This window comes from Channa argus, chromosome 2, assembly GCF_033026475.1.
Source record: "Channa argus isolate prfri chromosome 2, Channa argus male v1.0, whole genome shotgun sequence".
NCBI lineage: Eukaryota > Metazoa > Chordata > Actinopteri > Anabantiformes > Channidae > Channa > Channa argus.
Genome location: NC_090198.1, coordinates 16,592,715 through 16,706,879, shown reverse-complemented (window position 1 = coordinate 16,706,879; position 114,165 = coordinate 16,592,715). Strand labels below are relative to the sequence as shown.

The following is a 114,165-nucleotide window of genomic DNA, read 5'->3' as shown; positions in this document are numbered from 1 at the left end:
GGCAGTATGTCTTAGTATAATAAAGAGCCTTTTTAATTGCTGTTCTGATCTGAAATATAAAATCAAACATGAATTGCCAATCAGAACACACCTGTACAAAGACAGGCAATGAATTACAAAAAAATCTTAAAATATAGGATATTATATTCACAGATTATATGTGGAGAAAGTGTAAGTGCTGCACTCTCCTTTGTTAGCAGGCTTAATTAAACATAGGTCAGATGTGACATTGCCCAATAATAGGAAGTTAGCTCCCTCCTGCATTAGTGACAGAGCAAATTAATTATCTCTACAGATCAATGGGCATATAAGTCTATACACATTAACAGAAAGATTTTCCAAGCAGGCTGCCTTAGATTAAGCACAATGCCGGCCAATACAACTTTCTCCTATTTTTCTCCTCTTTTTCACATATATAGATACGAAAATAAACATGCCCTCACTGCCCTACCCAGAGTCCAGATCAATACGTAATGGGCATCACACTGAGCAGATGAGCTCTCTCACTCTTCTCATCCTGATTGAACACTGTCTCTTTGTGCGGTTAAGGCACATCTCCAGTCTCAGAAAGAGCAAAGAATTGAAGGAAGATAGCTGGAAGGAAAAAGAGTAGTGAGGACAGAGAGTGACAGAGGGGAGAAGATGGCACGAAAAGGAGGGAAGAGCTGACTGCCAGGATGTTGCACAACAAGCTCTAGTCTTTCCAACCGGCAGAATTATCATTCAGGGCAAAGACACATCAGCATCGATCCAACACACTGGACTCACAGGATACAGCTTAGCACCACCCCCATCCCCAACAGCACATGCCCACACATAACCTAAATGAAGCTTTTAGTCATTTCCATCTGCCTAAATATAGCAGAGCACAGTTATAATAATTTGATACATATTAACCCCTAAAGAAAAACAATTATCCTGTTTTTCTAATTGTGAAAATCTTACAATGCTTTTCCCTCATCTTAGTGTCTGCAAAACTAAGCCTCAGTTCTTTTTTTATTTTTAAAAAGGCTTAGGGGTTTCGCCAAAAGCTGGGGGTTATAGTTTTAAGCAAATGTAACATAAGGGACTAAATATTTAGAATGTAGGTCAATATATTTTTGGTGTGATTTTTGGAATGAAGTAGGACAATTGTGATGCTCCTTTGTGTATTTAAATGGACAACTATGGAGGTCTCCAGCTCAGTGGAATAATTGTAGTATAACATACAGTACAGTATATCAGGCCTTGATTACACAAGCATTACTGATTCATTGTTAAACGTTTTGTTGAATTTATTGACAAGAAGAGTTATCGCAGCACTGCTGTATGCCTCAGCAAACCTGTCAAGTTGCAGTTTAAGTGCATAAATATCTATATATCCATATAAGATGTGCCAAATGTAATGTAAATTTTGTCAAGTCTTTCTTAAATATTATGAAAATTAATGAAAATTGGATGGATGTGAGGTCACAGGGACCTTTGACCAAAATCAGTTCATCCAAATGGACTTTAATGCCAAATCTGAAGAAATTCCCTCAAGGGGCTCCTGTGATATTTAGCTCACAAGAGTAAACAAACATTGGTACAGTGACCTTGACCCTGTGGACCCCCAAAATCTAATCAGTTCATCACTAAGTCCAAATGGACATTTGTGCCAAAGTGAAGAGTTTCTCTTAAAGAATTCCAGAGGTATGGTGTTCACACAAATGGGACAGACAGACAGATGGACTCTCCGAAAAAGTTATGTCTTCAGCTACGGTTTCCCCTGAATGGAGGCATAGGCCTCTTTTACAAAGAGGACAATGTCCAGAGCTGATTCTCTGGACATACATTTGTCAGACATGTCAAACACAGTGGGAGATTGTACAAGTCATAATTGTTTTCACAGAAACGCTTGATTTTATTGAGGTGATATAAAAATTAAGCTGCAACAAACAGTGTTTTTTATAGCACATTGAAGCCAGGAATCAAAAAAAGAAACCGTCCAGCCCATTTTCATACCCAAAGCATCAAAAAGAATCACAAAACAAGACATAGGACTTTTCCATAGGAGACCCGGGTTTGAGTGCAGTCCAAGACGCTGGTTACTATTGTAAGGAAGGGATGTCACTGTATTTAGCATTTTGCTGCTATGTAACGTGTGTCGAAACTTAACCTCACTTGGATGTTTTTGTGTCTAATCCTAACCCAGTTTTAGTCTTGATGTAACATTTCCCCAAAAGTTGCGTGTGTACGTGAAGTTGTTCCCGTGGTGTCAAATAGTGGCATCTAAATATAAACATACCTGCTCCCAGAGAAGTGAAGCCAAAGGTGACCTGTATACAATAAAAACTGTATAGCATTAACATACTTTTTTGTGAATTACAATGCAAAACTATTTTGTGTAGTTGTCAATAACAAGTTATAAAAACAGTTTTTTTTACAAATACAATCCAAAGCAGAATGAATGGAGGTCACTGCATCCAGCTGGAGCTGCCTGCTTTTATAATACTTTTTCATGGTGAATCATCATGTACCAAGCGCTGTTAAAATCTACGTCATGTGGGGAAAATGGCCAAGAACCTTTAGTCCTCGACAGTTTACCCTTGAGTGCTGCTCTTACAGTCACGGCCAGTCAGAGTAGTAGTCTTAGCTTAGTGGTTGCGTCTCTGCATGATGTGGAAAGTAAAAAGGTTGTCGTCTGGCCTTAGGAGCACTTCAAAAAGCCCAAAGCAGTGTGAGTTGCAGCACAAGTGACAGACACACACAGGGGGTCAGTGGCTTGTGTGTGTATGCGTGTATTGTGTACATGTGTATTGCTGCATAGATGCATGTGCGTTTGCGTGTGCTTATGCGTGTGTTTTTATATTTGTGTGTTACGTATGTGTGTTGAGTGAGGGGAGGCCTATTAAAAAGCTGCCTGAGGAGAGGGCTTTCAGTAGGGAATCTGTGGGGGGGCAGAGGGGATGGCAGGGCCATTGTGTGTCAGAGTTCCATCCTGAGAGCTGGAATTAGAGCCTTTCTCCTCTGCTCGGCTGGAAGACTCTGTGCCACCACCGACCGTGTGTTTAATTAGAGCAGCTCTAGAGAGACAGCCGAGAGAGAGAAGACGAGAGGAGCACGAGCGACAAGGATAAAAAAGAGACAAATGAAAATCACTGGGTGAAAGAGAGGGAAATTCGGAAAAAAAACATATCACACCATTTGGCAATCCTGTGCAAGTCTGATTGGAAGTGTGATGAGGTGAATGATAACAACACGATGTGAAATATGATAAGGATTAGCCCTGGCGGTGTCAGGAGAATCTCTGTAGCACGCGGCTGATTGGAAACATTAGCTAGTAGGACAAACTTTCACAGTGTGTGTTGGACTTTCTTTTCAATTAGCTTCCACTCTTTCAGGAATCCTCACATAAACAGTATCGAGGAGTGCATGATGTGCCTTTGTGGAGGTTATAGTCCAATCAAATTAGGTAAACAAACATTAATGGATGATAATGAATGTGGGCATTATCTCCAAATAGAGTGCCCATTAATATTTATGATTGTTTTTATCCGAGCGCTTTACAAAGCAAAGCAACATCAATATTTGTCAGAGCAAATGAGTGTGAGAATGTACATTTATCAGTGATTGGGTAACTAAATGGATAGATGGAGGAGATAAACACGGGCTGTTGTCTCCTCTGCTCATGATCTATCCGTTTAAGCTTGTAAGGTTCATTTATGTTAAGTGGGTTGATTGTTATGGGAGGTAAACAATGTGTCAAGCTGTATTCAAAAACAACTCATTCTGCTTATTGCAGTTAATGTCATTAAGGTCTGCTGGTAAAACAGTTTGTCTTTGAAAGAGCTGCTTGTTTGTTAACTGACAGTGCGATCAAAATGTTGTCCAGTTCAAAAGACAGATAATACTGAATGTCACTGTAAAAGCTGTTGTCTATTTACAGGTGTGTGTGTGTGTGTGTGTGTGTGTGTGTGTGTGTGTTTGTAAACGCCCACATGACATTCTCACAAAAAAAAAAAGGTTCAGTGATGTTCATGATGGATTTTCTAAGACTCTCATGTCATAACACCATAAAGCAATTAAATGAAAAAAATGTCCTATCACCACAACACTGGGTATACAGCACACGCGCACACACACACAGACACACACACACACACACACACACACACACACACACTCCCCTAGCGTGAGGTGTGTGTTGACCCTGCCTATATTTGGGCTTTGTCTCTCCAGTGTGTCTTAATCCTGCTGTCTGCTGTGTTCCACCTGATTAGTCTGATCATTCACTTCTGACAGGCCCATTTCTTAGACCTCTACACACAAACAAGCACACACATAGACACAGAAACCAAGTCATACACACTAACAAAAACGCACACAATACATCACACATGGAGACAATCTGACTCCAAGGCCAGAAAATAAAAACCTGAAGACAATGTTTGTTTGTCCAGTCACTCACAAGGAAAATATCCCATCATATCCTGCAGTTACCAGTGTCACACATCACTTCGCATGGCCAGTCGCAAAAACTGGCACAGTATGTGTATGTGCGTGTGCATATACACGTACACACACACACACACACGTGCATAGCTGATCAACGTATACAAATGCTTCAGGAAAAGGTTCTCATGCTAAAATATGCATAATGAAATCACATATATTCTCCCAGGGGATTTTAGTGCAGGGAGATAGAGAGATATGAACTCAGGTAGCAAGAAACAAATGCAAATGTGAGGAACGACTGTAGGGTAGAAGCCAGGTTTCCCATACAAGGCCTACAACAATATTGTCCTTCACCTGCTGAGATCTAAAGGAGTAATCAAGAGCCATGGAGAGCCATGGCGACTCTTTCTGTGCAGGGGATCTCGCTGACTCTTACTGACTCCCTCAGGCTGCAGATAATAGTCAGCCTAGTGTGTGTGTGTGTCTCTCTATTCATGCATGTAGGTGAAGGAAGTGAATCCCTCCCCCTCTGGTAAGCCATCTCTCTTTTGCTCCCTCTCATTGACCCTTTATTCTAAGCAGTTCCTCGATGACCAACCTGCGGTTAGAGCTGCTGTCACAGTCGAACTTGATTTAGCTAAGCTTGCTGTGCCTGAACGGGACCATACTGCTCTGTGGCTGTAAATTACAGTTATTTACAAGGACGATTAAAAGAGGGAATGTGGGTTTGCACATTTTATCATAGTGTGTCAAAACCAAGGTGTAGACGTGAGAAAAACTACAATGTTAATGCCTAAAAACACTTAACTAAGGCTTTATCAAGCGGTTATAAAGCATCTATGGAACAACTTTAGGATTGCCAAGCGGTGAAAACCTTTTTTCTCTTCTACAATTACACTTGCTTTGTCTTTTTGAAATAGTTTGACACCTTAAAAATTAATTTTAAGACCAATACCATTCTTTATTATGTGGAGACAGCAGCTGATTAGTTCAGCTTAGCATAAAGACTGGAAAGCAGTGAGGCTGGTGTGTTAGTAAACCTAAATTTAAGTTTTTGTTTAAAATTAACAATTAACATGAATTATAGAACATACTGCATGGGCACTTACATGAGTAAGTGATATCAGGTAGTACTCAAATATACTGCCCTGGTTGGAAAAAGAGCTATTGGTGCAGTTGTTCCTTGCAGCCTGAAATGTGTGAAAACACACAATGCTGAAAAAAGTAGCTGTTGGTTTCTGTCTCTAGTCTTTATATTTATCTGAGCTAACCACATGATATATGCCGCCTTACATTTAACTGTATATCTGATGTTATCAATTTACTCATCTCACTCACAAACAAAAAACATAGAGTCCATTATTAGAAAATGGTGCCACCGCATTTGTCACCAAGCCAATTCTCAATATTTTCCCCAGGTGGCATCCTAATCGCACCTAAACCACAAATCCCAGCTCAGTCTAGACCACAAAATTTCAAAAAGAGTTATGCTGTGGTTTGGTGAACACAAACTTTATCAAGTGGTTTCATATTTTTTCTACGTATCTGTCACAAGCCACAGGTCAAGAGCCCCTTTGTTTCTGCTACATTACACGGTGTTCTAGACACCCTACCTGGAGAACTCATATCTATTTCCCTGCTCCAGCTCCACATTCCCTCCTTCTCTGGCCTCAGCTCAGCCACAGACCAGCTATCCCATTGCAAAGACAAAGAAAGCTTCACTGGGATGTAACTCATGCCTGCACGTATAGAAAGCCAGGACAAAGCCTGCTATTCTCCTTTAGCAACAACGACATCTTTTTTGTCCCTTTACAAAAGAAAATACACTGTGAGCATTTGCCAGAAAGAACAAAAAGAGTTATAGCCTCAACATTTGGTTAAACTGGACACAAAGACAACTCTTAACAAATTTCTATACACATTACTGCAATGGCCACAGCCACACAGGGTAATATTTACATACATCCCTCTTATACCTATTTAGTTTCCTGTTTCATACATTAGTTTGCTTTTCTGAATATGTGCTTTTCATTTTCAGTCAGCTACATTTTAACAAAATACATCACATATTTTGCTTGATTTAGAATATTTGTATATATATTTTCCTTGCATTGTTTAAATAGAGTGCACACATTTTTACACTGCATGGTAAAACATTTTATATGCCGGTGCATAAGGGCTTTGTTTCATTGTTTGAGTTGCTTTGTATGTGCGTGCATTATGTAAATTGGGGGGGGAGCAATTTATTCAGGTCATGTCTTGTTTAGTTCATTATTTTGATTATAGTTCCGTTCTTTTGACTTCTTTTATAGGCCTAATTATGACCTATATTTTTGTATTTTGAATATAAATATAGAGAATATAAATCCCAGTTTTCTTTTATACAAAAATCCTGTTTTTTCTGCTTGGTCCCTAATAATTCCACACCCATTTATTTAGAAGTTCACAAGTTTCAACTTGTAAGTCTAAAAAAAAGGCCACATACTTCTAGTTGAAAAAAATTTACAGCAATTACGCTCAGTTTGTGCAATACGATAAAGGCGTCATTTGTCAGCTAGTTAAACTGCATCTTAGAATACAGGGTTTATTACTAAAAGAAGTCTCCTTATGCAACCAGACTCTTATCTCAAACTACAGTTTCCTGCCTGCTTATCTGATTGTCATGTGGTTACTAGTGAGTGTGAAGTGACTTTGCACAACATAAATGTTAAGGACACAAGATACCAGTACGGTGATAATGTTGTTTGCATAAACAAGACAGAGGGTAGGGCAAAACACAAAACGGTATTAATTAGAAGATAAGAAAAGCATGAGCTGATTCTAATAAACAGGCGTGCTCCCGTCACGACCACAACTGTGACAGTTATTAAAATAAGCTTCATTTGGAGAATTATCTTGTAATTTTTCCTAAAAGAAGATTTTAAAAGGTTATTGTTTTATGTTCATTTTATTCATTTTTCTTTATTGAAATGAAAAATTGAATATACTGTATACTGTGTAGAGTGGCCTGTTGTACAGAAAGCAATATTTCAAATATTTTGCAAGGAAAATCTGAGAAATATATATTTTTTAACAGACTCATGTCACGGAATGGAGAAAAATGCCAATTCTCCACTGTATTATGAGTGTAAGTACAACGTGTAACCAGTAATACAAATTATCTGCAACCGTTAAATGTAATTCCCACAGTCTAACCCCAATCGACATACACAAACTCACCACTGGAGAATCTAGATAAGTTGGTTTGCCTGCAAGGCTGTTTGCATGATGATCTGATGGCCCTACACATGAGTAAACCTCAACATCCTCTACAACATAGACAGCCCATTGGTGATCTGCGTGTGGTACATCACAAACCATTGCCATTTTATTTTACAATATAAAAGCATCTGGTGTCTACTTTAATATTAGAGGACTCCTTATAAAGTCAGACATTTTGTTGGATGTCATACAACAGTCCCAGCATATAACACTATGACAGCCTTGTTTGAGCTTAAAATAAAGGAATTAGTCCGAGTTGTACCAGTAACAATGTTCTCTTCACTTTATTACAAATCCTTAATTAGACAATTCTCGAATTGCAATAATCCATCTGGTACAAACTAAAATTCTGCCAAGTAGCTCTTTACACTCAAACGAGCAATGTAACTAATTGAACTAAAGAGACTTTGCGCAATTCATGCAAAAACTTACTCTTTACATCAAACTCGTCCCTGTCATTCATTTCAGAATAAAATGCATTAACTGATAATAACAATAGAACTAGCTTTTATGCAGATCAAGTACCACTTTATCTGCATAAAATCTACTCAAGTATTAGCATCAGTTTCTTTAAAAATGCAACAGAAGTTGAACCCTGTCCTAGCATTGACCCTTGGTGTTTGAAAATTAGGACAAACCTTTAAGTGACTTTTACTGGCAAACCAAATGGCAGCCACAGCTTGTGGACAAATTGTGTAGGGAAGCCCAGGCAGGCCTGTGACAGATGGTCAGAGGGACTGTTGACAATGTGTGCTGCTTTCAGGAAGGCAAGTTCAGCACAATGGCACAGAAAGAGACCGAGACAAACCTGAAACTCTTGTTCTGTCACTTTAGACAACTACAGTGCATTCAGAAAGTATTCCCAGAACTTTTTCCACATTGTGTTATGTTACAGCCTTATTCCAAAATGCATCAAAATTCATTATTTTCCTCAAAATTCAACAGACATTACCCCATAATGGCAATGTGAAATACGTTTATGTACATGTGATTTTTTGCTTTTGTTTATAGTTTTTAATACATAACGATTTCAAAGGAACTTCTTTCACACTGTCATTATGTCATTACTTTGAGGCATATAATGTATTTTATCCATTTTGGAATAAGGCTGTACCATAACAAAATGTGGAAAAATACTTTCTGGATGCACTGTATAAACCAACTCATCACAGACATATCTGTGCACAATAGGACAGGAAACACAGAAGCCCATTTGCCACAAACACAAGTGACATTAATTTTAGTTTTTCGTACCTCTGTCGTACCTGCTCCCTCCCTTACATCAAAAGTGGAAGACAAACATAACCCCCTGAAATCCCCACAAACTGCTTCCTTTGTGTTTCTTTGTGTCCTGCTAGCTCTTTGCAATTAAGCAAATGGGTCAATAATTAATCGCTGTAGGCAACAGGACACACGAGGAGTTAATCAGACTGGATGGATGGAGTGCTGGAAAAGAGCATGACACACACACACACACACACACACACACACTAACACACAAACATATGCCCACTTTCACAAACTATTGACATTTCTGAAAAGTGAGCCTCCAGTAAGACGTGCATGAATAACATTACAGAAAATGGCAGGAGCTGATGAGAAGCAGCTTGATGATTGATTTGTGTTGTCAAGCTGTGCTGAGTGGAAGTTTCTTCTAGGGGAAACTTTGGTTGAAACCTTGCCTCTGGCCATCAACATTCAGAGTGAGACAATAGGATGTTTTTCTAGTGTGTGATGTTGCACAGCTCAATCTCTGAGGCCAAAGACTGCTGACAAATCATTTTTATATAGAATATACAAATAGGGCTATTGACAGCAAAAGTACACGATTACTGTAGACTGGATTTATACTGAGCAAATTGGTTTGTTAAACACTGTGCTGGTCCCAGACAGGTGCATGTTCACTTCAGTTTGTTGACTGTTGAGACAGAGGCTGCTTGTAAAAAGAGACATATTTCTTAGACCTTTTCTGCTTTAAAGGTGGGTTGCTCTTAAGGCACATAGAGCTCCTCTTTTTTATCTCTTTTCTGTGTGTGTGTGTGTGTGTGTGTGTGTGTGTGTGTGTTTAATGAATGTGTTCAGACAAGATGTTTTGAGGTAATAACACTCACAAATGTTGGGAATGTTTGGCATCTGCTCCAGCAGAGGAGACAAGCAAATGTGTCTCACACCACACAGAAGGACGTGCAAAAAAATAGATACAACTACTATGGAAACTACATTTTTTATTTCATTTTCTCATTTTCCAATTTCCCAGAGCTAAAAGCTGCCACAGAAGACAATAAAACAGCACATTTTAAGCTTGTTTTTCTTCATTTTTCTTTTTTTGATTAGATCAAAAGAATTATTTTTGGACAGAATAATTTCTGTCCAGTTTATCGAGTAATAGTTTCCAAAAATTGCCAACAAATGAGTTTTATCACATCTCCAATCCAATCACAAACAAATAAATATATATGCATGTGCATAGACAAACTAATCTAGAAATCAAGACATCACATTGAATTTTCAAAATATCATGAAAGGAGAACCATATCTTATGAAAGGAGAAAGGAGAGACTGGAGAAATGTTATACGGACTAGCTGAGAAATCAGCTAGTCCGTATAACATTTCTCCAGTAGATGGCAGACCTCTAATCATTGCACCCCATTTGTCACATAAACCACAGCACACAATCAACATTTGAAATGAATGACAAGGTAAAATGACAAGGACTGATACCAAAAAGGCCGCGTTTTGCCCCTTTTTTCACCTAAGACATGATCTCTTAACCCATTGTGGGACACAGATAAACCCTGGATATCACCATCACATGTTACTTTGAGTCAGACGGGAAAAGATGTTTCTTGCTACGTCTTCTTTTCCTTTAGCGTCACATGCCAGGCCGCCTGCCCTTTTGCTGTCTGTGAGCAGGAAATAGAGAGCAACAGAGGTCGAGCCAGCCAACATGTCAAAGGACAGTACAGGACAGGGTAGGGCAGCAAAGACAAGGACACAGGATGAGTGTCGTTTTGTCCAGTGCACTCAGGACTATCTGATCTGTAAGAGGGACAACAAGAGGAAGGAAAAGGCTTACCACATCAAACACACGCTCAGACCTGGACAAACCTGAAACACCCAGGGTAATATTGCAGTAAATACATTCAGAACATGTGAAGGAGACTTTTCCAGATTAGATAATACTGGCAGCAAACATTCCCGCATGCTACTGCATTCAAACAACTCAGCCAATGTGAACCACTTGAAATATCTGTAAAATATCAACTAATTTTTAAGATAAGAACAACTGAACCATATACAGTAAACCCTGCAAGGAAGAAAAGAGCTGTGACTGGATTTCCTTATATTGATATTTTAATATCAACAGCCTATCATCACTAAGGCAATGAAATAACACGGGGAGGATTATATATAGATGCAAGGGCTTGTGACAGTCTGCATAAGCAACAAGAAAAAAAAATGTTTCGTGGTTTACTTACTGACTAAATTAATTTCTCTATTACTGCACTTTTTGTACTTAAATTTCCCTCCCTTGTTAAGATAATTACTCAGACAGTCAGGGCCAATAGAGTCTGCCAGAAGTCCAACTGCTATAATTTAAGTAGAAAGATTCTTTCTTTTTTTTTTTGAAAGCTGCACAGCAGAGAGAAGACACATGGATGTACAGACAGACACAAAGAAACAAAGACAGACACACACATAGACAGATAGATAGGTTGGGGTTAAAGAAGACTGAAAAACACCAGTAGAACTCTTCAACTGGGGATTCAAAGTATACAGCCAGTACACTATTTCATTATGGCCCGGATTTATTACTCTGTACTTTACACTCAAGCAAGAAATTGCCCTGGTACCTGAAGACCGAAACTGAAAAGATTGAAGCGGCCTCTGACCATGCAGTTTTACAGTTGCTGGGACGGAACGCAAATTCAGCTGTGTTCACCACCAGGTGGTGTTGTGGGCCTATCCAAAATCCTTCACGTGGGCAAAGTGAGACACAGCAAGGATTACAGGCCAACACCCTGAGCATTCTGGTTTGTTTAACCAGAAACAAAGTGCTCCTTCTTTTGTTTAATCAGTCCCAAGTCTCCAGACAGGTTTAGGGTTTATTCGTCGCTAAAGAAAACATGAGATATTTTTTGTGATTAGACGGTACAGGAGCGGATAGGCTCTCAGGCCACTACAGTAGTTAATTCCACTGCTTGATGCCTATCTGGAACTGAAGGTCAATTGTGGTATTAGAGTGCCGCCACAAACTAGTATGCCATTAAATGAAAACCTTCTGACTCAATTTTCTCCTTAACAACTGCAATAAATCAGAGGAGCACCACCGCTGAGCAGAGCGTGCCTCTTACCCAGGGCTTGCCAGTTATTCCCAGCCTGGCCAGTTAGTTCAGTATTGATTCTCTGTCTTCCTGTGATACCACTATAACCATCTGACCTATGAATGCTGAGCTCACAGCACTGACCTGACACCCAGTACAGGCTGCTTGCCATGGGTAAGAGGAACATCGTGAGAATAAAGACTCCACTTATAAACCTGCTTCACCCCCCCCACCCCACACACACACACACATATCCCACACCCCATACCCACACACACAACTTTGTTGTCATGGCTTATACACATTTCTTCAAGTTGCCCAACTTGTAGAGATTTATCACCTGCATGTCAATGGGTGGGGGCCAATGTCTAGGAGCCTCTGGTCATAGGACATACAGTATAGAAATTAAAGTTAAGGCACCTGACCACAAAAGTTCACATTAAAAAAAATGTGTTTAATTTTTTAAAAAGTTTTAAAAAAAAAATTTTTTTTCACATTTGTAATTAAATAATGGTATGTGAGAACTAGGTAAAGGGGTGACCGGGCTCTTTGTGGTTCCCATCCTGTCAAGCTCTCTTGAGATGCCTCAAGAAGAATTGTAAATATAACAAGTGAATGAATATCTTTTCCTTGTTGACTTTTTCCTTGTGAAATATTGCACACGCTCACCTCTTTCACAATGACACACTCTTCTGTAAAGAATGAGCTCATTTACTGTGTATCAGGTGCTAAACTTGTACCCTGACTCCAAAAACAACGTTTAAGATTCTCACAAAAATTCAAAAGCATATTTGCAATTTTATTGTAGATTTTACTGCGGGTGTTCTCTTAAAAACAATGCAAGGACAAGAAAAACAATATTTCCATTCCATTAGCATACAGCTGCATTTCTCTGCTTGTTCAGCCAGGCCCTTTTACATGTGATATGATGATTATTTGGCTCAAGCTCAAGGTGTGTGCAGATCAGCTCCCATCTGTGCAAAGGTAATTACAGTTTCACTCCTCTCCAGCAGTCACTGGAAACAAGACCATTACTCTGAAAGTGAGACACCACTTAACTACACATAGACCTGACTGAGGCAAAGTAACACACCTGCACACTCACACAACGCAGAAACACTATTCTTACAAGCACATATTCTCATAAAGCTGGCCTCATTTTGAGGGATTTATTGCATTCTAATAAGCATCAATGTGATTTAAAACAGAAAGTAATAGTCACTTTTACATAACAATTTAAGACTCCTGGAATCCAAATCTGAAACTGATTTAGTATAGAAAAAAGTATAACCACAATCAGCATATCCCCAACAGCAAACAAAGAAACAAAACAGCCCTTTAGCTTTATCGTGACACAGTGAATTTATCAACACAATTAATCTTGGAATTGTAAATATGTTCCAAAATGTACCCTTGTAAGACTATAGAGGTAGACCGCAGAGATTAAATACACATTCCCAAAAATTCAACCTGAAAACTGTGAACATGAAGATCAGCTGTTTAGAGAAGGAAAATGGCTATACAAATATATTATCTTTATATTAACAGAACGTCATGATTGATAAATCAACTTCGATATAATTTAAAAAAAAAAAAGAAAGTACATAATTTATTTAATTTCCTGCGATCCACCAGTTAAGACAACTTTTGGAAGCATATCACCTATACAGTCGGTCCTATGACATTTATTGCATTCCCGTATAACTGGGGGGCTTTCTATTACTATATGGTGGCGTGGTAAACAGCTTCCTATACACCAGTTTTTATTAAGATTCCCATCCTCTCTGGCAATGTTTTTCTCTTAGCATTAGTGCTATATTTGCTATGTTGTTTTCCCAGTCAAGGGTCTGTTCAACCTAACCTAAAAATGTAAATATCTAAATGAACAATGATCTCATTTAAATGGAGCATCAAGAAAGTTGAAGTTTTTTAAATTAACAGAATAAAGGGAAATTAATTCTGCACTGAATTTGATCGAAAATAGTTACATGGGAGGAACTGTAAGTGATTAATGTCTACAAGATTTTTGTTGGAGTAAAGTTGGCCTTGACTTCAAATGGATAATGTATTCAAATGCCCTGCTGAACCTCCTCCCTAAGCAGCACTGACCTGCTGCTGCTTTACTATGAAAAACAGAAATTTGACACTGGCATCTTGTCTAACCATCTAAAGGTAACTTTATAACCATCCAATAATTTCAAGCTTAAACCAAGACAACAAGCAATGGCTTCCAAACTAATTACACAAGTTAAAATTTTAAACTCTTAGATTTTTAATCTTTTCCATTAAAAGACATGCTTTGTCTCTGTTGGAAGATTAAAGTTTGATTATATCTTGCTGGTTCAGTGTATCCTAGAAAAATATGTGTGCTTCAAAAAAGAACTTTGATTGTGTCCTGCTTAGTTGCTGTGTTGTTTCCATTGCCGTTGCTCATCATCTCGCAGCCTCTGAGTCTCCCTCGAAGGCCCTGTTGTCATAGCGATGCCTCTCGGGGTCAGGACTCAGCGTTTCAGTCAGTGGGACTTCATACATGTTATCTGCTCCTGTCACTGTGATCACAGTGACCTCTGGTGGTGATTGAGCAGAGATTTCCTCCTTTGTCTCCTCCTCAACTCCCAGAGCCTTCAGGATGTCGCACTTACACATGGGGCAGGTTCTCCTCTCCAGCAGCCAGGGCTCGATGCAGGATTTATGGAAGATGTGGTCACAGGTCAGCACCGTCACCACGTCACCTGCCTTGTAGGATTCAATACAAACAGCACACATATGGGAGTCAGAGGTGATTTCCTCATCACCTATCTTTAGCGTGCGTACCTGCAGAAGCCTGATTGCCTTCTTTGCCTCAGATTTCAGCCTCTTTTCAGCACGTCTATGGATGTTGAGATTGTAGAGACGGTTTGCAGAGATAAATGCAAAGTAGGCAATCGAGGCTGCTGTCACAATAAAGAAGGCAATGGACAGGAAGTAAAGCCAGTAAGTGTCCATCCAGGGTCCGTGAGGGCTGCCTACATCGATTAACATAAAAACATCTGTCCCATTCTTTACCAAGTTGACAACCTCCATGCCCTGAGTGTTGCCAATCATAATAGCCACAATATCATCTGCATCTGAGTGTGCCATGTGAGTAGTGCTGTTGCCACTGCCATCCACATTATACACCACCACAGCAGCTGCTCCTCGGCGTTTGGCCGCATTGATCTTCTCACTGAAGGTACAGTTGCCCCTTTTAACCAGGGCTATCCATGGTGGAAAGCTGGAATTGCGGTTGTAGAAAGGATCTGAACCACAGCCTTTGGGGTCTCCCATGGGAAGTGTAACAATACCCGAGGCTCCATCCAGGGGAGAGTTACGACCATACACCCCACACTCACAAATTTTGTCCTCCGTCACATTGTTGCTCTTCTCATAGCTTATTTCCACCAAGGCCGTCCAAAAAACATAGGCGGTTGAACAGTGAAAAAGCCCTGACAAATACAGGAAAAGCAGCAACCAGCGTTGTGACTTCTTACCCATGGTAACGCTCTTCAAAAGCAGCAATCCCTCTGTCAGCTTCCTTATTTTATTTAAAATAACTTTGTTAGTCCCAGTTCCTGGTTTGTTCGAGCCACAGAGCTCTGAATGCAGCTTTGGTTTCACCCAACCTGCTGTCTACAGTAATCTGATATCAGACTTTGGTAATATAACACGAGCTATGCGTCAGCCACTCACAGCGCGTTATCTTCCTGAACCTTGAACACTGAGCAGTCCTCACAGAGGGCAGGGTGCTGGTATTCACCAAGTTGAAGTACACAAAACACTACGCCGTTTCAAGAGGCAGAGAATAGCATGTGAGAAAGCAAGGCGTGATGAGCAACTGATAAGAGTAATTTTGTAGACAAAGTTTACAAGGCAGAACAATCAAGTGGAACAAATAAAAACTGCTGACCTTGCGTAATAGTGACTAAGGCAGCTTGACCAGTTTTTCCTGCTTTGACTTGTCTTCCTACCCTATTTATGTAATCGACACCACTGTTGTGAAAACTGAAAAGTGGTTACTCGCTCTGAAATATAAACACAGTTCACTTTTACCACAAACTAAGGCAACGGACAATTACACATTATTAGTGTATCCTTTAAGCCACAGTGGATTTGTTCACAATCACATGAGCAAATGTGTGGACACCTAGAGACATTTAAAAAGCTTTAGTATCCACAGCTATAGCAGTGACAACTGAGATGGAACAGGGCATTGTTACAAGTTTCCATTGTTGTTAGCACACACACCGACAGAGACTGAGAGGCTTCCAATGACAAATGAGATGTAAAGGTTTCTTGCCAAGCTGCTGTTTTACTTTAGTTCACACACTCACACAAACTGCAATACACAGTCCTCTGTCCTCTGTATAATGTGCTACTAAATAATTTATTATGCTGGGACACAAATCTGTAAATAAAAGAGAGCCAGGTGTTTGTTCCTATTACAGCTGCAGCTCACAGTTGTTGATAACTGAAACACTGGCACTGTAATGACTCCTAAATTCATGAAATGGAAATGCTTGTCGAAATGCAGCAAAAAATAAAGTGCAATGTAAAATCTGTTAATAACAGAGGATGTTATTTTATTTTGCACCTCAATAAACATTGTAACATATTAGGGTCTCTGTAACAATACTGGCACCTACTGGTTGATCTGATCAAAGACAACAAACTGCTGCACTGTGTGAGGGTCATGTCAGAAATCCTGGTCTGAACTCTGCAAAGTTTGTTAGTAACAACAGCCAACACTATACATGAAAGCAGACGAAGAAAGGAAACAAGTCACATTCGCACCCACAGATTCTACTACAATAATAGATTACCTTATTAAGCTTATGAGTATTAACAGATAAATATTATAGCCATTAGCCATTTTACCACAATTAAAATAATCTTATACACTGAAAAACTTAGTTCAAGTCTAACATCCTCATAATTGTGAAAAGAAGCCGAAAAGGGTTGTGTATTTCAATATCAAATCTAAAATTAAAATATTAATTAAACCATCTGCATCAATAATCTATGATCAGAATGGTTTTAACATTTTAAGTCAATCTAATGAATCATTCATAAACTACAAGTCTCTTACTCTACCACACGGGGGCTCATGTTACCCATTGTTGTCTGTATGACTTCAAAAGCACGTTTTACTCAGTGTCACCCCCAACAACAAGACAAATATTAGGAATTAGATTTGGCTGACTGAGTCCATCATCATTGCAACTTGGACATTTTAGGATTTAAATACATGTTCACGAATCACGCAAGATTTGATTCATATGACACGTTATTTTCTTTATAAAATACTACCTTCACAGTTTAGTGAAGTGCAATTAAGTAGTTTAGTGCGAAAAATACATGAGTAACTTACCAGGAGCGGGTTTGTGTCCTCAGCGATACTCTGTCCATCTGTTTACTGCGTCCTGAACGCACATGTCCCCTGGTCTGTGGATTTGGGGACAAATTAAGGCATGTCCAAACAAGTCCGCCCCCCCCCCCTCCCCCATGTCTAGTTAAGGTTATAATATGGTTGAATGTGAAAACAAGATAACTAAAGTTACAATTGCACCCATCTTTTATAAAATAAAGCTTTTGAAAGCTGCAAAAAAGTTTTTTCAAATTTTTAATTAACTCTGGACACTTTTCACACATTTGTAAAACTTATTGTATGACTTATCTCTTGGTCATAGTAAAGCATCAGTGTGAAAGTTGAGCTTTTCTAACCTGCACAGCCTCGGAATCCAAACATTTACAGGCTCTTGAAGACGTGTAGACTTTTGTCACCGCAAAAGAGAAACACTTTTCAGCATCTCAACACATTTGAACAGCATTTATTTAAAGCTGCAGCCCTGCTGCCCTCAGGCTCCAGTCTGTTCAAGTGGAGTGGAATGATTCCCAACTCGTGATCGCTCCCAGGCCTTAAAAGATGTTTTCTACCCCCAATAATCTCACTCTGCGCAGCTTGTAGTAATAGTGAAGTTCGACACGGAGCTTGAAGCAGCTTCAGCGCAAAATTAATCGTTGCAAGCTTGTTAAGATAAAGACACACATGAATCCTTGGAATAATTACTAATTTGACCTTTTTGACTCCAATGGCCGCTAATGAGGTTGTAGCTCTGCAGCGAAAGAAGAGGAAAGACTTTATACCTTACTTTTTGGGATTTGTAATATTTTTGTTTTGCACGGTTCATCTTGTATCATTCACTGCAAAAGCGGCTCAGGAAAGCCACGCTGCCAGGGTGCGTCGAGATCTAGGTAATAAAATCATGCCAAATGTCCTTTGTAGACACACCTGTTGTGAATGGTCGTTAGACTGACCGCCTTCACAGTGTATTTCATGTGTCATTATCAGTGGAACGGCTCATTTTTGTGTTTTACAAAGTGTGAGTAATCCATGTGTCACAGTGGTGCACTACTTATCCTCACACTGGCATGAAATGCTGTGTAACTGACATTAGGAGATTATGACAGTGATGGTGTCTGTTTGTGTGTGTGTGTGTATGCCAGTTATTACTCACATTTTTGGAACTCATATTTGAACATGGCATTCCAAGTTTCACAAGATGCCGGTCTCCATGAGGAAACCCCTGAATTTGCTGTGATCACTTGGTTTAGGATTAGGGCATGTTTGGGGTTACCTTGGGGTTATGATAGGTCACCAGGCAGAATGTGAACCAGAAACCAGACTCTGTGTGTGTGTCTTTCAGAAAATGAGACAGAGTGCATCTCACCACAGTCCTCAGAGTTTCCTGAAGGCTTTTTCACAGTGGAAGAGAGAAAGGATGGAGGGCTCGTCATCTATTTTATGCTTATTTTCTACATGTTTCTGGCTGTGGCAATAGTCTGTGATGACTACTTTCTGCCATCCTTAGAAGTGATCAGTGAACGTAAGTTACATGAAAGTAGCCTGTGTAATAGGTTGTTTTTATAAACATCACAGTTACAGATAGTTGTATACTGATTTTACATTTGGGGCAAAGGTGATTTGCAATTTGGAAGGCAACTGCACACATATCAATATGTAGTATACTCCCTAGGATTAAATACATTTTTTACCAGGGTATTAGCTTTAGGCAATGATGTGTATATCTCTATCATCAATTATACTATAGTTAAACTCAAAATGAGTTTTGGACTGTTGTGTACTCTGTGTGTTTCCTGTGTTTTTCTCAGGTCTGGGATTGTCTCAGGATGTAGCAGGAGCCACATTTATGGCAGCTGGGAGTTCTGCACCTGAACTGGTCACAGCCTTTTTGGGTAATCATGCATGTCATCATGTCCCATCCCAGCAGGATGAACTATGACTTCACCACCATCTGGGATTAGAAAGGATTGTGGCCTTTGATTAGGACAGCACTTAATTTTCTCAGAGACTTTCTCTCTTCTGTTTTGTATTTACTGCTTCCACATTGTCCGTCTCTTAAAAGCTAAGATTTGCTTGTTGTTTGCGTTGTGCATTAGGTGTGTTTGTGACAAAGGGAGACATTGGGGTCAGCACCATTGTGGGATCAGCAATCTACAACCTGCTAGGAATCTGTGCTGCATGTGGGCTCTTGGTCTCAATGGTACATGGTCAAAACATTCGACAAAGATTACCAACATACTGAGAGTTTTAACAGTCATTGTGTATGGCTGTATAAGCTATGAACCTCTTATTTTTGTTCTCTTTTTTTTTAGGCAGGGCGTCTCACCTGTTGGCCACTGTTCAGGGACTGCCTGGCATATGGCATTAGTGTTGCTGCTGTTATTGGCATCATGTATGATAACAAAGTGTATTGGTGAGTGTATTTGTGTGCAAAGACAGGATGGGGATATAGTTGTGATATATTTAGACGCCATGCTACTGACATGTAAGCAAGTTGTGAAAGTCACAGTTTTTATATATCTTGTGATAGTGAAAACAACAAAACAGATCACAAAACTGTTAAGAACAACACTTTGACTCACTGACAATTATTACACTGATGTTAGAGGGCTGTAAACATCTATTAAATCATAAAAATAACATACAATAAATGTAGCAATTACAATACCATTCATCGTTTACGAAAGATTTTCACATTTACTGGTATTAATTTTAATTTCATTTTGGTGAAGGTAAACTATAAACTTACAAGTAGCTTACAGCTTTGATCTAGATAAGGACTTTTTGGAAGCCAAACAAGAAGCAAATAAAACTAAACTATACCAAACAAATAAAAGTAAATCAGGCAGGGTTAAGGACAACTTCTAGGCATGAAAGTGAGATGATAAAATTGAAACAAGATAACAACACCGAATCAAGGCACAATAATAAGGCTTTATTTTAAAAAGAAACAAGTTGAGCCAGTTCCATTCACTGTAGTTGGTCATGGATTTTGGTCACAAACTCCAAGCACAGTGTACTAAATTCACTTTGCTTAAAGAATATTTACCACCTATATTTGTCCTCTGGGTCACGAATGACTATTAACGCCCAAACTGGATGTTGTGTTCACAGGTATGATGCTGCCTTCCTACTGCTTGTCTATGCCATCTATATTGTGGTTCTGTGCTTTGACCTTCGCATCAGTGAGTTTGTCCTGAGGAAGCTGAGCCCTTGCTGTACCTGTCTGGGTAAAGAATCTGATGAGAAGATGGAGACCCAGCCTCTCATGGGCTGGAACGACAACGCCAGTCTTCGAGTCCACAGTCGTTCCAGAACAGACAGCGGGATCTTCCAGGATGACTCGGGATACTCGCACCTGTCTCTTAGCCTCCATGGCCTCAATGAGATTCCTGAAGGTACAAAAGCTTGGTAATACAACCACACTGTTGATGATGGGATACAAATCTAATCATGACATGTTTGTTTGCTTGTGTCCTGGCAGAACATAAAAGCGTGTTTTCCGTGCCAGAGAGTGACCTGAAAAGGATACTCTGGGTACTGTCTCTGCCCATCATCACGATGCTTTTCCTGACCATCCCTGACTGCAGGAGAAGGTTCTGGAAGCAGTGGTTTATTATCACCTTCATCATGTCAGCGGTCTGGATCTCAGCTTTTACATATGTGCTGGTCTGGATGGTTACTGTTGTCGGTGAGATTGTTTTTACTTTGCATTCTGTTATGGGCTTGACAAAACTGCGTACTCCATTAGTCATTTCAGTTAGGTCGCAGGTGTAAACTCAGCCCACCACTCACCGGGCCATAGAGCCTTTGTGGATCACAAGTGAGAAAAATGTCTGATTTACAGAGTAGAATCACATGTTGGTCTGCTGGATAATTCCTGAGATGCCATTGTGCCGGAAAGTTAAGAGGGGGTTTATTGTAGCTCCAGTGGGCCATGTGCACACCAAGTCACAGCAGGATTACGGCCTGTTCACCCCTGAGGAAATACAGTCATGTGAGTCCTGGGTGTGTATGGAGAAGAACCCATAGGCACAGGTCCAACTTTAAGAGCCCCCACCCCACCCTTTTACAACAGAGACGTACACTAAAAAAACTGACCTGGGGTCAGGCACAAAGGGCAGCTTCAACATGTGACAGGGGTCTTCTACTGAAGTATAATAAGACTATTATCCCATAGTCGTCACATAGTCTAACACAGAAGGAGAGTTTAGTCTTATGAAAGAGCAGGTGTAACTCAAAGATACAGCATGTGAATGAGATTCCCTGTGGCTTTTTTCTGTCGCACACCAACATTGGCCTGCACAATTCAGGGAACTCAGTTAGGACAGCAAGCAATAATTTGAGTAGTTGCCCCAAATTAGTGGGTATATGGATAATATGGAGCTTAATTTTAGTGACGCATGTGAATTTTTTATAGCAACTATTGAAGAAGCAGATGGCATCTGTAAAGTTTCTCAGATGTAGTAAAATGAAAAGGATCTTAAATTCAGGTATTAAACACACATCACATCTAGGCACATTAAATTAAGACTCATGCGAATATTTCTAGACAAAATTTTCACCATTTATAAAGCCAGAAAAGATGAAGTATCCACCAAGATTACATAGTTGGCAGCATGCAGAATTTACAGTACACACGTTATTAGACAGGGTCTGCTGCAAGAATGTGTGGCATTTCTGAAATCCTCCAGGGATAATTATTAACCCTATAGAAACGGTTATAATCACCCGCTGTTCTTTCACTAACTTGATCCTGGTTGAGGAAAGGGAAAATAATTTTCGGTTTGTGTTATTTTAACACAGGAGAGACCCTACTCATCCCTGATACAGTTATGGGACTTACTTTGCTTGCTGCTGGAACCAGTATACCTGACACCGTATCCAGCGTGATAGTTGCCAGAGCAGGTAACCTTATGCCACCTTGTGTTGTGTTTTGTTAACTGCAATTTACAACATTCCTAGTACGATAGCAGCTTAAATCCAGTCATAACAAAACTGGCTATTTTAAAATTAGCTGTAATTTGCCAGCTATCTTAGAAATTGCACAGAGAACAACCCAAAATAGTTAAATTGAATGTGAATGTAGACTTGGATCAAATGTAAATGTGTTTTCTATTTAATAGGAAAAGCTGACATGGCCATGTCCAATATTGTGGGCTCTAATGTATTTGACATGCTTTGTCTGGGTCTGCCTTGGTTCATAAAGACTGCCTTTGTGGATACGAACAACCCTATACAAGTCAACAGCACTGGACTGGTCTTCATTTCCACCACACTCCTCCTTTCCATAGTTTTTCTTTTTGTAGCTGTTCATGTTAACGGATGGAAGCTGGACTGGAAGTTGGGACTCGTTTGTCTCATCTGCTATATCCTCTTTGCGACACTGTCCATCCTGTATGAGCTGGGGATTATTGGGAATAATCCCATAAGACTGTGTAGTGACTGAGATTTGACTTTCCTAGGTCTGAAGCCATATTTTCTGACATGCTACCAGCAGTGCAAAAACCCAACACAATTGTTAAACTTGTAAACTGTCTAATGTCAAGATGAGGAGGTATGCTCCTATTTACATTCTGTTAAGGATGTTGTGCCATGAAGACGTTTGTTGGTTATATCTCAGTAAGTGAATGGTCTGTTTCACTAAAGGCAGAAAAGGTCGTTCTCTTGTTTACCTAACAGCCAGCATACTTTTAAAAGACCTTTGTTGAAATAATTAAATGTATATGTCCTCAAGTGTGAGTAAACAAACAAAAACAAAAAATGACTGTTCAATACACTTTATCCAAATGGTTTCTTCAGTTGGAGTGAAGCTGGTTGGGAAATCTGACCTGAAAATGCCCATAGTGGACAACTATGCATGCGAGTAGGGTAGGGTTTAACTACAGCACTTTTACATTAAACGCTTTATATCTGCAAGGATGAAAGTGCACACCCTAAAATAATGAACGAGTGGAACAAAGGATTTTTTTTACCTTCGTGAGTGGGATTCACACCAACATTGCAGGTTTACATGGACTTAAAATGACCTACGCACAAACTACGCTAATATAATCACAACTGTCAATAACTACGACCAACTTAAACACATACCTGTTGAAGCTGTGTAAGACACCTTATAAAAATGGATGTCCTTCTGTACTCACTTTGTTCCAGTTATCTTTGTGACTGATGTGGAATTTTCCAAGTTTTAAATGGCGACATTAAGCAATAATGTTTAATCACCTCCTCTGGGTCATTAAACACAGTGAAGAACAGCTTTGATAATTTCCTCCAAGGGGACTTAACAACCACCAGGTTTAAAAATTAAAAAGTTTATTTGTTCAAATAAACTGCCTGACAAATTAAAAAGGATCTACAAAACAAAGATAAGAGATTATATATATCTCTCAAAACATATGGAACAGTGGACACGAGTTGTGTTTTTAAAACAAAACAAAAGATCATTGGCAAGAGGGCTGAATGTGGAAGTGTGTTAGCATGAATTCTACAAAAGCTCTAGGCATTACGATCAATACGAACGTCCACCTCTCTGCCATTGATCTTGGTTCCATTCATCATTCTGCAGGCCTTCTCAGCGCTCTCTGGAGAGTCAAATCTCACTGTTCCACAGCCCTTTGACTTCCCGTTCTCCATCTTGATCTCTGCAAACATTACCTGGCCTGTAGTACACAAAAACAAGAAATTCATTCTGCAACTATGATACTTAACAGTGTAGATCAATTCAAAACATGAGATTTTGGCAGCTTTATGTATAATTATTATGTGAAGCTTGGGAATTATTCTGTATGGTTGGCTGTATTTCACATTGTTTTGGAAAAAAAAAAAAAACGAACAAAAAGAAAGACATACCACAGTGACTGAACTTTTCTTTGAGTTTCTGCCACGTAAGATCATAGGACAGCTGAAACACAGATAATAAATATTTAAGTCCAAATCTTTCCTGGCATTCATGATATTGGTGCCAATAACAAACATACTAATAAAAATAAAGCATCAGAACAAACTGAGCTCAGAAGAACAAAAACTAAACACCCCACTGTGATGTGAAGCAAAGTATTAAAAAAAAAAACAATCTCATCTACAGTATCATTATTATTTATATTAAAGCTTGGTTATGTCCTATTAAGAGATAGAGCAATAAGTGAGAATCAGCCCACAGAGTTTTTCATAAGACTTAACAATAAATCTGACAACAGCAAAAAAATAAAAATAAAAATATGCAATTGGTTCTGTAGAAATTATTTAACAAACTTATCATACTCTGAAGGAGGACAGCTCTTTCCCATGTAACCCACACTCACATTTCGCACAAAGATCTGACAGCCTGCTTTGGACCCAGAGCCTCTGTCAGACATGCCACCCATGTGGCCTGGTCCCGCACCTCCATAGCCACCAAAGCTACGGTTCATGTCCATTCCTGACATGCCCATACGGTCAAAGCTGGAGCCCATCCGGTCCATTGACATATTGCCCATTCCACCACCTGCATTTAACACACAAAGTGAAAGAGCAACCAAAGGTAATGTATTATACATTTTAAGAAAGTAGTATATGCAGGCTCAGTTTCACAGTTTTAGCCCTCGAAAGATTTCTTATATAAATATGCGTAAGAATAAAAAAATAAATAAATACCACAAACAAAACATGACAATGATATATCTTTTATCTAACAATGTATCCTGTTGAATATTTATTAAAAACTTAAAAACATTAATTCAGTGCAAATGCCAAAATTGTTTTAACCCACACAACATCAATGTTAAGACTGGGACTAAGGCTATGAATAACTAGCTGCCCACTTAATGCTTATTAAATACGTACAGGATCTAATTGTTCAACCTCCATCTTTTAATCTGTCGTAATTTAACATATTTCTTAATAGATGTTCACTACAAGTAGTCTTTCACTTTAAAACTGTCATACACATGTGCCCTGATCTTGTATAAAGCACAGTTAATTCTATACCCCTATCCATCATACAGCAGTGAACAGTGACGTCATGTTTTATTCAATGGCAGAACATGAGCAGGGCCAGTATTCTCACAGCACTGGGCTTTCTTGGTACAGATCACCCTTTCAGAAAGTCAAGACACTTAATGATTTGCTACATCGTGGTAGACCGATACCCATAACTCTGTGCAGATAAAGGCTTTGCAAGAGAGCTTACTATAGCTTATTAGTACCTCCAAAAGGTCTTTCTACTGTACAAGCAAATATCTTATAAATAAGAAAAGGAAAACTGTGGATTTAATAAGCCATGTACCTAATCCTGTTCCCATGTGCCCCATGCCACCTCCAAAACCTCCACCTAAAAAGAGAGAATGTATGTTGGTGGACAATAAATCAGACAAAAGGGTAAGGCTTGTCTGTTGCCAGAGTATTATTTACCCATTCCTCCGAAAGAATCCCCAAATCCCCGATTCATTGACATGTCACTGTGTCCAAAGTCCCGGTCCATTCCACCCATTCCAGACCGGTACATATCTCAACACAGAAGGAAAGAATATTTATACATGTACACATAGACACGGAAGGAAAAGGGAATTTGAATGTATTTACAATTTAACATCCAAGAATTGAATATGATCTCTGCTAGGTGGAAGTGAATACACCAACTCACCTCCCATTCTGCCAACTGGAGCCATGTCCCTCCCTCCAAAGCCACCCATATTACCAATGTTGTCCATGCTCCCGAAGCCCCCACTACCACTCATTCCTGTCAAAAAGTATAACCAAGTGTGAACATCATCCTCTCTTTCTGTCCAAAAAAAAAATCCCACTTTTCCACAATACCACAACATACCTCCTCCAAGTCTGTTCATTCCACCATAACCTGGAACATCCATACCTGTTGCAAGGGCATATGTCAATTAGGCCATGAGATTAGCATTGTTTATATACATATACACTCACTGGCCACTTTATCAGGTACACCTGTACAATCTAATGCAATTAATACCGCAGCTCTGCCATGAATTCTACTTATACAGGTTCTAAAGTTTGACTCCACTAACCACTTCGACCTCAATAATAAACAGAGTAGAATGATCACCTTTCTGATGGTTTCAACTTAAAAATAGATAAATTATAACATTGTAAAAGTAGAATTCATGGCAGAGCTGCTGTATTGGACTGCATTAGATTGTACAGGTGTACCTAATAAAAGTGGCCAGTGAGTATATTTTATACTTTGTATTAGTCTACGGCAAACAAAAAAGCATTGCAGGTGCACATAAGAAAGGAGCTTTACAATATTCTTCTAGGAAGTACTGAGCATTGTTTTAATGATACGTAAGAATACTAACACTTTTAACACGTGTTTATGCGAGCATTTTCTGCCCAAAATTAACTAAATGTACTTGAGGTAACTGACCTCCAGGACCCATGGAGCCCATGCCTCCTCCACTGCTTAGACAATTGGCATTTATAGGCTGCCCTCCTGGCCCCAGTCCCATGCCAACACCACCTAGACCCCCTACACAAAAATCGACAAGACAGCAACATTAAGCGATTTGATTTATTATCGCTAGTAGAGTGGATTATTATTGGATTGTTTGCCTCTTTTCTTAGATTCAAAATCGTTGAATGTGGATATATTTTCTTAAAGTGTGTACAGTGTACTCACGTGGTAACTGGGGTGTTTTTTCTACTGGATGGAAATCATCAGGGGGAAGAGATTTCTCATCCTATGAAACCATGTAAACAAACTGTTAAATTTTCACATCCACTGTATAACTTTCACAATTTTAAAATTATTTGAGAACTCAAAATAACAAACCATTTTAACATGCATCTGTCTGTCAAACAGCATCTGTCCATTGAACATGGCTGAGTCCTGAGTTAGGGACAAACTTACATTTACATTTAGTCATTTGGCAGATGCTTTTATCTAAAGCAACTTACAAGTGAGGTACAAGGCAAGCAAAAAGCAAACTTACAGTAAAACTGTGTTTTTTTTTTCTTTTCTATTTTTTTTCATTTGTTTTTAATTCTGAAAGATACATATAGCCTGCACAGCCTCCAGTGACTGCTCAAACGTCACGGTTCCCATTCCACGGCTCTTGCCATCTTTATCCTCCTTTACATCCGCTCGTTTCACCACACCCGCCATGCTAAACACCTCTTTCAACTTCTTCCAGCCCACCTTGAAATCCAGCTGGAAACAACAGAAAGACAATATTTTTGTGACATAATTGTCAACTACAAGCTCCATTTGGAAATTGTCTATCACCGAATCCTCACATTGGCCACAAACACTGTGGTGCCAAGTCGTCCGGCCTGCAGTGCATGGATGACATCAGGTGGGATGTTAGGGTTGTTTGCAATGGAGCGTGGGACATTAATCCCACCAGGCCCCATGTCCTGCCCACGACCTCCCTGTTGACCTCCTCCCATGCGCTGCAGTACACGGCGGGCATGTTCCCCATCAGGGTCCTTACATTAAAAAGATAAAAACAAGCAAACAAAAACGTTACCGTTTACTTCTAATTTTTTTTTTAAACCTTGCATGTGTGTATTTATCTAAGTTGAAGAAGAACTATCATTAAGTATGTATGTCAATATAATGTATAATTAAGGTATACTGTATAATTAATTTAACGATAATTTGTCCCCACCTCCTTGATGTTGAGTGGTCTTCCATTCAGATCATGCTTATTCATTGTTGCTATTGCCTTCTTTACGAACTCCTCATCCTTAAACTCCACCACACTGTTGAATCAGGAAAATTGTGAGTTCACGTAAGCATTTCTCACACACTCTCATACACACAAAATCAAGATAGTTTCTTACCCACAACCCTAACCAGGGGGAATCATATGAGTCCAGGCAGCACACATATCCAAAGTTGAAGGAGTGAATAAAACACAGTTAATACAAGACAAAGCACTGAAACATTAGATATTTGCTTTATAAATATACATGTAGTTTCTGGTCTAGTTCTTTACAGTAGTGCATGTTGGCCATATTTTGCCTGCTGTCATAAGCCGACAGTTTTTTTTGTCTATAGCAAACAAGTTGAGTCGAGAATACCATTCATCACTTACAACCAATGTTTAAATAATAAACAAATTATATCTTATAAAGTTTTGTGAAAGTTAGCACAAGCTGACATACACATGCAATTTAATTTAAACAGATTAATACTTTGAACTGGAAAAAAATGCCAGAAAAAATATCTTAACATATTTATTTAGAATATTGTGTAAGATTAACCAGTTTTACCACTGCAATAACAAAAAACTGCATGGTTAAGTTTTACATCTACAGAACGCATTACTGCTATTTACTGTCAAACATAATAAAACGAACACTACAGGATCAGTCCAGATTGGTTTGTTCCTTTGAAATAAGAACTGTACCACAGAACAGAATTGTAAATTAAGATTTTGAGACACAAAGGTCAATCAATGAGACAAATCACACAACCTACATTCCCTTTGGAAAATGGCCAAACAGACACACTTTTAAACCAATTGAAATGACAACAACAAAAGCAAAAGTGCACTCTTAGATGCATTCATTGGTCTACTTTTCCAAAAGATCAACAGGACATCTCCTTTCAAATAAATATCAATCATTATCCATCTATCACTAAACACAACCTACAGTATCTCCAGTTCAGTGACATGGTAAGGCCCAAAGGAATATAATCTAAAGGAGCACTTGATTAAAGAGAGCCTGCTGAGGACATTTAATACCTCGTGCAGCAAGTTGTCCACATCACTTACCCTTGACTTTCCTTCAGCATCCTTAAAGAGCTCCACGTATGTAACCTCACCAACTACATGAGACATACAAAGGAAAAATACCAAAGAACAAAGGAATTTAAGTCACCAAGTCTTCAAGTTGCTGTTGGCCTTGGCAATGCCGCTACAGGTGGAGATGTCCCATTATTGATCAACAGTCAGCCCAGACCAACATCCCACCAGACAACACATGCCTTTCTGGGCAATGACTGAGACACCCAAAGGCCAAGGCCAGAGAGAAACACAGCTACATTAAACCTGGGAAATTCAAAAGACTTCAACATGATCAGTTTGACAACAGATTCCATTCATGGCAGTTGAATGTTTAAAGCTGACCTTTGACCTTTCAAAGGCTTCCATAATTCAGAAATAAAAAATTACAACATTAACATTCATATGGATTCACCTTGCAACAGATGCAACAAAAAAATTCAACAATCAATTCTACTACTGGTTTGAGGTTACATTTTGGAGCTGACAATGCCATAAAGCAAGTGACAATGTAACTACATTCATCTTCCTTTTCTCACAGACATATGAGCCCAAACTAAATTGGTGTCCATCCAAAAGAATTTATTAAAACCAATAACCTAATAATCACACTATGTTTGTTCCCCACTAGCTGCACTAAATAAATCCAGAGAAAGCTACAAACTAAATGAATGCTGCTAGAAGCAGGATGCTCCATCTGGTATAAAGAAAAAAAAAAAAAACACAACAAGGGGGAAGAACTTCTAGTCAGCTGAAGAAACAGAGGGGAACTGCCACCCCCATCTGGGGACAATACCTTTCTCACGCATTAGATCTTTTATTGCTTGCCACTTCATATCATAGGGGATATTGCTGATGAACACCCGGTTCCTGTGTGCAACCTTCTTTTCTCCACCATGTTTGTCTTTGTAGGGATGGTATCGGTTTCCTCTTCTGCTCCCAGAAGACTTATCTTTACCATCCTGTTTTTCTTTGGGGGGCTTAGTGTCTTCAGCATCCTCCCTACAAAATGCATAAAGCTGCAAGTTAGAGCAGCCTATACTATACCAGATTAAGCAATCGCACAGATCAGTCCATTTGTGAGTAATTAAAGGTTACTACTGACTGGTGTTTCAGCTGTGACGTACTTTTCTTTACATTTAAATAACACTTTTTAAAATGTGTCAGGACAGATTTATAAAGCTTATTGAACTCAAAAATATATCAAAAGTTAACCTGACAAAATCCAAAGGTTTCTTTATAGAAAAGTGTATAAAAAAGTGTAGAAGGAGGAGAGTGAGATTATTTTGCCAAACTCGATACCTTAACTATCGAGTTTGATAGTAAATAAAAGTCAAAACTAGTTTGCTTTCTGATTATACAAGTTAAAACACTTTTGCCAAGTAAGGAGAAACACAAATGAACGTAAGGCATTATATATGCGGTCTATGGTGAAAGTAAAGTTTGAAATAATATGACGTTTTTCTCGACCTTACATTGTATTAGGCATGCGTGTAATATAAACAATCAAATTGTATTATAAATTTTATCTTAGTAAAGAAAAAAAATATTTAAATTTATATAAATAAAAATAAATTTTGTAAGCATGGTTAATTTGTTAATAAATTTTGCAGGATCACGGAGTCAGTTTAGCCCAAATACCTGGTAGCTTGACGTTACCGCAGAGGATCAAAGCTGTACCTTTGAAGTCAACAGCAACACTGCTAATGCTAGTTACCGGGACATCTTAAAACCAGTGTACGTTGGAGTTATACCCTGACGTGTCTAAGGATTTTAAATTATTGTAGATTTAAAAGCCAATTTAACAAATGCTAAAGTAAAATGCGCCAACTCTGTCAGCTATCCGTCAAGCAAAACACAATCGAGATTAGCACCCATTGAATGGTAAAACTTTGGATCCCGATTAAGATTATTGCAGGAGATAACCATTCTGAGGCACTGGAATTATACAGTGTAATGTGGGCGCAATGGTAGATGTTAGACAGGCAATCGCACAAGTTACGTTACTTTGCGATGTTTGTTAACAGAGGTAAGACGCTTCCCCTGGCTTAACAATAGCTAGCATTCCAGGACTCCATTTTAGCTAAGCTAACGTTAGCTAGCGAACGGCTACAAAGACGGGACGACCAGACCAATCGCTTCACTCACGTTTTCACCCCGTTGGGTGTTTCTTCAGATGTCTCCTCGGTTTCGGAGTTAACAGATGCACTAGATTCCTCTTGCTTTGGCTCCTTGTCAACAGCTGCAACATCTGCCATGTTGAGATTTTGTTTGTCCCAGACAACGTCGTCCGCTACGCAGTTCAAAATAAGCATTGGAGTTTTATGCGCCTCCAACGCGAGAGTTGGGAGCTGGTGCCGGCAGCGTGGGAGAATAGAATAGAAGTAGAACAGTATATGATGGGCATTGGACTCGAGGGTATAGAAATAAACACAAAAAATATTCGGAAAAATTGTTTGTACATTAGTAAGTGAACTGAATAGCACCGGGGAGATTTTCTTATGGACCCTATCCAAGCACAAGGCCTGTGCTTTTGAGGCTGGCTGTTAGGACCAGTCAATCTCTAAATGCTCTTTATGATATTGTAAAGCCAGTTATACCCATAACCTAAGATACCCGCAGCACAATCCCACTAAAACTATAATTACATTGCTTTATTGATTAAAAAACTGAGCCAAACCAATTTAGCATTCTGGAAATTAGTGATTGATGCGTTCTCCCTCGCTGGCTGCTTAATTTCTTTAAACAAACTGCTTAAACATTTGTGGAGACTTTGCTCTGCAGACAAAAACATTTTAGACCTTCAACATTCCTGGTTCAACATTCCCCCCAAGCTAATTATTCATTTCCTAAATGCTGAACAAAATTAAATTAAAATTAAATATATTTTATTAATTAATTTGTCAACTTCATGATCGAAAACAGATTTTAAAATGTCCCCTGGGTTGTATAAACAATTTCATGAGAGATTCACGATTTTTCTATCCATATTTATCTACCTTGTTTAGTAGGTTACTGACACTTTTTTCTACACTTTTCCTATTTCAGTTATACTGTAATACTAATAATAATGTTATACTGTGAAATTGGCATTATTTCCATGGAAAACAAATGAAATAAAAGATCACAATGCAAGAACTCTGTCCTGAAGTCCAACACTTTTGTTTGTATTGACTGTTGCGTTTATTTAGTTTGAAAGTACTCCACAGGTTCTAACCTGTCTATTACATGAAATTATTAAACCACAACTTCCATAAACGTGTTTGAATCAAATTTACTGATTAAATTTTTTAACTATTTGATTTGATGCTCCTAAAAACAAAAAGTCTAAACCAAATTTCAAATGTAAACATTTCTAGTAAAGACTAAAGAGGAAAATATGCGTTACTATAAGAAACTAGAGTAGAAAAAAACAGCAGCTGGTTCATAATACTACATAATTATTTATTAGCTAACTAGAAAAGAAATGTCACAGATTTTCAAACATGCACCTTCTAATATTAGCTGTTAACATCACCTAATATATATTTATAACTTGTTTTTGACTAAGAGGAGCTCTGATTCACTCTCAGTTGTTTTAAGTGGTGTGTTCATAGATGATCTATGCTAACAGGACAGTGTGATGCTGGTGTAAGGGGTCAGTGTTCCAGCAGAAAGCGAAGCAAGCAATCCTGCAGCCCTGATTACGAGTCACTGAATCTCTGATCATTTCCACAAAAAGAGACTGTCTGACTGCAGGTTGATTGTAATGGATAAATAATAATGTACAACCCACATTGTAACTGTCTGTAACTTGACCCTATCATAACCACACACTGCTGTAGTGCAACCCAGTAGTTTTCCATATTGACCTTGTCTTTTAAATTGACTTGAGGGAAGTGCAGTAAAATATAAAATGATTTAATTGTCCGTTCAATGTGACATCATCTCATCTGATTTGCAAGAGCTGTCCTTGAATAGCATCTGCGATAAAAAATGTATTGATGAGTTTCTGTCTCCTTCAATAAATGACAGTGGTGTCTCATGGCCTATTTCTACCTAAATACAGCCAGGTATCAACAGCACAGTACAGCAAGACTATAAATGGCTACTGACCCATGAAAAGGGATGTTTTAAAAGACACTGCATAGGCATGTGACTGAGTGGAAGTAAAGAAAATTTAAAAGAGGCAAATCACCTCTCTCAGGAAAAGAAAAGAAACATAGATCATGGACTTTTTTTGAATCATTGCACTATACATACTTGTGATGACCATGTCCCTTATGGCATGGATCCTTAGATCCGAGTCACTGCGCCACTGTGACAAAAACTACATTGCACAAATATATTTGCACTGCATGACAACAAAACAGATGGCCACTCAATGCTGCATTCTGTTATAATGGGAACGCAGATGATCTGTTTGTTGTCTTATACAATACAGAGTTTTTATTGACAACAGTAAAATAATTTAAATACCAATGTCTTTCCTGTTAGCATACCCATGGAGCGTTCATGTGTGTGCCTTAAAGCAGAGATGCTAATTCAACTTTACCTCAGCAAACTGCACCAATTAAAAGCACATCATCAAACTAGGCTTAGAGGATAATGCTGTGCTGTACCAAAAATACCTTTGCAGCAGCATTTACTGCCCAGGAGCAGTGAGAGGCAGCATTTCCCCTGCTGGCTAAGCTATGATATTCCTGTCACATTTTGGTGGGGAGAATGAAGAGAGAAGAAAAAGAAGAGGCGGATTGCTTGTTTATGCTGCTGCATCTGTCCTGCTATTGCCGAAGGGGGGGTAGGTTGTGAATGACTGAGACAGCAGAGCAGCTGAGTGAGACTAACAAGTGGTTGCCATGCAGCAGGAGCAAGTGTGTGCGTGCTCTTGGAGGGAGAGATAGAGAAACAGAATGATAATGAGTAGGAGGCAGCAAGTAAGGAAGCATGAGGAGAGGAGCTCTGTCTCTGAGAGAAGGCACATCTCATAGGTTGATCCAGCCTTGACATCGCTTCTCTGTTTCTCTCTTTATCTCGATATTCTTGTTCAAATGAGAGGTTAGCCTAGCACATTGACTTTGCCAGCAATGGGTGAATTAAAGGATATATATCTGAGGGCTCCAAGATGGAGGAGTTGCTTGCAAGAGACACCAGCAACAGGTCTGTAAGGATGGAACAATAATGACGGTGAGACGCCTGCTTTTTCTTCCTTAGACATCCACACTAAAGAATCTGTCAATGCAGTCTTTCCTACCTCTTTTATCCTGCCTCACTCCCTCCCTCTCACCTCTCTCTCCCACTGTACTTGTGCAGTGTCCTCCTTATCATCCTACTTGCTTCTCCCTCATCTGCCTTTCCCAATTCTTTCTGTTCATTCCCCCTGTCGGGTTCACATTCTCCCTCTCTTCTCCAACCAACCCCTACTAGTCTCTCCCTCTCACCTGAGCCACCTGCTGCTTGTGTTCATGTGAAAGATTTGGAGGTGAAAAAATGACAGACGCAGACTTTTTGTGACCAGATCAATTAATGCTTAGTTATTTGCCTTTTTATGTGCAGTGGAATTACTATGTCTGGCAGGCATCTCCTTACAGTCAACAGGTAGAAACAGCTTCTATACACGTCACTGGTTTGCTTATGTTTAACAGCTGTCTATGCACTGCGACATACTGTCTTTCTAACTGGACTTAAAGGAAGGCGATCATCATTTTCCCAAACCCATTTTCCTTCAATCTTCGACACTTTTCTGTTTATGTTTGCTTTTTGAATTTTTCTCCAATATTATAAGAGGGGCAAAGAGAGAGAGAAACATCGAAATGTCTCTTGACATCTCTTCGGTACTACTGTATATTTGACAAATGCTTTACATTATAAATACCAATGAATCTTCATGTTTCATTGTCTGCACATAATTTAATTTGGCATTTTCCCTGTTATGCCTACTTACTTGTTTCTTATAGCTTGTGCGTTAGTGTTAATATTTAAATGGATTAAATGCATCCACTTTGCACAAGAGAAATGATAGTACTAATCTGAAGCCATTGTGTAATCTCTGCCCAGGTAACATGCAGGCTTCTAAATGCCTGACCCTATCAGAAGAGAGATGAGGAACCTACATCCTGGTTTACCATGTTTAGTGTCCACTACAACCACTCCCTTGCTGCCATGAGCGGAAACAACATGATGGCGCACTCTCTCACTCTGGAGCAGAAGACAGCATTTGCCTTCGTGGGGATGCTACTGGTGTTCCTGGGGCTGCTGATAGTAAGGTGTTTCAGGATCCTGCTGGACCCCTACAGCAGTATGCCCTCCTCCAACTGGGCTGATGGCATCGAGGGACTGGAGAAAGGGACTTTTGAGTACGCCCTCACTTAACACAGGGACAAACACATTTGTAAACATCCTCACAAACACAATGGACACATATATGCACATACATAGACACAAATATGCTTTCACACATGCAAACACACTTAGGCCACAGTTCTGCACAACCCCTGCACCTAACACTGACACACCACTAAAACACCTCTATGACATGAACTCAACTAAGAGACTGAAGCTGTGTATGTTGTACAATGTGTGTGCACTGTTAGTTCAGAGCCGGTGTAGAGTCTCTCACCGGCTGTACACCAGACAATGTCTGTTGTGTGTGTCTGACCCGATGGGAGGCAGTTGCTGTGTGAGATTCCCTGCCCTTTTGTTGAGGGGGCGTGCTTTCAGCTCATCGATTTAAAAAAAATAAATAGCTGAAACTCCCTTTAACCCATACCTGTAGGTTGAATGTCTATAGATGGGAGGAGGTGGATGCTCATGGGACGGAAAGGGAAATTATGGTGCAGTAGGATTATTTACATATAGTTTGAAGACTCAGGGACACGATTCTTCATGTGAGATCAAAATGGAAAACAGAGTGGTTCCACCTCTGCACAACAGAGCTGTTCTGCACCAGAATGTATACCGTATGGTTGTATACAGGGTATTATGTCAAACTAGCTTTTTTTGGACTAATCCAATTCAATGTGTTGGTGATCCATAGGGATGCTGCTGCTGCTGCTGCTGCTGCTGCTGCTGTGTGTACAGATCCGTTTCGTGGTATCTTGGTTTTTGAAATAATGCAGTGAATGGACAACTGAACAAACTGTGATTTACATTATGGTGTTACTGTTTCTAAATGATGCAAAAACAACTCACAGAGTTTACACTGCTGCTGAGTTTGAGTGATGGTATACTGTATGTTGCCACAATTATGTGAGTGAAAGAAAACTGTTTACTTTTGACAGCATGTCTCCAAAGACATATGATGTTTATGGACAGTAAATAGCTTCAATTCTCAAGCGTTCTGTCTAAAGCTTGGCTAATATAACCTAAGAACTTTCAGGGGAAATGAGGATTAGAAACTAGGATGGACTCTCTCTTGCAGCGCTGCTAGTTTTCTGATGACGAGGAGAAACTCTCACTACTGTACCTGTCTGCAACGGAAAAGGTCACATGGACAGTGGAGATGGAATGTCTGTCAGCACTGCACCTGAACATCTTTTTACTCTTAGTCATCCTCACCCATTCTCACTTGCTCTCTTCCTTCCAGACAGGAAGCCAGAACTAAACAGAATTTGTGTAATTCGACAGACTGGCCAGAGTGTTCCTTTGTTAATTTTTACGGTCCTCACTGCTGTGAATCTGCCTTACTGTGACCTTCAATGGGTTTATGTGCCTTCATCTAGAAACATTAGAGCACCTGTTTGTCTTTTTGTCTGCTTGTGTGTGTGTGTGTGTGTGTGAGATAAGTGTGTGTTGTGTGTGGCATATCATGATGATAGAGAGTGTGGCTCCTGACCTGTTGCTTGCCCAGCTGATGATAGAGATTTCTCATTGATATAGATTTGATTCAATGTGAAATAAATAGAATTTCTTCACTTTAAAATATTGTTGGTCAAATCTTTACTTTTTGGCTCTCTTGTTTCAACCTGCGGAGCATGCCACATAACAAAAATGTGTTTGAGAGATTTATAAATTACCCTATCATTTTATGTGACAATCAGAAAAAAAAATCAAATTCTTTTAAGCATTTTTTATTCTCTGCTGCAGACAGATTGGAATGATAGGCAGGTTTAGAGGTGAAGATAGACAGGCAATGATAAATGACAATCAAAATGTCACATTTAGATTCTTGTAGATTGCTATAGGTGTGTGTGTGTTCGTGTGTGTGTGTGTTAGTGTGCATGATCTGAGATAGCCAGTAGCAGAAAGTGATACACACAGGTTGTGTGATTAAGGAGGCAGATTCTGGTCTGCAGAACAAGCTTTTTTCCTGTGGCCAGTTCAGTTTCAGAGGCTAGGCCACCTCTGGTGCACACCTTGCTCAACACACATCCATTGGGAATGCAGTCATTATTGTAGCATTACCTCTGTCAGCTATGTGACATCCTTATCTGAAATCTGTGTTTGGAAAAAAAGGACTTTTCTAATTCTACCTACATGCCCAGTAACCTTAAAAGACAAACGAACCCATCTAGTTACAAGGGTTATAAATCTGTCAAACAAATATGTCTGCTTTGCATTACATCTCGGTGTGAGGTGAAGTCCTATGTTGTCTGAAGTTTATTTAAAATAGAAGACATCAATTTTTCTATCTTGAACCAAGGAAGAAAAAAATAATAATAACCTGGTCTTTGGATACTAGGGCAATAACAGGCCGGCACTTACAGTTAAACTGTACATATTTCCTGTTCTTCTGGATGCAACAACACACATAAATATCAGGAATAAACAAAATGATTAGAAATATGAATCTTTCATGTTGATTATTTTCCTTTAGGGACATATACAGTAAGTGATTAGGACACTAATGTAATTACACTTTGGTTAATGGACTTCCGTGAAATGGGACCTGACTGCTTACAGAATTCTTGTTACGGGATGGGACCAATGACTCAGCCAAATAGTGTACCTTAGCTTTCCCTGATTATCAATCAGGAGTTTTATTACTTGTGGTCTTCGGACCTCACAAGCTGCGTCCCTGATTTGTTGTGATAAGATGAAAAATTGTTTCTTTTACCGAAGTTATCTAAACAACAATTAATACTACTTTAGTACAGTAAATTCCAAAAATAAGATTCCATGTTAAATAACTATGTTTTTAGAAGTACATGGAAAAAGCAGCATTGCATGAATTTTATGCTTTCATTTTTGATTCATACCATGCAAAATAACTTGATATAGAATAGATCGAATAGATCAGATGCTGCATAAGGAGACAGGAACTTAATTCCCTTTCACAAACACCGAATGCCTGGTGTTCAGAAATAAGCTGGAGCCAACTTGAAATCTTCGTTCAAGTAAATGTGAGTGTTTTGCCTATTTGAGGACTGACCTAAGGCTGTGTTTTTAGAAGATGGTGGATGTAACACCTGCAGTGGTCTGTAAGAATGGTTACGTCAATGATTGACTACCAGGATATATTAATATTTTATAACAGTTATTAATGATTATAAAGCTTTTACGTTTAATCATTTACTTTTAATAGGCCCGACACTTCACTTCAGCCTGAACTAATATGCTTAATTCTTGGATATCCTTTTGTTGGGTATTTGCAGGTTCATGTCATGCCTTCTACCCCCCTCACCCCCCACCCTACCCCCACTCCCCACCCAAGAAAAAACAAACATATTATATACATTTAATTGAAAAAGTAAAAAATTGAAAGCAATGTGGGATCCAAATCAGCCAAATACCAAACATAATTACATACAGCATAGTGTAATACTTTTTAAATTTTGATAAATCATTTCAAACAAATCTAAATTTATGCACTACATTTAAACTGAACCTTATATCTTACATATGAATAAGTTAACTTTATATACAGTCCAATAATTACGCCTCTTACTGAACAGGTCACAGTCTACAATTTTTTTTCCATAGCAAAACTAAGCCAAAATAAATCTGTGCATGTCATGTTTGACTGGAGATTTTCATTTTATTTATGACTTAGAAAAACTATTAGTAGCTCTATGCTGACTGGGTTAGTAGCTGAGATGTTCATTGCAGCCTTTTGATGTAGTATCAGGAATCATATTTGCTGTTATCTGCACTTTGGATTTAATCACTTTTTACACTTGGCAGTAAGCAGAACAAGGTTTGATAAATGGTGCAGTGTTTTTTTTTTCCAGCCTCTTTTGAGCCCTTTGCATGCGAGAGTGCAGATTCCCAAATTGGAGCATATGCATCCTCTGCTGCAGACTCTTTATAGATCTCTGAGGAGCATGGCATACTCTGAATTTACTCAAGCGGAGCAGACAAAAGTCTAGCTGCCCTGATAATAAAAAGAAATCCCCTTAATCTTAATTCCAAACTATGGGAGTGTCACCAGGGTCTGAGGATATCTTAACTGCACAAAGACAACTACAGTGTAGCAAAAGAAAAATCTAGTCTGTCAAACACTAAATGAACTCTAAATGTTACACAAACTTGAAAATTATCATCACTGCTACCAGTTAAAATTACCTGTTGCAGTCTAATTATGACACAAAATTGAAAGAGATTCAGTGGCAAGAAGAACTCACTGCTCTCAATGTGGAAAAGGTTTTTTCCAGCTTCACTAGGTCAGAATCATTCATGTAAAATGTCAGACTAATTTACGAAATCACAACTTTAAACAATTCTGTTCTGAATCTGATAAAAATTCTACAATTGACAGCTGCCTTTCCGTTTGTACATAAAACACATATAAACACAAAGGAATATTTTTCTCACTCTGCAATACAGCCAAGGTCAGATTTCAAGTCATTATTTTGCCTTTCACTGTGTGCATAAATCAGCGAGGTGTATAAGTAATAAGGAAGTTTACCTGTTAAGAGGTCTTTTAAAGGCACTTTAGAAGTCATGTGGCTGTAAAGAAGTGCCTCCAGCATGTTCCTGTAATTCATGGTCTCATATTAACTCTCATTTTCCTCATGAATACAGCCGTTCCTTCTGCACTAGCTGACCTGTCAACTTTCCTTCTTAATGCTTTGTGGCAATGAAAATCTATGGTGATATAATTTATTCAAACAGTGATATAAATCTTATTGGGCCCAATATCTTAGCTGTTGAGAGTGATTTTGCCCTTGATATCCCACCCATTCTATTGATTAAATCCTATTGGTAATCCATCTGTTATGAAATTATCTTCAGCTTTATCTTTCAATTCTTCTCTCTGGCTAAATACTACCCATAGCCTCATAAACTGCCACTTCAGAACAGCATGTGCTGTTTCTCTGCACTTCAGACAATAATATTAGTAATCATTTCTCCAGAACTCAAGCAATGCCTTTATCTCCCGTTTGGCTTTTATGACTTGGTTAATCGTTAAGCAATGCCTTTGTGTCCCCTAGGATGGAGCAAGGACATATCTGACACCCCTTGTTCAGTTTTCTGAGGGTTGATCCAGAGTGTTATCCAATAGCTGACAGCCAGTGTATGACCCTGGATACAGGGTATAAAGGTAGGCCATCTGAGACAAACCAACCTTACGCACAACAAGCTCAGAGCAGCAGAAGAGAGCTTTATACGTTTATTCCTTGCCTACTACTATACATCAATAAAACAGAAAAAACATACCGGCTAATGCAGTGCTGTGCTTTTATTAAATACTCCTGGATTACTGAAGACTTAAGACCTACATTGCTGTTTTACTGTTGAGTGTTTAAACCTGAGAATCTCCTTCAGCATTCCTGATGGAGAGGTTCAAGTCAAACGGAGGGGAGCATGTTAACCCCGCCTATGATTCCACTCTGGATGAACCCCCTGTCTATGAGGAGACCAACTTCTCTAATGGGGAACACCGGGCGGTCCGACCCTCGGTGGTCAGTGCCTTTGGTCATGATACTTTAGACAGAGTGCCCAATATTGACTTCTATCGCAATGCAGGCAGTGTGAGTGGTCACCGGGCTGTGCGACCATCACTACAGGAGCTCCACGATGTATTTCAGAAGGTGGGTGCATGTCAATAAACGTCCTCTCTTCCTTTCACTTCCTTTTGTCATTTTGTTTCCCTTGTAATGTATGTTCTGCACTCATTTCCCTTCCGTTTCTCATGTTTGTCCTTCACCTCACCTTCTGCAGAAAGTAGCTTTTCTGCCTGAGTCCCAAATACAAGCCACTGACTCCGTAACTGCGGTCTGTAATTTGCTCATGAGCTACACAGTCTAATCTCTCATCTTAAAGACTCAAACCACAGTGAAATTAGATATTTTACAATTGTTTAATCATTGAAAGAGCATCACTTTCATTGTCTACAGCTCCATTGTGCACAGTAACCACTTTGCCTTAAGACTTGCGAAGCAAAAAAGGACTGAACATTATTTTTGAAACTCAAGAGCCATCCAAACACTTGACACAGAGTTTTCAGTGTTTCTATTTGGCCAATGTACTGCCTTATGTTGTAAAAGAGAACGGCTTATAGAGTACTTTGTGTTTTATACTGTAGATGGACCTAGATTAGAATGTCTGAACGGATAGAAATGACAGATGTGTTCAGTCTTTGCCAGGAAAAAGATGTAAGACATTATGAGTAATTTAATTTTAGACAGACTGTGAGATATAGAGAAAAATGTTTCATCAAGGACGAGTAGAATAACTATCGTGCACTTAATGTAGAAGTATTTGGCTGTAAACATATGCATCTCAAGTAGTCCAAGATTTAAAAGACTCAACAGAATAGTTGCCCACAAATACAAATCTCCATGCCACTACTACTGAAAGGCTGACAACTTGTTGCCAAAATTTCTTTATCTCAGTAAATGGAAGTGCAGTGTGTCTGAGAGGTTTTACTAAATCAATGCCAGGGTTTAACAGCCAGTATTCATCTTCATAGAAAGTTAAAATGAGGTTTGTTTTGTTCTCTCCATTCCTCTTGCACACTTTCAAGGACAGACACAGAGCAGTGTAATGTCTCTGCAAATGCTTTATCAATCTTTATCCAAATCATACCACCAGACGGTCTCCTCTGTTCATGACAGAGAAGTCAGGAGAAAGCCAAACCAACATCCCTACATGAAAAGACCCCCATGACGCGACATAAAACACTTTGTGTAAGAGGCCAAAAAGTTTGGTTTAATTACACTCTTTATCTTACAAATAAAAATGTATAATAAGACAATAAAAATTATCATAAACATATCCCAGTTCGATATATCAAGATAAATGTATTTGTTTTCCTACATTGTTCCAGCAGAATAGTGCAATCTCTGTGTCTGATGGAGAGGAGGATGATGGCCAGAGGAGTAATGGGGCCCCTTCTGATGATCTGGAATCTGCCATTCCGCCTGACAGCGACAAAGGAGCAATAAAGTTTGGATGGATAAGGGGTGTCCTGGTGAGTTATGTTGGGTCCACATAATTGTGACCTGGCAAGAGGAGGCTCCATGTGTCTCAATAACACAGCGGGGCCAAGTGGGGCTTTCAAGTCTAGAGCCTGGGAGTAACTGGCTGATCATCAAAAGATCAATCAAAAGCATCAAACAGCCCCAGATAATTGTGTTTGTCACTGAAATGGCAACTATTGTTATTACATCAAGGATGCATATCTCTCTTGGCATAATAATAAATGAAAACCCACAAGAAATAAAAACCCAAACTAAAGGAGTTTCTGTTCTTCTCCACAGGTACGATGCATGCTAAATATCTGGGGTGTCATGCTGTTCATTCGTCTGTCCTGGGTGTTTGGTCAAGCTGGCTGGGGTGAGTGTGACTAAAAGACATATTGCTCAAATGGGACATATTCGGAGACACGAAGCAAATGTGCCTGTGTGTGTGCGCGCGCATCCTTTCTACAACATTTGTGCATTGGGTGTGACATTCTTTTTTTTTTATTTGCCATTTTCCATGTTTTAAACAACTTTTTTCCTTTACTTCTAACACAGCTCAGATTAGGTTGGGAACACCGTCTTATATTGGCCTAAGAAACAGATAAACTTGAATTAGTTGGGTCTACTACCCTTCTACCACAGTCAACCCATTACTCATTCCCTAGATGTTGTCTGGGGCACATATCTGCATTTTGAGGATATTAACCAGTAATTCCAGGAACTAAAGAAAATCTAGGGGTTATATATTATTCTACTCATTAGCAGGGAGCGATTGAATTGAGGCAGTTTCAAACTACAATAAGTATGTTGAGCTTCCTTAAACATCTACACCTACTGAATCCAAATGTCTGTGTGTAAGGGAGAGAGGCAAGAAAAGGAGAAAGGGGAAATTGTGTGAATGGCTTCATGAGTGTGTCCATTGCCTAGGAACCTGTCGATCGGTAGCAGCTTTTGTTCAGGCGGCGTAACTAAATGGTTTTAAGAAGCACTGAACCCTGCAGGCAGTAGGCAGAGCAGGTACAGAAGATACTTGCCACTTACAGCCTGCAAGCTCCTGTGGGACTTTAACTCTCACAGCGTTTGAAGGTTTCCGCAAAATGGATGGTTTTATTTCAGAATCAGAGGTTTATTGATTTATTTTTTTTTGACTGGCCACCTAAATATAATAGATGTGTAAGTTGTTGTTTTAAAATAATTAATGTTACTGTGTAAATTTCAGGTCTGGGCATTGTGGTCATTGCCCTCAGCTGTGTGGTCACCACCATCACCGGCCTTTCAATGTCTGCAATTTGCACTAATGGTGTGGTCAGAGGAGGTACGAAAACATACTCACACGAGAAAGCAACAAAACAACTGATATTATCCACTGACTAAATCTTTATGTACGGAGAGTCAACAGAGTCATACAACCCAACATAACATAACATACACCTATTCTGACATGAATTTTTTCCAGCCAGTGTGTAAACTGAACCTCACTGTCACCTCTTGAAGCCTTTTCTCTATTTTGCAATCCACTTAACTGGTCCTGGCAGGAAATCAATAAATCACTGATTTGTTAATCAATCATTCACTTTGTGTGTGTGTGTGTGTTTTGTAATATCAGGAGGGGCCTACTATTTGATATCTCGCAGCTTGGGACCAGAGTTTGGAGGATCGATTGGTCTCATTTTTGCCTTTGCCAATGCAGTGGCTGTAGCCATGTATGTAGTAGGATTTGCTGAGACCGTGGTCGACTTACTGAAGGTGTGTGATGTGTTGCTCAGGTGAACGGAAAACAAATATGGAAAATGTTGCATTACAAGATATTTTACTGTACGCTTCCATTCCACCTCCCTCCCTTGTGTTGCAAACAGGACAATGCTGCCATAATGGTGGATGAAATAAATGACATCAGAATCGTTGGGTGTATTACAGTGGTGCTGCTGCTGGCCATATCTGTTGCTGGGATGGAATGGGAGGCCAAGGTGAGAGATCAATTGCATGCTGTGTGTTTGCCCTCCTTAAATGCACAGCCATGACTCAAACATTCAATTCTTTTGTCCCCAAAGGCACAGATAGTTTTACTCGTTATCTTGCTGGTGGCCATAGGAAACATGTTCGTAGGAACAGTCATTCCTGCAACCACAGATAAGAAATCAAAAGGGTTCTTCAATTACGACAGTAAGACGCTTTCTCTGAACCAATCTTCGTCAGACAGAAAACAACAATTTAATCTCTTAATTTTCTGCCCTCTCTACAGCCAAGGTTTTCTCCGAGAATTTTTTGCCAGCGTTTAGAGAGGGCGAGACCTTTTTTTCAGTTTTTGCCATTTTTTTCCCTGCTGCTACGGGAATCCTGGCAGGTGCCAACATCTCTGGAGACTTACGGGTACTTTTTTCATGCAGAGGTCTTTCAAAGTGAACCATGCATAAGATTTATTAGCTGCTTTGGTGCATAGGTTACTTACCAAAAGCGTGAAACAGTTTTGGAAGAAACACTTCATCATATTCACTCTTATGAAATCTTCTAACACTTACGCTGTGCTATTTAACAGGATCCCCAAGGAGGGTTACCTAAAGGTACCCTGCTGGCCATCCTGATCACTGGTATCACTTACTTGGCTGTGGCCCTTTGTGTCTGTAAGTACAAAAATACCAGAAATGTTGCTTTTTGGGTTTTTTATAATTATAAAAATAAACAATTTCCTTTTTAGAGATTTTTGGCATATACAGTACAATACTTAATATATTTGTATGTATCTTAACAATGATACTGTTATTACCCCAGAAAGCCATTTTTCTTGATCACACAAACAAAAGTTTAAACTTTGTCTAACTGATTTGTTGTTAGGCTTCCTAACTTTCCTAAGCAATGCAATTTTTCTTTTCTGTAATTGGTCAGCTGCCACAGTTGTCCGTGATGCCACAGGAAACATAACGGACCTCGTTACTCCTGGTGTCCCATGTAATGGTTCAGCCATAGCTGCTTGTGAGCTTGGCTATAATTTCTCTTCCTGCGAAGTGGAAAAATGCAACTTTGGCTTGATGAACAACTTCCAGGTACATAGGTCCAAACTCTAATCCATGAATGTAAGAAGGGCTTTTGTTTCACCTCCAATCCTCTGTTCTTCTCATGTATGGCTCAGGTGATGACTATGGTGTCTGGGTTTGGACCCCTCATCATTGCTGGGATATTCTCAGCTACCCTTTCTTCTGCCCTGACTTCTCTTGTCAGTGCTCCCAAAGTCTTTCAGGTCAGTAACTCACCATATTTTTCTAAATGCAGAGCCCTTGTGATACATTTCTTAAGTCCTAAAAAACAAATAATACTATAGTTTCTAACCTAAGCTCTGTCTCCCTTTAGGCTCTGTGTAAGGACAACATCTACAAGGCCCTGTATTTCTTTGCCAAAGGTCATGGCAAGAACAACGAGCCTATCCGTGGCTATGTCCTCACATTTGTTATTTCTGTGGCCTTCATTCTCATTGGTAAGACCAGTTGTCTATTATGGCCTGGCCATAACGTCCCCTTGTCGTTACAGCAGCTAACACAGTTAAATTAAAACAAACTTAGCTTCTAATGGTAAAAATTAAGTATAAGAATCAAACCTTAATTCCTTTTTGACTGAGGTTTTCTCTATTCTGTAGGTGACCTCAATGCAATTGCTCCAATTATTTCAAACTTCTTCCTGGCATCTTATGCTCTCATCAATTTCTCCTGCTTCCATGCATCCTATGCCAAGTCTCCAGGTGAGTCTCTGCAGACAAAGCAGCTTATAAATAAAACATTTTGTCAGCAAGCCGAGGTAACTTTGCCTGTTAACGTCCACTGATAGCTGTTTGTTGTTGTTTGTTCGTTTGGTTTCAGACATTATGCGTAAGTGATATATCAAAACAAGAGGCATTTGATTTAAGATTTCCTTGGACAAATTCAGTTTTATTTTATAATCACATTTTATTTTGTTTCTGTGTTTCTTATCACTTTTCAAACAGTCTGTAGTTTTCTTCATTTTGTCTTTCTTCTGTCTTGTTTTTCCAAGGTTGGAGACCAGCATATAGATACTACAACATGTGGCTATCCCTGTTAGGAGCATTGCTCTGCTGTGTTGTTATGTTTGTGATCAACTGGTGGGCTGCTCTCCTCACATATGGCATCGAAATCCTCCTCTACATATATGTTACAGTTAAGAAGCCAGGTATGCTATGGGATGCATGCTTAGAAATGCATTTATCCTGATGGCATGGTAGAAATAAACTGCAAGAGCTTTACTCTTCTCTCCAGATGTGAACTGGGGTTCATCGACACAGGCGGTGACATTTGTAAGTGCAGTAAACAATGCGCTGTCTCTGACTGGTGTAGAGGATCATGTGAAGAACTTCAGGTAATTCAGCATTATAGATACAAATATATATGCTTCAAATTTATACAACTGTACAAAATCATCATTCACATTTTGACAAAAAAAGCAATACGATGAAAGAACATTTTAGGAAAAGTATCAACATTGTAAGATTTTCTTTTTCCTCAGGCCTCAGATGTTGGTATTGACAGGTTCAGCACGTACCAGACCAGCTCTACTAGACCTGGCTCACTCCTTCTCCAAGAACTATGGACTCTGTCTCAACTGTGAAGTATTTGTGGTAGGTTTACATTGTAATGTCTTTAAATGCAAACGCAAAACCTTTAATACAGAGGCAGCACATATTGTTTTTCTGAATCTTTATTTAAATATAAACGTTATTTTCAAGTCAAAATTACCACATGAAGCAAATTTAAAGTGTACAGAGCGCAGTGGAGATTCAAACAAATATCAAGCAGGGTTGAGGAAATTCCAAATGTCTAGAAGGCCAGGCCTGAGGTTTAGGGTCACTTGTATCTTCTGAATATGATGTACGTGGGATATGTTTCTCTCTCAAACACAGTCACACAAACACCTACATTCACATAAAGCTGTATGTTGTGCTCTCTCCAGGGTCTGAGATCCCAGGCCCTCCAAGAAATGAATGCTAACATGGAGAAGAACCAGCTGTGGCTTAGGAAAATCAATCGGAAGGCATTTTATACTGCTGTGGCCAGTGACAATTTCAGAGAAGGTGCTGAGAGACTGCTGCAGGTCAGTTTGGTCATGTTTATAATTTATAAACAATCCATAACCAGGTGAAATCCTTTAAATTAATGTGTAACCTGTGGGTTTTGATGGAGATATTTAAAAAGAAAGAGGTGTATTGGCTGGTTTCACTGACCTACTTCTTTCTCACAATAAAACACAAAGTATATATTGCTGTTCAATGACACTGGTCTAGACCAGACATTAGGATCTGACTGGGATATTAATGCAGGTGGAAGAAAAGGAGATAGTATGTGAGAAACTGGAAAACAATCTTATGGCTCTGGCTATCACACTCTCGAGATAAGGCCTGAGTTCATTGTCAGGATTGCTTACTTCAAACAGCACAGCAGATTAAAAGCTATAATTGATTAACACTGTACAGGGTTGGAGTCCCAGCAGACAAAGCGAGTTCTGCTGAGTGATGTGGCCATAACTTCTGGCAGTAAAACAGCTTCACAGTCTTCTTGACTAAAATGTTGTCTTTGAAAATGTTCTAGTTTCCAGCAAATAAAGGGTTTTCTCTTATGCTATGAGTGCCGTGATTTTCCTTACAGGCTTCTGGTCTGGGTCGTATGAAGCCTAACACATTAATGATAGGATTTAAGAGAAACTGGAGGACTGCAGGGGCAGAAGAAGTTCACAATTATGTGGGAGTACTGCAGTAAGTCACATGCAAACACACACAAGGAGATGTATCAATACCACACGTAATCATTAAAATATATAGAAGATCAGTGTGTTGAACTGGTGTTTTTATTGAATTTCCTTTTTCGACAGTGATGCATTTGACTTTGAGTATGGGACAGTAATACTGAGGATGAACCAGGGACTTGATGTGTCGCACATTATCGAGGCAGAAGGTTATTATGAAAACTTTTTTCAGCTGTGTGCATTTATCTTTTCTTACCTTATCATTTACCTAAGCTGGATTGACAAAAATATTGTCAAAAACAGCACAGCCACTATAGTTTTTATTCTAACAACAAGCTACTGTAACTGACTATAATAAAACCATAGCAATAAGCATATAGGCACTTTGAACTCCAGGTTATAAAATCTTTATGTAGGTCAGCTAGTCGAGAGAGAGATGCTAAAATAACTACAGGTTTACAGCTGTGCATGTAACACATATCCACAATAACCACATCTTATTAGAACTCTGACTGTGTCTTTCAGAGGAGATGCTGAGGGCAGCAAGAGAACAGCAGGAACTGGAGAATGAGATGATGACAAATGGAGAGAAGCCAAGAGGACTGTTCAGAAAGTCCAGGAAATCCTCTCAGCAAGTGCTCACGACCAGAGGTATCAGTCTAGGGGTTATTTCTCTCTGTGAACATCTTCCCTGACATTTTAGAAAGAATAAAATCCAAGCTACTTAAAGCAAAGGTTGCATTAACAGATTAGTATGTTCTTTAAATATGTTGGGCAGAAAGTGTTATCTACTGTATTTCACACTCATGCAAAGACAGCAATATTACCCATGAGTCATAGAATAAAATACCCAACATTTAACAAATGAAACCAGTGACATACTTTTACTTAGAAACTTCCCACTGAGATATAATTGAATTAAGTGCTCCCACTTAAGATTTCTCTAAGGATGTAATCGAATAACATGGTCCCTTTCGTTTCAGTTTGAAGAGCATCTCTTTAAGAGCAGCTCTTTAGCCGGGACAGCGGAGGGTGCTTGCACACATACATAACTGAGCTGTATCTTGGCAAGACGGCATTAGTATCTGCAGAGCATTAGGCCTGAGTGATGGCTGTTCCTGCTAATTTTGAATAAGCCTGGTGGTTTATCCTACTTTCCATGTTCACTTAACTCTCCACTCAATACAGTAAATTACATTACCTCCTACAGGCACTCTTCTTCATCGTGCACGTACCTTTTTTCTCTCTCAGTGTCAGTGTGCAGCCCTCCACCCCCGCAGGTTGCCAAAATGAATGAGAGGCTGTTGGAGGCCAGTACTCAATTCAAGAAGAAACAGCCCAAAGGCACCATTGATGTGTGGTGGCTGTTTGACGATGGAGGTAGGTTTGGTTCCCCTATCTCGACTATAGGTGTAACTCATCACATCCTCTGCGATACAAATGCAGGAAATCTGCGATTAGAGAAATCTGACTGAATCAAGTAAATAATGCTTGAATAAAATGAATAAAACTAAAGATTGTAAAGTGAAAGTCATTAATGTATCTCAAACACAGACCAAACAACATTTATCAGTTCCTCCGTTTGAGTGCTTAGGATTTATTGTGTAATAATATCAAATTTAAAATATAATCATAACATCTGAAATCTAGTTTTAGTACTGATTAAAGCTGATTTTTTTCACCAAATTCATGGAGATGCTTTCATATTATTTGAGCCCTCCTGGTGACAAACAGATAAACGGACAGTTAAAAAAACATAACCATCTTGGCACATTTTTGTGACAATAAAACCAAATGGAATCATTTATAATATAACAGAGATGCATCTCCCCTCTCTTAGGTCTTACCCTGCTTCTCCCCTACATCCTTACGACCAGGAAGAAGTGGAAAGACTGTAAATTGAGGGTCTTCGTTGCAGGGCAGCCTGGACGTAGTGATCTGGATAAACAGGAGTGAGTAAAACATTGTATATACCTCAAGGGTTTTATATACCTCTATATCTCAATGGGTGGAAGTTAGATTTGACAAATGAATTGGAAACATCCAGATATAAATATATGAACAAACGTTATATGCCTTTATAGGAAATGATATATTGCATTAACTGAAAAATAACTACCAACATTTATATAAAAGTTAATTCAGTGGATAATCTGTCTTCCAGGATGAAGTCCCTTTTGCACAAATTCAGAATTACCTGCAATGATGTTAATGTCATTGAGGACCTCCATGCCATACCCAGCTCGGACAGGTAGCTGCGTCTTACAGCAGACCAGATGGTGCAGGAGTAATATCAGCAAAAAGTAATATCAGTAAAAATATGAATTTTTTCCACAGTCACCTCATATTCTTATCTGCTTTCCTCCAGCTTGAGAAAGTTACAGGACATGATTGAGCCTTTCCGTCTGCATGAGGGCTCTAAAGACACTGCTCAGGCTGAAGCCATACAGAGAGAACAGCCTTGGAAAATCACTGACACAGAGCTAAATACATTTGAGGAAAAGGTAAAGCAACTGAAACCAACCTAAGAGTTTGTAGTTAAATTATGTATTACCTTGGTTTTTAGTTAGTTTTCAGAGAGGGGGTGCATTAAACATACAAAGTTTCCTTTAATTTCAATGTTCAAAATTGCTGCTGCTATTTTACAGACCAACCTCCAGATACGATTGAATGAGGTGCTTCAGAATTACTCCAAATCAGCCAATCTGATCATTGTGTAAGTACAACTACAGTAATTGTTGACTGAATGAATCAAGTGTGGGAAGAAACAGGTCTAATATATTGTCTCCTGTGCAGGAGCATGCCTATTGCTCGTAAAGACTCTATATCCGATTACCTCTACATGGCCTGGCTGGACATTCTGACAAAGGACCTTCCACCAACTCTACTCATCAGAGGCAACCACAAGAGTGTGCTTACCTTCTACTCCTGAGCACCTTGCAGGCTGAATGGCAGAGAAATAGAAAACTAGAAAAACAAAACTGGTAGCCATAGACAATAATAAGGAACCATATTTATAAATAGTACAAGATCCTGGATGATGTCATTCATTTAACATGAAAGTAACCACAGAGAAGACAAAGCACACTGTCAAGCATACTTATGTTGGTTTGTTGCATGTTGCCACAGTAAATGGCTACTACAGTAACTTTTTAACAGTTCTGCTGCACGACAAGACTAGTTTTGGGTAAAATGCATTTTATGACTCTGAATTCATAAATGTCAAGTTCTAAATGTAAATTTTGGAGCATGGGCAAAGTTGTAGTTCTTTTGGATGGGTGGATGGCTGGATAGATAGATGGATGGATGGATGGATGGATGGGCGGACAGACAGACAGACAGACAGAATGATAGATAGATAGATAGATAGATAGATAGATAGATAGATAGATAGATAGATAGATAGATAGATAGATAGATAGATAGATAGATAGATAGATAGATAGATAGATAGATAGATACATAGATAGGCACAAATCATGTTTTCTAATGTAGCCTTATAACTTTAATAAACAAACACAGTAATAAAAGACTTTCAGTGGTTACACAGAGTAACTGTGTTTCCTGCTGGTGTAAAATAAATGTATATAGCAAATGTTTGAGTTCACTAGTTCAAAAACCTTTTCATAAATGATTAACAGCACAATATGAACTATATCAGGTCTTTTAAACCATGGAACAAGGGTTTGATTAAATATGAAAAATTCTTTGATATTTACTGAGTTTAAAATGTGCTATTATAAAAGCTGTTTACCTATTCCTCATTATGCAGTATAAATAAGTTACCATCATTGTACACTTTTTCCAAGGAAAGATAAGCAACACCTAAGAATGCAAACCCAGTTCCTCTGTATGTTTTAACCTATTGTATATCTCCCTATTTAAGTATAAAATTGTGATTATCTTGAATATAACATTAATTAAAAAAAACGAGCAGTTGTTTTTCTTTTCTGCCATTTATTAGTTAATTAGGTGTTATAAAGTCTATGAACTTAAACAGAAACCCATGATATTTAGTGCAAAAGTGATGTTTTCAATGTCCTCGTACACTACAGTAAGCATAAACCTTTTATCTGTGACCAAAGATGTCTGAGTTGACAGAAGTACTGAAACAGATCTCTAAGAGAATGTTCTTGCTACTGGAGTGTGACAGTGGTCATACTGTATGCACATCTCAATTATGAGCACAGTGAATATAAACTGCATTGCTGATTTAGTCAAAATGGGGACAGAAGAATGCTTTAAGATCTAAGACTTGGGATCATTGGGGTCCTCTAAAAAAAGTTTACTACACATTCAAATTAATTACTCTATTTAGACAACAATCTGTACCAACATTAATACCACCTGGTGTTATTTGTGGTGAACCAGGGTCAGGATGAAAAGATGACTGCTGGCAGTGATCCAGAGGTGTCAAAACACAACCCAATTTGCAGAAGCAGAAGGGTTTAAATCCCTGTCCACTGCAACAAAAATACCAAATAGATTTAATGTTGTGGCTGATAGGTGTATACTTAGGTAATTTGTGTTACTAGTTCCTTCCTGTTCTGAGATAATGGCTATTAAAGATTTTATGTCCATTGCATGAGGAAATAGTATGATCTCAGCCAAAAGGTATTTTTACGATTACACATATTCTCATCCTCTCAAAGTAAGAAGATCCTTTATTCATCTAAATGTAGCGCAATGTAAAAATATTTTCTTACAAGTAAAAGTAGAGTAGTATTGGCAATAAAATACATTAAGTAGTCAATAAAAGTCAATGTAGGAAAGATTTACTCATTCATAATGATGTGAAAGGCATTGTCATATTTGGTTATGAAAAGCAGCCTACCTCAAAACAGTAGTTACTCACGTAGGCTGCAGTACCTGAGTAAACGTGGGCTCGATTACTTTAAAACAACTCCGTTATTAACCAAAAACAATACAATACAGCAGTTGCAAGTCAATTCGATGTAATACAAAAATTAGTATGTTTCTCCAAAGTCTACTTCGCCCAAATACATAAGTTTAGAGTATGATTGTACTGGTGTTTGTAGGAGGAGACGGAGGGCCGAGGGGGAGGAGGCGGAAGTACTTCTCATCAGCTTAGAGCAGGTTCGCATTAGTTAACAAGCTGTAACCAAGCAGACGATGTTAGCAAATAAAATGACAGGAAGACTGTTGCTGAGGACTCTTCAGCCACAATGGTGCTTCTCTGCGTTTCTTAGTAAGAGGACTTCACATTTAGGCGCTCACTTAAAACAAACAGGCAAGAAATCAGAATGATAAGGTTAGCACCAGCAACGTCTTAGGGGCTTATTGACGGCAGCTTTGCTAACTTAACCTAGCATTTTGTAACGCTTTGGTCTTACGCTACTAAATTACTGGGCTTGTACACTGGGTGTTTTATCCTCGTACAGTACGTTAGCAACGCAAGTTATGGTTCATATCCTCCAAATTATCTTGCCCTTTGTGATATTATTGTAGCGGTTATAATGGTTGTTTACATCAGCACCTCTCGCGAGAAGTTGAAAACCCGTATGCGGATTGGTTACCATGATTACTGATACATTCTATGAAACATTCTTTGCTGGCGAGTTATTACTTTTATATTAGAAAGTCTCCCAAAGCCTTAATTGACAACTGTCTACCGCATCTTTGGGAACATGACTATACTGTTACGTTACGTGGTGCTTTAGGAACTTTGTCTTTAAGATCACGTGTTTTATAGGAGGAGCTAATTTGGCGCAACAACGCGGGAAATTCATAAACTCTTTCAAATAGTACCGAGACTCGAGCACAAGCTTACGCCTTTGTTTCTTCACTCTTAGTTTAAAAATAGGTAGTTTTAGTAGGTATTAATTATTTAGTGTGCGTTTTAACTGTAAAAAATAAAAATAAAAACTGCCAACATGCCCGTTTTGGAAGTTACAGATGCTTCTGCAATTTCTCCATCAAAGAGAGCAAGGACAGAAACAAAGCCTGCAGAAGAAAAAGCTGTCCTCAGTTTTGCTAAGCTTTCTGAACATGCCACGACACCTACCAGAGGATCGTCAAAAGCTGCTGGATATGACCTTTACAGGTAGGATAGGCTTCATCTTTATATGAATGTCTGCTATCATTGATGTTAAGGACTTGATGTGAGCAGCACATGTAAGATTTAGATTTTCATTCAGTTTCATTTCACTTTAGTTCCTGTGTCTGTAATTTAGTGTTTCTATATAATCTTTGCACGTTTCTATTCAAATTTTTGTTCAGTAAACATTTAGGCTGTGTATTTTTGGGATTTGAATCTGGCGTCTGTGAATGTACATTGTCCTGTATGAAGGTGCAATACCATAAAAAGTAATTTAGCTAACCTTAACTCTCTGCATTCAAACAGTGCATATGATTACTCCATTGGTCCTTTGGACAAGGCCATCGTGAAGACAGACATTCAGATAGCAGTTCCACATGGCTGCTATGGGAGAGTAGGTGAGTGTTTAAAATGCAGACTATTCAATACTGGCTTTACATAAATTTCTGTATGTGTAGCGTGAAGTTACACTAATACACAACATTTTTAACCCACTTCATTTTTGCTTCGTGCGTGTCAATTTAAAATAAGCTTCCTGTTTGGTGGTTGGTGTTTCCTCATTTACATTGAAAAAACAAAAAAACTCCATGCATAACTGTCTCCTCTTTTTTTCCATCTCAGCACCAAGATCGGGACTGGCTGCAAAACACTTCATTGATGTTGGTGGTGAGTCTAATTTAGCTAATTAACAAAATGAGAATCCTTATTAGCCGGTCATATTTTGTTGTTGCTTGCTTCGCTGTTGCTTTGTCAGTCATTTTAATTTCTCTCGTATCTTGGTATTTTCCTTCAGCTGGAGTTGTTGATGAAGACTATAGAGGAAATGTTGGAGTTGTGCTCTTCAACTTCAGCAAGGAGGTATTTGAAGGTGAGTTTTGGCATCAGTGAAATATATAATCGCCATATTTATGAAAGATACCGGTATTTAAACACAGATTTTATTAGAAACATTGCGCATAGTTAAAAAAGCTATTATTACTTTTAGAGTTTTGCTGGATGAGCATTACAATGGAGATAAAATTTTTACCCTATTTAAGTCTATTAAGTATTAATTCTACTAAGTGTCATGTACAGTATGCATGTATCATATGCATCTGTGGATAATATTTTTTAAATTGAGTTGGAAAATAATAAGGTTACTAACCCTTTGCATCCTTATTCATTTAGAACTTGATGGGTGACACAAAACTGCTTATACTTATGTTTCATTCGCAAATGTTCATGTCCCCCTGTTTCTGTCTTCCAGTGAAAAAAGGTGACAGAGTTGCTCAACTGGTGTGTGAGAGGATCTGCTACCCAGATCTGGTGGAAAAAGAGGTAATAAGCCCATACACAATATGCTGTTTTTTTTTTTTTTTGTTGTTGGGTTTTTTACCTGTGTAAATGTCACTAGTTTGTTTGTATGGCATCAGGTTATATTTAGTTTAAAAAAATGTTTGGCTGTTGTCTTACAGACCCTAGATGAGACAGAGCGTGGAGCTGGAGGTTTTGGATCAACTGGCCGCAACTAAAAACTCCAAACAAGCCAAAACAGTAGCTGTGTATGTGTTGACAGTATATAAATTGTATCAATATATTTGTTTTCATAATTTCTGGAGTGTGGTGTTTGTATTGGGACTGCCACCCATGTATTCCCTAAACTGTGATGTTTTTCCACTTCTCCATATGAGGGCAGTATAGGACAAGAGTTGTATCTTTAGCGTTTTGAATGTTTTACTATAGATTCCATTACTGTAATAAGTTGCATTTGTTTAAAAAAAAAAAAAAAATTCAGATATCCCGTTCCACTTTACTTGGTACATACATAGCTGAGGAAGAGGGAAAGCCAGCAGCTAACTGTTACAACTCTACTACAACAACAAATGTATCTGGATAAAGGGGAAGCGCAGCAGTGAATACATATACACCAACATGTTTTTATTGTGAATTTACAAATAAACCCTCACTGATGTGAACAGAGAACACAGACTGGTGTCAGGCTGGTCCGTAGCAATTCAGCACTGATTGTATTTGTGAGAAAATGAGTGGCCATGAAGACCTCAGTGCATAATCATGAAGGCCCAGGTTTGGCGTCATCCATGTGTTTAGTGTATGCAGGTGTGTGTGTGTGTGTGTGTGTCTATGTATACAGTTTATACGGAAGTAGTTGGTCATTATAAGCACCATTACAAAGTCCTCTATTCCAGGGGCTTCTTCTAGTTTACAAATGCTTCATAGATTAAAAGTGGCATTGATTATTACAGTATAAACACAATTTACATGTAATATAGAGGAGAGCAGACTATGAAGCTAGCTGTTACGGTTGCAAAGTCATGAAACCTTCAGAATGGCCAACGGGATGGTATCTTATTGACTACTGAGTTTTGTATAGTAGTACAGTGCATTCAGAAGTCTATGTGGTAGTGTAGCTAGCACCAGTAAATATGAATTACTCTTGTCAGTAGGAAAGATGAAAAAGCATAGTTTAAATATGCAGTAGGAGTCATTCAAGCTCAGACATGGCTACATCTCAATAGTCCACATAAGTTCCTTTCCTCTCCTAACCATTATCAAATATTTTTCATCTTCACTCCATTAAATTAATATCTGGGGAAGGAGAAAGATGTTTACTTCATGTATTCATGTTTGGTCAGTCATTTCCCTGAGGGGAGGAAATGAATTTTTATTCAGACTACTGGACTCCACCCTTCTCTTCCACTTAAGCTGAGTTCCAAAAACTCAGCCTTTAGAGCTTGTGGCAGTCCACATGCCCTTCAAAATGGCACCTGATTCCACATATCACTATAGAACAATAACCCTAAAACAAAAACCATTCACACTCACAATAGTGCTTTACATATAGCTGGCATTGTGTGTCAAGGCAATATGTTCTTCATACCACCTCACTCAGCTTGCATTTATCTATGATATGTAGAATCATATTTGGCAATCAAATGTCCCCCCGACCCCCCCCACCCCCCACCCCTTCTTGTCTCTTTGGTGACGAGCCCTTCTCCCTGTTGGAGTAAGTAGAAGTTGCCTCTAACCACTGACCCAGAGTCAGAGATGTTTGGCCTTTCGTGGAGTGTGAGCCTGACACTGGATTAGCAGCTCCTGGCAACATCTGCCTGTCTCAGTCTGGTAATGGTTAATGGAGGATGATCTGCACCCTCATCTTCAGTATGTCTCCCAGCTGTCCTGTGAGGTAGTCTTTGTCATGTCTGTCCTCCAGCTCAGCCAGCTCCTTCTTTCTATACAGGGGCACACTGCTGATCTGAAGGTAGTATGCTCCTGGAGAGAGGGCCTTCTTCTTGCTCAAATGCAGGTAGCTGACTCCCTCTCTTTGGTTGATCTTGAAATAGCCCTCTTCATTACCGTTGTCAATACTGTAGCTCACATGGTCACTAAGGGTAGATAAGGCTGGGGTAAACTCGAGGATATGGTCACGGTTACTCAGATCACTGATGTTCAGGTGAAACTGCAGGGTGTCCTCGACATCCAAACTGGCCAGGCTGAGCATCTCCTTCTCAGTCAGCTGCAGAAAGAAAATGTGGTCCAGCTGAATTTAGTGAATATAAGACATGTGACCTACAGTATAGAAGGTCAATGGGTTGAAGTGTAATAATAGTACATATAAACAGTAGGTAAATCAATTTCACACTATGAATATTAGCTCTTATTACAAGACCTTACTTACACTGCTTACAGTAAAATGTACTTTTTATAAATGATGATGTTGGCCTAAAACTAGTAAATTCATATTTCCTGGAGTCAGATTTTTAAGCACCTGTTTCAGTTTTAAAATGTTAAGTAAGTTCTTTCAGGTTTCTAAAATTTTAATGGTCTCTCAAAAAAAAAACTCATAGAGAACATGACCTCCGTGTTGTCAGTGGTAACCAGGGCCCAGCAATTTACCTGCATATCATCAACAGGGTCATCCTGTGTTGAGTTGGTGCTGCGACGTTTTCGTCCTTTCTTTGGATAACCATTGATCTTGCATTCATAGCAGGCCTCAGGGGAAAGAGAATTATCATCCTCCTCACCTTCTTGAGGACCACTGGAGCTGCCACCTGTGAAGCCCAAGCCTGTGACACAGTGTCTGGGACAAAGACAGAACCATCAGTCAACTAGAAACCTGTGCACACAGCTTTCACACAAAATCATTCACTCCCTCAGTACCCTTGTCCTGCACGGAAATATCCAGGTGGACATCCACAGAGGTATCCCCCATCTGTGTTTGAGCAGCCAAACTTGCAAGGGTTCTGGCTATTGGAGCACTCGTTGATGTCTGTGCAGCCTCCGCTCTGCTCATAGTTGAAGCCAGTGGGGCAGAGACAACGGAAGCTCCCCAGGGTGTTGTGGCATGACGCTCCCCCGCAGATCTGGCTGTTTAAACATTCATTCTCATCTGGGTCACGGGAAGTGGATGGGAAGTAAATAAACAAGAGGTCATTCTAGTTAAAGGACACAAACAATACTGGGAAAGTCTGCTATGATTGTCATAAATGTGGAGATGCAAACTAAAAATAAAGGTTTAATTAACAAAAGCTTGTTATTTGAGGCATATACAGAGGTACACACACACACACACACACACACACATACACACAGCCTCTCAGGATCCCTTATCTCACCCTTAAAGGTTTGTAAGAGGAATATTGACCATTTAGTTTCAACATCCTTCAACAGAAGTAAAATAATGTTTATATTTGCTGTTAGAATAGCAGTATTACTCACCCACACACTGGTTCCACTGGTAGTGCTGAAGGTAGCCTTGCGGACAGCTGCATCTGTATCCGCCCACTAAGTTTTGACAACCATGTTGACACTTGTGGTTACCATCACACTCATTCATATCTGTCAACAGACAAGCACACAAGAAACCTACTGTGAGAGCCCATTTTGCATAATTATTCAGGGCATGCTTAGTCATTAGCAATTGTTTTCAGACCTTCACAGGTTTGTCCATTGGGATCTAATGAGAATCCACGCTGGCACTCACAACTGAAGCTTCCTGGAGTATTTTGGCAGACACCACTGGAGCCACATAGATTGGGGTCTGTTGCACATTCATTGTTATCTACACAGAGGAGGAAAGGTTCAGACAAGGGCAGGAAACCTGAATGTGCTGAGTCATTTTTCTAATTCCTGGAGATTTAAAATTGGTCTCAGAAATTAGGGCAGGTGCCATAGACTACTGGTACAAAATAACCTTAGTCTGCAGGAATTAAAAAAAAAAATTCTCTCATCAACTCATTCCATCTCAGACCAGAAGAGCTAGTAATCACAAACTTCTGAGGATAAAAGCTCATTTGTGACCTTGGCAATACAACTTTCACAAAATATTTTAAATATCCTGGGAAAAGAGCCTTCAGTCTAGCTCATTTTGTTAAACATTACAAACATATATGACTTTTGTGACTAGAATCTATCCAATGCTGATCTGAACATGTAGTTTAAGTTGTTTAGAGACTAAGATCAAAGTGGAAAAGGCAGTAATCTCTGAATGTCAGTTGTTATTAAATATGTGATCATAAGGCAATGGCGATTTAAAGGTCTTCTGATGTGTCCCCAGCTTTAGATCTCCCTTTGGTAAAATGATTAGCACGTAGGACACTGTACTCAAAAGCACAGAAGGAGAACCTACTTGCATAAGTAAAAACTAGCTCGCAAACCAAACATGGTAATGCTTTAAATGACGTCTGAATGTGAGTACAATTAAAAAAGTGTTCTGCCCAGTAACGATGCGTTTGGCCAATAAACATCTGCCCCGAAGGAGTTTGGGGTTTAGTGTGTGCCACACTTTGGCAGCAGCAGCTGCTGAGGTTTGATTTGACCGACCTCCTTACTTCTGAACACTTGCTGCTTTATGGTGTTGGCATAAAATAAAGCTTGTGGTAGTCATGGCGATCTACTGCAATGTTCCATAACAAAGAATCGCTAAGCTGCCATGATTACAAATAATTCCATCTTAGTAAGATCAGTGTGATATCTCTGAACTCTAAATAAAAGTCGGTAAAGTATAGACAAGAGGGTGCTTCAGGAGTCTTTTATGAGCTGGTCTTTAAAACACTACAAGAACTTGACAAATTGTGTGAGTGTTGGACATGTAGCACGAGCCTTTTCAGAATAAACAGACCATTGTTCAAATAGCATTTATAATTCCAAAATTCTTGCATGTGCAGCATATCTGTAATGTGGATTTGAGTATTTACCAATGCAGGCAGTGTGATGCTGGGTGAAGCCTGGAGGACATTTGCAGGTAAACCCACCGATGGTGTTAACACACAAGAACTGACAGTTGTGTTGTTTGGTTGAACACTCATCCAGATCTGAAAAACAGGAAGTTGTACAACATTAAAATAAAATCTAAAAAGTGTTTTGTAGTTTATATAGTGACTTTATAAAACTGTGGTTGGAGCTGCGTAAGTCTAATGCATGTACTCTAAGGGGCAGTTTTTTTTCTGAGTCAAATTCCAGTCCTTCCACAGTCACTGACCTATAAATGAACTGCAAATGAACCAGACACCAGAAACACAGAGGGGTACTTTAGAGGGGGAAACTAAAGCTATGGTAAATAAAGATAAATGAGCCCCTATAAAAATGAACATCATGAGCCCACTTGTTTAGACTTACAAACAAGTCTGATAAACAGAAACACAGACTTATGCCCTGTGTCACAGGCCCTGGACATAGGACACTTGTTCATGAACAAACAGGCATGACCACACACTATTTCAAAGAAGTGTCTAGCGACAGTGAGCATGACACTGGCAAAGAGCCCAGACTACTCAGCACGGAAGTAGTTCTAACCTGGAAGTAAAGTCAAGCAACAAGATCAACTGATCTCAGTAGCCATGGGCTTAAAGGGATAGTTTAGGACTTTTCAAGGTGGTCAAATTGAAAATTGAGTGTCACTTATGCATCTGACTGAGACTTTTGGTCGCTAACAATTTTTCTGCTCTCCACAGTGTTTGTGAATGTTTCCTCACAGATTGCAACTAGACTGTAAGAAATGAGAGCCACGCTGACAGCCCTTGTATAGAAAAATTGCATTTCAAAGTCCACTTGAGACTCATATGAAACTTCAGTGTCTGCACAAGCTAATTGGAGTCTGCATCTTTAAAATTACACTGTTTTGAAATAAATATTTTCTGTCCCTCCTCGTTGGCAGTATAATGCTGTGAGTAAAGTCACTCCACTAGGGCTCAGGTGAACAGGAAACAGGGAAGTTTGTCTAAACAATACAAATATCGTAAAATTTTAAATCACTGTAGCCCAGTGCAACTGCTGACATTTCGTATGACTCTCAGGTGAACTTTAAAGTGCATTTTTAAACAGAATGAGGGCTGCAAATGCCTGGCCCTCATTTCTTACAGTGCAGTTGCATTCCAGAGCAAAACATTCATTTACACAGGACAGGAACAGGTTTAGCAACCAAAAGGCATAAATACTGCTCAGGTTTCTAATAAAACCAGCTTGAACAAATTCCTTTAATATCACTTACTTTAATATCTAGATGTTCTGTTGCTGTGTGTGTACGGGCGCACGTGTGTGTGTGTGTGAGACCTTTGCAGCTCTTTCCATCCTCCTGTAGAATGTATCCACGAGGGCAGGAACACAGGTAGCCTCCCTCTGTGTTCTTACAGATGAAGTTACAAGGCTTTGGTGCCTGTATGCACTCATCCACATCTAGAGGGAGGGGGATGGTGCGAGGGTGAGACAGAATGAGTGAGGCACAGAGGAAAGGGAGAGAGTTTGATCCTGCAGCTAGAAATTCCATAAGGGGAGATGATGAGGCAGACAGGCTATGGCTGCATTTTTCAGAGGAGTGTGTGGGCAGTCCACCCACATAGTTTCAGGTCTTTAGGAGACAGTAGAAATGAAAAAGGGAGGTAGGCATGATAGTAAGAGAATCCATAAAGTGTAAGTGCTGGAAATAAAATTAGGCCTTACCCACACACAACGTGCCCGTGATGTCAGTGGTATAACCTGGTTTGCAGGTGCAGGTATAAGAGCCATAAGTGTTGAGACACTGGCCATTCTTACACAAGTTCCCCATGACATGACACTCATCGATATCTGGACAGAGACAATTTTATGAGCTATACAACATCCATTTGTTAATTTAACATCCCCCACTAACAGTCTAATATTTGTATTTACTTGTTGTCTTTTAGGTTGGTCTGCTGATATCATAGGTAATAAATGCAACACATTTCAGTGGGCGAGTTTTAAATCTTGGATGCTAATCTCTGTAAAATAATTTCAAAATGAATCCAACTTACAACTGCAAATTGCTAAAATTGATAAAAACTGATTTCGGTCTTCCGTGTATGAGGAAATCAGTCTAAACATGAAAAGTACATGTGACCTACGGTTTAAGGCTAAACTGGTAAATTTGTCATTGTCACAATGCCACGTTAGCTCTAAATTATACATTTTTCATCTGAAGTAAAACAGAGAAAGACTTTATGTTGATTGTTGACAGGTTTCATTTATTAATTTAATTTCATGTTAAAATTAAATTAAACTCAAGTGTCTTCAGCAGCAAGATACCTCGGCCATCAGTGGTGTAGCCAGGTCCCAGAGGACACATTTTCTTGTACTGGGTGGTCCCTGGAAGGGGGCAGAGCTCACAATTGGTACCCCAGCCTCTGCCTCCATCACAGCAACACTCTGACTTGGTCACCATGTTCCTGTTACTAGAGGTCATCTGACACAAAGTGGTCAGAACTTCAGTGAAACAGAAACCTTCGCGGTTATCTGGAGGGTAGGAGAGACATAGAAAGGAACGTGAGAGTGACAAATAGACAGGAGGGCGAAAAAAAAAAAAGAAGGGGCCAGAGGAAAACCACCCAGACAGGACCTGGTCTCAGGGAACCAGATACTAAATAGATATCCATGCTGTCACTAGGTAAATAAAAGTAAGAGCCATAGAAACACAGCTTACAAAAGTCTCCCTGATGTTTCTCAAAATTCAGCACATTACATGCAAAATTCAACTGGGAGAAAAGACATTTTTACCCAAGCTAATCATTAGCATAAAACATTTCTATTCAAATATAACAACCATTAAACCTCTAATCTTTTTATCTTCCTAAAAATGGTTAGACTTTTAAGTAATAAGTATGGAAAAACACCAAATACTAGATTGATGTTATACAAGAAGCACTTACTGCAGAAAACTGGGAAAAGCTTAATTAGGGACAAAGAAATTACACAAAATATACAAATTTAGTGCAAATTTAGCACAGCAAGATATATTGAAAATAATTTACCTACCAATACATTCGGTCTGTGTAGGGTTTGCGATGAAACCTTGGTCACACCTGCAGCGGTAGCTTCCCACTGTGTTCTCACAACGGCCGTTCTTACAGATACCAGGTTTGGCTGTGCACTCATTCAGATCTAACAGACACGCACAGGTAAAGACATAATGGAAACTGTGCTCAACGTTCCATTTACATGGTAAAAACGGAAGGAACTGTGTTTATTCCTGGGCTCAAGTCTTCTGCATGACAGTAACAGACACTCAAGACAAAATTTGAGGCCTCAAATTGAAGTAATGGTTAAGTATTCCACACAGTTGGACACTATCTTAATCTTACCCATGCAACCTCCTCCACTTGGCTGGCGTGTGTATCCAGGAGAACAGATGCACATGTAAGTACCAATGAGGTTCTTGCAGGTCATGCCTCTGCTTGCACAGTCATCTATACCATCTTCACACTCATTTTGGTCTGGAAGACAATCAGCATACCCAGGTCAAGAGGACACACACGTGTATGCATGCATGTGCAGCAGTTACAGGAATGATGTAACTCAGGCATACACACCACAGCACCCCAGAGTGTAATCAGTGCTTACAGTCAAGTAGTGGGAGAGTTGGTGGTCTGTTTGGAGCGCTAATGTAAACAGTGACGCTACAGCCTCTGACAGGTTCCTCCTGTCTAAGCGCTTCCTTCCAAATACAACCGTTGCTATGGTGCCCGAGCTATCTAAGAGTACGGAGGTGTAAATAGTGACTTGGCCAGTTACAGTTTCCAGAGAGAGTTTCAAGTTCATTGGAGACTGAGACCACTTGAGGATTCAAAGAGATAGTGTGTTATGTATCTTTATGCATGAGAGCAGCATGTCTATGTGAGGTTCTTTTATTTTCTACTTCCTCTTTCCAGAAACAGACCATGACTGAAAAAAGCGACTGTACACGTTTACGTCATTAGGCGCAGTACCTTTACACATCCTCCCGTCTTCACGGAGCACGTAGCCTGCTGGACATTTACACTCATATGAGCCTACCACATTAACACAGCGGAAGGCACACAGTAGAGGATTCTGGGCACACTCATTGATATCTGGACAAGGGACAACAGGAAACATGTTACAGTAGTACTACAAAAACTGCATGATTAAAGTGACACTGGATACGAAATTTCACATACCTTCACAGGTCATCATTGGTCCAGGCTCAAAGCCCTCATCGCATGCACACTCAAACCCACCGATGACATTAGTACACGTGCCATTGCCGCAGGGATTGCCAATGTCACACTCATTAGTGTCTGTATTGGAGACAGTGACATAAACCCCATGTGACATGTTAGTGCTAGATTACAATCTGAAGGGGAATAAATCATGGAGAGAAAAGGAATTTGAGAAAACGGAAACAATGAGTGAACAATGAGCAAAACTGACCTTCACATCTGACTCCACTAATGTCCAGGCGGTATCCCATGGGACATTCACATCGAAAAGAGCCGTCTGTGTTGATGCACTGGCCATTAATACAAGGGTCATTGATACATTCGTCAATATCTACAATTAGAAAACAGAAATGCCACATGAATTATATACTACAACAGTAGCAGCAATATAGCAAAATGAAGATTCCGCGTTAATGACATACATACCTTTTGGATGTTCATCTGGCCCTTGTTGATATCCCTCATTGGGGCAGAGAACAGTATACCCCTCTGAAACCATAAGGTGTCAAAAGTCATAAAAACCACTAAATCACACAAATAACGTATTTAATGTTGTACGTATGTGTGCCAGTGTGTGCCCTTGTGATAGGCAGTGTACACACCCTCTCCCTTGCTGGGGCAGATTTCACAGGGGTCTCCCCAGCCTTGACCTGGCATTCCAGTGCAGCAGCACACTTGTTTGGAAGTGTTCTGGGGCTTTGGAGCCAGGCAGCGGCCATTTTCAAATTTGGTATAACAGTAGTTGACGCGAACATCTAAAGGGTAACACAAAAGGGCAAATATAGTTACAAACAATTAATTATCTTAATTATCCTTTTAAACGGTCTAAATAATTAACAGTTAGGGTAAAGCTGTGTCCAGTGTGCCCACAATATCAGTCGTGAGTTCAGTGTTTACCTGACCTGAACTATCAGTAAAATCTACAACAATATGACATATACTATATATTATCATTCTTTCTAAGTATTGATAATCTCTTATTCCATGCATAAGTCGCTCTCTCTCTCTCTTTCTCTGTCTCTTTGCTTGTGCGGGCCTTTGTTTTACTCCTGGAATGGGCAGGCATGTACTTATAATGAGAAGCATGTGGTCACACTCTCCTGCTAGCACTGGCCTTCACTGAACTCAACACAAATAAGCTTTCTGACCACCACAGATCGCACGCACATGCACACACACCTGGCTCAGAGGCAAGGCTCACATACATGAACACCTGGTGCTGTGAACACAACGTCGAAAAGTGTCATGTTACTTTCCTCTACGAAACTGATTTGTCAGCCCTTCCAGAAAATAAATTTATAGAGCTGTATGCACAGCTGTCGTGGAAGTGTGCCCAAGTGTATGCACACATTCAAATGAATGTGCGTATCTCATTCATATTTTGTAGTTTGTCGATGACATATAAGATGCATAAATAACACAATTTACAGTTTCTTGATACGGTCATCTAAAATATTAATGTCAATCTGAGGCAGAATTTATTGCAAAACAAAAAAACAAACACAGATCTGAAAAACAGTGAAATAAATCAGCACTTGGCCAACAATTCTAACAGTGGTGACACAAATTTGATGGTGGTGAGGGTGGTGACAGATACTTAATGGTCATGATTAGGGTAATTTGCAAAACCACCATGGCATTATAACTTATAAACATATTAATGGGGAGTCCTGATGGCCTAATGGTTGAGACACATACCATGTACTGTTATTGCAAGATCTCTCAAGCCTGATGCTGCATGTCACCCCCCTCTGTTTCTCACCAATCTTCTATCAATTAACACTATGAAAAAAAATTATTTATTGGATTATCTGTGTCCTCAGCACATGCATGTCTTTTGTTTGTGTTATGTTTTGTATTTGTGTATGAAGTCTTTTGAAGACTGCTGTCGTGACTTGTTAAGATGTAATTTATCTTTTAGAGTCTAAACGTGAAATCATTAAGCACTCAACACAAACTGAGTGCTCCTCAGTCAAATCGCTGCTGTTGTTTTTATACCAAACCTGAGAAATAACTGGTACATTCATTTTATGATACTCTATGATACTGTAAATAACACGAGTCCTAGTATGCAGCACAAATACAGCCAAATTTAAGTCGGGCTATGTGACATTTGGATAAAGAAATAATATATTCTAATTCTTTCAAATTTCAACTCATAAGCAGCAAAAGTCACACTAGCTCCATTCAAAAAAAAAAAAGAAGAGCATGATGTATAGACATCCTACTTTATTTCATGTAATACCAAAAATGTATACCTTATTCCTCTAGATTGAGAAGAGTATTGTGGACCTAAGGATAATATAGATTAATTTAAAAAATATGTAAAATATTACTGAGCGTGCACAAAGACACTTAAATGATCTTTCACCATTGCAGTAAGGTTTTCTTTACTGTTATCATGTTTACTCTCATTTTGAAAAAAATGTGTGGAATCTTAGTGGAGCATCAGTGGAACAGTCTCCGTGATGTTTTTTTACTGCCCATGTTGCTCACTCCGGCTTCTGTTATATTGCACCCTCAGTCGAGCACTTCTGACACTGGAGACAAAAGTGAAATTGTAAAACCATAAACTGCCTCATTGAACTGATGATGTCATCACTTCAGTGTTTGGAGGGGTAACTCCCTAACAGACAATTTAGCACACCCCCACCCAACCCAGTAACACACACATGTAAATGAACATAACATAACACACACACATGCACACACACACGTGCAGCAATGGAAAAGTGATTTGTTCAGTCACCCTTGGCCTTGCTGAGGCAGGAGCAGCAGGACCAGCTGGAACAGTCTGCTATCATGAACATATGTACACTTTGATTTTAATGGCCTCCGTCTCTCACGCCCACACTCAATAGTTACCTAGACATATGCGTCCAGAGGTCGAGAGCTGGAAGCCTTTGGAACACGAGCAGGTGAAGCTTCCTACTGTGTTGGAGCATGTTCCAAATCTACAAATCTCAGGTGACTTGGAACACTCATCCTCATCTGGCACACAAAGAGAAATTGCATCAACAAACTTTTTTCTAATTTATCTAAATCTACTAAATCTAAATGTACTGCCAATTTATATCATATTTTTACTCTGCAGTGCTTCCCTGACTTATTTTGCTTTAAAGCACTCTATACCTACATGTAAGAAGTCACCTCAATGTCATAAAACACAATGTAATCTTACAAATTGGTAGTGGGATAAAGGCATATTATCTGGAGCATTCTCCATGTCATGTTTGCCCATCACAATGACTAGCTGCTGCTGTTACCGATGCTGAGAACAGAGTGCTGTTCCTCCCTGCTTCCAGAAACAGAGCACAAAGCAGGAATGTGTTGAAGTCTGCCGAATATCTCTTCATCAGCCCCACTGTATAAACAATCCACGTGTTCTGGCTTGAACCCACTGACATGTGTGACAGGGAGAAGAGAGGTGTTCTGTAGCAGTGGCGCAACTGAAGAGAAGCGGTTTGTTCACTTCTCAGCAGAGCAGGTCTATTTGTGCACATACACCAATCCAAAAAGTATAACAAGTATAAAAATAAGGGTCAAAATAAGTGCCGATAAAGGTGGAGCTAATTTATGTTCTGACTGGCAGTCAACCACTAATATTACTTCATAATAATTTAAAATCCATTAATAATTTAAAATCCAACAGGTGGTTTTAATGTTGTGGACGATCAATGTTATATGTACATACACTGTCTGTGTGTTAGCGTGTTGCATTCAAGCAAATTGTCTTTGCAGTGCCGGAGTTGAGACACATCCATGCATGCAGATAATTAATCACTTAAGAAAGTATTTTTTTATTTCCCACTCTTTCTGATGCATAAAGAACTGGCTTTAGTCTGTTGTACCTTTACAGGTTTTCCCAGAGAGTGAGTAGCCAGGTAGGCAGATACACGAGTAATTGCCAAGCTCATTCCTACAATGTCCTGGACCACATATTTCTGGATTGACTGCACATTCATTAATATCTGAGAAAAAAGGAAATAAACAGGAGACATACACTTTAAAACATGCAAATTCCATTCAGAGAAGCAAAAATGTGAAAAATAATAGTTCCTTACCTTCACACACTCTGCCATCTAAACTAAGCTTATAGCCGTCATTGCATATACAGAGGAAGGTGCCCAATGTGTTCACACACTGTCCGTTTCGACACACACCCCTCTGCGTCGAGCATTCATCAATATCTAATCAAAGACAATCACCACAATGCATCACATAATGGGTATAGCTTTCTTGCTTTTTTTTTTTAACTAACCCACATCCGCAGTTGCACACACCTATGCAGTCGCTGTTGTGTGAGTTTTGAAATCCAGGGTAGCAGAGACAGTTGTAGGAGCCGACTGTGTTCTTACAGGTCCCGTTGCCACAGGGTTGTCTCTCACACTCGTCCACGTCTTAAAACACAAAATATCTTCACAGTTTTCCCTCAAAAATGTGATATTACTGACTTGATGCAATCTGTATCAAAACTGCTTAAAAACAGGTGAGAATAAAAGGAAGCAACACAGCCTACCAATACACATTGACCGGTCCCGTGTTGATTTGAAGCCATTGGGGCAGAGGCAGTAGTAGCTGCCCAGTGTGTCAATGCACTGACCAGGGTTGCATATGCCAGGGTTCTCAGAGCATTCATTGCGGTCTAAAAGAAAAAAACAATCATGTTGTGTAAAATGCATAATCAAACAACAAAAACTGCCACTGCAAAGCACTAAAAAATACATTCCCACTGAAAGTTAACAGTGATTTGGTTAATTGCCTGGCCTAAGGCAGTTTCACCTAATGGTATAGAAGAGGGCCTGAAATGGTACTGATGGCTTAATTTAATTAGCTTCTTAATTTCTTCCACTGAATGTCGTCCTATTAATGCAAGCACACATTCTGACAACTTTGCACTGTTGGTCCAAAATCTGGCTTTTTTCACTTATGTGCTATTGGCCTGTTTGAGACATGTTTTGTTAAAGACGTTTACAGCTTTCTGACATTGTTAGTGTTGAGTGGATAAATAACTATACTTAGTCCTTATGTTTTAGCCCGAAGTCAAAATCTATTCATTAACATTTGCTAATGAGGTGAACATGTACCATGTCAAGTTTAATTAAATATAAGTTGGTTGTGTATACTATAAGAAATGTGAAGAGTCTGGCGTACAAAACCAAAACTTGGGGAGATCTAAATAACACCTTCACATCATACTTTATGAAATGTGAAAGTATTCATGTTCCTAGTGTTTCCAGTCGTGTGACAAATAATTTTGCCTAACAGAGGTCAGCATGACATTAAGGATTATTTAGACATTGGCTAGCATCAGATAATGACTTACAGCATAGGAGACTATGTTAAAGTTGTTGACACTCGTTTAAGTTTTTTTGTAATCAGCCTTTCTGCAACTGGTATTCAATGTATATTCACACATGTACGTTCTGACATCATTGACATCATTGACATCATTGCATCTAGCCACAATTTCAGTTTTTTCACAGAGTCTGACCTTCATTTGTTGGTAGGACTCGAATGAAAAGCAGGAAACAAAACAGGATGTTAATTCAAAATCTGCCTATCAATGAGAACTATTTATACTTACACAGGCATGTTTCACATATATTTGATCTCATGTTCAACAACTAAACATATGCTTCACATTCTCTCTTCCTCAATAACAAGCCCACCATGTAGAATTCCTCCATCGTCTCACTGTCATTGCGCTGCCTCTGGTGCTTTATCATTGGCATATGACTGCTAAGTATCTGCAGTTCAAAGGGTTTCACACAACTGCCTTTGATACAACAGCGCAATGCAGCAAGACAGCATCAGGCCTCAGGAACACCTGGAGAAGTTAGTGTCAGTGTCATGGAGGACAGCAGTTTTTTCTGCAGTTTGTTTTTCACCAATTCTGTATAATCTCCACTAAGTTCACTAGAAGTTGACTAATCCGCTGTAGAGTAAGTGAGCAGTGGCACAGGCATCACACCAATGATCTGCTGTGCAAGCTGAGTGCTGTTGACACCTTCTGTGTCTAAAATACAAGCTGTAGCTGGTCTCCATCACAACCTTACCAAGACATTGTCCAGTGGGTGTGAAGCGGTATCCAGGTTTACACTCGCAGCGGTAGCTTCCTGGCATATTCAGACAGGCTGCATTCTGCTGGCACATGGGTCCATTCTGACACTCATCAATATCTAACAATAACATGGACATACATGTTCAGTCATAGTCAGCTATTGATGAGACTTTTAAAAAACTGTATAAATATAGACAGACTGACTTGATCACAGTATAAAAAAAATGCAATCGTACTTTTTTAGTTCAGCTTCAGTAGAACTTCAGTGTGCACACCTTACCTTCGCAAATCAGCAGCTTGTCATTGTAGATGAAACCAATGGGGCACTCGCACCTGAAGCTGCCAATCATGTTGATGCACACTCCATTCTCACACACTCCTGGGATTTCCCTGCACTCATCAATATCTAGCACACAAGGACAAAACTCAGTGTCAGGATAACAACAAAGCAAATGTTCCTTTCCACTTCAAAACCTTTGAAAAAGAAAACCTACCAATGACCCGTCCTGTGGTGATGTCAATGTAATATCCTGGTCTTTCACTGCCGCATAGGACCACAAAGTCATCTGAATGGACAGTGGACAGAGTTTATAAATGCTCACTTTCCACATAGTTTGTGCTGAGCCATTTGTGTAAAGGACCTCACCAGTACTGGGCACAGGGCACTGTTCACAGGGTTTATTCCACGCACGACCTATGTTGTACGAGCAGCAACACATCTTTTTGGTCATGTTGAATGTCAGCTCTCCATCACATGTCCCGTTGTCAGAGTAAAAGTTTCGGTAGCAGTAGCTCTTCCTCATATCTGTGTGTGTTTATGAGAAACATTGTCAGAACAAAATATCACTGCCTGACATTTAATACCATTTTGTTGTTAGGTAAATTGAGGATGATGCAGGACCCACCCATGCAGTTGTTTCCTCCATTGACCTGCATGTAGTCCACAGGACAGATACAAGTGTAGTTCCCAATAATGTTGTAGCACTGGCCTGGGCCACAAATACCTGGACGTTCACACTCGTTGACATCTGCACAGAGAGAAATTAGTCCATTTTTTGATGAATAACATTCCTTTAGTTAAAATTCTACCTGTAATCTAAAAAAAACTGCATTCAGTTTATAAAAAAATCTAACATGATTAACTTTGGCAAGACATGAAGACTTCCACTTTACTTTTATTTACTTTCATTTCATGGCTACAGTAGCTCTAACTATTATATTGAACAGGAACTTGCAACATTCACATAAGTCAAAAATTTCCAATTTACTTGGTGCACTTTAGTACTTCGGTCCATCCATTATCTATACCGTTTGTCCTGTTAAAGATGGTTGGCGGGCTGGAGCAAATTCCAGTTGTCATTGGGCATAATGCAGGATATATCCCGGACAGTCCAATCACATGTTTCGGTTGGAAACCGTGACCTTATAGATGGGAGGCAAGAGTGCTAACCACTTCACCACCGAGCTGCCCTACCTTTGAAAGTTTGTAATAGCTTTCCTTTTTACATACTGGAAATTCCTTCTCTACCAACATTACTGCCAAATAGCACACACAGTGCTTGTTCGATCCAGCCCAGCTGAACTGTTGATTGACTAGATACATAATGGATGTTCAGGCCTGGACTTAACAGAGCAGACACCCGCTTTTGTTCTCCTGGCCAACAAATACATGCTAATTAAGATGCCGCCAGCCACACGTCATTGTCTAACCCTTAGCTTCCCTCCTCTCCTCTCTGTTCCTTTTCTAAAAACCTTCTCAATTATCTCTTTTTTCCCCTCTATCTTTCATTCCTCTGTCTCTCCCACCCTCTGTCATCTCTGGCCTGTCTACAGGGGACTCAGTGTACTTCCCTGAGGAGAGGGCTGACCACATCAGAGCCTTGCTCCTCTGGACACAGTTAGGCGCTCAGCTGTCTCATCATCCTGACTGAGCTTTGATGGGTTAGCAACAGACGGGAACTAGAGCAGACACATATTGAGCTAAAATGAGCTGCAGTGTTGTTGATAGGACAAAAGGGTCAAGTATTTCTTTGTCTTTTTGCTCTCGGTTCTTTTTTCCCTATCTCTCAATGTTTACTCACTGAAAGAAGACCTCAACGGATGGACTCAATTTCCTTCCCACTAAAACGTCCAAAGGCAAGAGCTAGAGAGTAATAGGTCACCTGTTCGTTCATCCCTCTGTGGGACTGAAGAGAAACATATGTGTATGTGTAATACCTTCACAAACTCTGGTTTCTGTGTTGAGGGCGTAACCTCTGTCACATTCACACTGGAAGCTGCCAAACGTGTTGATACATCGTCCTCCCTGGCACAGGCCTGGCAACTCCTGGCACTCATTAATGTCTGCCAGAAGTGGGAGGGAAAACTTTAGTGACATTATGGGTGGTTGGATGTTGTTGAACTGACTGCAACTGTGATCAAAACCTCACACACAAACCTTCCAAGATGACAGTGATGGGGTTTGGTCTAAAGCCTTCTCCTCCAGGACACAGAGTCTTGTACTCAGCTGTAACACAGAACACCACCAAATCACATTAACCAGAAACAGTGACACATGAATCACAATCAAGGTTGTTTTACTGTAGATTGGACAGCCCTGTTGGTCAGATGGCTGAAAAAGACATTTTCTGGTCACTGACTCGTTTCCTAAGGCTCCGTATTCTGTTTTCTGATCAGCCATCTAAGATCTCAGAGTTATCCACAGAACCCAGTGGACCGGACATGACTGCAGCTACTCAGAATTACAAAGCGAAAAGAAAAAGGTTTTCATCTCGTCATAGGAGCAAATATTTTGAAAAGCACTGGTTGAAAAGTATGAGTCATTCCCTGTAATGTTTTGAACCATCTGTTGGCAATTTCCAAGTAAGTTGCACAAAGCTGTCTCATCTTTACCAGCAACAACAATTACAGCAAACATACTCATCGCATGACAAGAGCAGGCAGCATGCACAGTATGTTGACAGAGCAGGTAATTCACACCTTATCTAGCTTGAGTCACATTTCGGTACATATATCTGCATTTTGTTTTTTTTTAAATGTTACTGCCAATTGAAATGGTAAGACAGAAAAACACTGAATGCAGAGTAATGGAGGCAGATAACAACTGACTGATTTCATTGCTTTACTTTGTACCCCTGAGACAAAAAAAATGAATAAAGGATTTCGTGGGGTTTCAAGGTTATCAAAGTCAACCTTTAATAACTCATAGTTGACATTCAAAGTGGCATTGGTAACTTGAGAATTTTTATTAAAATTAAAGTTAGTATAATAATAGTATTACGTCTACTCATGTCAGAATGCTTAACACTGAGCAACGAAGGTAAACAGCCACAAAATGTTATACAAATTATTATGATGAACTTTCTGTATGATATTTACATCTGGTGTAGTAAGGAAAACATCCATAGCCAGTTTGCTGTGTGTTGACCCAGGTTTGTCATACATTAACACTAACTGGAGGTGTGTTATGTCAATTCTTAGCCTACTATTTGGTTGTATATTTGTGGCTAGACCTTCCTATTCAACTGTCACATTAAAATAAACAGCAAGCAGCAACTGCAAGCAGAATCTTCGTAATGATGGGATGACTCACTCGAGTTAACCGAGGGGCATGATTCACATGGATTTCCCCAGCCCTGGCCCAGAGAGCAGCAGCAGGATGCCTTTGAAACACCAACTCCGATCTCATTGGAGCAGTCTAAGCTCTCTGATGCATCTCCTCGAGAACGAACATCAAGAAAGCAGCTTCCGGAGCGAGTATCTGTAAACACGCACATACACACACAAAGGTGTTCAGGTATACAGTCTAGGCATATTCTATGATACGCTAAACTGTATTTGTGCATACCAATGGTGTGTACAATGTACGTTAGATGTCAGAGCTAAATCTCCTTCTTAGTGTGTTTGTTAGATAAGTGAAAGTGTTCTTTCACTTATCTTTTTTTTGAGAGTTTTAATTGTTTACCACCGTGTGAAATAGGTTACGGTTGATGCTGCCTTACTGGGTGATGTCAGAAATATCTGACCTCCAACATGCATCACACACAGCATAAGAACTTGTTCAGTCTCACCTACACAGCCCACACGAGTGGGGTTGAGTTCAAAGTCTGGTGGACAGTTGCAAAGGTAGTTTCCAGGGATGTTGACACACATTCCATTAATACAGATGGTCGGGTCTGAACATTCATTGATATCTGAGAAATTAAAAAAAAGAAATTGTCAAATAGTTTTGTTTTTTTTTTTTTACAAAGAGGATGGAAGTGATTTTTTCATCTGCATCTTAGGAGGTATGACACATGTCCATCTCTTCACTACAACTGCTATAGTATTACAGTTGTATAGGTTTTCATGAACAGTGCATCACTGTTGACTAGTCTTACCTGTGCAGTTGCCTCCACTCCTGTCCAGTTCATAACCACTGTTACATTCACACCTAAAAAGCCCTGGCACGTTGAGGCAGCGACCATTGACACAGATGTCAGCAAAGCTGCATTCGTCTATATCTGTAAAAAAGTGAGAGAGACAAAGAATTATGAAGATGGGGAAGAGAGAGGGAGAGTGACCCAGCTGTGAGGGATTAGTAGATCATGGGATCATGGTGGAAAATTTGCAGCCTGCAATAGGAAGTGAAGGCTGCTCACCTCTGCTAAAGAATGACAGTTCTGGGGCAAAAAAATGCCCAGACAAATCCAGACACACACACACACACACACACACACACGCATACATGCACGCAAGCACACACACACACTATGAGAGCAGCAGCCAAGGTTGTGAAATTGTGTTCTTCCACATCATTAGACTCTGCACAAGTCATTACTGTCCAGTCCTGCCTGAGCTGAGGAAGGGAGAAATGGACGGGTTATTTCAGGATGTTTGACACATCAGCACTATGAGGTCAGTCTGCTTATTCAATTGAATCCAGAAATGCCTTATCAGTGGAAGCCTGAATTACACTCATCCCTTGGCCATTAATGTTAATACAGGCTATCAGCTTATTACGTCTACAAGCAATGTTACATCAATTTAATACTTTTATTCTATGCAAATGTAACTTCCAAATTAAACTATACCTAAGATATTTACTGTCTTAGGCCTACCTAGGAACACCAAACCTGGACAGTATTTAGGCATGTCATCAAACTAATAAGGTCCCCAAAAAGAAGTTCAGAAGAATAAGTTGGTTTTTAGACCTGTAGACATTTACGTTCACTCAGTAGGATGCGAAAAATAAGAACTTCATTGAGAATGAATGCTGAGTTTGAATGCTGAGTAAACAATAAATGTTTACGTATTGCAAATCTGTATCACTTAAAAAAGTGTAAAATAAGATTAAATTAAAAAACTAAATCTCACTATAAACTGTTATCTACAATTCAAAAAGCCCACATTATCACCACATAAAATAAAGCAACAAGGGGGATTTAACATTGTTTTCCGTCCCTTTGCAATTTTCTCACAAGTCAACCTTAGATTCTAAGCTATTTATTTTCCACGTCCAAAATATTATCTCACAGGTTCATGTGAAGTCACCAAATATTTAGCGTGCCTGTTTCTCCTAAGCAGGATGGCAACCATTCACTAGTGCAGCTTCAAACATTCCTCAAAATAACTTACCAATTCAAGAATCTGACTATTATATTTAGGAATAGCATTGTTACATTGCCTTACCTTCACAGGCCTTGCCATCAGGCGTGGAGATGAAACCCATGTCACATTCACAGCGGAAGCCTCCTGGCAGGTTCAGACAGTGGCCATTTTCACACAGGTTGCCGTTCTCTGCACACTCATCACTGTCTGTAGTGGTGATCACACACACATACAGTCTATAATCACACTGTGCATCCATTTCTGTTTTTAAAAACAACAATGAAGTTTAGGATATTAGTTTTTATGTATGACCTGAGCAGAAGAAACCATCTCCAGAGAACCCCTCCTTGCACACACAGCGATATGAGCCCTGTGTGTTGCGACAGTCGGCGTTACTGTTGCACATATGTGTCCCATTTGAACACTCATCCAGGTCTGAAACGCAACAGAAGCCCAACAGCAGTTACATTTCATGCATGTGGTAACTTCCTAATCTACATGTGTTTTATAGTATTGTCAATAAAGTCTTATGAAAAGACCAAAATTAATAAGATAGTAAGTAAAATATTGTTGACAGATGTTGGTTACACTGACAGTTTATATTAACAGGCTCAATTTGTTGTTGGTTTTTGGAATTTTTGCACCAACTTTGAGCAAAGCTTATGCCATGTCCGAGAAAAAATGGGATTTTCTCACTTCATTTTCCTCGGACACTACATTAAGTGCAACATTCTGAGAATTCTGATGCATTACATTACGCAGATTAATATATACTATTGTTTTAATCTATTGAGCATTTACCTTTGCATTTGATGCCATTGCCAACCCACCCTGGAGCACAGTTGCATTTGAAGCTGCCAGCTGTGTTGGTGCAGGTAGCATGCTGGTCACAGTTATGGGCTCCAATCTCACACTCATTGATATCTGACATGGAGGAAACAAACAAGAAGTCAGGTAAAGAAAAACAGAGACTGCTATGATGGTCTGATGATTTGACTCTCCTTCCTATGGGGTTCTTGGCGCCATGAAGCGAGTTGAGGCTCGGTTTGAAGTGTATAAAAACAGCAGCAGAAGACAACAGCAATAAGTATTTCTGGCTCACTCTCTTCATCCATAGAGCGCTGTATTTCAGAGCAGAATTCACCGAGACATTCTCATGATCTCTAACTCTGACAGTCTTCCTGTGAAGGTTTAATGAGCAAATCCAGAGTCTGGATTTTCATTGTGCAAGTGTGTCCAGAGAGCTATAATAAGCCCAAGAGGGAGAATGATATTATAATGCTAAGGCCTTGTTCTGTCTGCGCTGTCTGCACTAGGATTTCACAGGTTATTTTAGGCAAAGAATTCCTTCTTTAACCTCTACAGTGTCTGTTAATGTCTACAGACACTGCATCTCTGATAGGAGGTTTTTGTAACAGGACATTACAGACCCTCTGTGGTTATTTTTCACCACCCCAGATGTCAAGTTTGGAAATTTAATCTTTCCCAAATATAATTTCTATAAAAATGTGAAACCATGATAATTATATCCGCTGCCAATGGATAAAATATTGAGCTATATAGTAGATAGTGTGGTTATAAACACACCTCTCCGTACAGCATGTGCTAACCAATAGAATGTGACTCTAAATTCTAATAAATGGACAACAGCAATTAATGAGAGCTGTTAAATTAAATAAACTGGCTACTGTTAAAATTCCCTACCCACATAGCTGTTTACATCCTTTAGGGTGTAACCAATACTGATTTCCAATGAAGCAACTAGTGGTGATAAAACACTGTGAATAAGGAAGTGGCTCTTATTTCTCAGGCAATTCTGACACGATTAATTAGGGAACGTGGCAGGATGGAAAAAACCTGTATATAGCTACAACAACGATAGCTAATGGTAGCCAAAACTACTCTGTGAAACGCTGACCAACACAATACCGCCCTGTTGCCTTAAAACACTTTAGTTTTTACACACGTTAAAACAAAACATCTGGTTTGTCATTTTTTACTTTAGTCGTCATTACTAAAAAATGTTAGTTCACATAAAATGTCATTAATTATAATTAAATGTTACTACAGCAGGTATTGTGTGCGCGTGTGTGTCCCTGTACATCAACGAAAGTCTTGTTATGAACTCAATCAAGATGAGACTCATTGGCCAATGAGACACACTTCTCTCTGGGCATCTTTGTGAGGGTAGTAATTGAAAACACTGTCAAATACAGATTAGTGCTGCTGGTTTATAGTGTGCTTGAGGACAGGGTATGGTATATTTACACTACGTTTGATGACAGGGTTAATATGAGGGATGGGAGCAAACAAATCTCCTTGGATTACAGATGGAATTAAAAATCATTTCCCCCAAGCCTTTGATGACAAAGAGAGCACAACACAGACACATTCTCATGTGGCAATGTGAAAAGAAAACAGACCTTTTTGCATGCAAGTAACATTTCAGCGGTCACAGCTGGTGTCAAAGACGAAGCCCGATTTAAATACCCTAATGTTTGACAGAAAAGGGGCCAACAATGATAGAAAAGGACAGCAGAGAATTACACATCTATCCACCTGATTCTCAAGCTGTCTGTCATTTTGTGTACCTGCCTGATTATGTCTCTGTTATCTGTTTGCCTTTCTGTCTTATCTTTCTGCCTGCTCAGTATACAAGTACTGTGTAAATGTCTGCTGCCTTTCTCAAAACACTACAAAACTACAAGATTTTAAGAGAGTGTGACTATCAGATAAAAAACTATCAGATAGAAAATATAAGCCTTGGGTGTCCTAAATAGATTTTCAGTTTTGGGGAAAGATTGTGACGCTTTTTTTTTTTTTTTTTAAAGTTCTATAATCTCACTTGAACCAAAATGATTTGACTGTATTATAATCGGACCAGATCAAGAACCGTACCTAAGTACAATTTTCAGGTCCTTTAGTGTTACTCTTTTAGAAAACTCCACTAGCCTACATTACAGAGGGAGAATTTTACTTTTTATTTCACTTATTTATCAGCTAAAGTGATTTCCACCTTTATCTGATGCTGATAATTAGTCAGTAGGTAATGAAGATCTTTTAATATAATTAATAGAAATATTACTTCTGTATTTTTTCAGCTTTAAAAATTTGTTTGCAGTTTAAAGTTGAAATGTGAAATGATTTCACAACAAATATTTTCTCCTTTTACAAAGTTCAGTTTTACTGGTGTGTACTTACCAAACTAGAAGAACCTTAATGAATGTTTTCATTAATAAGGTTCCAGAAGTCATTCTGTGCTTTAATCTATATATGATATAAACTGAACAAGGACTGAGCATTTAAGATGTCTGCAGAACCATTATTTATATCGAACATTTCAAACCAGCTTTTTAAACTCCACCTCTATAACACTGTCTACACCCAGTCCGAAATTTCAAATACACAAGCAATGGCACAAAAGTGCTAAAGCGTACATATAAATGCTCACTCCCTGCCCCTGAGCTCTGAGTGTTGTCGAATAAAAGAGGAAAAAAACTTTTTTTCACCAACAGCTGGATCAGATCTGGGTTTGAGAGCACCACTCATTAACACTCACACATGCAGGAGGGCTTAGTCCACACATACCAACCTGGTCACATAAGAACATTTTACAGTGACAACTGACTGCATATCCATTTTCTGAGAACATATTGTAATGGAATCTGTTCTAAAATGAGTAGTATTTACTTGTCTGCCTGAGAGGAATTAGCATCTTGACTTCCTGGTATTCTGGGTCTTAAATTCCAAACATGTGAATCAGAATTGTCGGCTTCACTGCAACCCCAGATTTCTCAAAACATGAAAAAATACAGTATGGACATTTTAATTGGATTAGATTGAGTGTGTGTGTGTGTCTGTGTGTGTGTGTGTGTGTGTGCGTGCAGCTGTGTTTGAGTAATATGAGGGAGTAAGTTGGGCGGGGGGATAAATGACCTGTTTATTTGCGTCTGAAGGAAGTGCTGAATCTGATGTGCTGCTGACTGTGAGTCTGACTCAGTTTGATCACAGAACGATGCCAATTAAGATCAATGGGCAAACTCTTAACTAGCCATCATTCCCAAATTCAGTAAGTGGCCCTATAAATCAAACTTGACTTCAGCAAGACGAGAAGCAAGTCCAAACTAGCAAAGAGCTCTACCGGCCGGATGGATATTGTATTTATGTGTTCTGGAGCTGTTACAGGTGATTACGTGCTGCCAAACTCTTCCAACCATCACGTAATGTTTAAATGATCTTAATGAAAGAGCAACAAAGGAATAAACAAAGGTGCAATGTGATGCATACATGTGATGAACGACTACCCCTACTGCTGATGCATGTGTGTGTGCATGTGCACTTCATGCTGTATGTGTGTTTCTGAGTGTGTTTCTCATCAAGTCACACAGGAGCTCTTGAATGAGGCTGAGTTGCGTTAGAGCTGCTTCTGGTTAGCAAGATATTCTCCTTGCATCCTCTCATTTCGCACCTCTGTCCTGCTTACATTCACTGGATTTGACACAACCACACATACACACATACACACACAGACACACGCACACACAAACCTCCCCTTCACTACTTAATCAGCAGCAGCTCTTTTTTTCGACTCACCATCCTTTCACTCCTGTCTACGTTCCTCTTCTGACAGGGCATTTTGTTATTGGTACAAATGTGTGTGTGTGTGTGTTTGTTTGTCTCCCTCACCTGTGCAGCCTGTGGTTCCCTTACGTACAGAGTATCCCAGATCACAGTGGCAGATGAAAGATCCCTTAGTGTTCTCACAATTCCCACTCAGACAGATGTTTTGGTTCAGCTCACACTCATCCACATCTAGACAGGGATAGAAGATCAGAGTGAAATAGAGAAGGAGCAAGAATGTTAATGTGCTGAACGCGACTATAGTAAAAGAAAAGTTTATGACAATGAATAAAACTGAAGTAGCTCATTTGTTGACTCGATCTGACAAACAGGTTTGATAAGATGTAATAAAAGAAGTTGAGTCACCCAAAAATTACATCATGAACTATACCAAGGCTTTAAAATATGTTTACTCTTAATAAATACAGCAATTAGAGAGTATGTGTTTGCGTAGAACCATTCAGTAGTCCTTACATCACTGGTGTCAGGGTTTTGTTTTCTCACTCAGTGGAACCAGACGTCTAAATGTCATGCATTCCTCCGTGCTCAACCAAACTAACACAATGTTCACTCTCTTATAAATCAACAACAACAAAACACTCAATTCTCTTATGCAGAGGCTTAGAGACTGGAGTCATTAAGTCTTATTCTCATGACTCATCTTGGATAACCTTTAAGACGATCATTACATTGTTTTAGTAAATCTCTGAGAAACCCCTGGATTTAATAAGTGCAGAGAATTTTTTATTTTGGGCATAAAACATGCATCCGTTACCCAGACAAGTCTTCATATCCTCAGAAGACATGAAGCCGTCAAAGCACAGACACTGGTACGTCCCTGGAATGTTGGTACACTGGCCTCCATCACAGATGTCTGGGCTCTCCTCACACTCATCAATGTCTAAAAATTGAAGACAAATGGAAAATCATCAAGCCAATATCACCAGACAAGGTCTGGAGGAAAGAAAATCCTGTTAAACAGACGTGAATACTAATTTATTAATTAGCATACAGTTTCTAAAAGGGTTAGAGCAGAGCAGAATACAAGGCTACACTAATACTGGTGTGCTTTTTCACCCAAAAATCAATAATGTCAGTTCAGGATAGAGCTTGCCAAAAAAGTAAACTATGCTTTGTAACAGAAAAGCAATTTTCAGCTCTTTTTTTGGAAAGATTTCCCATAAAACAGCATCTTGGCCAGTAAGGATTCATTGTTACCTGGTAATACTTCAGATTTAGTCTTAACTTTGTTTTTTGTTTTTTAAATCAGTGTATGTTTCTTGTGCCAACATGTGGCAGGCAAATTACAGAAGTTTTGCTCTATTAAATGAAATATGTTTATTGATATGCTGCTTTATTTCTAGTCCTAACTAAGGTCTATCCAACACAACCTTTGAAATATCTTTGTCCTGCTACTGTATATGTGCAATGTATAGAAAACCCGACATGTAAAACTAACGAGCAAAAATACAGGAGAATTGTAGAATCATAAGCGACAAATGTTTGACAGGATGACTGACAGGATAAACAGCTATTTACCAGTGCAGCTTCTCAGATCAGGCATCAGGGCATATCCACTGTAGCAGCTACACTCATAGCTACCCTCTGAGTTGGTGCAGAAAGTCTCGCATCCTCCGTTCTCAATTGTACACTCGTCGATGTCTGAGAGGAAGAAAAACACACTGTCACATACTGATAGCAAAAAAAAAAAGTCTGTTTGTAAAGAACCAGTCATACGTTCAGTACCCACCAACACACTCCACTCTGTTCTCAGTGGATTTGTATCCTGTATTACAGGTACACTGGTAGCGGCCGATCATATTGACACACTGACCGTTCCTGCACAGCCTGTCGCTCAACTCACATTCATTGATATCTGTGACAGAACAGAGAAATTAATACATTTTAGACTGATAGAAAAAAAAGAAAATCTTTATCAGTATAAGTTCATGTTTGCATGTGGGGAAACTACAAACAAACATTGAGAAACAGTCCCAACCCGCAAAATGCAGTTTAATATAATATATTTTATATTTTTTTATATATATATATAATTTATTTATTTATTTTTAAAATATATTATATTATATTGTCCCGTGAGTTCAGGGTCACCACAGCGGATCATTGTCCGCATGTTGATTTGGCACAGTTTTTACTCCGGATGCCCTTCCTGATATGATTTTTATAATTTAGAAAAGACTGAAAACTTTGGAACCAGCCGTTGTTTATTCTGTTGGTTTAAGATGATTTAAGAGTATTATAATTTTCTGTCCATTGATCAAATTATTAACTGACTAATCATTTCATCTGTACACGTGAATATAGCACCAAATGTGTGCATGAATTATTCAAGTGAGAACCTGCCTGGGGCAAGTAGACTACAGAAGAGAACATCAATCAGTGTTCATTTAAAAACTGTGACAGATAATCCCTTATAGAGCAGTATGGTAATGAAAAAGACCTTTCAAACAATGAATCTGACATCATTAGGCAATTTCATCTGAAATTTGTTATGTAACTGTTTATTATCATTCTCATCTTAGCACTTCAGCAGAAATAATAAAGACCATTGTCTCAGAACAGATGAAATGGGCAGATTACAGTAATGCTTGTTTTTGCTTCGGGTGGTAATAAAGAAAATAAATGAGCTTAAGGAGCCATGACTGAACATTGGGTCATGGACAGAAACCTTCACAAACTGTATTAGGTCATCACAATGACTTCTTGTGAATAATGCATGATCAGCTCAATGATATAATCTAAACATCGGAGTTAGGAAACGATAAAAAAGACCTGCTCTTCTCTTGTTCTTGTACAGAGATGGTACTGCAACAACTTTTAAGTTTCAAGTATCTAAAATATGGAAGATGCTAATGACAGAGCTAAGATCCTGTGTGACTTCCAGATACAGACTGACAAACTAGTAATGGTCAACAAACCAGACATAGTGGAGGACTATCTAAAGAACCCTGAAAAAAACACTTCTGGTTAAAAGTACACAATAAATGGTTTCATAAACTGTAAAAGCTACACAAACAAAGGGTAGTTGTTAATCTAAAAATGAAAAAGTACAAAAAAAAAGTAAATTTTAAAGGCAACATAAAAGTTGTTGCTTCTTGATGTCTAAAGTTGATGTCAATCCATCTCTTTAACTCCCAAACAGAGCTCCAATTACCCCAGAGAGCCCAAACAGGGGAGGATGATCTAAAGCTCCCTGGTCATGTAAAACTTAGTGACAACATGTCCAATCTTCTTCTCACCCTTTTGTCTTTCTATCATCATTAGAAAAACTCAGTTTGGAGAGGAAGAATTAGCTTGAACTTCCTCTCTGATGACTCACCTAAACAGGCCGACTTATCGGGTGCGATCTCGTGTCCATCAGGGCATAGACACTGGAAGCTGCCCTCCGTGTTAATACAATCACCCCCACGGCAGAGCAGAGGGTTCCTCTCACACTCATCGATGTCTGAAAAAGAACACGACCATGTACAGAACAAACAGACACAAGACATTTAGTGTTAGAGTTCATCAAACTTGGACTGGTCTCTGAAAATAGTTGCTTCCCCTTTTCCAGTTTTTTATTTACACTCAAGCTGTGTTTCCAGTTCATGTGTGAGCCCTGATGGTCTCTGGCAATTTTGCTAGTTGTGCTTCAACTTTGTTAACCTATGTCCTGCAAATTACTTCAGTTTAGGAGAGTGGGAATGGAACTTGATTCAGGAAGCTGTCCCACGGCTGGCAGTGATGTTAAGAACTGAGATTGACAGTAAGAAAAATAAAGAGTTAAGAGTTATTTTTGTTAGCCTGTGAGCCCTGTCAAAACCAACAGCTTATGATTTCAGCCCTGCCCGCATTACGTCCAGTCACCACTGTTTTTCTTGCCGCAGCGTGCAAGTAAATTTTGTCTCAACAATTTTAGTCTAATGCTGACTTCAGGCCAACGAAAGTACTGAAACTGTCCACTGTGTGAGTGTCATTTCTCCTAAAAACAGCATCTACTGTATGGCGAACCAGAACAGAAATACAGAGCATTAAGTATATTCACAGATGGCAGATCATTAGGACAGGCTGCATATAAAAAATGTAGCTGGACAACCGATTGTGGGCCCCTCACATGCAGGTCAAGTGTGTAATAAAGAACAATTATCATTAAGACTCTGTGGAGCACTTTTGCAAAGTGATTGTGACAAAGCTTGGGCCACACATACTAGACCCGCTTAATTTAACTCTCCATCCCATCCATGCATGCACATTCACACACACATAGAGTACATATAAATGTACACAGCCTGCAAATTTTAGATTACATCAACCATTTAAACAGTGAGTTCGAGCTCTGGCATGTTAGCCTAAACACCTCATCCAGAGCTTATGGCACGGGAAGGAGCACGGCGGAGGTTTGGTTGTGACTGGTACTAAAGTTCTGTGGCAATTCTTCCCTGCTCTGTAGTTGGAGACATTTAGTAGTTGGCAAAACTCGTAACTCTCAGATTCTGCAAGTTTAGCAGGCGGTTTGAGAGAGCTCTCAGTCATGTCCTCACAGACTAAGATATCGCATAGGAAAACGTTTTGAGCCAAATCGTAAAAAGCTAAAGATGAAACTTGTGTGTATTTTTAGTAGTGTTTGGATTTGGAGGATTCTTACCCATGCAGTTTTTCATCATCATGAAGCCACTTTCATAACCTTCAAAGCACTCGCATTCAAAATCTCCTGGTGTGTTCACACACCTGCCCTGTCCACACAGGTCTGGAGAGATGCGGCACTCGTCAATGTCTACAGGAAAAGGGATTAAACAAAATTCAGCAACATTAAACATTCCTTCAAATCAACTGTTTAAATGTGAAGAGTAATGAAAAACGTGGCAAACGTTTTTGTCAACACAGACCAATAGTAAAAACAGCTTGGCCGAGATAAAAAATATAAATGTTAGTTTAACAGCATAAACGCACACACTGTTTAGCAAAGGTTTAATATAGTAAATGAAACAGAGACTGACTTAAAAGATGAATTTAAACATGATTTAGGGAGCAGATTCTTTAAGGTGATTTTCCCAAAGTCTAAATCAAAAGGCCCCAGTCATTTTGATTTTAATGCACATTTTAAAACACTCAACACAAAGGCTTGGGATGTGATCTCACTCCTGAGTTTAAAATGTCCCAGATATCTTTGACAACTAGAAGCCTATAAATTATTTCAGAATAAAGTAATGGCACTGGCACTTAAACCTTAAATGATCTGTGCACATTTCAACAGAGCAGGATTGTCGCTAACCATGCTACAGGGACCAGCTCCAACAAGCCCAGAGCAGCCAGGCTCCCATTAGACTGAATGATTTGGATGTAGGCAATGTCTTTAAACCACTTTAATGTAATTAGTGTTGGCAAAGGGGAAAGAAAGGGGGACTGATGAAGTAGGGCTAGACTTGTAAGATATAAGGAAGCTGCAATAAATGATGTGAAGCAAACATTCCATAAAAATAAAAGCTTGATATATGTCGGCTGCTACATTGTTGGCAACATGTGTGCTGCTTACTGAGAAGATTCAAATTCAAAAAAGGCAACAATGGTACAGTGGATTAACCATTGTGGCATTTAATAAGTATTTCCATGACCAAGTCTTTCTGCGTATGCAACTATTCAATTAATAAATGACTTGTTTAGTTTACAAAATGTTGATCAAACATGGCACATGTTCCCACAACCATGCATACCTTATAAATCAGAGAAAAGCTTGAAATACTCACATTTGTGAAGCAAATTTTTTCATTTGACATTTTCACCAAAATGAAATTGTTGATTAATGTCTTTGATGACTAACTGAATGAGCAATTACGATAACTTCTTCAGTACCACTCACCAGTGCAGTTCCTCTCATCGGAGTCCAGAGCGTAGCCATTATCACAGCGACAACGGAAGCTGCCGATGGTGTTTCTGCACCTCCCGTTAGAGCAAAGGGTGTTGATCATCCTGCATTCATTTATATCTAGGGTATAGAGAAGATGAAGACAGGTGAGAGGACTGTTGAAAGTACTAGTGTAGTTTGCAGCCTGTGTGGATGGTACAATACCTTTGAGAAAGGGTCTGCCATTGATGAAGTCACCCCTATGTGAAAAGCCTGGGCCCCGAGGACAGAGCTGGGCATATTCTGGAGTGCCTTTTTCTGGACATTCGTCACATTCAGGGCCCCAGGCCACACCGACTGAGCAGCAGCAGGCATCCACGCGATGTCTGCCTTGGATGGGAGCACCACAGCGTTCATCCTCATGGGTGAGGTAACACTGCTCTGTACGCAGGTCTGGAAGACACACATTTTACAAAATTTCAAAATTTGATTGAAATTTCAAAATTTCTATGGAAAAATATAGTAGTTGAGTGCGCTAGATTATCATGTTCAAATCATCATAGTTTGACTATTATTATAGTATATTACGTATAACATCACAATAAAGAGTACCCACCAATGCATGTTCTGCCACTGACATCAACAGTCATTCCTGGGGGGCACTGGCAGAAAAAGGAGCCTGGTGTGTTGATACATTTGCCATTGACACACACTCCAGGAAAGACCTGACACTCATCCACATCTAAGAGTCAGCAGGAAAAAAACAGACGCAGTGTTTTACACTCCAATGAAATGAAAGACCTTCCAGCTCTATTTGGAATCAAAACAGACCTTACCTTCACAGACATTTCCTCTCACTCTAGCAAAGCCTTTGGTACAGATTGGATCTGACAAAATAGGGCACATAATACAATGTCAGTATGTGAAGTTTGTCGTAAAATCAGAAAGTGGTTTATTAAAATGTGCAAATTGATCATTTCACCTTTTTCACATTTGGCACAAGGGCTATTCCAGGCTTCCCCCAGCGTGGCACAGCAGTGGGACTTTAGTGTAGCCCCGTTAATGTTGACTTCACAGCGATTATTGACTATCTTTAGCCAGCAGGTGCTCTTAGTAGTCTCTGTTTTTGACACAATCCTTATAGTTACTAGACAATCGGTTATAAGAAACTAAGAAACATGTGGGTCAACACAGACCGGTTTGGTACTTTCTTATTTCATTATATTGCAATCGATGCGAAAGGTTTGTGATCAGTTATTTAATCAATCTCCTTAGCACTTGTGAATTAAATTGTGTGCTGATCGGCTTCTTAGTGGTCAACCCGTTTCTCCATGCTTCACTAGGCTCATCTCTTTTTTTAGTAATCGTATCAAATCCAAACAACACAATGCTTACCTATACACTCCAGACCAGAGCTGTCCAGCGAACTGCCCAATGAACACAAACACGCAAAGGACCCTCGGCTGTTCATACAATCTCCATTAATACATGGACTAGAGACACACTCATCTACATCTGTAAAGAAAGATCAACTCTTATCAACCCAACATAGCAGACATACAGTAGTAAATGCATTGATGTAATGACATTTTACTATGCAAATGAATTAATGAGTCTCTGACCCTCGCAGATGTCTGTTTCAGTGTCAAAGAGGTATCCTTTGGGACACTGACAAGAGAAGCTGCCTGGTGTGTTCCTGCACAGACCGTTTTCACACAGCATTCTGTTGTTCATGCACTCATCGATATCTGAAGAAAAACACGACAAGTGACATGATGACTTCCCCAACAATGGCTTTCGTTATTAAGGCTGAGTACTTCAATTTTACAAGAAGAAGAGGGCATCATAGAGTAGTTCACCTACCGACACAGTTTTTGCCTGTTAGGTCTACCTCAAAGCCTGCGTTGCAGGTGCATTTGTATGTCCTCAGCATATTCTCACACACTCCGTTCTGACAGATGTCGGGGTCGAGGGCACACTCGTTAATATCTAAAAAGGCAAAGGATAAAAAGTTGACAACATTAGAGAATGAGAAAAATCTTTGTGTGGTTTTAATACCACTGAACTTAGATAAGCTTGTGCACATTACCTCTTCTATCACCAGATGTGCCTATGCCATTGGGGCACAATGCCAGGAACTCAGCTGCAAAAAAAGCACAAATGTTACTGTTTGGTTGATAAAAGAAGAAATAAAAGTTTTTGAAAATATTGCATTTGCTAAAATCCAAGAAATTGTAAAGCAAGACATTTAATACTATGTCATTATCCATGTCAAGGATTTCTCATTTAGTCTACTTGTATATAAAGCCATCTTTTTAATGTGGTGCAGCGCTGGCAACTTTTGATACAGAAACTTTAATAGGCAGGACTAATGAGAAGTGATTGGAAGATGTGTGTGTGTGTGTGTGTAGAGGCTGTCAGTATTTCCCAGCTCTTTGCACCCCTGTCAAATAGCTTTAATCACTGCAATTCTGTCATTTATCATATTCAAGCTGAACTGTCAAAGAAAATGAAGCATTTGGTCAGGTTACCCTGACACTGACAGGTGTGTTTTGAATTAAACACAAGCTGTGATTGTCTGTCAGTAGGTCAGTCAGCAGGAGGTGGCTCCATATGTGTAAAGGGTGGAGTGATTTGAATACCCATACCAGAACTTTGTGGTGGGCAGGGTTGGCAGGGCTCTCCATAGGCGTACTCAGTGCTGGCACAACAGCACTCCGACTTGGTCACAGCTCCAAATAAAGGCCTAACACACTGCCCGCGCTTGTAGCCACCATAACACGAACTGCGCATATGTGTGTCTGTTTGGGGCAAAACAAGACAGAGTGTATGAGAAACACATTAGGCAAGAGATCTGGAAAGTAGCATGAGACAGAGAGAAAGACACAGAAAGTGAGACAAGAGTCTGTGGTTCCAATAAACAACAACACTGGCAAAACAAATGGTTGTTCTCTTTCCATAATATCCAGGGATTTGAAGCATTCTCTTGCTCTGATATCATCCTGACGAAAACTCACCCAGACCCAACAACAGCATTTCGACACTTCCCACACAATACACAAAGACATGTCATTTTGAAAAATGTGGGAATGTTGATAATAGGACCCAAACAGGTCTGATCTGTAAGTGCCAGTTCAGGGAGGAGGCAGGGAAACATTTATCAATATCAAATCTATTGATAATGAACTTCCAGTTGCAATAAGTCTGACACAGAGGGACAGATGCCAAACAGAAGAAGAAGGTTTTCACTTTGTCTTTGGTAACTTCTTAAGAAAAAAAATGCAAGGCTACCCTAAAAATAGCATTCATTTTTAACGAGATTTGTGTGAGATTACTCTTTGCTGTAGTTTTCTAAATGAGCTCATAAATATCTATGGAAACAAAACTACATATAAATTTACTCACCAACACAGACTCGTCCATCCAGGCCCACTGCCATTCCCGCCATACAGTCACAGCGGAAAGATCCCTCCGTGTTGACGCAGTGGCCATTCATGCACATGCCTGGAGTTTCACACTCATCAATGTCTAGAAACAGAAACAACAAAATAAGTACTTTCTACACGTCCACTAGATTTATGTGTGAGAGGCTAGATTATATTACAAATCCACCAATTTTCCGCTAAAATATTGTTTATGAAAGTATTAAGGTACTTAACTCTTTAAAAATGCAACCAAAAGTTTCAGGTTTATGTCCTCAATTGAGAGAACATTCTCTACCTTCCCCTTGATCCCATCAAGTGTATTAAAATAATTATAATAATGAGCATAAACAATGATGTGGCATGCATGCACAACTTCGTGTTTATGTGTGTGTGTGAGCTGTGTGGGTGTGTAAGAAGACACACTGGCACGGGGCCCCTTTAGACTACACATTTCATTAATGACTGCTCTGTTATTTATTTATTCTGCTGTGACTTCACCAGGTCAGTGTCTCTGAGATCACAAGTTGGTTTCTGAAAGCATGGGCTTTTGTTGGCTACTTGGAGATATATGGTATTACTTTTCAATATTACATTTAATACCATCTGTTTAATGTTCCATATAGCATCAGACAGTGCCATCCATAAGAAACTAGTCTACTGGTTGTCCTACTCATGCGTATGGTTATGTGTTTTATCAGTTTTCAGTCTCTTTACTTTTTGCACAGAATAAGTTTAGGGAGGACTTTCTGCTATAATCTCCAAATAGGTGGGCCCCAGCTATCCACATGTCCAGCTGGCCTGCCAAGGATGCTGAGGGATTTTTCCAAGGCTTTTGGGGGATTTTTTCCCTGTGTGCTAAGACTCACATAATAGAACTGCTAACATGCCAGAGGTGTGTCCACCTTCCAAGCTAGCTAAAAATGCATGTCAAAATAACAACGGACTCAAATCTGGTACAATCTGGTGCTTAAGCCACAGAACGTGAGAACGCAGAGATGTCATTTTAAGAGCCGTTTGCGGAGCTTTTGACAAACACACCTACACACATGCGTCCACTGCTGTCAAGCAAGTATCCAGGTTTACAGATGCACTTGAAGGTACCATCTTCATTGATACACATTCCATTAAGGCAGATGTTCCTGAACAGACACTCATCATGGTCTGTGGATGAACAGAAAAAGTTGGTAAACTGATGAGCATTTAGGACAGATGCAGTTTGCTGATGGATTAACAACAAATTTAATATATTTTATGTTATCACTGAACTACACAATACAGAATAAACTCCATTTTCATTTAATTCAGTCTGTCTTGACAAGACTTTCACTGAACAAGCTTGGTTTAATAAAGGTATACTGTTTCTTTTAAGCAATGCAAGGCCAATCAAAAATTGTTTTCAAAACCCCCTTGGTACATTCAAGAACACATATGACAGCTGATAAATCACTGCCAAATCACTTGTGAGCAGTTTAAGTAAGAGAAAATCAAGTCCAGAATACAAATATTAAGCAAACACAGGAATCAGGAAATTTGGACGAAAAATTTGCTTTTGATTTGCCAACTGTTTAATATTAGATGTAGGAGCATTCTCAAACAGAACAGGGAGAATGTTCTATTCATCCCATGTCTAAAACTTTATTGCCATGTGTCAAAAATATTATTTGGCAAGAACAAGGCATACCTGGCCCTTGCCAGCATACCCAGGGTATGTTGGATGAGAACTAATTTGTACAACTTTTTGTCTGACTTTGTTTTTTTTCCCATGTGTTATTGGCAATAGTGTTTAAGGCTGGAATGAAAAGTTATTAAAGAGAGGATGGAGGCATAGCATCATGTAATAAAAACAGATCTCCAATCTGTCAGTATTTTCAGGGTTTCATTAATTTGTTCATATGACAAGTGACAGAAAAAGCTGTTTTACAAATACAAAGCAGCCTGGAGAGAAAGGTCAAAGGTCAAATCCTGAGTTCTCTCTCTCTCTAACCTCGCCATCCCATCCTTACGCCCACCCAACTAAAGCACATAGTGGATTTGACTGTGGGATCATCAGTTTCATAACATTTAAAAAATGTCAGCCTCAGCCCAACTCCTTAATCGAAAGTGGGAAGAGAGTGTATCTTTATCTACTACCTTTGCAAAGCCTCTAGTTTTAAAGATTTACAGCAAACTACAATAAACAGAAACAAATGAAAACCCTTAGGGTTAGAAGTAAAAACAACAAGGATTCATTTGTACAAAAGGTTGGTACCAATTTAAAATGTACAGATTTTGAAGTTAATGGGCTTAAACACACAAAACCACCAGCATGATCATTTAAAATCCCGTCTTTTGTGGTACATGTCTCCAGCCAGCACTGGTATTAAATCACCAGCTCCAACAGATCCATGGTCCATTAAACATAAACATTACTCATACTGAGGTTGTTACAGGGAACCACCCTTTAAAATGCCTCTACTACATAAATGCACATGTCAGAAACTGACAGACCTTTACAGTTTTTGCCATCTTCTGTAATTTCAAATCCAGCATTGCAGACACAGTGGAAGCTGCCCTCTGTGTTCACACATCGCCCGTTGTTGCAGATACGACCATTGGCCACGCATTCATCCAGATCTGGCACAAACAAACAGACATTACATTTAACACATACACCCACTGAAAGTGTACGTGTGTGTTTTTGTGTTTGTGTTTGTCTATGTGTGTAACCTCGGCACTCTGTCCTTGTTGCAGTTGACTGGAATCCAGCAGGACACTGACAGATGTAAGATCCAGGGGTGTTCACACATTCTCCATGTACACATGGGTTTCCCTCACATTCATCCTTATCTAAAGAGCAAGCATAAAGCTCAGTAATTTTATTCACCTTCATGTGATTTGAGGAAACTTAGTTCACCCTTGAAAACTTACCGATGCACTCTCCCCTTGCATCCAACCTGAAACCCATGTTGCACTCACAGCGATATCCGATGCCTGGCATGGGGATGCACCTGCCATTCAGGCAGAGGTTGCGGTAGGCTTGGCACATGTTGGTGATATTCTGGGTTTGGATAATACTAGGACCTGATGGGAACATTTACACAAACACATCATCAATAACCATTAAAACATATGCGGTAATGAAAAAAAAATCCCCTGAATCTGCTTTGTTCAGTACAAAGTTGTCTGGAAGACTAGACGAAATTTAGTTTGACACCTTAATTGTAGGAATAATTATGTGCCATGCTGATGTACTAATGTATAAGAGTCCAAATTAATATGTACTGCAAAATAAACATGTTAGCTGTCTGCAAAAGCAAAATGTCATTTATAATACATGTGCACTTAAGTATTAGTTTTGAGGATCTACTGTACTATTATTGTCATCAAGATAAAAAAATATGCTGAGCATTTAACATTACTGGACTGAAAACATGAGAATATTTTCTTTTTGGATTGGACATACCTAACGAAACAAGCAGCACTTTGTCATTACACAATACACATCTTGAGAGTTTTACATTATTAATATAAAGCCCCTTGGCTGAAGCATGTGGTTTTTTGAAGCTCATAACTGACATTTTAACGTCAGTGGAAGATGGGGTATTACACTCCCACTGACTTAGAACAGAAGTGTGAGTTATAGGCAATTGATAGCATGCATCAACTTGATTTTATGAGTGAAAGCTTGTCAAAGTAGGAGCTTACCTGGTGGAGGTGGCTGTATAGGTAAATGTATTGGATCTTGTCCTGGGGCTGGTCTTGGGACATGAATGGGAATATGAGGAGGTACTTGGCCAGGAACATGCCCAGGAATTGTACCAGGATATGGAACTGGGTAGATTCCAGGTAGGTCAGGGCCCCCTGGAACACCAGGTATCACCACTGCACCATTCCCATCTGGTATGTGGAAGCACAGTTTCTGGAACTCATCTAAAAATGACGTATGAAAAATAACACGAGGTTAGCTCAGTGTCTCTTGTTGAGAGATGGAGACCCAAAGAAGAGAACAATAACTTTAAAGCCAAGTGATGAAGAGTCACCCCACCTGTTCCACGAATGGGGCACATCTCAGGAGTGGACCCATCAGACCAGCAGCGTCCACTGTCACAGCAGCACTGCATTTTGGTCAACAACTGTGAGTTTTGGTTGGCACAGCGCCCATTCAACAGGCTACCATAGCAATACCCACCACGAGCATCTGTGGGAAACAACCCAGCATGAAGTCAGTCAAGCCAACCGTGCCAGATGGAACATGGCATGTGTTGTCTGCATTTTGAGTAAACTGGCAGGAGTACAATCAAAAAGTAGTCATTGTTGCTTCAGATTTTCCGTCATTTGGAGGAAAGAAACCACTTCAAACAGTCGTCACTTCCTATTTAAGACAACCTTTTCTACATCCTGCAGTTTCTTGGACTGTGAACCAGCATGACTAACACTCATGTTCCCTAATAACTCAAAAATATATCATGTGTTGTTTCACACCAGCCAATTCAGCACACTAACATGGAGAAACCATCCATGGTTGCTTGGTTAAGTTCAACAAGATGTGAGGCAAGCGTTGATTTGGTTGAACAAAAAACACTTTGGCCCTGAAGGGGCTAGAGTTGTTAATGTTTGAGTGTTGTTGCATGGGAAACAGACTGAAATGTTTGGCGCAATAGTTTTCTGGGGACTCAGACATTCCTTCCTCACAAACATCCTCTCCTGTTGGGTAAAGTGATCATGTGTGCAGAAACCTGTGTCTGTACACATGTGAGTTCTGTACAGTATGTGTCAAACTGAAATTTCAAGCCTTACAGATGTGTATGTGTGTGTGTGTGTCTGTGTGTGTGTGCACAATGTTACCAACAAACAAATGTCCCCCTTAGTTTAAAGAAAATAAAGCTAATTGTTGGTAAACTAGAACTAATCAAGTGGGAACTAACCTAAATTCTACTACATGAGGCTAGAACACTAGGAAGATTTCATTTATTTTTCCTCTCAGTGAGAACAACCAAAATGGAGTGGAAAAGGGAAAGATGATGAGGTAGTCACTCACCTATACACCTGGAGCCATCCACAGAGTTATGATACCCCTGGGGACATTTGCAGAAATAGCTGCCAACAGTATTGGAGCATTCACCTACACCGCAGAGACCTGGAATGTTTGAACATTCATCCAGATCTACAGAGATGGGAGGAGATAAGAGGAAAGGAAGGGAAATGATTAGGTATGTCTCATTTCAGATTGTTTCATGCTTGCTCATTGTTGCTAAAAATTGTATATTAATCCTTTGTGTCAAAAGTAATTAACCTGAAAACTTACTGGAAATGTGAATGGTTTCAAGAGTGACTAAACAACAAATTGGCAATGACAATGGAAATAAAGAGCTGTCGCAAGATATTAAATCCAGGGGCCTTTGTAGCTGCTCCTCTGTTAGCACCGTTAAGCACCAAGTGTGCAATATCATGCACAAAGTGCGTTAAGAAAAGCACTGTAAATCCATTTGAAATGTCTTTTACACAGTGCAGAACTTTTCTGGCCATTATTTGTGGGCTTAAAATAGCACATACTGGATTTTACTGTGCAAATGAGTGCCGCAAATCCAGACCAGGTTAACTAGGTCTGGAAATTGTCATATGCATGTCCTAATAAGCCAAAATTTTTCACAGTCTAACTGGTCTTTATTTGTGGAAAAACAGGAATGATAAAGAGAAGTATTTCAACAAAACATTTCAACCAGAAACACTAAACAATATAGTCGCTGAGTTTTGAAGAAAAGATTAAACAAGTCTGGAAGCCTATCAGAGAATTAGGATCACCAGGTGAGAGAAAAATGTCTTATGTGAACATAATGTTCACCAGTTGGCTACTCCTACTATCCTGCTGAAGGAGCTGCTTTCGAGAGAGACTATTTACCTTTTAAACAGTGCAGGCTGGAGCTACAAAACATTGTTAAACATAATGCTAAACAGCTACTTTGCATTTACATAAAACGAGAAAATGTCACTGTAGCGGGAGTGGAAAGGAGTTAGAATACCAGACCAACTTATGTTTGTAACAGCCTTGCAATTAAGAGTTATACAGAATCACCCAGAGAAAACCGAGCGATACTTCAGTTTAATTAAACTTATTTAAAGGGAAAGGGCAAAGTGGCTTATGTGTGGTCTTTGCCCACAGCGTAATAATCAGAATGCCACAAGAAGGTGATGTTTAGCACAGCTAGACGGATGTGGCTTTTTATTCTACTTCATCTTGTTAATTAAAAACTTTTATAGTTAAGTTTTTTTTTAGTCTACTCTGTTATTGAAGCTAAGTCAGACATTTTAGTTTCCACATGATGTCTGCTAGCTTGATTCTTACCTTCACATTTCTGTGAGACTTCGTGGAACTTGTGCCCAGCAGGGCATTTACACTCAAAGGATCCCACTGTGTTAATGCAGTTTCCTCCGTGACAGATGCCAGGGATGGCCTGGCACTCATCCACATCTGTACTTACAGAGCATACAATTACTGCATAGCCTAACACATACACACATACAGTTTGCATACTAGAGTAAATAATTGATGCATAAAAGAAAGAAACAAAAAAATACAGGAAATACAGTGAAAAGAGGGCAACACGCACAACTATGAAATCTGTGCATGCCTGGATGTGCTTTGGATTGAAATTGGGTCTGTTTTTTGGCCCTGACTTCCCTGCGATCAACAGAGTGACGAGGGAAAAGAGAAATGCAGAAATAGGAGAAATTGAAGCCAAGTCAGTCAAGGAAGCAATAGAAAGGGTTGGGGGGCTCTACAGTTAAATAGAAGGTTACAGTTGTGATCGCATACAATAACTAATGTATATGACATTGCCTTTAGAGATCATTGGATTTATTTTTTAGACTATCCATCCAACATGTTTGTATGGTAAACTGAGGATTCAATTAGTTTAATAAATGTGACAGATTAAAATGAAGGTATTAGGGTGAGGTTATGACCAATGCTGTCTCAGAGTACTCCATGTTCCTCTGGGTCCTGGCTCAGGTCTGACTCCCCTGCAGAGGTTCTGCTGTTGTTGGGTCTGGAGCAGGGAGGCAGAGGGCCATCTTACCAGAAATGAGCTCTCCCACGTGGCACTGCCACTGACCCGTGTTACTTACTCTGACAGTCCCGCCACAGCAGGTGTCTGCGGGCATTCCATACACATGTAGGAGGCACTGCCACCCACCCCAACTTAACCCAATTAGAGCTAATCCTTTGGAGAGAGATGGTGGTTAGGGATGAAGGGATGCCAGAGGGAGAGTGTTGAAGGCAGAAAAGGGGGGAGAAGGAGTTAAAAAAGATAGAAGCAGCAGAGAGAAAAAGAAAAGAGACAAAAACAGAAAAAAGAAACAGAGACACTGAGGAACAGACTTTACCTTGGCACGCCCCGGTGCGGTGGTTTGGTATGAACCCTCTTCGGCAGGGGTGAGGCTGGCCTGGGCACATCTCACAGGGGTGACCCCATGCCCGTCCCACTGTGGCACAGCACAAAGTCTTTGTGCACACAATGCCTGTGAGCTGACCTTGACACATCTGGTTATTCACCGAGGCAAAGCACGGTCCAGTTCTGTAATCTGCAGAAGCAAAGAACAGGTTTGTTCCTGAAAAACTGAAAAATCTGATTCTATATTTCCAGTACAAACACGATGCAAAACAGTACTGTTCGTAGTCAGTCAAACACATAGACAAAATAACTCCAAGGGTTTTCTCTGCGTACTCTGGATTCCTCCCACAATCCAAGGACATGCAGTTGAGTTAATTGGCGACTCTAAATTATCCATAAAACTGAATGTACTGTGTTTCTCACCCAATGACTGCTTGGATCAGTCCTAGCACCTCCATGACACTTTTTAGGATCAGCAATGAAAGATAATAGGTGGATGGAGGTTACACAAACAAAAATGGTCAAAATAATTAAATTTCGCATAACATCTACAACATTACATTATGTATTATATAATAGATGCAGGGAAGACAGTACCATATTGCAGAGAATGTGTCCAGGCATCAGAATTCTGTGTGTGTCTGTATGTATGTGTGTGTGTGTGTGCGCGTGCGCGTGTGTGTGGTTGTGTGAGAGATAGAGAAAGGCAGAAATAGGGAAGGACTCTGTAAAACCTTTAAACGTTGTCTGTGTGGATGCAGAGACTTAGATACAAGCAAATGTAAGAAATGACACATGACACGATGAACAAACCATTATGGTGAATTTGTTACTATAATTCTTACTCAAATCAGGTTTTTAGTTATCTGTATTGTGTTTATGGAAAAATGGTACAGTTACTACAAAATCATTTTTCAATTACTTCACAATATAGAGAATGGTGAGACAGGCTGACTAACATGTCACGTCCATGGAACATGGAAGGTGATTTCCACACAAGCAACAGCAACAGTCTCAAGTGAAAACTAGCTTATAAAAAATATGATCTCAAGAGTGTGAAGAAAGTCCCTCCATAGAGAGTCTGTTCTCCACTTCAAACTAGTTAAAACCTCATTCCCTTGATCCCACGGCTTGCATGCCTCTATCCCTTCACTTCAACTTCTCTCCAAACACCACTCCTTAGTTGCAAATGCCCTGTGGATTCAACAAAAATCACTGAATCTTATCAACTGAAGGACTGCAAGACGGGGAAACAGAGATAGGGACAAAGAGAACGACAGCGGAAAACTCATCCCTCCCGAAAGAATCTGGCTGAGATCCAAAGGCAAAAATTATTTCCACATTTCACGGCAGACAACAGAAAGCAAGAGGAAAGAGAGAGACCAGTTCCAACAGCACAGTCGTTTAAAACAAATGAGACATTGTGCGTTTCCCATGTGGACCGGGCCCAGCCCGGATCCATCACGTGCACCACAGCCTCCACGGTCTCTCTGCTTCTGGCACCAGCACTGTCCAATACAGAACTGGGTCATCTTTCCCTCCTTTTCACATTCTCTACTGAAGTCTGAGTGTTTTTGATTCATAGTCTACTTCTTTCTCTACCATAGGTGGATTATAACTAAATACATTTACTAACGTACAGTTTGAGTGTTTACACTTTGGACACTTTAGACCATGACATTTCAGAGGGAACTACTGTACTGTACTTCTAAATTCACAACAATAGTTTGACAGCGACGAGAAAGTTACTACATTCTACTTAAGATAAAGTTTCTTCCTAAATTTTGTCTCAGTCTGGAAAGGAAAACTCAACTCTACTCAAATAGATGCAAGTTATCTGCGTTAATCTAAATTCTTCTCTGCACTTACCCTTAATGTTTGAATTCCAATCTTTCACATGTAATGGAACATTTTTCCTTTTACTTCAGTAAAGGATTAATTCTTCAGTACTTTAAACAGTGCTCTGCTTCTAGATAACAAACCCAACCAGTTGCTGGGTATCTTCTATAGCTACCTATAGCCTACAATATTTGACTTACTTGCAGAAGAACACAGCCTTAACTAAAGAACGCACCATATAAAGGAAAAGCAATTACAGGCGTTATGGAAAGTTTTCATCTATTATATATACCAAAGACACACAAAAATCTGAGCATAAAATAAAATAAATAGAAGCACAGCACTTAAGCAGCCATCTGAGGTAAACAGGGAGAGGCAGACAGCTGTAGGGTGAAAGTGGTGTCATTTCATCCGTCATCTTACTGTCTCTCTGTGAACTGCATACAGCTGGGGGATCCACCCATGTCCTGTACATCTGGGAGCAATCGCACGTGTTCACACAAAAATTATTTCACACACATACACACACACACGCACACACACACACACACACACACACACACACACACAGTATCTTAGCCAATGTCACAACCCCTTTTATGCAGACTAGCCATAGATGATCTCAAAACAGTCCAAAACATAAAACGTTGGTGCTCTCCTTTTTTCTTCACTGCTCTACTTTTGGAAACACATTTGCATGTTATCATTGACGCTTCAGTAAAGATGCATCTTAATATGGGAGTAAAGAGATTTTTTTGTTTCCAATTAGCAAGCAATTTCATGCATGTGTAAAGGTCCAATTACTTTTGGAACACAATAGAAATGTTGGCTTCCTCAATGACCAGTAAGTTTATGCACAACTGCTTTGGTGTGAACAGGAGGGAAGCCCGCCGGGAAGTGGGTCAAAGGAGTTTCCTGGATTAACTCCAAAATGTTAAATCTGTGCACCTTTTCCATATCTCTCCCGCCTCAGCCTTTGCAGATGGTGCTCAAATTATCCTTCTTTTTCTTAATCAAAGTGTAATTTGTGCACATGTATCTATGCATGCATATGCTTTTGTGATTTCTGTGTTTCACTGCCCTATGTGTTACGGGGTCTTGTGTCTGGGTGGGGCCTTCCCTCTTGGCCCAACAGCAGATTTCCCCATTCTAACAGGACGCACACACGCATATCTAACTACTGAGGTTTAGACTGGGCTAGAACAGAGCCTGATAGGGGAAAACCAGTGAGGCATTAAGAGAGCCCCTCAGCTGACTGATCAGCTTCCCTGTTAACTCACATGTTCTATGTTCCAGGCCAGTCTTTCACCACCATCCCAAGTGAGCTCAATGGCGTCATTCCGAAAGCTCGATTTTATTGCTCTGCAGCTAAATGACTCTGCAGCATGAGCAAAAACTACTGCATGCAATCAGCAGCGGTGTGTCTGGATCTCCCAAGTTCCACATTCCAAACTAAATCATATTAGTAACCAACAAAGAACATGTTGATATAGAAAGCTGCCTTCTCACTGCAGTCACTTGTGCCTGGTGGTGGGACCACTGGTCAGCAGATCAGCAGTCACTTTGGCAGAATGCAGCTCAAATTCACACAGTTCTGCACTAGTGACTTATTCACGTTGACCTCTGAGTATACTGAGATATTTCCCCATACTAGAAAACCTCAGGATTATCTGGTCAGATCACCTGTTTGTTGAAAAATTCACACTGTTGCTAATGTGATAAGGTCATGCAATAATAAAACACTAATGGAAACTAGATTTGAAGCAGTGTGAAGTTGTGCATATGTGTATGGATGTATGTGTTTGAGTTACAGCCCAATGGTTTTTTCCCTTGGGAGGTAGTGGATCGCAACCAAGACAATTCCAGTGAAAGTGACTTCAACCAAAACATCATCTATAGTATCCATTGTCCCTTTTCTCTTCCTTAGATGATGTAAACAAATGCAAGATTTTCTTCATCAACGTAATTAAACGTAAGTAAATTTTTAATCATTTATGAAGGGGGATGAAAACCTTTGCACTAATATAATATCCACATAAGTGGGGATAATAAAAAAGCACATTCAGCTAGTACAAATGTTCCTTCATCATCAGAAGTAACAAAAATCATCAAGGAGTGCAGTGCTGAAGAGTTTCTGATGAACAAATTAATTAGCTAACTTTGCATTGACGACATTGTTGATGAGAAAAGTGTCTTTTGTTCCTCTTTTCTTTTTTCCATTTCAAAATAAGTGGATGCAGACTTTTGCATCCAATCGTATATGGCTATATGCAAATTATTTTTAGTTTTTTGTTAATCGTTTGTATCAATAGGTCAATAAAATGTAGTAATATTATTTTAACAGTGAGTGCCATATTGTGACTAAAGCCCCAAGAACTAACATGACATCTTCAAATACAATGATGCCATGACTCATACAATAGAAAAAAAACGCTGTCCAGCGTCATATTCTTCACTCATACATAACCATCAGAAATCAATAAAAAAAGACATAACAGCAAAGAGTTGAGCTTCCTTGTTTTCCAAGTAAAGTATCAAGTATAAAAATTCTATGTGCTGAAGAAAGAAATACTTAACTTTAATTCCTTAACAGTGATACAGCAACAGTCATGCTTCCACGGGAAAGAGTGGAAACAATGTGTAGAAGTGTGCTTCAGCAGATAAGGCCTGGTGCTAACCCACCAGGCAAGCTGATAGTGTCTTCTTAGTTTCAGGTCTAAAGAAAATACTGACGTAAACCAGAGAGCAAATCCTCAGCCAGAGGATGTTATAAGGGATCTCACTAATTAGGAGATCTACTGCCACATACAAATATTAGCTTTACAAGGTCACCACGTTGACCTGTACAGGTCAACACCACCGGGGTCTGCAGCACATTCACAAAACACACACATGCCTGCATGCACACACATTTCACTCTCTGATGCAGCTTCGTGTTGTATGTGCACTTTGGAGCCTTTGCTCACATGTGCCAGAGAGAAACACAGGAGTTTGGGAGGTCTTCAGTTCACAAACAACACACATTTAGAAACATAACATTCCCCACAGCATTGTTTGAGAGCAGATGTGGAAAATATTGGTAACTTCTGAGCTTTGCCTCACATGCAAATCTGTGTGAAAAAAAAAGACACATTCCTGGAGCCGGTGGCATGACTAAGCAAAAATTGTCTTGAGTCACAAAAACAACCGCCATTCAACATCAAGTCACGTTTCCATAAAAACAGCACATGTGGTTTTGAAATCCACTTCAGCAGCAGTGAATGTAGAGCAGAGAGACAGTGTGATATCAGATGACTGAGAGAAATACTGAGTATTCCAGTTCATTACCTCTCTCACACTGAGCCCCGGTGAAGCCGTAAGTGCACACACATCTGTTAGGAGCCACACACCTTCCACCATTAAGACAGCCATTTTCACAAACCGCTGGAGAAGAGAGGAAAAACAAACAGTGACACAACACTAAGATCAGGACACTATGTTGTACATGTAAAGGATATTTCTGGTACAGCTCTGGGTTCATGTTGGGTTACGATAACATTCACTGAATCATTTGCAGAGATCGCAGTGGCATCACTAAAGAGAAATCAGATGCAAGCAGCCATCCATCGGACTATCGTAATATTTAGGCACATTATTGTCCATAAAAACCAAAAAGGAGTATAGCCAAATGATCTGGTAATGATCTTTTCCTTTATATTAGACAGTTTGATCCACCACTTTTCAGCTCATCTTTGATTTTTTTTTCAGATAAGTTTACCTGCCCTGGGAGTTTAGGGTATCTAACAATCTCACTGCTTGTGTTTCTTGCCTTCTTGATGTTCTTTTACTATCTAAGCAAGTGACTTCATATGGACAAAGTCATTATTAGCAAAAAGGTTAAATATTCTCGTTATTTAGACACATGCCAGTGCAAGTAGGACAACATGCTCACCATCTTAGTCTGGAGCATAGACTTAAAATGAAGTGTGCTGGGAAACAGAGGTTATATAGCATATCACTGTCTTATTGAATTTCAAATGATGTTTATATGTTCAAGTGCTTCACAATTAAAATTGCATAATGATCCTTACGTTGACCACAGTGGTTTCCGACGTAGCCTTTCTGACAAAGGCAGCTGTCCTCAGCACATGTTCCACCATTCATGCACCGAATATTACAGTGCTGGACTGTGGGCAGAAGGATACCAACACACACAGACATGAACACAGAGCAGCAGTGGAGTTAAATTCAGAGTCGTCAAATAGATTATACAGTATAATAACATAAACAAACTGCACTCTGATCGGTGTTACTCGAAAGCGAAGCTCAAATTTTTCCTGGAAATGTATGATGTGCAAACAGATGAGCTGCAGGAGAGGAACATGGAGGAGATGTTGACCATGGATGACTTCCAAATTAAACACACCCAACTGTCTCACACACAACCCATTAGATTGACCACTATTTGCAAGGACGTGATTGCAAAATGTTGCACACTTGGGACAATTTCAGTAGATGTTTTCAGAAGGTTCTTAAGCTTAGTATCACATATTTTTGCAGCCTGGAGTAAGTGCTCATTGTTCATGATGAGAAGTAAACCTAAGGGAAATGCTACAAATGGTTGGGCTTGGTCTGAACTCAAAACTTGGGCCAATGACAAATTTTTACTTTTGATCCTACACAGAAACAAATTAAACCATCTATCATCTGTCACTGCTGGCCATCATTGTTGCTGCATGGTGATATATTTTTCTTATGATTACCGCTACTTCATTGAAAATGCAAACACATGGGTGTGTTCTAGGCTATGCTTCCCAGAAACACTTAATTTCTACAAACACTCATATTTACATAACTCTAACTCCCCCAACTATGCACAGTACAATATAAAACCTAATGATGAAGATGATGATAGCAAGCTTCAAAGGACTACACTCATGGTAAGAAAGGGGAGGAGATGAATGACCTGACTTGGATCCACAGGATGGGGCAATCTGGCCAGTGGGACAGGTGCACATGTTGGGTCTGGAGCAGAAACCGTCTCCACATGAACTCCGGCATATTGCTGCAAAAAGGAACGTGACATACGGTTAAGCAACATTACATGTCAAATCGGAGAAAAATAATAGGCCAGTGCTCACTTTATGGATCTAGTACTTGTCTTGATTGTGCGTGAGAGAAAAATCAAGCCATGTATCTGCTGCTTGTCAGCCTGTCTGCTGCAGGTTTTGAATTTCAGGATAGAAATTCATTTGGTGCAACTTGGGTTATGTTCTAAACCTCATACTGAACTCTCATCTAAAGCCCTCATCAAAACTCAAACAGACTGCAGTCCAAACATGACCAAATCATACTCTTAACCTTCATCATGGTTAAGTCAAAAAAGCCCACTTGGCAATGGCGCCAAGCTATTTTCTAGAGGTCTTTTGCCTTAAATGTGTACCAGTATGTGCTTGCAGTTGGTGCTGGCTGTTTTCTCTCAATCTTTATCTTTCCCACAGACTGCTGCTGGCATGCCCCAGCTCCCATCAGGTAGAGCCCAGCCACTGACCCCTACTCCCTGAACCCCACTGCTAAACAATGTCATTAGAGCGGCAACAGGCATCCTGCCAGCTGACCAGCCAGTCTGCAATCACACAAGTCTACAGCCTCTCAGACCTTCCTGTCTACTAAGGGAGGGAGAGTACAGTGAAAGAGAAAAAAATGCTGACAGAATACCAGAGTAAATGGACCAAAAGTAATGGCTGATTCCCACTTGTTTTAGGTCATGTTCCCGGCTCATTGGCACCATCACTACAGTAATCTATTGCTAATGTAAAATTATTGGCTGATCACACACCTTCAAAGAATTCGACCCTGATATTTGGTTTGTACTGGAGTATTGTTTCATAAGTGAGCAGACAATGAAATACAAAAATGGATAATAGATCTTTTTCAAGTTATTCATATATTAATATTCTAACAATTATTGCAATTCTAATGTTGCTTTAAAAAAAGCAACAATAAAATTAATCTATTGTTCAACCAAACAAGGTAAAAATGTAAAATGCATTTGATTTCTCCTTTTAATTTGACAGTCTTCTGTGTTGTGAATATTCAAGTCTGACTCTGCAAGTGGACAGATAATTTTAAGATATAATTTTTTTTTTAATGATCAATAACTTGTCAGATCATTACAGAAAAGTGTCAAATCCTCAAACTCAAGAAACTAGAACCTTCACGCTTTTGGCACTTTTGGTTAAAATTGAACTTACACAAATCAAAATAATAGATATTTTTTTCGAATAAATTAACTAACTGAAGGGGATACTCACGAACAATGCACTGGTTTCCTCCAGTGAGAGTCTTCCAGCCCGGGCAGCAATAGGCATTGTTCCTTGAGCCACACACATTTGGTCTGTGGAAGATCAGAACATCAATAATCCATCTCATGTCCATGGGCTCTACTCTGAACAAATGTCCCGCTTTTGATGCACTCTGCATAACCCTCCATAAGAGGTAGTAGGAAGTTTGGCACATTGCTCATTGGCGCTTAAGTATGATTGTCCTGAGGGCCATCTGACTCAGTTGTCCGGAAAAAGGATCAAAAATCACCTCCACGTCAAATAAAAATTCCAGAAATGGTAGCACACACAGCCCCTTCCATATACTGACATTGTGTTTTCACAACCCCACCACCTCTCAAGCAAAGTAATGAAACATCCATCATATTTCTTAAAATAAATTCTGCAACGACAATACAGAATACTGTATTTCACACCTACACTTACAGTAAAGATTTGTTATTGGCAGCTCTTTTCGTTATGACTCCACACTATGAAGCAGAACCAACCAATGAGCCTTTATCACAGGTATCATGAATGGTGAACAGCTTAATCAAACACAGAGAACCCATCTTTTAAGTTTAAATTAAATTGCTCCTACATTCAGAGGTCCTGACCCCTAAGATGTGAACCACTGTTCTACAGTGTGTAACAACTGACATCTTATATCATATTACACAAAATATTGTTGATAATGAAATATTGTGTTGCATAAAGTGTTTTGATAAGTTTAAAAATATTTGTTCTGCCATAGAAGAAATTTCACAACCTGCCACTACTGTGAAAAACTGTGAATTTGTAATAAGTTATTGGACTTGTATTGACCCAGTGGTCAATGTACTGTACAAACAAATCCACAAGGTGAATAATCAATCTTGGTGGATGTTTGAAATTAATTTATAATGGTAAGTCAGTGTGACACAATAGACAGCCTTTATCCTGTCCATGCACCCAGATGTTCTTATAAATTACTGTAACTCTAAGCATGTCAAAACCTCCATCAGCTGTTTGCTGTCATCACAGGACACAGACCTTCTTTCTTTTGTATTATTTTATCCTTTTTTGCTTTACTGTCTTCTTTCTCTCCTCTCTCTTTCCTTTTCTCTTTCTCTTTCTCACTCTCTCTCTCTCTCTCTCTCACACACACACACACACACACACACACACAAAACCTCTCCAGCAGTGACCCACTGTGTACAGCTGTAGATGTGATTTATCCACAAATGGGGTGTGGTGTTTTTGGCCAAAAAAAGGATTAGGCTGTTAGTCTCTCTCTCTCCCCCCTCCCCTGCCACAGCCACACACTACCAATGGCCTCCTTTGTTTGGACGTAATTTATTATTGCAGTCAGCAGGAATGTGATCTTCCTGCCAGTATTTAATTACTAAACTTTGCTCCAAACTTCCCATCACAGACAATGCCCCTCATGGGTCAGCCCAGACACATGTTTTCTGACCTTCACTGATCATGAAGGACCAAGCGGTTATTCACGAGAAAGACAGACACCTGCTGCATGGCAATAAATATATAAACAAAGACAGGGGGAGATTTAAGAAAAAAGTTGGGAGAAAATTGTATGCATCGCAGGAGCTGTGCAACATAAAATAAAAGAAAACGTCGTAACTGGACAAATGTCGTGATCACATTACCCTCTGAGGATGTCCGTCCCTCCCCTCCTCTTGGCCCTGCTGGCTCTGGAGTCGGTCGGCTTGGTCACCAAGTCGCTGTCCCCGATGTCCTCCACCTCTGCAGCGTTTCCATGCTCAGGGCAGAGCGATAGCAAAGCCACCAGAGCCACGGCAAACTGCAGCAGCCGTCCACCACACTTACTGTCCGGCATATCCGCTCTCAGCTGTACAACTCCAGTGCTCGGGACACTAAAAGTCACCTACACTAATTACGCAGCCCTGTTAATGTCTGCACTCTGGAGTCAAACCTGCAAAACAATAATAATAATAAAAAAAAACATAGATTAAAAAAACACGCAGAGTGCATAAGATGCTTCCTAAGAAAGTAGAAAAAGAAAAAGCGGAACAAAAAAGTAAAACAAAGTAGAACAAGTCTGTTGCAGAAAAAGCCGCTGTGGAGACTTTTACAACTTTTGTGTAAGGAATCATGGAGACTCACAAAGTCGCAGGATAAAAATATTAATGAACGCAATTGCGCATGGGTGAGTTGTTACTTTACCTTGTCTCCCGACCAGGAGATTCGCCTGAGACACAACAGTGGGCTTCACGTTCACTTGCAGGTATTGCAGAATAAACTTTTAGAAGAAAACTGAGGAAAATAAAAGTCACTCAAACCTTTTGCTGAGCTGCTATAAATAGATGCGCATTGTAACTGCTGGAGGCTGGTCGCGCGCATCCAGTTGTGTGTTGATTTTGCACAGATAAGTCAGAGGAGCTGATGCATTCCAGAGGATGAGAATGGCCAAAGTCACTGCGTCTCTCCCTCACAGCAGAGCCTTTTCCTCATCCCTGCTCTGCTCAACTTTCCACAAAACTTTTTTTTTTCTTTCCCTGATCTCGCGATACCGAGGGTTGAGTGCAAAAATGCACAAGTTAAGCTCTGTTAGAAAAACATGATAGTCAGGCCAGGAAAGCTTAAAATTAGAAGGCGGGGGGCTAATAAACTCTGAAATAATTGTTAAAGTTTGGAAAACAAACTATGACATGCAGCTTTTGGACCATTTTAAAATGGCCCCTCACTGTAGAAGCGGAACAAGAATACACTTCAAAGGAGTTGATGATAACTGATTTTGCATTATTAACTGAAGTTTTTTTTATAATAATTGACTTGTAGTTCCTCACTTTACTAAACTTTAGTTCTTTTCATTTATTATGAATTATATCCTACAAATATTTACACTGCACACACTGTATGTGGAATTTAGTCCAGTGCAGTGATATTTTTCACACACACTGACTCTTGTGTGCATCCACACCCTGCAAATAAAGAGTCACCTTGGCTCCTCTGTCAATGCTGTCACTCTAAAACCAAGAGAAACGTCTTGGTTTTCACTATCAGCTAATTCCTGTCTCTTCTTGTTTATTTTTATTCACATTCTCCTCTCTCACACACACAAGCTGCAGTTTTTCATACATTATAGATAGATTTTCAGATTCCTAATATGTTAGATCAATAGTTACATGAAATATGATCTTTCAATGATCATTATAGCTGTTATAGAAAAAAACTTAAAAATTTTTTTGTTACTACTGCACCCATGCAATTCATTAGTTTTACCTCTGAATTAAGCTGCTCAAACAGGGATCTTGACTTATGCAGCATTTCATCTGGTGTACACAATAATATATATATCATTCAGTCAACTTTCACAGCTCTTCTTTTCCACCCCCTAACACTCAGGTTGAGGCATGCATCTCCACCAGCTTTACTGACATCTCCAGTTGAAAGTCTGCCCAACACCTCAAACTTAGTCTCGACAATACTGCACTGCTTTTTCCCCTGGAAAGTCCTGCCCTCTGCAAGGCCTCTCCTTGACTGCTGACAGGACCACGTTTACTCCTGAACTGACTGCCAGGAGTCTTTGTCTGCTTCAAGACAACCGACTGTCAGGCAGCACCCAGAGTGCAGCCACAGTTCAATCCTAAAGGTTTGCTCTCAGCCTCCATGACCTTACAAAAGTTCTCTATTTTAACTTTAGTCATATCCTGTTTGGGCTACTCTCTTGAGACATCCTCACAAAACACACTGTGAACCCTCCAATCACTCTAGCAAAATATTGAAGGCCACCACTTTAATTCCTTAGTCAACTCTCTGGCCTATGCATATAATTGTAAAATGCTTTAGAGAGAGCTGCTTCAGCATCTCCACATCATGGTCCATACATTTGTTTTTATTTCAAATGTATTTTATGTTCTTTACTTCACTTTACTAAATAGTCCACATGTTCATTTGCTGATGACACTATACTGTACCCAAAAGATCAAAATGTTAACTTCACTGATACAAAATGTCATTCTGGCCTCTGTCATTGGCTGACTCTTTGCGAGATATTTGTATAACAGAATGCATGTATTATAACGCGTTTCTCGTATTCTTGTCATGCTTGATTCCTCCTCTCTTTAATCATCTTCATCATGTGCTACTAGGAGAGCACTTTTCTAAACGTTTTTTTGGGGGGGGGGATTTTATTGATTGCAGCCCACCATTGGTTGAAGTAAAAAGATAACTAATAATCACAGTTACACTAAGAGTTACACTCTTCTACTCAGTCACAACTCTCTGTAAAAGCTGTTCATTATCTTTTTCTCTTCAACAGCATTATTATTATCTCGTCAAGTATTATTCGTGACTCCATAATTATAGATCTTATTTAATAATAGAGGAATATGATGAGATACTATTAGAATGTAAATAAGAACTGAAACATATCGTACTTTTGGACTGGAAGATAAGAACATCAATTACTGTAAATGGTATGTATGAGTGGTGAGCAATGTTGGCAGAATAGACAAAGGGTGAAAGGTCTGTAGTGGAGGAGCGAGCGAGTCCAGAGGAGAGGCAGAGGGCAGAAGTGGCCGCTGTTGAATGGAGTGGATTACTGTATTTTGACAGTAAGACGGCCTCTCCCTGGGCGTCTGGGAGCCTTGACTCTCCCTTTTTGAGAGTAGCGGAGATGAACCTTTGACACATATCCATGACTTGGGTGTGAGGAGCTGAGATAAGAGTTCCACATTTTGGGAAATACACTTATCCGAAAGTAAGACAAGAAGATTGGTCCCACACTCACATTTATCCATTAAACATTAAGCTACACCAATGAGAGTACTACTGTGGCTTGTTTAGGCCAAATAAAAACCAAAAATATCGCATTGCAGATTTTTGTACAGATTAAACAAACAGAATTTAACATGTATACCGGGCATTGATTGTCAGTTGTTTCCAATCTCTCAGCTACATCTGCTGGTTGTAATTTCATCAGTCTCTGACATTAGATTGGAATGTATATTACTCTCCATTTCAGGAAATATTTTTTATGAGGGCTGCAGATACCACCACTAAGGAGAGGCGTATGAATACATGCATACTCACACATTACATTGAGTGATGTCAGAGCTGAATGTACTGCAGGACTGTTTCTCGTGAAGCTTCAAGTTTTGGTTCTGGTGAACAAGACGTAATGTGGGAGAAAGCTGATGCCAAGCAATGCAGGGTTGCCCTGCTGCTCCTCCTTGACACAGAGGAGGTGTCATTTACTGTAAGACACCACCTCCCCGCCCTCATCTTCCCCACACCCACCTCTGCGTCTCACCCCATCCTCGTCTCAGTTGAGCTCCTTACTGTTCACAGCTGAGCGTGGGTTTCATTTTAGGGAATGTTTAGTCCTCCAGACTAGAGTGGCTGGACTGAAATACCTGAAATATAAAGGCTGAAACAAGGTTAGATAAACATGTTTTGAAGTGTGCTCAAATGGTCAGTTGCATCCCAATTTATCAATCTGTTGGTCATCTTTACTTGTTTACTTTGTTGCTTTAAAAATCCACCAGTTCTTTCACCATATAATTTTTGTGTGTTTAATGTATCTCAAGGCAGCTCTAATAGCTTAGATTAAGATTGTGTCTTACTGTGCCGTGACCAGTAACTGTATCGAGACTTTCTCACACTGAGTGTTGTGTTTGGCTCCAGCAGCCACGGTTCATTTCCTTTGTCTTCTGCAGCACAACTGCTGCCAATATTCATGTGAAATATTTCAAGAAAATGAGCTGCAGCAGAAATGAGTCTCCCTAGTTACCCCTCCTCTCTACCATATTTTTTCACATACACACACTCTCTCTACGTGTGTGCATTGTATGTATGTCTAGGAATCCTAAATGTGGTCAATTTTGATTTTTGTCATGAGTATAAAATAATGAATTATAATAATTATTGTTATTATTATTACCATTACCACATATGGCTTCTTTTGTCAGCAAACACACACAGTATGTGCTTCTGCAGTGCAAAATCAAACACAACCACAAAATGGCTCTGAGGAATCTCTTTTCGCCTCCAAATGGATCATTTTCCTTTTTTTGTACTTGCTGCATGAACTCATTTCCCTTAAAAATGGTTTCTCCAGAAGAACAGAATTGAAATTTTTAAAAGTCAAAAAGAAGTTGTAATTAGCCATATCCTCGGTGAAGATGCCTCTTTTAAGCAACAACTATGAGAGGGAGTACAGGAGGGACACACGTCTGACAGTATGAGTCATCTCTGAGTGTCCTGGAGCAGCGTTTAATAGTTGTGTTAACCTGGACGTTTTTCAGACACACTCTGCCTCTGCCATTACTGCTGATTGAGAAAACAGGGTGTTGAATTAGAACACCCCCATGAATGAAGAAAAACAGTGAGAAAGCTCTCTGTATCCCAGATATTTACTGCAATAAGCAGTGTTGAGTCTGCTAATGTGAGGAGCCAGGTGTGTGCCTGTGTGTGTATATGTGCATTATAATGTTTGGGTGTGTAGGGAGTTTTATACAAATAGTGACTAAAGAACTGGGTTGTCAAGTTGGAAAAAATGCTCATGCAAATTCTTGTTGAGAGTTAGGTGAGAAGATCAATATTCTGTTGAGTATAGGCAGTATATTCCCTCTGTTCAGTGTTAAACCACAGCTTAAATCTTATCTTAGATTACGATAACAAACTCTGCCGGCACCTCATATACACACATCAAAAATGACAAGTTGTGTTGTGCTTTACCTTTTTTTTTCTGGTGACAGCATCTCTCAGCTGATTGCCTGGCAACCTGACAGTGGGGTTAAAAATTTTGGGTTAAGCAAACAAGATATGCACGAGAAATGCGCATGGGAGAATGATTCTGCCATAGTCATCTATGGTGTAGGTTTTAATGTATAGCTCAGTGCTCCTGAGTTGTCCCCAGCTGATATAACCACCCCAGTGCTAGATGGGAATTATTTTCCCCACAGTAACAGGGTTTACATTCTTTCATTTTCTGTGTTATGTTACTTACACAACTACTTTACATCCAGGTAACTTAATTTGGCTTGTCTCTGTGCTCAAAAATAAATGTCATGCAATCACTGTGTCCATATTCTTTCAATTACTGCAGAGACATGTAGTTTTATAAATTTGATTTCAAGATCACGGGTGTCCTGATGAGGCTTAAGGTGCATTAATGTCTCACAATAAAGCCCTTACAAACAAAATGCAAATAGCCTGTAGTGAAAAATCCCATTTCATGCAGTCTCCATTATCTCTAAAGCAACAACAAACCAAATATTTTCAAGGGCCACCTTATGTACAGAATAAAGTATTTGTGTTATTATGTGGACACCCTCGCTCTGAATCTATTGTGGGGCACAGGGGATAATATTTTGGCCTGAGCCATCCATCCAGGCTGATGTAGCTGTCCACTTATCGCCTCACCACATGTGATTTATGCAGACTCATTGTCCCCCTACGCAAATCTGACCATCTTAGGGATGGAAAACATTCCCTCTTGAGTTTTCCCACCAGGGGTTCACTGCCACCATCTGTAAGAGACACTCAGCACAGATGTAGAGATCCATAAACACCCTCTATGCAAATAGACACCTAGAGAACATATACCACACCATACACACACACTACTCCAGTATTAATGTAATTAATTTATGCTGGGTCATGAACTCAGATTAAATATACACTGATCTTTTTACCAGAATGAGAACAGAGGAGGAGCTGAAGATGATGATAGAGGGGTTTTAAACAAGAGAGCATAACATAGAGAGCTTAGTCCTTTTAGTTGACATAAGCTTTGCCTCATTGTTTTGTGTAGATACTGTATATGTGTCTACAACAAACCTAGCAGCTCTGTAGGGCTGCACATAAACACAGAGTGGCTTAAATGGTAATCAGCATACCAATAAGTTTTCATTGTCCATGTTAAAATGATATATTGTTCACCATAATAATATGCTATGATATGATTCTAATATTTGCTAAAGCCTAAGGCACAAAGTATAGCTAAAGTTAGCCAGGTGCCAACACATTTGGTGCCAATCCATCTAGATGTAGAGATATCTCCCTGGGATCTAATGATGGCACTATGTGAGAAAAGTGAGGGCATCCTGGAACTCAGTTGGATTCATCCACTGTGAACTCTGTCTGAAAAGTGCAGAACAATGTTGCTAATAAGCAGATTAACCAGATTATCTAATGTCTGTTTTTAAATCCACATGTAAAAGTTTCAAGTAGGTAACCATTTGCTCAGCCAAAAGAGAAAAAAAGCTTGTGCATTCAGTCAAATTAAATAAAAGAATGTTGTTAAACCAAATACGTTTTTTATTGTTTGTGTTAACATTAACTAATCAATACCTAATCAAATATGTCTAGCCCAAAGGACACAATAAATATGTTTTTTGCATCTTTGTTAAAGAAATAACTCAACACAA

At 39.5% G+C, this 114,165-nt stretch overlaps 7 protein-coding genes across 13 annotated transcripts; 4 read left to right on the top strand and 3 right to left on the bottom strand.

Moving 5' to 3' along the window:
• Positions 1-12,777: 12,777 nt before the first annotated feature.
• rnf128a (ring finger protein 128a) lies at positions 12,778-15,815 on the bottom strand. Its single transcript, XM_067495924.1, has one exon. It carries the CDS (start codon positions 15,514-15,516, stop codon positions 14,437-14,439), a length of 1,080 nt encoding a protein of 359 aa, XP_067352025.1. The 5' UTR covers positions 15,517-15,815; the 3' UTR covers positions 12,778-14,436.
• Positions 15,816-17,942: 2,127 nt separating this feature from the next.
• On the top strand, positions 17,943-23,076 carry slc24a5 (solute carrier family 24 member 5). Its single transcript, XM_067495922.1, has 9 exons — positions 17,943-18,273; positions 18,726-18,905; positions 19,192-19,275; positions 19,480-19,583; positions 19,696-19,796; positions 20,498-20,781; positions 20,868-21,074; positions 22,190-22,291; positions 22,510-23,076. Exons 1-9 carry the CDS (start codon positions 18,111-18,113, stop codon positions 22,830-22,832), a joined length of 1,548 nt encoding a protein of 515 aa, XP_067352023.1. The 5' UTR covers positions 17,943-18,110; the 3' UTR covers positions 22,833-23,076.
• Positions 23,077-23,681: 605 nt separating this feature from the next.
• On the bottom strand, positions 23,682-31,448 carry myef2 (myelin expression factor 2). The gene is made up of 17 exons (XM_067495929.1): positions 31,273-31,448; positions 29,921-30,126; positions 29,116-29,168; positions 28,178-28,185; positions 28,003-28,096; positions 27,629-27,820; positions 27,389-27,542; positions 27,165-27,214; positions 27,012-27,072; positions 26,760-26,861; positions 26,190-26,234; positions 26,007-26,102; positions 25,775-25,870; positions 25,650-25,694; positions 24,688-24,869; positions 24,236-24,287; positions 23,682-24,045 (listed from the first exon to the last, which is right to left on the bottom strand). The coding sequence occupies exons 1-17, from the start codon at positions 31,437-31,439 to the stop codon at positions 23,882-23,884; spliced, it is 1,767 nt and encodes a 588-aa protein (XP_067352030.1). The 5' UTR covers positions 31,440-31,448; the 3' UTR covers positions 23,682-23,881.
• Positions 31,449-33,768: 2,320 nt separating this feature from the next.
• ctxn2 (cortexin 2) lies at positions 33,769-38,671 on the top strand. The gene is made up of 2 exons (XM_067495928.1): positions 33,769-34,290; positions 35,161-38,671. The coding sequence occupies exon 2, from the start codon at positions 35,230-35,232 to the stop codon at positions 35,473-35,475; it is 246 nt and encodes an 81-aa protein (XP_067352029.1). The 5' UTR covers positions 33,769-34,290; positions 35,161-35,229; the 3' UTR covers positions 35,476-38,671.
• A 1,941-nt stretch (positions 38,672-40,612) lies between these two features.
• slc12a1 (solute carrier family 12 member 1) lies at positions 40,613-52,066 on the top strand. Of its 3 annotated transcripts, XM_067495919.1 has the most exons (27): positions 40,613-41,075; positions 42,102-42,173; positions 42,314-42,457; positions 42,747-42,822; positions 43,669-43,764; positions 44,056-44,195; positions 44,306-44,416; positions 44,501-44,612; positions 44,692-44,819; positions 44,986-45,070; positions 45,333-45,490; positions 45,577-45,684; positions 45,795-45,918; positions 46,078-46,179; positions 46,470-46,625; positions 46,712-46,811; positions 46,959-47,070; positions 47,403-47,543; positions 48,095-48,201; positions 48,318-48,400; positions 48,717-48,842; positions 49,443-49,571; positions 50,032-50,143; positions 50,356-50,442; positions 50,560-50,695; positions 50,840-50,907; positions 50,988-52,066. In XM_067495919.1, exons 1-27 carry the CDS (start codon positions 40,818-40,820, stop codon positions 51,121-51,123), a joined length of 3,207 nt encoding a protein of 1,068 aa, XP_067352020.1. In that variant the 5' UTR covers positions 40,613-40,817; the 3' UTR covers positions 51,124-52,066. The 3 variants fall into 3 exon arrangements, with proteins under 3 accessions (XP_067352020.1, XP_067352021.1, XP_067352022.1); XM_067495920.1 differs by lacking the exon at positions 42,102-42,173 and having other exon boundaries at positions 40,614-41,075; positions 50,988-52,065; XM_067495921.1 differs by lacking the exon at positions 42,102-42,173 and having other exon boundaries at positions 40,614-41,075; positions 42,317-42,457; positions 50,988-52,064.
• Positions 52,067-53,250: 1,184 nt separating this feature from the next.
• dut (deoxyuridine triphosphatase) lies at positions 53,251-56,217 on the top strand. Of its 3 annotated transcripts, none has more exons than XM_067495926.1 (7): positions 53,251-53,400; positions 54,108-54,255; positions 54,556-54,647; positions 54,871-54,915; positions 55,043-55,117; positions 55,496-55,566; positions 55,704-56,217. In XM_067495926.1, exons 1-7 carry the CDS (start codon positions 53,325-53,327, stop codon positions 55,758-55,760), a joined length of 564 nt encoding a protein of 187 aa, XP_067352027.1. In that variant the 5' UTR covers positions 53,251-53,324; the 3' UTR covers positions 55,761-56,217. The 3 variants fall into 3 exon arrangements, with proteins under 3 accessions (XP_067352027.1, XP_067352026.1, XP_067352028.1); XM_067495925.1 differs by having other exon boundaries at positions 53,253-53,400; positions 54,102-54,255; XM_067495927.1 differs by having other exon boundaries at positions 53,304-54,255.
• On the bottom strand, positions 56,146-108,224 carry fbn1 (fibrillin 1). 3 transcript variants are annotated; one of them, XM_067495917.1, is made up of 66 exons: positions 108,070-108,207; positions 107,416-107,702; positions 105,758-105,840; positions 104,410-104,508; positions 103,535-103,630; positions 102,792-102,887; positions 97,618-97,815; positions 96,578-96,703; positions 95,273-95,398; positions 94,280-94,432; positions 93,940-94,164; positions 93,163-93,315; positions 92,962-93,081; positions 92,743-92,868; positions 91,294-91,416; positions 90,236-90,358; positions 89,479-89,631; positions 88,920-88,973; positions 88,694-88,819; positions 88,453-88,578; positions 88,226-88,345; positions 87,813-87,950; positions 87,667-87,717; positions 87,447-87,572; positions 87,056-87,283; positions 86,846-86,971; positions 85,634-85,762; positions 84,329-84,454; positions 82,739-82,864; positions 82,528-82,650; positions 81,764-81,889; positions 81,055-81,180; positions 77,170-77,292; positions 76,681-76,803; positions 76,450-76,575; positions 75,159-75,281; positions 74,850-74,972; positions 74,372-74,539; positions 73,217-73,285; positions 72,997-73,122; positions 71,685-71,807; positions 71,426-71,584; positions 71,274-71,345; positions 71,060-71,185; positions 70,775-70,897; positions 69,235-69,360; positions 68,999-69,115; positions 68,780-68,905; positions 68,567-68,686; positions 67,581-67,706; positions 65,318-65,470; positions 65,142-65,204; positions 64,927-65,046; positions 64,674-64,793; positions 64,464-64,586; positions 63,840-63,971; positions 63,514-63,639; positions 62,788-62,994; positions 62,185-62,310; positions 61,798-61,920; positions 60,444-60,560; positions 59,180-59,308; positions 58,966-59,085; positions 58,408-58,636; positions 58,144-58,327; positions 56,146-57,763 (listed from the first exon to the last, which is right to left on the bottom strand). In XM_067495917.1, exons 2-66 carry the CDS (start codon positions 107,604-107,606, stop codon positions 57,377-57,379), a joined length of 8,700 nt encoding a protein of 2,899 aa, XP_067352018.1. In that variant the 5' UTR covers positions 107,607-107,702; positions 108,070-108,207; the 3' UTR covers positions 56,146-57,376. The 3 variants fall into 3 exon arrangements, with proteins under 3 accessions (XP_067352018.1, XP_067352017.1, XP_067352019.1); XM_067495916.1 differs by having other exon boundaries at positions 107,954-108,197; XM_067495918.1 differs by lacking the exons at positions 56,146-57,763; positions 58,144-58,327; positions 58,408-58,636; ... (34 more) ...; positions 82,739-82,864; positions 84,329-84,454 and adding an exon at positions 84,604-84,742 and having other exon boundaries at positions 107,954-108,224.
• Between the last annotated feature and the right edge of the window lie 5,941 nt (positions 108,225-114,165).

Bases quoted from the DNA above. Each gene is read 5' to 3' on its own strand.
- rnf128a (XM_067495924.1), bottom strand. From the start codon at position 15,516: ATGGGTAAGAAGTCACAACGCTGGTTGCTGCTTTTCCTGTATTTGTCA.
- slc24a5 (XM_067495922.1), top strand. From the start codon at position 18,111: ATGGCCGCTAATGAGGTTGTAGCTCTGCAGCGAAAGAAGAGGAAAGAC. The intron at 18,906-19,191 runs GTAAGTTACATG...TGTTTTTCTCAG, and splicing joins CTTAGAAGTGATCAGTGAAC to GTCTGGGATTGTCTCAGGAT. The intron at 19,276-19,479 runs GTAATCATGCAT...GTTGTGCATTAG, and splicing joins ACTGGTCACAGCCTTTTTGG to GTGTGTTTGTGACAAAGGGA.
- myef2 (XM_067495929.1), bottom strand. From the start codon at position 31,439: ATGCTTATTTTGAACTGCGTAGCGGACGACGTTGTCTGGGACAAACAA. The intron at 27,215-27,388 runs GTATCTTTCAGA...CTCAGGACTCAG, and splicing joins GGAGGCTGTGCAGGCTATAT to CCATGTTCAATGGACAGATG. The intron at 24,046-24,235 runs GTATGTCTTTCT...TGTGTACTACAG, and splicing joins AGAAAAGTTCAGTCACTGTG to GCCAGGTAATGTTTGCAGAG.
- ctxn2 (XM_067495928.1), top strand. From the start codon at position 35,230: ATGTTTAGTGTCCACTACAACCACTCCCTTGCTGCCATGAGCGGAAAC.
- slc12a1 (XM_067495919.1), top strand. From the start codon at position 40,818: ATGGAGAGGTTCAAGTCAAACGGAGGGGAGCATGTTAACCCCGCCTAT. The intron at 42,174-42,313 runs GTAAGAGGCCAA...ACATTGTTCCAG, and splicing joins CGCGACATAAAACACTTTGT to CAGAATAGTGCAATCTCTGT. The intron at 48,401-48,716 runs GTTATTATGAAA...TGTGTCTTTCAG, and splicing joins GCACATTATCGAGGCAGAAG to AGGAGATGCTGAGGGCAGCA.
- dut (XM_067495925.1), top strand. From the start codon at position 53,325: ATGTTAGCAAATAAAATGACAGGAAGACTGTTGCTGAGGACTCTTCAG. The intron at 54,256-54,555 runs GTAGGATAGGCT...GCATTCAAACAG, and splicing joins GCTGGATATGACCTTTACAG to TGCATATGATTACTCCATTG. The intron at 55,567-55,703 runs GTAATAAGCCCA...GTTGTCTTACAG, and splicing joins CAGATCTGGTGGAAAAAGAG to ACCCTAGATGAGACAGAGCG.
- fbn1 (XM_067495917.1), bottom strand. From the start codon at position 107,606: ATGCCGGACAGTAAGTGTGGTGGACGGCTGCTGCAGTTTGCCGTGGCT. The intron at 65,047-65,141 runs GTATGTATGTCA...TTCTAATTGTAG, and splicing joins GCCAGATGAACATCCAAAAG to ATATTGACGAATGTATCAAT. The intron at 59,086-59,179 runs GTCTGAAAACAA...GTCTGTTGACAG, and splicing joins CAATGGACAAACCTGTGAAG to ATATGAATGAGTGTGATGGT.